This window comes from Platichthys flesus, chromosome 7 (assembly GCF_949316205.1).
Source record: "Platichthys flesus chromosome 7, fPlaFle2.1, whole genome shotgun sequence".
NCBI lineage: Eukaryota > Metazoa > Chordata > Actinopteri > Pleuronectiformes > Pleuronectidae > Platichthys > Platichthys flesus.
Window position 1 is genome coordinate 2,308,050 of NC_084951.1, and position 144,179 is coordinate 2,452,228.

The following is a 144,179-nucleotide window of genomic DNA, read 5'->3' on the forward strand; positions in this document are numbered from 1 at the left end:
AGAGAAATAAAATGATTGATGTCGTCGTGGCTGAGAAGTTGGAATAAGATGTTGGAATAAGCGCGAGCTGGAGGTGAATTGGAAACTTATTGTTGTTTTTAGTTGCAGCTTTATAATTATACCAAATCTGGTTGCTGAGGCTTCCCGTTTATTTTGTACACCCATCACACTTCAGGATTATTCGGGCAGACAATCAGTCCTGACTGGCCTCAGAACGCCCCCTTGATTGTCAGATAAACTTAAACCACACAATGGTCAGTTTGGGAGGCACTCCTGTGAATCTTCTTGTGACAGTAATTTGTAACAGTTTGTGAAGGAGCTGTCAAAGCAGAAAAATGCTTTTGTATGTTGAAATGTATTCATAAATCATGATAATACATTTTTTTCTTTGAGATGTGGGCACATCTAACTTATGCACGCATTAGCACTTGCTCCACATAACTCAGCCACAAAAAACATCACCAGTCAAGACAAGCAACATCAAGTGCTTCTGGTAACACAAATCAACGCACAATCCTGCAGTTATTTCAAATGAAACATTCCAACTTCACAGTCTTCCATCACTTCTACTTAACCCTGTAGCTTTGCTCGACTGTACAGTTGCTCCGCTGCAGGAGGCCATTCAGTCCCCCAGCAGGCACGCAAAAGAATGATTAGAGAGTTCAATCTGAAAAGGCAGCGTATGGTAAATGTTTTGTATTTATATAGCACTTTTCTAGTCTTGATGACCACTCTAAGCGCTTTACATTCACCCATACATTCATACAGTGCATCTATTCGCAGCAATATGTTATTCTATGGGGGGCCATTCAGGGTTCAGCATCTTGCCCAAGGACCCTTCGGCATGCAGATGGGTCAGACTGGGGATTGAACCGCCAACCTTCAGGTTGGGGGACAACCATTCTAACCCTCAGCCACAGCCGCCCATATGGATAATGTATTCTGGAATGAAGCCTTTCTCGAGGCTGTGCACCCTTCAGCTTGGCACATTACCACAATATTTTTCCTTGTGTTTAATTGTTATGTGCTGCAGCTTACATCTGCAAACAGCTACAAAATAATTTCCCACTCATAGAGAAAACAGGTTTTGCGGTGTCGAAGCCGTGATGAACTGCTGCCTAACAGCTTGGACCATGTGATCAGGCTCTGCCATTGCTATTTTTTGGGGAGTTATAACCGCTGGCTGTTGGTTGTTATGCTAATAGATTTAATGAGCGTTGCACTGATGATATGGGGAATTCTGGAGAGCACCTTATCTAGCTGATAAGGAGGCTTGGTGCTGCCCACACTCTTTTTATCTGGAGCACCACTTAAACACAAGGGGAATGAGGGCTTGTTCATGGTCGATAGCGTTGTGGGGGGGAAATGCAGTCGTTAGAGTGTGTCTGAAATTATTTGAAATAGGTGCTTGTACAAGAAGAGAGAGAGCATTAGAGCGTGTACACACACACATACACACACACACACACAAACACAAGCACACACACACACACACACACACATACTGTGTAGAGTGTGTGAGTGTGTATTAGTGGCTGAGAAAATCAGTGGGCTTCAGCAGGATTTAATCACTGCTCGAAGTGCTCTTCAACCATCTCATGGATTTTCTCCGCTCAGCTCAGGAGTAAATACATGTACATACAGTTGTGCACTAGTGGTAGATCCTAACAACAACCATGATACAGGAAGCCACATCGCTTTATGGCATCCTGCAGGACATCCCATTGTACAGAGACAGCTGTCAACTAGCAGGTTGTTTTTTCTTGAGAGATAAAAGTTACTTCCAGCCTCCACCTTCAAGTATCATGAGGTCCCTCGTGGAAGCCAATGTCAAAACATTTTCCCTATTTTGCAAATAGGGAAACTGCCTCCAGTGCCATAAGACAGCATAAAGTGATGCTTACTGGTGCGGAACTGCAAGTTGATTCATGGAATGGTAAATTGAAACAGCCAAGACACGTCATTAGCCCTGTGAGTGCATGGAAACTATCAGACCACAGGGACACTTCTCACAGATGAGCGTCTGTTCCCAGCTTCTGAAACATCACTGTGTCCTGCCAGACGACACCGCTCTGCAGCTTCCGTCTCTTCAATAGGCTCTTCTTCACTTTCAGTACAGCTCTTTTATTGGAGTAAAACTAGTTGAACAGAATGGCATTACTAGTTGAACAGAATGCCAAATACAGTCCGGTACCCAGGGGGCAACTGTGGCTCAGGAGGGAGAGCAAGGTCATTTACTAATTGCAAGGTTGGTGGATGAATCTCTGGCCCCTTAAGGACAGATTTCACCATTTCCTTGTGCAAGATACTGAACACCAATTTGTCCGTGATGGCTGAACTATCGGTGTATGTATAAGAAAGTGTGTGTAGGTTGGTCAATCATATCTAGTTTAAATTGCATTGAGTGGTCGATTACACCTAAAAGTGTTAGTGTTAGATTTTTATGTTTGGTTGTCTTTCTATCCAAAACTGCTTAACTGACTCAAAGCAAACTCTGGACTTGTGTACCTTACATATTGTTTGGGTGCAATATATATAATATAATATAATATAATATAAAATAATATAATTGAATGGAATTCCATTCCATTCAATTGAACTGAACTGAACTGAACTGAACTGAACTGAACTGAACTAAATTAAATTAAATTAAATTAAATTAAATTAAATTAAATTAAATTAAACTGAATTGAATTGAATTGAATTGAATTGAATTGAATTGAATTGAATTAAATTAAATTAAATTAAATTAAATTAAATTAAATTAAATTAAATTAAATTAAATTAAATTAAATTGAATTGAATTGAATTGAATTGAATTGAATTGAATAACCAGTTTTAAGCTGCCATTTCAGTGATGGTGAGGTTATGGCAACAGGATTTATTGTCCCACGAGGTCAGTGATCTGAACTTAAGTGATGAGAAAGCTGACAGTGATTTTCAGGATGTGTCAGAGTATGTTAGTATTCAAAATGTTGATTTAATAGCTTATGGTTTTAATTAGATAGTACTAGTAAGGTGCCCATTCTCGGTCCTTAGACTCAAGGCACACTGCCCAGCCCCCACTTCAATATTTATATATATTGAATTCTCTGCGTGTCTTAATCACACCAAACCTATGTAGCCAACCAGTGAGACAATTTACCAAAGACATGACGAATGTCTAGCTGATTAGACAACATGCAATATGCATTTCAAAGACAGATAGACAGATGGTTGTATGGATATGAGATATTTTTAGCATTGAGGCAAGTTTTTGATAATAGTAATGGTCTTAATCGTAAGGCTAAATATTAAACCCTGCAGTTTCAAAAATCGACTTCATATTTTTGTTTATAATAATAACAATCATTATGGGTTTTATGTTTTTCATTTCTGAGATTCAATAAGTAGAACGTGATATTTTGTGATGGTAGATGTATCTTCTCAAAAAACAAGTGATATAAATCCTAAAAAACACAATCTCTTTGCTCTCTGAAACACCAATTAATAATTACTCACCCATTTGATAATGTTGGGTTGCCTGCTTGGATGAATATGTACTAAGGAGATGTGTGGTTCAAAAGAGGTGAGGTGAGGGGTATTTAGCTGCAGCATTCACCTTGACCACTAGTTGTCATTAAATTCTACACACTGACCTTTAATCTTTGCTTGAAGTAAACAGGACGACACCCTCATGGAGCTGTTATTCATGTTGTTTGAAAACAACACAGACCCCCCACCACTAGTTTCTGCTGTGACCTGCTTGGAGACATCAGGGGTCTGGTCAGCTGTTGAGCATGTTTTGTCTTTCTGTTACTCTCTGACAGAACAACTACTCCTCACTGCTTGGATGGGTTTTATTGTGTGACAGTGATAAATGTTGCTCCAGTTGACAACATAAGCCAATATGCCTCTGAAGATTGATTTACTCTCTTTGCAGAACATTAAGACAATAGTTTGTTGTGTGATTGCTCTTCGGCCAAAGTGTATTTGGTCTGGATGAGCTGCATCTCAGTTAAAAATGACATTTTCCAAACTCTGCCGTCCATTTGGCCTCATCTCTGGCCCTGATTGTGTGTCACAAGTTCCCAGCTCATTGTGAGTCAGGTGCTAATGGAGCCAGTTATACCAGCTCATCTCTCAGCACTGCGCTGCACCACGGCTGCTGTTTGTGTGTGGGTTGCAGTATGAAGCCAAAAATATTATTTTTGCCTTAAAATGTTAAATATACTTGTCCTCTGACCTATCAGTATTCAATAGATACATTTTATTTTATGGCTGCAACCGGATTTAGTTAGTCACAAGTTTGAAAGTAGTTGCAATGAATTTAGGATTGACACAAATATAAAGCTGGGTTTAGTAACAGAAGGTATCTAAGATGATTGCCTCGGCTCTCTAGACATCTGTAGATCGAATTATTCATACATTACTTTGGATCTCAAAAAATTCGTAAGAAAAGGATAGATTATAGATTACTATGTTGCTGCTTCTTTTATTTTTGCAGAACATGTTTGAGCACCATTAGGTGTCCATTCACCTCATCTTGTCTACTCAGATCCTATTGTTGCACAATGTGATTGTGCATTCATCGCAGAAATATGGAAAAATCTAAAATTTACAGATTCAGGCCCTAGACATTCAGTCATTTATAAAGGAATTTGGACCTGATGATGTGTTGGATCTTAGGTTACATCTTTATTGACATTTGTGCACATTAAGATTATGATATCAGGGGAGTGATAACTAATATTTTCAACAGATCTCCAAAATGAAAATCCTGGTATCATAATTTAGAATAATACAAGACAAATAAATTAACATAATTTTTTGTCCAAAAGTGACAAACAATTTTGACAGAATAGAAAACATTCTCAGTACATAATTTAAAACAAGGCTAAAAAATACACACATAACAAATCCAAGCCAATCTAAACACAAAACTTCAGCTATGTGGTGTCCATGTGTTTCTATATTTCCTTCACCCCCTTTATATTATTGATGGTTAGTTACATACACACCTCTTTGTATAATGATATAAAGCTCAACAGCAGCACAGACCTCATCCACCAACATGATCCAACAGTTTATTATCATAAAGATTTAACACTTCAAATACAATAACTGAGATTACAATAAAACATCATAACCTTCATGAAGGAGGACTTACTGCAGGGCTGTTACAATACACTGGTTTAGTTTTGCAGATTGGGAGAGTAGCCTCAGAATTGAGTACCCTGGTGTATAAAATGTAAATATTGAGTCATATAAGTCTGCTGGCTTTCATGGACACAGACAGCTAAAGCCTAAATAGCTCAGCGTCTCCTGTAGGTTCATGGCATTGCACAATAATGCCAACTCCATGACTTCAATATGTAGTCACGACGGGTGTCAGGCAGGAAGGGAGGTTCTAAAAATAAAAATCAGTAACAGACAAACTTCAAAGGAGAATCTGTGGGACTGATTTGTGCCGCTGTCTCTTCCCTCTCGCTCCTCCTGTCTCCTCCTTCCTCAGCTCTGTCCGCAGTCCTCCCCTGAGAAAGTGATCTGTGGCTCTACACAATCCCTTCCCAGAGGAATCTCTGATAAATCTTTTAAATCCTCACCTCTTTGATAACCCTGCTGCTCTTAGGTTCACCACCTGCTGGATGCTGCTCTCTCTGCTTGTACTCCCTGTATAAATATCAGAAAGCAGGATTATCCAATTGTCCAACAAATAATCTGCACTCGAGCTATTAATTATAATATAATATAATACAAATAAAAAAATAGGTACATTTGAGCAGCTGGAAGCAGTCAGGATTAGTTCGGCACTGCATCTATCTGCTAGTTGTCATATAGACTACTAAAGTGACACGTTAAAAAATATCCGTTCACAAGAGGTCTAAACTAGTCCAGTATTTCGGACCAAATCCAAATCTACGAAAGCAAATTGTAAGTAAAATGTTAAAATAACGCAGGTTTTTATCAAGTGGCAGTTGGTTCATGGTAATAAAGGAGCTAATTGAACAATTGTGAAGGGACAGGATAAGATGTCAAAGCACTATTCAACCAAGTACGTCCTTCACCAGTCATTGAGGTCCCTTTGCCATTTTAATAGAGAAATGTGTTCATCAGGTCCCACCCTCTCAGCATTGTTTTGTATTAGCTTAAAGTGTGTGTGAATGTTGTGTTCACATATACACCAAGCGTTCTATCTCAAGCTCTGCCAGAAGGTTTGTGAGCTCAGATCACAATTTTTTTTTGTCACATCGCCAAAACACAAAAATGTTTGAATATATGTTCCAAACCTAGGCATAAGCTTCCAGGATAAACTGATATTCGTTTAAAAATAATACCAATCATTGATATTACTTATATGTGTAATTATTATTAATAAATACATATTATTAAATTTAGCTCACGTTTAATTATTTCCCAATCTGATCCATGAGTAAGAAATAATTAAGTATATTACGGGTATTGTGGTAATGAGGTTCATAGCTGCCTGTGTGTGTATGTGTGTGTATATCTGTGTGTGTGTGTGTGTGTGTGTGTTTGTGTGTGTGTGTGTGTGTGTGTGTGTGTGTGTGTGTATGTGTGTGTGCGTGCGTGTGTGGGTGTGTGTGTGTGTGCATTTTCCAGACTTACGCAGGATTTCAAAGCAAAGTCTGTGCATATGTGAGCGTGTGCAGGTTGTGTGTTTGCATGCACATAAGAAGTTATCAAGGGGATTTTGCTGCAGTTAATCCTGTGTATTGACTCCTTAGTAACACACACACTAACACACCATCACACACATGCTGCGATGGTTGTTGTGCCCCTGCAGAGTTTAGCAGCAGGCGTCGGCTTCCCCTGTGCCACTGTGCCATCTGGCAGCCTCAGATGGTTTGGTAGCTCCGCACCAGAGTCCTGCACTTTCATCCAACAGAACCATGTCAAGTCAACCAACAGAAACAAATGGCTCCTCTCTGTCCAGACAAACACATGGAGTCATTTTGCGTGTTTTTAATGATCGTACATCCAAAATTTTCTTGTTGATGATTCTCAGGTTTTTCAAAGAAAAGATTTAGGAATATACACCTTAGATAACTACAGCTATAGAGACCCATATACACGAGATATTTGAATATAGAGATATAATATGATATATTAAATATTGGTATTATACAGTATAGTATACAAATCTTGGATATGGCATACAAAATGAAGTAGTACATACAGTATTTTACACAGAGTAAGTAATATTTAGATTAATTTTCTTTTGTTTATATAAAGGATGAAATATTTTTAAATGCTGTTATATGTGTGAAATAAATGCATTTATATAGAGATAGGAAGATACTATTTTTTAAACCAGCTTATTGTTGGAGCTATTTTAATCTTGCAAGTGATGAAAGAAACATGCTTCAGTGTTTTGTGGTGTTTGCGTGGCTGTGCAGTTTCCCACTCCTTCTATAAGTAGATGGTTAATACGTTCTTTCTTTGGAATTTGGCAGAGAGGACAAGAAATAAAAGAAGAGGCAGGACTGAGATTCTGTCTCTTTTCTTGATCAAGTGTGGGCAACAGCCCAAGTGTCCCCTCTGCTTTGCGTATATTACATGTTGGCTCGCGTAACACTTCCTAATCCACACTTAGGGAATGTGGGTGGAGACACACTCACAAACACACACACAGACACACTCTCTCACAGACACACAAGAGAGTGAGACATTCTGGAGTGTGTATATTTTTAATTAACATTTCATATGTCACTCAGTTGTGTGTGTACGAAATTATGCACGTAAAAATTGCTCTTTATAATGGAATGATCCATAAACCCGTTGCCTGGGGTTTGAAGGTCTCACAAAAAAATGAAAATAAGACGCAGCTTTGCATTGTGTCAATAAGTTCTGCTCAGAAGTCCTAGAAGTTAGAGAGAGGGTTGTGTAGAATTCTGATGAAGGGATGAATCACCTTCTTCCAAAATCCTATTTCCTCATTGGATAATAGTGGTTTCCTTCTGCCTAAACCATTCAGAATGGATGATTACAGCTTCACCTTCTCACTTTTAACTTTTATTAGCCCAATCAGTCCTAACATTACACTCAGCCCTTGCCATTTTACTCTTGAGCCGTTTTCAGACATGAGACTACGATTTCTGTAGAATTGAGTCAGGACTTCCAGCTGAGTTTACCTTTCAGGCATTCTGCAGAATGGTTTCTAGGGGACTGGCTTGAGAAGGTCTGCAGAAACTCTAGAGGCTCTCACTCGGATATTTGCATTCACTCATACAGCTCCTCCGGAGAAGCTCTGTTGGTCTTGGAGCTCAGTGCATTCCTATAAAAAATTAAACGCTTCAGTTTGTGAATTTGCATCCACTCATTCTTTCACCTTTTAAAATAGATTTCAGTATTCGGAAACCTGTAATATGTATTTAGTACTGTGCGGACTTCAGTCAGATAATTAATTTGAACATTGTAGCAGTATCGATAATACATTATGAGGATTCATCAAGAGTTTGTAAGGAAAATGTGGATATTTGGGTTCAGTTGGCTGTCCAACATCTTCCTTGTAAATGTTTAAGTGACTGGCCAACTTCGTATGAAATTAATGAGTTTGATCTTTCTCTCAACCGTTTCCTTTCTCACTGCCTTATGCTGTCATCGCTTTCATATTTAGGGGTATAATAAGTGCTGTAGCCTCTTGGGGCTGCTGGCAGGGAGGACAGTGCACATTTATTTTGAAAGGGACCAATTTAAAACACTTTTACAACATCAAGGAGTACATGACAAAATGTAAGCCACAATGTTGTGTTGAATATGAGTGTCATCCCGTTATAAAATCGAAATATCAAAGGGTGAATGGTGCACATGCAGGAGGCATGCACTTTGAACCAGATCCACATTGTGCCTGCTGAACCCTTTCATGCAATGATCGTCATAATGCTAAGTGCAAAAGAGCATTATAAACATTATAGACAGAGCTGCTCTGGCCCTAATATGTCCTGTGCCCATGTAGAGGTTCATGTAATATGCTGTTCCTGTTATTTTTAGCCACCGAGAGGGGAGTTGATTCTTCATCCCTCACTCTCACACACACATACACACACACACGCACGCACGCACGCACGCACGCACGCACACACACACACAAAGCTTCTCTTTCCATCTTTCTCGCTTTTTAAGGCTAAATTTCATCAGACTATTGGTGCTTAGGTCTCTGGGCAGGCTTTCACCTTGGATTGGAATCCCAGTTTGGAGTGAAGCTCTTGCCGGGTTCTACCCTCATTATTATTTTTATTATATTCCAGGACAGTGCTTTCTGGAGTAATCCCTCACAGCAACTGTCAAAAAGAAATGGATTTCTTTCTGTGCTGTATCACTTTGGAATCAAAAACAGGGTTTTATGCCCCCTGCAAATGGTCCCCCATTATGTAATTCCATTATTTCTTCTACCATGTGGGAGAAGTTGTGTAGCTGGCAGGATCCCAAAATCAGACCAAATGACAGAACAAATCAGTTGAGTGCAGAAATACACAGTGAGGCATCATTAAGTGGATATACCTGTATCTTCTTGTCCCAGAAGTGAGTCCATGAATGCAGCAGGTCTGTCCTTTGCAGGAGACAAAAAAACATCTGCTCTCATCATTATGTACTTTATCCTATTGTTGCCCATTAGTCTGCCTAGTTTGAAGCCATGCTTGCTTATTTCAGTTAAATGCACTTTTTTAGTTACAAAAAGTTACAATCTTCACTTGCTGTTCTTTTTTTCTTCTTTTGGTTTATTTTAGAAAGTAACAGACAAACACATTCAGCAAGTGACCCCACTATATAAAAAATATCAGAAAGCACACTTTTTTCAACAAGATATCATACAACATTTTAACACAAAATCACGACTGGATTATTTCTGTGTTTATGTGCAGGAGGGGGTCAGTTTAATGCCTTGATCACTTGAGTTATAGACTTTTAGACGATTTAAGCAACTTTTTTCACAAACATACATAGTGCATTCAAGCTTTCACTTTGCAGGCACACCTCCACCTGAGTGTCATTTGACTGACTGCATGGCAGCTGACATAGACACCAATGAGCTCCCAACTTCCTCGTATTGGATAATTTCACACGTAAGTAATCAAAATTACTGCAGACCTCTTAACTTTACTAAAGCTCGCTGTTAACAGAAATGTTTTACCACAACCGCGAAATTCATGTCTGCTACGATCAGATTGTTCAGTATACTTCATTAGGCTTAAATCTATATACATACATAAGTACAACACATTGCAATACTATATTGTCAACTAGGTAAAATTCAAGAAGAAGCATACTGGTATTCATTGAAAAGGGATCATTTTCAGTGGTTTATGGGATACTTAGTTCCTTCACTCTTAAAATAATAACATACACAGTCTTGTTCCTTTGCCTTTTTCCATTTTACAATATTTATTTAGGTCTGAATCAAGTGTTTTATGGTCTTTATCACAACTTTGTTAGCAAGAGTCAGGCCCTTTCTGACACCCAGTGCAACTTGCCTGTCAACAGACAGATCAGGGATTGCGCTATGTCATGCTAGTAGTAGCTAATGTAGTCTAGAGAATGTAATCTGCAGCAGGTATTAGGAGTGGGAGATACAACAATGGTAAGATTGCACTTAAAGGAATGCATTAGATTTCCAAAAGCTACTTCTGGAAACTGTTTTCCCCACATAAGCTGTAGTACTAACAAACTAAATTAAGTCATCCAAACTAAATTTCTTAGTTTGACAACAGAAATACAATGGACACTATGATTTACCTCAGCCAGCATCAGTGGCTGACCTCAATAATGTCCATGTGGCTTACAATGATTTCAAGGTCTGAGAACATCTTTAAGACAGATTCTTGCATAAACAACAGTCTGGTGTGGCTGGAGCATTTCAGCACCATGGACAGTGCACATCTGTAGCAGAGGCTCACACATATATGATGACTTTCTTTCTGGAATGGAGTAGTAAGTAAATGACTTTGTGCTCCCACAATCCCCCAGGGAGCGTTGTCACTGCCTGTCGGCAATAATCAGTTCTGAAGGTCACCAGTTTGACCAATTTAAGTGCTTGTGACCTCTCAGAGCTTTCCTGACTCTTGAGGCATGTATTACTGTTTCAAACAGACAACACAATGTAAGGCCAAGCTTCTCCCAGCAAAACAAGCAACCTGACCTTTGGCCTACTTTCTTCTAGCAGACTTACCTAATTGGCATAGGTTCCACTCTGTTCTGCAACTTATTAATTGATTTATTTTAATTGAGAGCAAACAGCATCTTTAAAAGTGTTACTATATTATAAACACTTATCTTATACAGTTTCAAGCAGGGTTGTGTGTAAAACAAACAAACTAAAAACGTAACCACATTAAGCAAACAATAGGCTACAGTATTTGTGTGCATTTCCAAGTTGTTCCTGTTAATTGTTGTTGATAGAGTGCACACAATTGTTTCACAAGTTGGGCCACCTGCACCCAAAATCATGTTGATACACATAGTTCACAAAAATGTGTATTCAAATGTGAGGAAATAGCCACAATAAAATATTTCAATAATGTATATGTTCATCAACTAGGTTTCTGGAAGTGGGATGATTAGGTCCTCATAAAGTCAGATCAATAAAACCTTGACACTGACCCTGGGACATCTGCTTTATGACAACATATATCATTAGTCTTTGCCTTAATAGCGCTGCTAAGGTCGTCTCTCCGGGTGGCTGTAGTTCAAGTCTACAAAATAATTGGTCTATTATCTTTGTTAAAATGAGAAGTATCAAACTATTTACTTGTCAGTTTTGCCCAACCCTAAGGGCCGATCCCCACATTTCCCATTTTCCAACATGCGCCCGAAGGCGCCTCAGCTGTTTGCAGGTGCGGGAGCTACTTGAGTAATGAGCCGTAATGTCCTCCCGTGATGTGCATGTTTCCCGACGTGCGGGTGTTAGTGAAGGAACCCGCGGCTCTGTTTCCATGAGTCTGCTCGTGTGTGAGTTGTTATGCCACAGACCGCGAGATTCCTGGACACCGCTCACCTCTGGTATCTCAATGACAAGCCGTCCACAGCTTATATTTACGCCACCTGGTCCAAGGTGCGCAAGCGACACAGCAAAGCGAGTTTACAGTCAGTCAACGGCTTCTGGAAATGTTTGGCCGGCAGCAGTGTGGAGAAGGGCCGGCCCCGCGGCCACGGTGAGTCTCATCCCACTGCCTTTACTCCAGGGTTCACACATCAGCTCACTCCACACACGTTCTGTCCTCTGCTGCTTATAAACCTCTTTAACATTTAGACCAGTCGTTTTACATTTAAATGTTTTTATTGAGAGACATTCAAAGATATCTTGATTGTTTTTATTGTGTTGTACAGATACATATGATCAAATCAGCCCTAAAACAACACAATACCTGAATATAAGGACAAAGCAGTAAAATCAAATAGAGAAAAAAAAACAATAATATATAGGTTAAAGTGCCTCTGTATCTTCCCAGGACATTTGACAACCTGTTTAGTTCAAAAGCATTTAATTCACGTATTCCCTCACCTGACAATGGTAAACTATTTTTAACTTAATTCATTAAGTTCAATACCCAGGTTCGATGTCACTAATAGCCACTTGTCTCAATATGACTGAAATCCATTTTATTGCAGCTTTATTGAAAAGCTCAGTTTCATTAATTTCCTTTCTATAGATGTCCTGGAAGAGTGATTCTGGCCGTAACCATTTTCTTGATCCAGTTATACAGTAAAAATCCTTTAAAATATATACTTGTTACTTGTTTGTGTCATATTTGCGGGTGACTGGGCAAGTTAAGTTTTATCGAACCTGAATGGGATCTTAATATCTAAGACACTTTTAATGATGTGATTATTATGCCAAAAAGGATGAATGTCATTACCCTCCCAAAAAATACGACGCTTGGCAATAACAGAACCGAATTGTCTCCAATAGGCTTCCTGCTTAATATCACATGAATCAAACAATATATGGTAATGCTCTGGGTATTATGGGTCCTCTGACTAATTTTCCAAAAAGATTATCCATGAAAATTAAATGATTTTCAGTTGGCCCGACTTCCTCACCTAATTCTCTGCTTTTTGTAGAAGATGGTCTGTGCAGTTTCTGGTGCGTACAGGGGGAGAGTTCCCTAGGGAAGACAGGGGTGATGTGTTCATTGGAGCAGTTGTGGGTGAGCAGACGAGCAGCAGAGTTCTGGATGGACTGAAGTTTATGGAGGAGTTTGGAAGATATAACATAGAGGATGCTATTGCAATAGTAGATTTTGGATGTTATGCAGGCGTGGATCAGTGTTTCAGCGGCAGAGAAAGTGAGTGATTGAGCGAGAAAAGCTGGGGTTTTTTTTTTAGGGGAAAAATAGCAGTTGTGGTATCTGATTGACAAAGTGATTGAAGTTGAGGTGGTTGTCAAAGAAGACTCCAAATATGTGCATGGTGGATTTAGGACCAATGATGATAACGTCTCATATTTCACAGTTGAGTTTGAGCGAATTTTTGTGTATGGAGGATTTGATTTCGGTTAGGCAGTTGGGGGTCATGCTCTCTATTTAATTATAGATAACAGTGGAAGTAGAAATGCTTTTGGCCTCAGCAGTGGCCTGAGCACAGTTCTGCTTGTGATGATCTGAGAAGTTGGAGTTAAAAGATTGTTCATGTGGCGGAGTCAAGCATGAATGTTGTCCTGTTTCTGGATCTGCTTGATCATCATAATTTGCAACCTGTGGTCAATGGAGGCCAGATGCTGTCAACATTTACCAAAAATGTTTTATGATCTTTGGCAATGGAATTACTGGTATTTCAGTGAAAATTCACTGACTATTTGACTTTGGGATAATGAAATTGAATGTGAATACATTTTTCATTCATTCATTAATTTGTATTTTCAAACTGGCAGGAGATGTGTAATGTTAAACTATGGACTCAAAAAGAAGACATGTATTTACTTGTTTATCTTTCCTGGCTTGAATTTAAAAAAAAATGTAATGGCCTGACAAATAATTTTGTGATAGTGTTTCAGATGAAAATGAGTTTTGCCAGATTATCAATGAGAGACAGGTTGGTTCTGTTTTTAAAGGTTTCAGCTTTGGTTTCACAAACATAACATCCTAACACTAAAGGATTCCAGTATTATCTCTGATAATCAGATTACTTTTGATCATGACATGAGGAATTAGCTGGTGACATACTTGGGCTAAAGGCCGGCGCATGCTTCTGCAACTGTGTCTGTGGCTTTTCACGCAGCTGTGTCGAAGGACTGTTTATTTACATTGCCACTGCGGCTCCTCATAGCCTTTTTCTGGCGGACAAATCCGCCAGTCAGTGACGGGTTATGCAAGTGGACATACTTTTGCAGAGGCATGCGGCGGCCTTAAGAACTCTAAGTGGTCTTGTTTTGAAAATATAACGTCACACTTCAAGAATAAAGAAAGTGTCTAACATTTCCGTGACTTGCTCGCTAACCTTTGGCTATCTTCTCTGCTTCAGTGGTGCATGTCTCTCCGGCTGAAGACTCCGGTCAGGCAGATTTGGTTGGTGACAGACAGTCACACCAACCCTTCATTTTAGTCGGTCCAAATGAAATGACACAGACAGTTTTTCATAAACAACGTATTAAACTAACTAAGATAAAATATTCCACTTACACTATTTTAACAGTCAGAATTAGACGAATGGCTTAAAAACCAATGAAGTGCTCCCTTCCAAAACATCTCAAGGGCACAACAGCTTGTCCATCTCTTCGCAGTGTTGTCAGACACTTCCATATTCATTACCCGGCAACTGTTTGTCAAGAAGTGTGGTTGGATAGAGATCTGAGACACCATTGGACAGCACTCGGTGTACTTGCACTGCTGCATCCCACTGTCAGAAGTTAGTCTGACGCATGACCTAGTTCAGTCAACGGTTTCACATTGTGTTGAAGGTAGTGTTAATATGGAGTCTCAGCAGCAAGAGCAAATGGGCTGAACCTTTTGAGTGGTTGGGAAAACTGGCCTCGTAATAATTCAAGCGCATGGTAAATTAATAAGAACACTTGAAATTGCTCAGTTTTGCATGATTAAATGATTAACATGAAATGTGAAAGAATGACATGTAGTTTTCAGTGTGATCTGTTGCAGAGCCTCAGTCAGGCAGCGTGAGAGTAGGGAAATTTTTTGAAGGCTTGTTTCAGGTAAAGCGTGGCTGGGTTTGTGTGATGTCTGCAGACAGGTGTGGGAAATATCAGTCTATACAGGAAACACCTTCTGACATTAAACTGACACTTTAATTGGTTGAGGAGCATAAAGGAAGCTCACTCTTTACTAGAGGTCTGTGATGTCCTATCCTCCTCCCTCTCTGGCTTTTCCTGCGGGTCACTGTATTTCACTCCACACATTTAGCAAATCTCCTAGACCAGGATTACTGCTTCCTAGGGATTTAGGATTGCTCCCCGCCCAACACATGGTAATGTTTGTGTCTCTTGCTTGCATGTCTTTGGTGCTTTCTATCAATGCAGCCGCAATCTCTCTTTCATAAGGAAACAGTCATTTTCAGCACTACTGATAGATGCTTGCTGAGGGAAGAAATGAAAAAATGATGGCGCAGCATGAAGACAAATTGTAGCTTTGGAGACATACTGCTGGGACCTTTTGACCTTTGAGATTGAAGAATATTGAAAAGACGGCATTGCAATAAGCAGGATTGCTCGGGCAATAACATCACAAGATTATTGACCAACTGTTGATCCCTTTCAGAAACGGAAGGAGTTTTCTTCTCTCGTCTTTTCTCTTCGGATTCTGCTTTGACTCACGGAAGGAAATTACCAAAAAGTCATACTGTGAGTTTTTAAACTGGTGGAGTAGTAAATGATACAGAGCCTCATCTCAACAGAGTTTCTTTTATTAAAGCACTGGAGCTAATCAATCAACACCAACATTTGATTTCTAATAAAATATCTCTCGGGACATCCCCTCAACTTTTAAGCAGCAACTTATTATCACGTTATTCCAAATGAGCACATCCAAGAAGAACAGCCTTTTCTCCATTGGCCCTGTGTCGTCAGCCCTGATGTGTTCCACTGGCACAGCAGCCACAGGAGACAAACCAGGACCTCGGGCTAAAGGGGCTTTCTGCTCAGAGGAGGACCAGGACAAGCTGAAGAGCCTGCAGCAGGCCTCTCTGTCCAATGTGGTGGAGGAGTTCTTCTGGATAGGAACCAGCATTGTGGCATTCTCTAAGTGGAGGCTTGGCTACATGGGTAAGCTAAGACAGATACACAGAGTGAGCCTGGTTGGATCTATAACCAAAAAACCTTTCATTAAAACTACGCTACATGAACAGGATTTAGTTTTGCTCTATTGTGTGGTCTGGATTTGACTAACTGGTCATGTGATGAGTTTGGCTCTTAAGAAAGGTTTCATCAAAGTTTGGGGTAAAGTTCAAAATGCTGGGAGGACAGAGGGTTCACCTGGATTTGGGGTGAGATCATAACGTTTTAATTAGTTCCACAGGAACATTTTGAGTGAATGGGGAATTTTTGTTCCTGTTATAAGAAAGCTCTGCAAATAGATGCACTGTATGAATGGGAGTGAATCGGTGAATGTAAAACTGTATTGTAGCTTTGAGGGGTCATCAAGACTAGAAAAGTGCTATATAAATACATAAACCATTTACAATTTATTCATCAGGTCAATTATAAAGGCAGCATTGACTTAATATGGCAAACCAACTCTTCTTCCTTGATGTTTTGATTCGGTCAATTATACATTTCTGCAAAACTCAGATGTGAGTAACTGATTTTATATACCTGTATGTTAGTACACTTATATGTATCAGTTACATATAAGTATACTAAGTATTATTTTATATTAGTATACTTGTATGTAACAGATACATATGATTACATTGAATAGAATCTTGGTATTTTGATGTTATCTGTTCATGTGATGGCAGATTTACCAAACATACAAGTGTATGGCTTTAGCTTGACAGTAATGTGGGCATTTTGGACTAGTGTTTGTGTGTGTAACATTAGTCTGATTGATCGCCGCTCCTTTTTATTTATCAAAACATTCTAATATTAGCCTTGTTTGCTCTGAAAACATCTTTACTATTGCCTAAACCATATAGAATATATGGTGGAATTTCTTTATAAATAGTAGACATGAACTTGATGAGTTATCAGTGAACAGGTGGATGTGTGAGTGTGTGTCTATTTGATATTTTAAACACTAGATTATTGTGTGGTGGTCGAGGTTCATGTTGTGGCAGGCCGATACAAAAAATCAATATCTGGGAAACTTTGAGAAGTGCAAAGACATTTTCATGACAATGTTAAACTGTGATGGTTAAACTCAGGTAATTAATGGGAAACACAGTTCATTGTTTGTCTTACTAGCATCTCAGAGTGTTATTATTTTGTCATCCTTCAGTCAAAGAGGCTGTCTGTGTTTAACCTCCTGTCAGTTCTCATCAGGGTTGCCTCTTCACTGTCACGCACACACTCATGCACAACATATGGCCACCAGACAATCCCTAAGGGCTTAACCTGGTGCCCTGACAGATGACAGTAACTAACTCCACTTGCCCCATATTGAAACATTGGCAGCAGCCACTCTGCCATGTCGATGAGGTGACACCCACTCCTCTAACCTGGTCTCATCCGCCTTGTTGTGGTGGAGAACCGCTAACTCGTCTGTCACCTGTTGTCTGCTTCCTGCTTTAACCAGCCTGAGCAGCACTTGGCCACCAGCAGGAATGCTTATCTCTGTAAAATACACGTGTTGATGTAGGTCGTCCCATTACACAGCAGCCATGTTCTTCAGTATTATTTTAGTTAGAAACTCATCATAACCTGAAAGAGACAAAATGCGAACTGAGCTGTTTATAGTTATCGTGACCTTTTCGTATTCAGCAGTGTTCGAAGACATTTTTCTGGAGAAGATTATAAAATACTTGTATCCGTACATTTAAAGTGTTTTCAATTTCATAACCATAGTTTATTTGTTATTTTAATTCTCCTCCCTTAAAATGTACTGTTGTGTTGTTGCCATGAGCAGATTTTGGAGAAAGTCACAATTTCAAGATTGTGATGAAATGTTGACAGGGGTTTAATCAGCATTGTTATCTGATGATATTGTTGCCTTTTTATTAGCCATCTCTAAAGGAAAGTGTTGACACAATATTGTATATGAACCATCTAATTCAATAGTTTCTAGCATTTACATTTTCATGTATTAAGTCCTAATTAAAAACTTTCCAACTGTGCAGTGGATTTATTTCCCCTGAGGAGTTATTTGTGGACTGTAACATGTTCAGGTGGAGAAAACAGGACTTAGATTAGCTTAGTTGTTGTCTCCCTGATAAAGGCAGTTGTGTGCTCCCATTAATTAAGCGTACGGATAGCATCCCAGCTTGTTTTCAGCCATTTGAACACCCAGTGTTCCTAAAATATACAATGTCTCCACAACATCTGTCTTTCGAGCTGATGTTGTAACCATGGCAACAGGTCCAGGCCCCGACTAGTATAGTGTTCATTTTTTTGGTGTGTCTAGTGTTCCACTTTTTTCTCTCTCTCCATATCTCTACAAGATGTTTATGCTGCTCTATTTTTGTTCTCTCAAACACAGTCTGTAAGGTTCCTGTCAAACTCTACAACAGTCCCCCTGTATTTGTCCCGGTCTACTGTGTCTCTACAGCATTTTCTGTTTTCTTCTATTTCTCTTTCCTTCCTACACTATTGGTTTCCACTATGTTGTTGTTTAGAATGTGGACACTAGCCAGTGTGTTGTTATAAAAGTGCAGCTTCCTGACAGTTGGTTGGATCAAGGAAGGCACAAGTGAACCCCATACATGGACTAATTTCACCACACAGTGTGTGCGAGCGCACATATCTGTCACTCTTCACACATGAACTGATAATTACATATATAAGGTTATGAATCGATGATGTCGGATCTTGACTCCGGATTGTTCCAGTCACTTTAACCCTGATGTCCTGTCCAAGCGCATCACTTGATGTCTCATCTTGGGTATAGAGGTGGTGACATTTTTCGATTCTTAGATGCATCGCGATATTGACATGTACGACTCTGCTTCGATTCAGAACATAATCGATCAGGTTTTCCACCAAGTTCATTGTTTTAGCTTTGTCCCACTGCTGAATCTGTTTCCTCCTCACTCCCCCATCTGACCTGCACTCACTTTACACTTTAACAATTAAAAGCCAACACTGATCACAAGTTATAAGAACATGTACAGGACTGACGTTTACTCTGTTTGTTTGATTCGCTCCAGACTTTATAAGACAAATGTTTAAACCTGCTACACAACCCGAGACGTGACTCGCACAGTCAGGACATCAGTGTTAAAGAGACTGGAACGATACACTGCTCAGGGGGGCCAGGTGGGGCCACCTACAGTGAAGGCTATAATCAGTTTGTCCTTTTAACGGTCCAGTGTGTAAGATTTAGGTAAAAGGGATCTCTTCGCAAAAATGTTATATAACAAAATCCTAGGGTTGTTCTCACTAGTGTTTCATCTAAATTCGAATTGTTGTTTACCACAGAATGTGCCCTTTATATTTTAATACTTTATATTAACATCGAAAGCGGGTCCTCTCTAGAAGGCTGCCATGTTTTTTTTTTTTTTTTACAATAGCCGAAACTAGGCAAACAAAACACCTTTTAAGTTTTTACGACAACTGAAGGCTTCCACAGGTACTCTTTCATGTATGGAAGGGGAGGGTGAGGTGAGGGGTATTCAGCTGCAACATGCAACTTCACCACAAGACGTCACTAAATTCTACACGCTGCAGTGCTATTCTCAGTATAATTGGTGGTTCGTGCTTTCTTACAAAACATAAATGGAATGAGTTCTATCGGCGTATTGACTGTCTTATATTTCTATTGAGGAGGGGTTAATTTGCGATAATTATCTTTACCCTTGTATTACCCAGCCCTTGTTGTTTCTGCAGTCCTCCTGACTTTGATTGCATATAACTGGAACACACACTGTCCCGGTTATTGGACATGTGGGACACAACTCAGAACAAACTGCGGGCATAGCTAGCTGTTATTTCAGGTTCTGGGAAACTTCATATTGTTTCCACCTCCTGGAGCTGTTGGTTTCCAAAGTTTTGAGACCTACAGCATCCCCAGACGTTTACTCACCCTGGGGCAAGGCCCATAAAACATGCTACTTTTACTTCAGTAAAGTACAGTAGGAAGATATTTCAAAGATTTACTTGACTTCCCAACGGGTTTCCCACGCACAGCCAGCTACATCACATGGGGAAAACACATTCTCTTCTTAGCAGACTGCCAGGGGAGTGTGAGCAAAGCGTGGCCTCCTTCTGTGCCTTTTCATCCGTGAGTTCATTGTGTTCGAGGCAACTATAAGAGTGTGTTCCATGTTGAAACCATTCACTTTGGATTCAATTTAATGAGATTTAACCACTGCTTCACCACTGATATCAAATTTGCTCATGCAATGTGACAACACTGCTCACTCCACTTAGTTTAGACAATCGGATAATCCATCACTCTCCTTTAGTGATATTAAAAGGAAACACGTGGTGGGTTGACAGTGGGGCTGAGGTTTGTAGGCAGCGATAGTAGCAGATGGAAATATTGGCCAGAAGACTGTGATGGCTGTTTGTGTGTGCAGCGCATCTTTGACAGGAGGAGGAGGATGAGCCACTTAGATCACTGACATGAGATGGTTTTCAGCCGGGTGCCATCCTGACCTGAGAGGCCTACAGAGCCTGCATGCTCTCATTCCAGCCAAACTTTGACAGCAGCTCATTTCATGGATTACTGCCCCCTCTCTGACTGAAGGAGTGCAAGCTCTATAACAGCCAGTGGCATCAGGCGCTGCAATCAGCCAGCAGCGATAGAAATAACCTCTCACTTGAAATCAATACATAGCTGCTTTGCAGCCCATGTTGCATTTATGGCCCAGAGTCCAAGCTTTAAAATCATTAAGGATCAATTGAATAAATTGACCGTTACGTTTCTTTATTCTCCTCATATCTTGTGGGTTTCTTTATTGAGCCAGTTTTGTCAGCTGTGAGTGAAGAACACAAAATCGATGAGTATAAAGTCACTTCATATAATAGGTCTTGAAATAATGATATTATACAATCTTTTTTAGATCCCTGTAATGACTCTGGAAATCTAGTTAACATTGGTGACATTTTCCAGGGGCTAAGGAGTCGCCATATTTAAAACTTTTAATGATAAGATATGCCCTGCATCATCTGTATCATAAAAATGTCATATTGCCTGCTCATATTAATGATACTCTACATTACTAGCAGTTAGTGAAAGTTTAATATGCAGTGATACGTCCTCCAGGTGAGGCAATTGGTGGTAAAGATTAAGGTTCCGCAAATCTCATACAGCAGCTTCTTGTACTATTCGATCTTTATTGAATTGCAAGGAATTTCAAGGCCCACAGACAGAAACAGGATCGTGCAACTTACCTTTGCATCTATAACTCGTCTAGAATTAATTACTTAGTAGTTATAATAGTTATATTACTGTATGTCTTCTTTCTAGGATGGGGTATTGTTTTTTGTTATTCAGATACAAGTGGTAAATTGTTACTTTTAAATAGTACCTGTGCCTTGATGATATTTTTTTCTTAAAAAGCAAAAAATTAAAGCAAATTGGATGTTAAAATTATGTTAAGTACATTTATTAATTATACTGTTAAATACTCAACAGTTAAAGGTTTAATATTAAGTCATTAGGGATAATACAGCTAAAATACTCCAGCTCCACACTCATCATCAATTCTGGATACTAAACCCGAAAGGTCAGCCCGGGTTTAAATCCAATTTTGAAATGACATTTTTTGGGTCAGTCACATTTGGCTGGGCTGATAATTTAGTTTTTTATATACTACACATGTCTGTAATTTGGGAAAACAAGCAATAACCATCTCAGCCAGGGGCAGGGCACCAAAAATTCAATACAGCTTTCATTAACTGCATCGGGATCAGGTCGGGTTTAGACACAAAAAACGATTGTCAGGTTCTAGTTGGGGTCAGTTTATATTTTCATGGACTGTTCAGACAGAAATAAACCTAGGAGCTTTGAGTGAAATATAGCCACACCTCCAACCGTTTAGCTTTAGATATTTTGTTGTTATGTTGGCTTGAGTTTGAAGCAGAAACAAGCTAACTAGGCTAATCTTATATGCCGCCAGATCCATGTAGAGAGGGTGTTGCCTCTCTTGTGTAATGTGAACTAGGCACCTGTTGAGATGTTTGTTTCCTGTAAGAAGGGCAACTACTGCAGTACAGAGCTCAGGCACCGGTATCTGCTTGATTCAGTCCAGTATGTACTGGAATACTAACCTTACTTGTGTGTAATGCATAATGTAAAGCATCTTAAATTTTAATGATATCCTCTGGAAACAAAATTATTGTGCCTTTAACGCTTTACAGAAGTGCATGTTGCATTCAGGTCAAAATGTGGTCCAAGTTAAAAGTGTTGATTTCTTGTTCCAAATCTTAGGTTATTATAATTGTAATAACATTTTGTATCATATTGGTGCAAAAATTACTTAGAGTTCCCTACACCCCCCCCCCCCCGAACAGTCAGTGGCTCAGCAATTTTTTTAAACATATTTGGCTTCCATCCTCTTGACCTCGTAAGAGACTTGTCTTTGAATCTTTTCAAAATACTTAGGCGCAGCATTACCCTACCATCAGGCATGGTGAATGTCAATGTGTGTTAGTGATGTGCTAACCTTGTTAAGAAATGTGTGTGTGTGTTGAGGTCCTAATTTCCTGCATGTTGTGGGTGTTTGATAGGAATTGAAAATTGATAGAATGACCACATGGGGTGTGACTGTATCCTAGGGGCATGTGGCTGTCTAAACCAGCCAGACCAGGCCGGATTACCACACCATTAGCTTCCTTCCTGTGGAACTACTCTTGTCAAGTTTGTTGATGGGGAAATTGCTTCTCGTTGCCGTCTCTCTTTGTTGAAGCAACGCGAAGCCCTGTCCGTAGTGACAAGCATATCCAATGTGTTTGTCTGTTGTGTGTGTCTGTGTAGTTGAACTGATATATTTGTAAGTACCATTTTAAGCATAGACCTTATTAAGTGAGAACATTTTGGCCAGTCATAGTTTTTCAAAGGCTGGTATGAGTATTAAGACTTGGTTTGGTCTTGAGGTAAGCGTCAGAATTAGGTTTTGGTTATGCAAAGGGTTTGGCATTTAGTTGTGATGGTAAGGGGCTGGCAAATCCAGTATGCCAATGTGTGTCCTCACTGAGATGGAAGTACAAAAATGTACGTGTGTGTAAATGCATGCACACACAAACAATCTCTGGAAAGAAAAGATGGATATAATGTAGTGATTAGTGACTACAGATTTCTGCCTGTCAGTCATTCACTTTCTTTCAGTTGCAGTGCACAATTTCAGCATCCTTTTGCCAACTTTCCATTCTTATTTTCTGTCTGCCTTGTCTTCTTGCCTCCAGTGGAGAAATGTATGAGCTCCATGCAGATGGGAACCCAGATGGTGAAGCTCCGTGGTGGCTCCAAGGGACTGGTGCGGTTCTTCTATCTGGACGAACACAAGTCCTGCATCCGCTGGAGACCGTCGCGCAAGAATGAAAAGGCCAAGAGTGAGTGTCCTCTTCTCTCCGTCTATAGGGAACAGCATTTCATATCTGTCTGGCTCCTGAGGTCCAATGTGCTCAAAATTCCAACTCATGGAAAGCACCGATGCCACATTTTATTTGACAGACGAGGGCTGATTGAATGTTACCAGGCGTCCCACCAGCATATTTCACTCTGAGTCTCCATATGTCATCCTTCCGAGGGGCTCCTTGTCTCAGTTAATAATACAGAAAAACAACAGCCACATCTGTTTTTGTAAACAGATACAGAATTAAGTGCATTTCATTTTTAGACCAACTAGACTAGTAATATTAGCTACTTGTTCTTATTTTCAAATATCATAACTAGAGCTGTGAACAATAACGCGTTAACGTGTTATGAATACATTGTAGGATTAATTCGTTATTTATTTTTAACGCATTTAACGCATGCGCAGAAGGACCTTCCAATATACCCACAATTCCGCCCACTCTGCACTAGTCGCCTCTCTAATAAAGTCAGACGGCAGTTGCCATTCAAAAACACAAACAACATGGATAATTTGGAGTTTGTAGCTTCACAGGATCTTGAGACATTAGATTTAAGCGGCTGTTTTCCTGTAATAATTACCAATGGCCAAAGTGGAAGCGATACAGCAGTAAATGCACATCCAACCATTACAGTGCAAATAAATGGAGACAAATAACCATCCATGCCCCCATTCATAACTACGGGTTATTCAGAGTAACCAGTAAACTTAAGGCGCATGTCTTTGAACTGTGGGAGGAAGCCAGAGAAGCATCACACAGGAAAATATGCATAGCCTGGATTTAAAGTTAAGATCATCAGGATTATCCCACATTGTTAATAACTTTATTCAGGGCATGCATTCATCACTATTATTCACCAGTACCTACTTCCACATTTTATGTTATTTAGAATTGGATATTTATTTTCATTGCACAGTATCTGCGCAAACAAAACTGTTACCTGCAGTGTTTTAGAATAAAATAAGTCTAATGGACTCATAAGCAGCAGCTCTCAGGATGGTTGGTTCTCTCATGGGGGCTTAGGGGCTCAGTTTCCTGTTCCTTTCCCTCCTCTGTAGCCCTGGATTTAATAAGCTCCTTAAGTCGTCTTAATTATTCATCAGATTAATCTGCCCAAACAGTGTCTTCTGCACACATGCCATTAAATAAACAATGATATACATACTTCACTGGCAGATCAGAACTTCGGTCCATTGACCCGTACATCTTCTGCTACTTATTCTTCTTTAAACTGTGGTGCAGCAGGCTAAACAAGGTAGTCCAGATGCAACTCCCCCAGCGACATTTTCCAGCTCCTCCCAGATAAGATATTTAGTTTCGCCAGCAAGTTCTGGTATTCCCTGGGGTCTCTTGCCAGTAGGACATGCTCAGATATCCCCCAATTGAAGGTGCAGATGAATAATACTGATCACATTGACTGGCTTCTTTTGACTCGAAGGGGCGGTGACTCAGAGCTCCCTCCAAATGCCTAGGCTCTTTAGCCTATTCTACCCCATCTCTTTTATAAGCTCATATTCCTGATCACATTTTTTGGACACTATACTATACTTTGAGCATAGACTGAAATAAATTGGTTTCCTCTACCTTTGCTGCCACACAGCATGAATAACACCGGCTTCAGTACAGATAAGGCTTTATTATCAAGACATTGAAAACTAAATCATGGCATTTATCCTTTCTGCTAAATCAAATCTTTCACAGTTGAATGAGTAAAACTGGGACAAAAATGATAGATGAAGAAATCCTGATTCTAATTACTTTTGAGAAATACCATCACATTAATGTGAAGACAGTACACAGTAAACTGCTTTCAAACCTCACAACCGAAACCATCTTTTCTCTTAATCCTCCAACATCAAATATACCGAATATGCCATATTTGAATACACTGCCTTCTCCTAGCTCTTCAAGCCATAACTTCCTTTCTTAGGGCAAATGTATGGTCCCAGATATTGGTCACACCCCACCTGTGTGTGTCCCTCCATTTTTCACGAGAAACTTTGACAGGTCATAGTCACTGGATCAGGATACAACAGATTGGCCACTGTAGCCTTCACTGGGAGGATAGTCCTTTGCATTCTAGTATTCTATGCTACCAGCGTCAAGGGGCTTATCAGAGTGCAGCCACCAAGACAGACTGACAGACAGAAATACAACAGGCCTTGTTTTCCAGGAACCACATTGAGCCTTCTTGACCAAAAACTAAGCAACAACTGCACAATGACGATATGACTAAGTAAAAGAACAGTCCATGGCTATGGACAGGTGCACACCGGTCACAGCACCACGTACATCTATATATGGAAGATTCAAAGAGTATGTTCAAATCTTGTGATTTTCCATCACAAAGTCTGATTTGTGATTAATGTTTTATCAGTTTTCCTTTACTGTCTTATCTGAACTTATGTTACTTCCTCATGTTACCCTAACGTCCCTACATCACTGACAAGAAAATCAACCAAAAACTAACATTTACAAATGTAAATCATTTATTGATTTTTAAGCATTCAGACAAAATCATAGGAAACAAGGAAAAAGTTCCTGAATAAATCGTTGTACTATCTGAGTAGTTTTAAACAGTAAGAGTTAGTGAATACCTTATGGGCTCAGGTCCCTAGTTCCCTCCTCAAGTAGATGCTTAGCCTTTTTTGTTTTTTATTACAAATGAATGTGTGACATTAGTCACATACTAAGCACAGTCACTTGTGCTTCTTATATATATTTCGTAAAACATGTCAGACATACTATTAAAAAAGATTTCAAACAGCATCTTCAACTAGAGACAATGTTACCGATCCTACATCATGACTTACATGGGTCAAATATTACTAAATTATTACATGATTACTCTGTAATTACCAGTATTCGTTACAAATTAAGTCTTGGTACTGGCTTACACGCCTATAAAGCTGACTGCATCTTACATGGTTGTGCCTGCATAACTATGATGAAATCTGTCCACAGACAGACATACATGTTAATACAAAATGTCAATGGGTTTATGGACAGCCATGTCTCTCATGGCTACTGGCCGTCAATCGTGAATGAGCATGGGATCATGAATGAACACAAAATGTCAAAAAGTCAGCAAAAGTCCCAACAGCATCATTCTCTGAGGAAATACAAACTGACCACATCTGCCTCGGGCTCTACCGCCAGCAGTTTATCAAATATTCCAGACAGTAGTAGTAGTGGATTGTATATTGTAGCAGATACCTGGTGTATACTCTTGCATGATTTATAGAAGTGCTGCAATCCGGGAAAGCACATGTACCCATGTAGCATCTCCAGCTGCAGGGATGTGGAGATCACTGGCAACCACATGGGAACACACACAACACAGCACCAGCACATCCACTGTCATGTTAAACCCATCCTTGACCTCCAATAGTTTATATGCAGTACATTTAACAATACCACAGGCTTTACACCTGTCTGTCTGTCTGTCTATCTGCCTGTGTCTCTCTCTGTCTGTCTGTCTCTCTGTCTGTCTGTCTCTGTCTCTGTCTCTCTCTCTGTCTGTCTGTCTGTCTGTCTGTCTGTCTGTCTGTCTGTGTCTCTCTCTCTCTCTCTCTCTCTCTCTCTCTCTCTCTCTCTCTCTCTCTCTCTCTCTCTCTCTCAGTCTATCTCTTTCTCTCTGAAACCTCCGGGCCAGACTCCGACTCGAGTTCAGTTTTTACACAATGGTATCTGATCTCGAGTCTTTTAAAAGAATTTGGTGTTTTAATGACATACTCTGCACCGTCACCATCAATGAGCTGTCCTTTCCACACTTTTTAACAGACTGAGTTTTTTTAACAGCAGCATTTTTGTTTATTTATTTGAATAATGTTGCAAGCAAGTGTTTTGTAAATAAAGTGCTTGTGAAAAAATCTAAACAAAATCTGTCTCTCTCTGTCTCTCTCTTTGTCTCTCTCTGTGTGTGTGTGTTGTAAATAATGTTTCATCCATGTAGTATTGCATGACTTAAGCACAGAGGGAGACAGAGCAGATCATGTGTAATGGACATCTTTTGTGGATATTGATAGTGACAAAAATGTCCAACTAGCAAGAACTACTCTCGATGGCGTTGATGTCAGTGGGGAAATTTAATGAATGACTCAAGGCAGTTTCTTCCAGTAAAATGTGATTAACATCTCATAAATGCTTTATCTTGATAAACAGAGTTCTCTTGGCGCTACTCATTGAATTGAGGACATTTTATCCTCGGTAACAAGAAGCCGGAAATCAGACACAAGTATTTCCTCATGAAACTCTCCACATCAATTGATTCACTAACGCATAACAAATGTTCATAACCAGGGGAATACCAAAACAGGCTGAAGGATTCCGTTGGATTTAATAAACTTAGTTTTGCTGTATTGTTCTTTCACACTCGACAAGAAGGTTTATTCAGGTAAAAGTATCACAATTTAAAGATATTGCTAAAATTCCTGAAATTATATTTTGATTGCAGAGTAAGCAACAGAATGTTTTTAAGACCTTGTACAGACCTGGTAGATCTGTTCTCAGATATATGATCGCAATCGCCAAACTGTTTGACCTGCTACAGTGTAAACACGTTTTTACACTTTCCAGTGTCCAACCACTTGTTTGTTTTCAACCACAATGACGTACATGATTGTTAGCATATAGAGCAGGGAAGTGAGAACTGATCAGTGGTCACAGGAGACATATTTTCAGGCCAGGTGTGAACAGACAAGCCTAGTACTGACCGTTAGTGATCAGATTTCTCGAGATGTTAATACCAGGTCTAAGCAGGGCCATTTAAAGCTGTTCAGGGACACATGTAGTCACTTTTTTAAGCTCTGTAAAAGTAATGCTTTGGTCATGAAGTGCAGAGAGGTGAGATCCGATCATAGCAGTCTCAGGAGACACCAGATTTGAGCATGACCTTAAGTATTTTACTTGTTAGCTTATTTTTAGTTGCCTTATTCTAATGAGTTATGAAATCTTGTAAAAACATTTTTAGATAGATTAAATTAAATCAAATATAACTTGAGTGAAAAGTAACTAGTGACTGCAACTGTCAGGTAAATGTAGTGCTTTAAATAGTACAATATTTCCTCTGAAATAGAGTGAAGTAAAAATTAGTCTACCATTCAAATACTCAACGTATATATACATCCAAATTAGGATAGGGTGAATTGATGAAAATATCATCTATCAGCAATTGGCTGAGTCCACCTTCTTCACCTGTTGTCTTTTAGGGGGGAGGGGCAACATTTCGATTTTATTTGCAAATACAATGGTCGGCATCAGAATTCCTTCAACTGTATAATTGAACCTCAGATTGGCACTCGTCATATATTATATTATAAGATATTGAATATTTCATACTCTTTCTGGACCCGCCACTCATTAGCTGTTGATTTGTTTGTAGACCACATAATTCACACTGATCCCCACTTAATGATCGATGCATTTCTTAAATGAGTAAAATGTTTCTTCAAAGCTGCATCCATTCAATCTTGTATTCATCCCCTCCTGACTTTTACATTAGTGCCCAACCTTAACCGTAATTGTACTTAAGCAAATGTATTATTTCCTCACTGACTTGTTGTTTTTCTATCTGCTCCAATAGTCTCCATCGACTCCATTCGTGAGGTTTGTGAGGGTAAACAGTCTGAAATCTTCCAGCGCTACGCAGAGGGCACCTTCGACCCCAACTGCTGCTTCAGTCTGTACTACGGAGAACATGTGGAATCTCTGGACCTGGTGTCTGGGACTGGAGAGGAGGCGAGAACCTGGATCACAGGCCTGAAATATCTGATGGCAGGCATCAGTGATGAGGACAGCCTGGCCAAAAGACAGCGCACTCGTGACCAATATCCTTCATTTTTTTAACTTACTCAGGGAGCAGGTTGCCTAATTAATGGCCTGGTGATTATAGAGTCCAACTTTATCCATTGAATAATAAGGAAAACTGTTATTACCATTGGAGCGTTTGGCAAATTGAGATAAAGTCCAATGCATGATGTGTAGAATAGTAATATTATTCTTTACATTGACACTCATGTGCTTTGAGGGAAAAATCAAAGAGCAAATGTCCTGAATCTTTTTGTCAACTCTCCTTAACCCACCATGGCATCACATGGCTGAAGCAGACCTTCACTGAGGCTGATAAGAATGGCGACGGCAGCTTAAGCATCAGCGAGGTCCTGCAACTCCTGCACAAACTCAACGTCAACCTCCCTCGACAGAAGGTCAAACAGATGTTTAAGGTACAGAAACAACAAGGCCAGAAGCACATCAAGCACAAACCCAATATCAATCAGGTAGGGCTGCAACAATTCTTTAACCGAAATGGCTATCAAACCGTCTGCAGTTTCGATTAATGATACACTAAGAGTGTGACACGTCTCCCTGCCCAATCCCACAAGCTGACACAGCAGCAGGTGCATTCTGTTGCATGTGTGCATATGTGTCCAATCACACTCCAATCCAATCACAGCCCAGCGTAATCAGAAGTGACGACGAGCTTCAGAGCAATGAGTTTGAAGGTCAAAGAGGATCGTCTGTTTTACCTTTCAAAAAAATAAAAATTGTGTTTATAAAGTCTGCGTGTTGTCGTCGCTCGGGAGCATACGCCTCATCTCTGAAGTCGGAGTCAGGAGGAAATCAACAGGTGGATTTTTATTATCTGTGGAGTTTCCCTGGAGATCCGTGTTTCTTTTGGGGCTTGAACTGAACTACAGTGCCTTGCATAAGTATTCACCCCCTTTGGACTTTTCTACATTTTGTCATGGTATAACCACAGATTAAAATTTATTTCATCATGAGTTTATGTAATGGACCAACACAAAATAGTGCATCATTTGGAAGTGGGGGGAAATATTACATGGATTTCACAATTATTTACAAATAAAAATCTGAAAAGTGTTGAGTGCATATGTATTCACCCCCTTTACTGTGAAACCCCTAACAAAGATCTGGTGCAACCAATTGCATTCACAAGTCACATAATTAGTAAATAGGGTCATCCTGTCTGCAATTTAATCTCAGTATAAATACACCTGTTCTTTGACGGACTCAGAGTTTGTTGGAGATCATTACTGAACAAACAGCATCATGAAGATCAAGGAGCTCACCAAACAGGTCAGGGATAAAGTTGTGGAGAAATATGAAGCAGGGTTAGGTTATAAAAAAATATCCAGAGCTTTGAACATCTCTCTGAGCACCATAAAATCCATCATAAGAAAATGGAAAGAATATGGCACAACCGCAAACCTACCAAGAGGAGGCCGTCCACCCAAACTGAAGAGTCGGACAAGGAGAACATTAATCAGAGAAGCAACCAGGAGGCCCATGGTTACTCTGGAGGAGTTGCAGAGATCCACAGCTGAGGTGGGAGAATCTGTCCACAGGACAACTATTAGTCGTCTACTCCACAAATCTGGCCTTTATGGAAGAGTGGCAAGAAGAAAGCCATTGTTGAAAGGGATCCATAAAAAATCCAGTTTGGAGTTTGCCAGAAGCCATGTGGGAGACACAGCAAACATGTGGAAGAAGGTGCTCTGGTCAGATGAGACCAAATTTAACTTTTTGGTCTCAATGCAAAACGCTATGTGTGGCGAAAACCCAACACTGCCCATCACCCTGAGCACACCATCCCAACAGTGAAACATGGTGGTGGTAGCATCATGCTGTGTGGATGCTTCTCTTCAGCAGGTACAGGGAAACTGGTCAGAATAGAGGGAAAGATGGATGGAGCCAAATACAGGGAAATCCTTGAAGAAAATCTGATGCAGTCTGCAAAAGACTTGAGACTGGGGCGGAGGTTCATCTTCCAGCAGGACAATGACCCTAAACATACAGCCAGAGCTACAAAGGAATGGTTTGGATTAAAGAATGTTAATGTCTTAAAATGGCCCAGTCAAAGCCCAGACCTCAATCCAATAGAGAATATATGGCAAGACTTGAAGATTGTGGTTCACAGACGGTCTCCATCCAATCTGACTGAGCTTCATCTTTTTTGCCAAGAAGAATGGACAAACCTTTCCATCTCTAGATGTGCAAAGCTGGTAGAGACATACCCCAAAAGACTTGCAGTTGTAATTGCAGCGAAAGGGGGTTCTACCAAGTATTGACACAGGGGGATGAATACTTATGCACCCAACAGATGTCAACTTTTTTGTTCTCATTATTGTTTGTGTCGCAATAAAATTTATTTTGCACCTCCTATGTACTATGCATGTTTTGTTGAACAAACGGGAAAAAGTTTATTTAAGTCTATTTGAATTCCAGTTAGTAACAGTACATAATGGGAAAAAGTCCAAGGGGGGTGAATACTTATGCAAGGCACTGTATGTTGGGCTTGAACTCTCAACATTGAGACGGTGGGAGACTCATGCACACACACACACACACACACACACACATCCTCATCGCTTTCATATTCTTTGGTTATTTTTTGCTAATGTAGTTAAATGTGAAGTCAAGTCCAACATGTTCTTTAGTGTTCTTCTCTTTACACTTCAAATGGTGGACGTGTATTTGTTTCTTAGCTTTGGATTTGGATGTTATTTTCTGCAAGAGAAAAAAGCTTTGCTTCTTACATCTTATGCTTTCTGGAAAAATTTTCACTTGTTCCGGTTCACACTCTGTAGTAAAGGACATTTTGTAAAAGTACTGTTTTTGGGGAGGAAACGATGCATGAGCGATCTGTGGGAAAGTTGAACTTCCTTTAGGCTCTTGTTTAGAACATGTAGATCATACATTTTTAATGACCATGATTTGTTATTCAGATTTTGGGAGAAACTCGACATATACAGCTTAAGTCACCTCACTACTCACTATGGCCGAAGGCTGCCTTAAACCTTCATTGCTTATTCATGATCAAAGAAAAAATAAAACTTAAGGCGCTATTTGCCCGAGTACAGTGTTGTCCAGCTAAGGTCTAAATTGGCTTATCAGACTTATCAGTTGAGACTGCAGTAGGTCCTGTGAATTAACAGTCAAGACACTGACTAATTGTGATTGCTACAGGTGTTAGCTAACACACAGCACAGCCACTAACTGCTACACACCACAGGGATTATCACTCTGCCAACTTGACTGTGTTGTTCTAGTCCTCCATCCATAAAGTAGATAGCCTGTTTGTCAAAACTAAGTCCAGTGGCCTGTTGACGGTCACCCATATGGTGCTGCTGGGTCACAGATGGCCTCTGGTATAATGCAGGATAAATACACAAGGGACTGATCGTGTGTGTGTGTGGGGGGGGGGGGGGGGGAACAATCTCTCTGCTAGTTTCTTGGCTTAACCTACTTAGTGAAGAGGAAAAACCTGTGGACCTGACCTCTTTCCCTGTCTGAAGAAGTTAACTGATGAGTCTTTACTGGTGTTAATGGTGTTAATAATTGAATCGCAGTGCTGTCAATGCATGTGTCTGCATTTTAATGATGAATTACTACTCAATATTAATCGTGAATTTCAAAAATGTTGTCAAATGCAAATAATAGTAACAATTTTCTGTATGAAAAAACACAATAGTAATCTATTAATCACACCACAACAGTCAACAAAATTCAGCATTTATTGCATTGTTGCTGTAATAGAATGTAAACTGGTTACTGTTTTTTGTAAGGATACAGTAAGTATATGAAGATTATGTACAATTACTGTGAAATAAGTACAAAAAATGTGTTCTTTCAACAGAATAAGTCTGTTCAATGCTGCTGTTTTTTAACTACTCTGTAGATTTTATTTTTATGACACCCTCCATAGTTCAAGATTAATCAAATCAGTGATAATTACAGATCTGTAGCTATACCTGGCTAGTTAAAAATGTTTTCATAACTTGTAACACTCAATGCAATGCAGCTAGAAGATTGAAATCATTTGCTGACGTGAGAAAAAAAATGAGAAAAACCTATAAATGAGCAAAACACAAATGATGGTATCATCTTAGTAAAACATAGGGAGAAAGATGGATTAGTTTAATCCCAAAGGGAAATTACAGTTTCACAGCAATCAAGTGACATAAATCATGAACAGATGAGATAGGAAGAAAGGTAATTGACTGACAAAAAGACAAATAATAGAAAACAAACAAACAGAAACTGGAAACTGGAAAGATAATAACCCTTATAAGATTTATTGAATTCTTTTCATGCCCTAATGTCCCTGTAAATTAATAATGCAATTCAAGTACTGCAGGTATTGCTGTATGTTGTACAGTAAATTGGCAGCTTTTCTTTGCATATTAAATAGAATAAACTACCTGAAAGGCAGCAGAGATGGATGGCTCAATGGAAGTTTAGTGTTTATCAGATCAGTTCAGTGAAAAACTAAATAAAAGCGTCAGACATTGATACTCAACAACCCATAACAAAGCACACATTTATTATCATTTTGAATAACGAGACAATTTGAAGTAAGTGCATGTCATTGAAGATGTGGTGTGGTTTAAGTCCTGACTGTAAAACATCCAATCAATTGTTTAGGGACAGGAAGCAGCACTTGCACTGTAGAATTTTGTAAATAGTACATTATTCACAAGTCTAAAAAGTATTCCTGTTGAAAACCATCTCCGAAGGATGTGCCTAGGCCTATCTCCAGTTCACCACAAAAATACTGGGGTGACTGCTTGTGGGGGAGACTGAAACTGAATTTATAAATATACTGGTTGAGCTCTGGACATTGAGACACACACACACATCCTCATCGCTTTCCTATTCTTTGGTTATTTTTTGCTAGTGTAGTTTAATGTGAAGTCAAGTCCAACATGTTCTTTAGTGAATTCTTGTCTTTACACTTCAAATGGTGGACGTCTATTTGTTTATTTGCATTTGCTCTGGATGTAATTTCTCGAGAAAAAAAAGCTTTGCATCTTACATCTTTTGCTTTCTGGTCAAATTTTCAGTTGTTCCGGTTCACACTCTGTAGTAAAGGACATTTTGTAAAGGAAAGGAATGTTAGAAAAATACTAACATTCTCTAACCTGGACTAAGCATCACAGGATTTTGAGGTTTGTGATTTACCTATAACCCTTTGGCATTTTTAACACTGAGAGACTGATGGGTTGAGTAAACCTGAAAATACTTGGCTTTTCTATCTACATAAAACCCATGTCTACATTTTCGACATTTAAACAAGCTCCTTAAGAGCTTATTTTCCTCTGCTATTCACTGAATGTCTAGGCAGTCAGAGAGCAACTTCTCCAGGCATTTACTTTTGATGGGAAGCCAAGTGGACACAATACAGCCTCGGTGCTCTGGGGTTAGCTAGAATGAAAGACTAAGTTATAGTTGTTTCAGAACTGTTCAACGATTAAGCAAAGTGGAGTTCAGCCAAATAGTGAAGTAACAAACAACAGAGTTATTCAGTAGCTAATGCAAATCAGGTTTGGTTTTATTTGATTTGTCCTTGATTTCTTCCTCTACCCAAATATAAGGCACAATTACATAGCTTGTGATCATCGCCATTGAAGATCATTAGCAATCTCAAAGTTGGCAAGTAGACCTAAGTTAGCATGTTGTCTCACACATTTATCCCAAGGTGAATACAAAATTGTATGCACATCTAAACCGGTCTGAGTCTACAGCCATCATAACTAAAGCCAAACTTACAGAGTACACTCAGAATGCTGACGTACTTTTAATGGTGTAAAATCCTTACGACAAATTTTATGATATAATAAAGATTTCCCACAACTTTACCAACATCAGTGGTAGCTAACATCAATATTTAAATCGGTGTTGAAGCCTGTTACTAATCTGAGCATGTGTCTTATTCATGAGCAACTTCTGTTGAGGATTTGCTGGTCTAGTGTCTTTCTTGTCTTTATTTCCCATTAATGGATTTTGGCTGTGCAGGAATACAGCTAATAGACACTGAAGAGATACCAAACAAATATGACAATGTTATTCAATAAGAATGGCTGACCAAAAGTTTGTGTTATTGTCTCAAGTGGACTGGTAACTTAAATGAAGACCTAAGATTTAATATTTTCTTACCGATTAAAGCCAAGCTTGTTTTGCCACTATATAATCCCTCGTTGCAGAGGAAGCCTGTATCAAACTATCATAAAAAAATCAAAAATTCATGAAGACTATATGGTGAATGGTTTATTTTATGATGACCAGGCTGCAGAATATCTAACTGACACACAATGAATTTGGTGCGTAGACAGTAGGGCTGCTCGATTAATCGAAATTTAATCGTGATTACGATTATGGGGTAAAACCATCTCCAAACTATTATAATCGAGTTGAAACGGTTATTTGGCATTTTTTTCGAAAGAGACACGCATTCGCAATTCAGTCCTTCCCCAAAAGCATTCAGCGGCCCAGCTGACTGGCTCTCACTCTCAAGCAGCAGTAAAGTGAACGAGGCGAGTTGTGTGTGTGGCGATCGAGGGTGAAAAAAACAGCGCGAGTGGAAAAGCAGGGAGGGCAGCAGCAGACCATGTAGTGCCGCGCACCACTTTTCTCAAGCGCGCTCCCGCCTGGCTGTTCAGACCGGACCCGCATTTCTCCGTGTCGGTCAGAGAGTGTTTGGGTTGCCATCATTAAGGGTTTGAATAAACGGGCACTGATATCCTGGTTTCACGGAGGAATAAGACCCAACCGTCATCAGTGTTTACCGGAACCGGAAGTGATTAAAAAATAAAACAGACTTCAGAGTAAGGGCACATTAATATCGTTTAAATAATCCGGATTTTGAAATTGTCCAAAATAATCGTGATTATGATTTTTTCCATAATCGAACAGCCCCAGTAGACAGGATCATTTATGTTTTGCCATCATTAAGTTTGAGAAGATTTGAGAAGTCCAATCAATCAATCAAATTTTATTTGTATAGCTCATATTCACAATTCATTATTCGTCTTGTAGGACTTTTACATTGGTGTGACATCCTCTGTCCTTAACCCTCAGCAATAGTAAGGAAAAACTGCTAAAAACCTTTTTAACAGGGTAAAAATACCTAGTAACCTCAGAGAGATCCACATGTGAGGGATCCCTCTCCCACGATGGACAGAAGTGCAATAGATGTCAGTTGTAGGAAAACATCATTAAGATTAAAGTTTTTAGCACCACTGATGAGGGTAAACATTTTGAAGGATAACTTAAATGCTAAATGTCAAGCAGTCCTGCTACAATCATAGTCTATGGTCAGCAGCCAGCGAGATCATGATCCGCCATCCAGATCGGATGCCACTATAGTCCACAGTCATTGTCCACTGCCGCTTATTAGGATCCATCATCAGCCGCCGCCTCGGTCTTGGTCCACCACCATTAGATTATCCCAACCCGACACAGGGTCCGCCATTACCACTACGATCAGCCCGCATGATATAGAATCCGCCATACTGGATCCACCATTGCGACCTCTGATGCGCGATCCACAAATCATAATCCATGGTCCGGCCACAGCGGGCCCGGATCTGCGGGCGATAAAGCAAAGGGACTCGGGGAAGGGGTCAAGTCAGTAACATGTACTGATAAGATATGACTTACTTCGATGTGATAGGGGTGGAGAAGAGGAAGGAGAAGCTGGAAAGAGAAGCTCAGTGTGTCATGTGTCATACTTTTTCCTTGTGTCTTAGCGTCATCAGGGTTTTTTGCCTTGCCAGGCCGAAATTGGGGGAACACTGAGGCTCAAGATAAATCTGACTGGCTACTGGTTTGTATGGTAGTACGATGAAAACCATGTGGCCCACTCAGTAGATCAGCCATCAATACCACTATGCCTTTTTAAACTAAACGCTTCCTATTTTAGAACATAGGACAAGTAACGTTCTGCCGCGGTAATTAGTTCTAGCTATAAGCTTTATCAAAAAGGAAGGTTTTAAGCCGACTCTTAAACGAACATATGGTGTCCGCCTCCCGAACAGAAAGTGGTAGATTACTCCACAGGAGAGGGGCTTGACGGCTATAAGCTCTGGCTCCTACTATAACCTCTGGTAAAATGGCACCATATTATTCAGGGCATTGAAGGTGAGGTGGAGCATTTTAAATTATTTTCTAGATTTAACCGGAACCACAGTGAGCAATGCTAATACTGGAGAAATGTGCTCTCTTTTCTTTGTTCTCGTCAGGACACGTGCTGCATTTTGGACAAGGTGTAGAGTCTTTAACGACTTACTGCTGGAGCCTGATAATAATGAATTACAATAGTCCAGTCTTGATGTAATAAAGGCTCGGACTAGTTTTTCTGCGTCTTTTTGTGACATGTCAAATTTTTTAAATATTACGCAAGTGGAAAAAGGCTGTCCTAGAAATTTGGTTTAGGTGTGAATTAAAGGACAAATCAGGATCGAAGATCAATCCCAAGTTCCTGACTGTTTCATTGGAAGCAAGGGCAATGTTGTCTAGCGCAGCTATATCATGAGATAATGCATCTCTAAGGTGTTTAGGGCCAAGTATTATAACCTCTGTTTTATCTGAGTTTGATGAGAGAAAATTGCGGGTCATCCAGGTTTTTATATCCTTGAGTCATGCTCGAAGTTTAGTTAATTGATTACTTTGTTCAGGTTTTAATGACAAGTATAACTGGATATCATACGCATAGCAGTGGATATTTACCGAGTGTGTCCTGATAATGTTTCCTAGTGGGAGCATATATAATGAGAATAAAATTGGGCCGAGCACAGAGCTCTGTGGAACACCATGGTTAACTTTGGTGCGCGCAGATGACTCATCATTAATTTGCACGAATTGGGAGCGATCTGAAAAATATGATTTAAACCAGTTAAGTTCCATTAATGTTAATTAACTGTTTAAGTCTTTGTAATAAAATTTGATGGTCAATTGTGTCGAATGCTGCACTGAGATCTAACAGAACGAGGACAGACACAAGTCCCTGATCTGAAGCTATTAGAAGGTCATTAGTCACTTTTGCTAAGGCTGTCTCTGTGCTGTGATTGGCTCTGAACCCAGACTGAAAGTCTTCATATATATTATTTTCCTGGAGAAACTCACACAGCTGATTGGCTACAACTTTTTCTAAGATTGTAGACATGAAGGGGAGATTAGATATTGGCTAAAATAGTCTAGGGTGGGTTTTTTGAGAAGTGCTTTGATTACAGCTATTTAAAAAGACTGTGGTACATAACCTGATGATAATGTCAGATTGATTGTGTTACGAAACAAACTTTCAATTAGGGGCAGAATATCTTTAAGTAATTTTGTCGGAATCGGATCTATGATACAGGTTGTTGGTTTAGAACCTGAGATTATTTTGGTAAACTAATCAAGGGTGATCAGAGAGAAACTGTCTCAATAATTGGTAGGATTCAGCCGTTTCTGAGATTTCTGTTGTGGTATTAGTGCCAATTGAGGGCAGGAGATGGTTGATTTTATTTCTAATAGTTAGAATTTTATCATTAAAAAAGGTCATAAAGACATTGCTATTTAGGGATCGAGGAATACTAGGTTGGGTGGAGGTGTAACTCTCTGTCAGCCTGGCTACAGTGCTGAAGAGAAACCTGGGGTTGTTTCTATTCTATTCTATTACTTTTGAATAGTAGGCATCTCTTGCTTTGTGGAGAGCCTTTTAATATTCTTTAACACTATTCTTCCAGTCTGAGATTTTCAAAATTGTTGCTTGAGGGCCACTACCTTTCTAGTTTTCGTGATAATCGTTTTAACTCATTTGTGTGGGAATTATACCACGGAGCTAATAACTATGTTTAACATTTTTCTTTTTTAGAGGCGCTATTGAATCTAATGTTAATTGTAAAGAGTCTGCAGAGCTATCGACGAGATAATCGATCTCAATGGAGCTCAGGTTTTTAAAGAATTTTGTTTATATCGACGGATAATATGGGTTTAAATGTAATTGCAATTATTTCCTTAAATTTAGCTACAGAACTATCAGGTAGACATCTAGAAAATTAGTTTTTATTAGTGGCATATATTTAGTTTATTGAAAAATCAAAGGTTATTAAATTATGGTCTGATAGAACTGGATTGCACGGAAGTACTGTTAAATGTTCAATTCCGACACCGTACGATAATACAAGGTCAAGTCTACATTGAGTAGGCCGGTGTACACGCTGACTGAAACCAATTTTATCTGAAGATTAACCTTGACAAAACTGAACTTCTCTTCCTTCCAGGGAAAGACTCTCCCATCCACGACCTGACTATTAACTTTGACAACTCTGTGTTAACCCCCACTCAGACGGCTAGGAACCTGGGCGTAACACTCGACAGCCAACTCTCCCTTACTGCCAACATTTCTGCAACAACACGGTCCTGTAGATTCATGCTGTACAACATCAGGAGAATACGCCCCCTTCTCACTCAGAAGGCGGTGCAGGTTCTGGTCCAGGCTTTGGTCATCTCACGTCTAGATTACTGTAACTCGCTCCTGGCAGGTCTACCTGCTACTGCCAAACGACCTTTGCAGCTCATCCAGAATGGAGCAGCTCGACTGGTTTTTAACCAACCTAAATTCACTCACACTACTCCTCTCCTCCGCTCCCTTCACTGGTTACCAGTGGCTGCTCGCATCCGGTTCAAAACACTAGTACTTGCGTACCATGCTGTGAACGGATCCGGTCCAGTCTACATCCAGGATATGGTCAAACGTTACACCCCACCCCGTTCACTCCGCTCTGCTTCAGCCAATCAGCTCGTTGCTCCCTCACTGCGAGCTAAACACTCTTCAAAAACACGACTGTTTTCTGTCCTGGCTCCTAAATGGTGGAATGAGCTCCCCATCGACATCCGGACATCAGAAAGTCTACACATCTTCCGCCGAAAACTAAAAACATACCTCTTCCGACTTTACCTTGAATAAAAATAAAAAAAAATAAAATAAAAAAAAACTAACAACTTTTTGAAACTAACACTTTAGTAGCACTTAAATGGCACTTACTTATAGCACTTTGTAGTTTTGCTTTATTTGAAGAAATTGTATTTTCTTGATTCTTGTCGTCCTTGGTATGTACCCTCGGGTTTGAATGCACTTATTGTAAGTCGCTTTGGATAAAAGCGTCAGCTAAATGAAATGTAATGTAATGTAACACTTAATTTGTCAGAGAACTCAGAGATGCATCTCCTCCCAAAAGCATGGTGAAACAAAATTAAACTGCAGTCAAGACATTTTCATTTGACTATCTTTATTAAAGTAAAACCATGCTCAAATTATCTGTACAGAAATCCACATTCAAAGAATAAATTCCATTTAGAATCCTATTTACCTGCTGTTAAAAACAAAACTCATTTTAGATCTACAATAGTTTTTATAAAGGCCGGTGTGAACTGAGCTGCTCAAAGGGCCAAGATCTGACTAGCGCAGACGTCATCGCTCTGCAGTGAGTGGCTGCCTCCGGTGCTGCTTGGCATATGGAGCCGCTCACAGACGGCCTCATTCAATTGAGGCAAGGATTACACGGGTCGCGGCGTGACATACTGCAGTGTTCCAGTACACAACCAGAGTGTAGCAATCTGTGTGTGTTTTAAGCTCATTACTTGTCTAAAACAACACCAATGTAAAGATCATGTTAAAAATCTAATCTCAAAACTAGTGTTTTCAATGACAATGTTGTAAAAATATCTTAATTTGTGATTGAAGGAATTTGTAAGATGTTAATAAGAAATAAGCCTTGTCTAAAATAATTGACATATAATTAAATAACATTTCAGTGACATTAAGAAAACATAACTACAGAATTTTTTTTAAAGTAGACATTGAACATCACAGAGTTCATATTATTAATTTCTAATAAAGTACTGTTTCCCACAGAATCAATTGAATCTATGTTGTTCACACTGGTGCATGTGGAAAAAGTTCACTCTCACGTGCAATAGATTCCGAGTGACAGGTACAAAGACTAAAGAGTGAAAGTTCTCAAGTGAAAGATGGAACTGCATTGTTGCCACAACCTGCAGCTGAAGCTGTGAGGTCTAATCCCCATGCCAGACTGGCTGTGGAACGCCTTCCTCTTCATTTCCGCGCCTATGTTAACAGATTGGCTCTGTCACTCTTCTAGAGATTCTAGGTCGTGCAAATTTTTTTCTGGGCTCCGCTCGCAGTTCACATGAGAGTAGACACAGCAAATTATCTATCAACACAAAACAATCTGTCCAATAAATGTTTGTACACTTCCTGAAGCGTACCCACTTCAAAATAAAAGCTGATCGATACTTTTATTAATGAGTTAAATCTTTCTTCAGAGCAGCGCGCATTCATCAGCCGATTGCTAGCTCTTTTCTCTTGCGCTCTCTCTCACACACACACACACACACCGTGTGATCGGGTACAGCCTGGTAAACTTAGTATATGCATGGAGCTGGAGGAGATGGTGGTGAGCTCGGTTTGGTTTGACACTGTTTGTGCAGCGCGAATGATAAGAGTCTCAAGAGAGGATGTAAATTACTGACAGAGCTGCTAAATATTGTAAAAAAACACTTTTCATGGTCTACACATGGATGAAAAAACCCCACATTAACAGTATAAGTGGACTTAGTGGAGCTGTGCATGGCTCCCTGGTGTCTGTCCCGGCCTTGGTGGGGCTGTAGCCGGGCTGTGTGCCATCTCCCGGCTGTGGAGCTGCCCGTGGTGTCTGCGTCCGTAGCCAGTGACGTTATCGCATGTTAATTTTTACATATAATTTTTAAATTGATACAGTATAACAATGTATCTCCTCATAAAACAGTCCACCCTGAATCAACTGCAATTCATGTTTTAGTTTGTGTTTTTGTTGAATGTCTTGAATTTTAAATTATAGCTGTGCTCATAAGATGAACCAAACTAAATCTGTCTCTTCTACCTGGTCTCTAGGAGGCTGACACAGATGACAACCAGGGGACACTTGGCTTTGAGGAGTTCTGCTCCTTCTACAAGATGATGTCAACCCGCAGGGACCTGTACCTCCTCCTGCTCACCTACAGCAATCACAAAGACCACCTCAACACCGATGACCTGGCCCGCTACCTGGAGACTGAGCAAAAGGTACACAGTGTATGTGTATTTTTCTTATTCAGTGTCTTGTCAGACCGCTAGAAGTGACTCCACTGATTTAACATTGTGCTCCTTCAACACTGAATCAAAATCAATGCACCACCGTTATCTTTGTTTGTATTCGTTGTCAAAACCTTTAACCCACGATGCAACTTGACAACTGGCTGTTTAGTTTGAGAGGTAGGTAGGTGTGTTGTTTCAGCCTTGAAGCGATGTAGCCTAGGCGGGGATCACTCATCACTGGAAGCAGTATCCACTGGTACACAGAATGAGGTAGTGTGATGGGACATGATGGGAAATGTATTGTTGTTAATGTAGATTTCTACTGCATTATTTTTACAACCTATACCTGATTTGGATCAGCGGCCGAGTGGGCCTCTAAAATCTGTAGTTGAATGTCTGCTGAATTCTGACCTTGTATGTAGAGACAATGGTGATGTAGAGTGCCATCAGTCTGATGTTAATCTGTAGGGGTCCTTAAAATGAGAACAATGTCAGCATACACTATACCCCACATGGAAGGAATAGGTTTTTATCAAGTGTGTTTAATCCATATACAAACAGGATGTCAAAGCAGTTTCTGGTTTCACCTCCCAAAGACCAGATAACTAATAGACCGTATCTGGCAATATGCTACAACCAAAGGCACTGGGTTGATTGAGGCACTATTATTGGTGAAGAAATTGCTTCAAAAAATATTTGGTTTATGACAAAGTCATTTAAAAACTAATGACATAAGCATCACCCTCAGCTGTACATTAGGCAAATGAGCAAATGTTAGCCTGCCATCATGCAAAACCAAAGTTGCTTTCAGACTGTAATGAACTCTGCAGAACCCCCTGTAACTGAGAGACTGAATGTGAGAACGCCAATGTCGATGATGTTTCTACCAAGCGACAGAAAAAAAACTTGAATACCTATTGCGCACAATTCGTGTGTGTGTGTTTGTGTGACACAGCAACAATGATTATGGACTTACCACTGCTGAGTATTTGCTCTCCACAGCATTCTCAAGTGTACCCAATTTAACACAGTGCTGGGCACTCACTCTGCTCAGAGCTACAGAAGTGGGGAGGAGAAACCCTTTCTCTATTATGGAAATAACCCTGAGGGAATGATGTCCCACCATTTCACCGAGCTAAAGCCTTGTTCTCAGACTTTAAAGTGTCACACATACACAGTGCAAAGGACTCCCTGCTGTGGTATATCACACCCAATTTCAATGATTTACATTAATGGGATTGTGATTGACCAATCAGATGGCTTACAAGAGCAGCCACCAGACACACAACTGGATTCTGCTGTCAGGATGGGGAAAGAAATGTCATGTATGGAGTTCAATCATCATAAATCCCTCCTGATGATGGCTATTCTTCTGTTGTTAGCACATGCTAAATATTGTAGCTTGATCCACATTTCCGTACTTTGTAGATGATCAAGGCGACCAAGGACCACTGTCTGGAAATCGTCAATAAATTTGAACCCTGTTCTGAAAACCAGAGAGAAGGAGTTTTGGGAATTGATGGTAAGTCCACTTTGATTTCAAATCGTCATCCAGTTCTCTTGTGTTTGCATCTATTTGAACATTGTTACATTTTCTGGAGAAGTTTTTAATTTATTCTCTCTACATATTAAATGCTGTTATACGTTGTGCCACAAAGAGTTTCTCATTAGAACAGAATTACAGTGTTTGTGTGTGTGTTTGTGTTGAAAGTGTAGCCGGTCCAATAGGTTGTTGCCAGCTGTCAGTCGGCAATAACTGGACTCATCAATTCTGCTTCAAAAAATCTGAATATTTCTCCTGACAATTTAATTACAATTCATTTATATGGGCAGATGCTTTTGTTGAGAGGCACTCACAATAATAGCATGATCACTGGCACAGTGCAGTGTGCCAGTGATCATGCTAGGGTTAGGGTTAGTGTTATTGTGAGTGCCTGTGGTAAAGAGCTGTCTGTATGATCTTTCTTTCAGGTTTTACAAATTACACGCGCAGCCCAGCAGGGGACATCTTCAACCCAGAACACTACAATCTGAACCAGGACATGAACCAGCCATTGTGCAACTACTTCATCGCCTCCTCACACAACACATATCTGATGGGTGACCAGCTGATGTCACAGTCTCGGGTGGACATGTACGCCTGGGTGCTGCAGGCGGGCTGTCGCTGTGTAGAAGGTCAGCTTAGACATGAGAAACATATACACACAAGGTGCATACAATCCAGTGTATAGGCTCAGTTTAACAATGGCATAAAGGTAATAACCAGTGCTGATATATGAACATATGTGTGTAGCTCACTAGTTCGGGTGACATGCAGTATTCTGCTTATCTTTTTAAATTCTGTTTTGAATGATGGCCCGAATGTTCTCGGACTTCATGTCACAGAATCTGGGGGGGTCACAGAACACTGTGGAACAACACACACACACACACACACACACACACACACACACACACACACACACACACACACACACACACACACAGGTGTAGCCCATGACATGACACCACCAGGGGTTGAATGATCCCAGGCTCTATGTTCCTACAGTATTCATTAACGTGTTAGTGTGTATTGCAAATTCTTCGTCCATCAGGAGGAAATAGCCACACTCTTTTGCTTTTGTATCTATCTTCATTGTATTGCATTTATGTTTAAAATGTGAAAATAGCTTTGAAATAAAAACATAAAATCATTTAAATAAATGTTTAGAAATGTCTCTACGAGCCCAACAATTTAATATAATAAATGCTGGGGTGAGTTAAGAATAGAGGAAAACATGTTGGGGGATGTCTGGCATTATCTTCTGTAAAAAGGTCACCGCCCACTCCACTGCTGTCTCTGCCCAAGGACTGAGGCCAGCAGAAATCTATGTGCAATGAGCTCAACGCAACAAGTATTGCATGTAGGCTTGAATGAAGGTCAGCTGCTGAGAGATTTGTTAAAGCTGCATGTTTAGTTCTAATTGTGCACAAAGCACAAACTACACAGCCAAAGTGGACATACTTCGTCTGGTAATTAGTGCAAATATCAAAAGCTGTTTTTATGGAAAAGCAGATCTGATGAAGTCAGATACCTGTTATAAGTCAACTATAGTGTTTTGCCATTGTGTAGCAGAATGTAGTTTTACGACAAAGAGGAAAATGATCTTTGGATACAACACACACAGCACCTGCTATGATGCTTCCTGGTTTGGATCTACACGTGAGATTTGGCTTTGACAATATCAATATTTTTAAGTTTAGACAGCATTCTGATCATGTTTTCTTTTCTCTTGTGTCTTCAGTGGACTGTTGGGATGGTCAAGATGGTGAGCCCATCGTCCATCACGGCTACACCCTCACTTCCAAGATTCTCTTCAAAGATGTCATTGAGACCATCAACAAGTACGCCTTCGTCAAGAATGAGTATGTTTACTCACACACACAGTTTCCTTTTTAATATGTTCTAAGTTTTCCTTTCATATGTTTAATTCTATGAATCACATGCTTCCATGGATTACTCCTATGTTTCATTGTCATACTATAATGGTAGCTGTCAAACCATAAAGCATGTGTATGTGTGCAAATGGCTCCAGCAGCATATGGACATGTATACTGTAGTACATGTGGCACTATTGCATTATCCGGGCTGTTGGATTGTACAACATGTATACACTTAGAGAAAGAGAGATTAATACATTTCCAGATGGGATGGATTTTATATCTTTTGTTTGAGTAAAATCTTGATGTGATTTCTATCATTTAAGCATAGGCTAGAATGTAGAATATGTGCACAAGGAGAAAAAACACAGGGTTGATATAGCTGCAACAAGATCTTTTGATTTATGTGTCCTTTTATATTTATATTCTCAAGTTGTTTGTAGTACAATAGTACTGAAGAGGTCCCTCCTCTTGTAAAATGTGGAAGAAAACCACATTGTGCCTGTCTTCCACGATTCTCTAACAAAATACAGCAAATGAGCACAAGTGCTCTCTCTTGGTTGGGGCTAACATTGCATAATAGGACATTTAAGCTTACCTTAACTCTCCACTGTTATTCAGCTGAGCTCCTTTATAAATCTCTGTGGCTCAGGGGCATTGCAGGGCCACAGATCCAAGTCCCATTCAAAAAGAATAGCTGCCTAAGGCTGTTCCAACTTCCTCTGTATGTGCAAACAATCCGTAACAAGTCAGCCAACACTTTCTCATTGATGATATATTGAGTTGAGATCTGGTGACTGTGAAGGCAACAGCATGTGATTCACGTCGCCATTCAGTGAGTCCTTGTCCTGCATAGAACCTTGAATTTCCTTTAATTTGTGTCTACAGACAATACACAGGTATATAAAGCAACCTGTGCAGCACATAAAGAAAAGAGAGCTTACACAAAGACACCTTCCTCCTCACAGCATGAAAGGGTGACAACCCCATCGACACATCACATTAGAGGATGCAGAGAAAATCTCTATTTTTAGATCCCATCTCTTCAAGTAAAATGAAGGAGAAACACTTGCTTTGTGTGCATGTTCACCTTCAGTGTGTGATTGAGAAAACACAATCATTGCCACCATATTCCAGAGATAATCGACTGGGAAGTAGCAGGGTGAAAGGCTGCGCTCAACATGAAAGAGTTATCAGATTTTCCAGGACGCTGAATAAAATCAGGCTCTGCAGACGGCGGACGGGGACAAAAATGGGATGAAAGGCTTCAATGGGAATCAACACAGTCAATATGTTGGGATGAAGAGTCTGCTTCTGAATGTAGCTGAATTTTAAGACTTGTTCTACACCACAGATGCTGTAGAGTATTTATTTTTATCCGCAGATGGAACAACATTCATGTTCATGAGTGTTTTTATAAGTGATGATAAAAATCATAAAAACAGTTGGCTCTGAGGAGTTCTCTTTTAGAACAGCAGACATTTGCAGACACTTAAATTTGTATGTTTTTTATTTTATTAAGTGGAGCTGAACCACGGGAAAAACTTTTAGAAAAGGTTTATTGAAATCCCACTGACATACATGTGACCTGTTAGGATATAAGTGTGCCTTAAATACACCTGTGAAAGTTGTTGTGTTCATGCTGAACATGTCCTTAAACATGTTGCAAATTATTTCTAAGCAATGAAAATAAAGGAGGTAAGTATCTGTATGCATGTAAATGTTGAAAGACCCTTCTCTGCCCCCTGTGTCTTTAAGTTTCTTGGGTTACTAGTTAATGTCACATTTCTCAACACCAAATGGCAAATGTAATGAAACCTCCTAAGAGTCGAAGTAGATCCTAACAGAATTTCGGAGTGCTGGCAGAATGTTAAGTACAATTTTTATACCCTACCCATGAACTCAATGTATCATGGGTACATCACGAAAAGTAGTGTACAAACAATGGTCATTAACTCAGCAATATCTACCATCATGCTTTGCGCTTGTGGCATTGACAGGAAGAAAAATGGCAGATAGATGAGAAAGAGAGGGCAGTATGTCTCAGCCTCCCCTCTCTGGCAATTCTACTCCTTATTACTCCTGTCAGTAATATCTAAAGTATTGTGAGGATAAAGTCAGACAGGTTTAAATTTGCAGGCATTTTTTTCAGAGGCGATTTTAAAGATGCCCGTTTTAGCCTACGTCCCTAATATATCAGATGGTGATGGAAATTCATCTTGAGATTTAAAATAATGAAATTCTCAGACTGGATTTGCCATTGAGTCTTCATAATAGTAAGCTCTGCAGAGTAACGCAACAAGCACAGGTGATCAGGATGGAACAACTGGCTGCAAGTTCAACAAAAGCCAGGACTTATACAAAGAGGCGTTTCACAAGACATTATGAAAAAAAGAAGACATGCCAGAACTATTACAGAGCTGTTTCATATGAAAAAGATATGAAATCCTCCTCTGTGTCTATCTGCTGTGTCCGTCCGCTGTAGCAAACTCCCTGTTTGCCAAGGCCACAGTAGCGAGACACCTGGACAATTGAATTTTCCCTTACATGGTGTAGTTTTCTTTGTAATGGCCGGCATGAGATAAATGTGAGCACATCACAACTCAAACTGCCAATAATCGTGTTTTTCAATTTAAACATGGTCAGTATGTGTAAAATAAACATTTCAAAAATATCATTGGATTTTCCACAAGTCACTGCTGTTGTATGCCATATTCTCTGTGAGACTGTATCTTTGCTAACTGCTTACATATGAAAAGCTTACACTAATAAGCATTGCTGGCATGATAACATTTTTATTCTTAGCAGATAAAATGATAACTAATTAGCACTCGACTTGGCAAAGTCCAGCTGAGAAGCATTGGAATGAGATCCTCTGGGGGAATGGATGATTCTACCAAACGCAATTCATCCTGTAGGAAACATAAATGTCTGCACATAAAATGTTATGGCAATTCATCAGATAGGTGTTGGGATATTTCTTCTCCACATTGGTGGATGTCTGAGCAACAGACCAATATTTCCATCCCTCTGAGTCCTGTTTTAGTTAGCGTTCATTTAGTTTTTATTCAGTTTCTAAATATATGCTTGTATTGGTGTACAAATCCATCAGGAGACGAGCACCTTCACACTTGTCAGACATGATTTTTATGTCACCTCCCTGTGGATCCCCCAGCTCCTCCTAGGGTGAGGACAATGAAATACACATTTAGTGCAACAGGCTCATCCATTATTTGAAACCTTTTGTAGTACATTTAAGAATAGGCTCTACCTTAACATATTTAGCTTATTTATTGTTTCATTTAATTAAAACTATTTTTAGAAAACTTTTTCCTCATTTATCTTCTTAATATTTTGTTTATTTACATTATAATAATAATTGTATTGCAATTTTGAATTAAAGGTCCAGCCAAAATATTGATTTGATTTAGAGCCGCTGCATAAACATAGTCAATATTAAGAGGAGTCAGGGACCTGAAATAATTCACACATTTTTTCCTTTAAAGTATCTGCTCGTGTTGAGATGAGTCTCCGACACCTACTCAGTCAGCTGCTAAGTTATTAGATAAAATATAAGCTACTGGTTAATAAAGATCCAATCAGCTCACCCGCCTCTTAAGAGGTTAAAAAAACAAACAATTCCGTCAAACCAGAACTGAAATGAATTCAGACACGACATAGTTTTAAATGTAAAAATGCAAAGTTAATAGCAAAAATAAATACTGCCAAATTATAGCGTTTAAGACGAGACATTTTTATTTGTGGCCATCTTGAAAAATGTGTCACCTTGATTTTAGTTGTTATCCGGTGTTGGTGCTTGAGGTGTGATGTAATGCCATTAGTGGACTGAACCATGTATGCTGTCCTAGTGAAGAAAAGAGCTGACACTGAATCTTAAGTCATGACTTCATAAACTTTCACCTCTGCTGTGAGAAGCGCCTGAAGATATTCATAGAGAAAAAAAACTGTGTGTCCTCCTCGACCTTTCATCCCTGTAACTCCAATCTGTTTTGCGTGATTATCCCTCAGCTACCCAGTCATCCTGTCCATTGAGAACCACTGCAGTGTCCCTCAGCAAAAGAAGATGGCCCAGTACCTTGTTGAGATCCTGGGGGACAAACTGGACGTGGCCCACATCAAAGCAGATGAGTCTGGACAACTGCCATCACCAGAAACGCTCAAGGGCAAGATCCTCGTTAAGGTATCGTCAAAGTGTGGGTGCAGCGTTAAGTGTTCAGGAGAACAGACTGAGAGAGGTCTGTCCTCAGGCGATTATCTCAAGTCACAGTTTCATTACCTGGAGTTTGAGGCTCAAAGAAATGACATCAAAGGCAGGAGCTATTCGGCAGATTGAAGATATGTGATTAGAGTGTTTGAATATGACTTGTGCAGGAGAAGAGCAGGAAAACAATGTTGATTGAAAGATTGAATAAATAGCATGACATATTTATGGACTATTTGTGTGTAGTAAGAGGTGACTGCAGGCCCATTATCTGGATACACTGGTCTGATGTTATAAAAAACACTGACCAGAGTTAAATGTGGTTATGGCTGTAGGTAAGGAAAAGTTCTTGGTCTTCTTTTCCCAGCTGGGGAAGCTCCAAATTCGGAAAAGGATGACATATTTCTATATGCTAGATGATTTGTTGGATCTGGCATTCACTCAGGTCTCTCTTGGTTTTACAACAGGAAATCAACATCTCATTACCGTTGATGCTTTTCTGCGACCGTCTTACTTCCTGGCAGTCGTGGGACTGACCAGGGTTAAAATAAAAAGTCTTTAAGTTTTGGATTGAAACATCCTCTTTCAGACACTGTCTCACATGACATATATACATAGGGTCCTGGGATGAATCCAGCACCAGAAAATTGGGTCACATCTGGCAACAAAGATTGTTCATTTCAATGGAAAACAGAGGACAATAGCACTTAGTTTGAGGTGCACCATTAAAAGAAGTGAATTTTAGCAACATCTTTTTTAGTGCCATTGTTACTCATTATCTAACTCGTGCCCAACCTTTGATTTACTGGTGGTTGTTTATGTCAGTTTAGTCTAAATTAGTCGTTCTTGTTGAATGTTTAAAATTAAAAAATTTTGACAAGAAAAAGGAAATTTTAAAACACACTGACCACCCAAGCTCAATATCTTTACTGTCACACCAATCATACCAGTACAACTGTGTGAAAAACGTTTTCTGGGAATCATCATTCACTAAAGGGTAGTTAAGTTATAAAGATTGAACAAATAATGAGAAAAAAACTGAGTACACAATAATTAACACATTTTGTATGGCTTAGTCGCTGTAACGCAGTCGATCTTCAACTGCAGTAACCGAAGGATGCGCCCCCCCAAATTGCAACATGGCTAATATGTACCATCATTTAAAGTAATGCAAATACTGCTCAGATACTACAGGTGAGAATATGTGAAAGCTTAAGCAGGACATGGCTCGAAAGTTGAACTATACATAAACACCCCTAGCCTCACTGTGATCACTGCTAAAACCTAAACTTCCTTTGGTCTCAGTGCTGTTATAGTTGTGATAAAGAGCACGGCATAATGTGGTAACTGCAATGTGTATAAAGTGTTGCAGCACAGTTGGCTTCACACCTGGCTTTAACCAACAGAGGCAGGGGAGCATGTTGAGGAGCTGCAGCAGCCCTCTGTTAGCAGGGTAGGGAACAGTATTCAGGTTAATGAGGCAGTATTGACACCAGATGCTTTCACTAAAGATGAGGCACTTAGCCAATACCTGGCTGACTAAGTGCTGCTCTGCCAGCTGTTACAGCAGCATTACTATCTGGGTGCACTCTGCAGATTGTTAGTGATGGCAACAGTGTACGAGCACTGAGAGAACCACTGATATGTAGCACTTTGGCTTTCCCAGCTTGCAGCTCCGCAGCACTCACTGTGGGTCAGACTCCTATCACCCACTGCTGCTGCAGGCCTCAGCATCCATGACACTGGGATGGAGAATGATTGCCAAACCACCGGACAAAGACCTCACTCGTTCTCTTCTGCAAATCTCCCCCTTGAGGCCTGTCAATGACAATAATAGAAAGTCCAAATATACTCTGAATGGACGTTGTTGACCCACAGCTTTATCAGACACTAAATCCTCTGAGACTTTGCGAAACTGATGTTCAGGACAATTGACCAAGTAAAGAGGGCTAGGCAGATAAAACACGAACACTGACAATGTTAGAAACAATTCCCTGATAAATAAAGGAGATCATTTGATAAAGAATGCTCTACAATATACCAACAACAAATTGCATGTCATCCAGAGTAATAACATAGCTCACTAATCAAAAACAATTTATCAACTTTATTGGTAATTTGTAGTATTTTATACATTAGACACATTTATTTGCGCTGGCTAATTAATAGCACAACATATATACTGACAACAAAAGATACACAGATTCATTTTTCAGTTTCAGGCACTTAATAACATTTGCTCCATTGTGGGCAAAGTTCAAATCCCAGCTCATGTTTTTGGAGCACACTTAGCCTTGATTACACAGTGCCTAGGAGGGCGGCCTGGGAGGAGGGTCCCCCTGCTGGATACAGTGATTAAATAATGGTGCTGTTGTAATTATAGTGTGAAGCTCTGACTTGTTCTTTGCTCCTCCAGGGGAAGAAACTGCCTCCCAACATTGATGAGAACGCAGAGGAAGGAGACGTGTCAGACGAGGACAGTGCTGATGAGATGGAGGATGACTGCAAGCTGATGAACGGAGATGTATGTTCCCTCTTTGTTTTCCTCCATGCTCCACATTTAATTCTTCTTTCTAACAGTAACTTGGGGGCTTGTTTACTTGTTTCCAGCAGATGAAATGTTATATGTGCGTCTATTTTGTTTGTACCTGATGGTTCACGTTAAAACTTTAAGCAGTGGTAATGGAGTGCTCTCCTCTCCTACATGGTCCTTGTTCCTTTTGTTGATCTCCTGTATCTGTGCTGTTTGCTCCTGTCCTTCTCTCTGTGTGGCTATTTTTCTCATTTCCTGCTCTTCTCTTTCCCTGTTTGTCTCTTCTTCTTTTTCTTCTCTTCAACTGTTGCTTGCTTCTTTCAAAGTGGAAGGTACTGTATAAAAGCTCATTCTCAACCACCTCAGAAATCCAAGTCATGTGCCATATTTTCTTATTCATCCTTTCTGTGAAGGTTTACATAGGTATATCCACATGTGTTGTGGAAGGAGTCTTTATCTGAAGCAATGCTTGGACATTTTTTTAAGAATTGCAATAGTCTCAGAATTGTGAGAGCAGAGATAGTTCTGAAAATAATCGTGGATATTCTGATATAAAGCTAGTGAGGACTACTAGGACTTGGTTATTTCAAAACACAATACTATTTGTTTGTTTCAAATGTTGGCATCCTGGGTTAATATTCTACTAATTTTAATCAACAAATGCGATGGAAAATAATATCTAAGTTCAAACTTTAATAAAACCATGAAAAAATTGGCTGTGATAACAGTACTGCGCAATATATATCCCCTTCTCACAAAGAAAGCGGAAAAGCAAATGCTGGATGCACTTCCTTATCTACGTCTGCACCAAATTATAATTGGATTGTTTAAAACTAATGCGGTCAAAAATATAACCTCCTTGGCAGAGATATATAATCTGGCCCATAATAGAGTGAATACCTCTGCCCAAGCCTAAAAGTAACCTTCAATTGAAATCAAGTTGCCCAAATTGTACACACTCATATAGGTGTCCCCTAAATATGGCAGATTTTTTCAGTAAGAAATATTATTCTTTGGATAATTTAACAAATTGTCAATTGATGTTAAAGAAAGTGAAAATAACTGCATCTGTCCATTTGTCCAGATAGACACCAACATTCACTACTGTCATGGCATATACCACACCCTTCAACCAATTTTCAACAAATCCTTTTATTTGCATAATTGTTAAGTTAAATAACAATTATATAAACTATAATATATAACAAAAAAATTCTGCAAAGTTTGAAAAAGGTTTATGTAAAAGATACAGAATATACCCCCAACTACATTCATCATATATGGACAGCACTGATTGGATAACCCTCAAAACAATAATCCCTCTGTGGAGCAAGAAATGCTGCCTGTGGTCTGATGCAAGATCAGGAAGGTTTTTGGATTCACTCTGCCACCATGTGGCTGAACTGAGCATGTGCATAAAGGATAACATAGAGCCTCGGTTCCCAAACTGGGGTACATGTACCCCCAGGGGTACGCGAAGTGGTTCAGGGGGTACATGGGGAGAACATTTTATTTGCGTTTTCAAAGTGAAAAAGCCCATTTATTTTCAAACTGAGTTATAAATAATCATGCAATATTAAATAGTCTAAATAACCAAGTCGCATTGCCAAAAAATACTCATGTATACCCATATTCAGCAAAATAATTACACTGCCAATAAAAGTTACAGGTATGTTAGTGACTGTTAGTAAAAACGAGGGATGGGCATAATTAATCAACAATCGATTAATTGATCCTTAAGAATTTCCTAGATGACATTTTGTCATAGACTTAATTCTGTTGCGTTCACTGCCAACACTGCGAAGCTATACGTCTCCATGAGCGCCTGAGGAGTCCACTGCTCTCTTCAAGTAGGAGGTCTAGCTCCAAAGCTAGTCCCTTCGGACCAGCTCTGTCAACCCCAGACAGAGCTGGCTCTGTCTGGGGTTGACCTAGACTCTGTCTGGCTAGTTGACCTAGATTATATAAAACCTATGACATAGTTTTTCTTCTTCTATCTCTAGTGGTCTGCACCATGGTTATCATTTGTGTTTTGGTCTTCTTCCACCTCAGACAGAGCTGGCTCTGTCTGGGTCGTTAATTCTCCCAGCAATCGATTAGGAACTGACAATCATGGTTAACAACTGATTGATAACTGACAATTGATAGATAAACTCTGTTTGATCTAAACTTCCATCCGAGTCCTGAAATCCCTGACAATTTCAAAGTTTCAAGTGTTATCTGCTGTATACCTGCGTCAGGGGGGGGGTACGTAGCTGGAGATTGAATGTCTGAAGGGGTACGAGACTGTAAAAAGTTTGGGAACCACTGACATAGAGGATGTCATGCTGTAACATCTGGAAATGCTTATATTTCTGTTTCCATTGATCAACCCCTCTGGGGTTGTATTACTTCATCTTTGCTTGCTCCCTATGAAATGTACATTCTTTTTGAATTCTGCATGATAAAAAAGAACATAACTTTACAGTTAGAGCTCTGGTGAAGCCAGTGGACTCTGGCTAGTTGACCTAGATTATATAAAACCTATGACATAGTTTTTCTTCTTCTATCTCTAGTGGTCTGCACCATGGTTATCATTTGTGTTTTGGGCTTCTTCCACCTCGGGATGAGTATATACTCTGAATAGTCCGCAGAACACACTGCGAATAGTTTTCAATTTAAGGATTTTTTAATAACAGGTGATGTGGGTCAACTGCCTTATTAATTCAAAAATATATATATTGTTAGGATACCGTATTTATACATCATACACTGTCATACTCTCACATGTGGGATGAGTTACAGGACTGAAGCAGACATTCCTTGAATGGTGTGGGATGTTTATTCAATATAATGTACTGTATCAGGTTTCAACCTCAGTGAGCTTGACTACAGGATCTTGCTCAATGTGTTCTCTCCCTTTGGCTCGTGGGACCAGACACTTTTTAAAAAATCCTCTAGAGTGGGAAAACAATTGTAAACAATCGCAAATGGCATGAGGTTCTTTATTGTGTCTACCAAGGTGGACTAGCTGAGGTTCTAAAGCTGCTCTGCTAGTAATTCTGCCTAATTTCCAGTGTGAGGGTTTTGCACATTTATCTTTCCATTCCTTACTTGGAATACTTTTTGAACATTATCACACTGACATATCCACTGTCATTATTCAAAGTTAAAATGTCATGGATCAAGCATTCATCAGTTCATCAGTCTTTTGGTCATTTTGATCTTACAAAACATCAGGAAATGGGATGGAAAAGGACCATTGCAATCTCATGTGCCATCTTAGAAAAACAATCTTGTTCTCAGGAAACTAATAATTTTGGGCATATTGGCTTAATAATGACATCAATGATTATTAGATGATCTACTTTTTGTCAAACATTGTAGTAGGCCTCCATCCTGCCTCGCCTCAGCTAATGTCATGATGTCATGTTAATATGTCCGGTTTTACAAACTAATAACTTTTCATCAACATTGTATGCTTATTAAATATATATATACATACACTGGTCAAAAAAATGAAGGGAACACTAAATCTTCGCAGTATAACACCCAGTCAGTTAAACAGGAAGAAGGTTTGCTGTGTCTCCCTGCACAGTCCCAAGGATAGGAATACAGGGGACAGGAGGAGCACTGCCAGAGCCCTACAGAATGACCTCCAGCAGACTACTGGTGTGCATGTGCCTGACCAAACTGTCAGGAACAGACTCCATGAGAGTGGTATGAGGGCCCGACGTTGTTTGGTGGGACCTCAGTAAAGAAATTCAACTCGATTATTTGTTCACCAAAATCTGATTTGTGTTTTAAGTTTTCCCTTTTTTTGGAGCAGTTTGTGTATATAGGAGCTGTTGAAGGTTACCCTCCCCATATCATTTGTGTAACTGTCTCTGTGTAACTGTTCATCCTCCAGACATCTACCAACAGAAAGCAGGTGGAGACCATGGCCAAGAAAAAGCTTGACAACCTGATGAAGGAGTCAAAGATTCGAGACAGAGAAGACCCAGACAGCTTCACCATCGCAGCCCTCCCTCCAGCCGGGAAGCCCTCGGAGAAGACTGGCTCCAAGGTAAACAAAAGATCAAGTCCAAAGCACACAGCATGGAGACGGAAAGGAGGAATAACAGAATTTGATAGAAATGTAGCTGGAGGAAAAACACCATGCTTTAATTCAAAGGTACCGTAAACACTCAACAACAACTTTATATTTTTAAATACAATTACGGTTTGGACTGCTGCAGGGGGTAAAAGTGAGCACGGCACTCAAATGTCTCTTCCTCATTAAAACAGACTTTCTCCTGAAATCAACGTTTGACAGAAACAGGGTCTGCACCAGACAGATGCCAGTTCAAATCCCTGAGCGAGCTGTTACAGTGACTGACGGATTAGTAACACTCTCTCTCTCGGTACCATAAAAAGTAAAAAACTCCAGTAGTCATCACTTGACAGCTCTGCTCATCTCTTCACCCAAGTGTCCAAGGCATTGGGCTGCAGATCCCATGATCCGATTACAGAGCAGTTATCCATCTCAGGCCCTGGTTTGTTTTGGTACCAACCACACCACGCTCAAATTGGCTTCTCATCATCTAGAAGTGTTCTTTGGATAGACACTGATTACCGAACTGCTGACTGTGTGTGAATGGTGGTTATATAAATGCATTTCAGTTCCTCCCAGTCTCCCCTCCAGGGTTCTCCATTGCTGCCTGGGAGGCATTAGAGTGAACCAGGAGAACTCAGATGATCTGATTGAGACTTAAGCCTCAGCCATTCAGTGTCACAAATGGTTACAGTGAAAAGTGAAGCTGCTCATATCTAATGCAGACTTTCATGGTGCAGTTTCACTGAAATGTATACTGAAATGTATATGATAAGCTTAAAAAGTTAAATATTCATACATTCAGGGTGGGTTATCCTCTGTGAAAGCATATTACAGCCACACCAGAAAAACTTGAGTTTTCTAAAAAGGAAAATTGAGTCCAAGTCTTGTTCCTAATAACAATATAAGGAACGAGACTTGTATATATGGTATCCGCTGTAAAGTCTCTGAGCGCAAACTGCACCTCTGTCTGAGCAAACCGATGCTTGCGATATCCAAAACTCCGGAAGCTTAAGCGAGACTGCGTTCATCAGAGAACTTCCGGATGTCTCAGAGACATCCGCTTTTAACCCCTCCCGGTGCCCTCCTACCCTGGTAACCCCACAGCTCCTTACAGGGTGTGTAAGTGTGCAAACCACATCAATCAATTAGTGTAAACCAATGTAACAGTCTTTGGTGGATTCTGTCTTATCGCATGTCCACTACAATATATTATTTTAACCAGCCTGTATTAGGATTGAGCGATATGACATAAAATCAGTATATCACTATTTCAAACTTTTACCTTGAGTTCAATTAATGAACAATTATGTAATAGAAATAAAATATAATTATCTGTAAGAGTGAACCTTCTGTACTTCCAAGTACGGACTGTAAAAATCTGAATAATCCAAAGAACACAAACATTTGAATGATTTTTTTTTTAAGTAGAGGTGAAATGGTTAAACTACCTCATTAATTGTCTATATATACTGTATACATATATATCAAATAATGAGGCAGTTTGTTTCAATGAGGAAGAGGCACTTCAGTGCCTGGCATGTAACATATACATGGTGGAAGGGGCTACAGGACTGAAGCAGCCATTCCTTGATTGCAGTGGGAGTTTTTTTTCAACATAATGTACTGTATCCTGTTTGAACCTCAGTAAACTTGAGTTCAGGATCTTGCTCAATGTTTTTATCTCTTAACCTTGTGAGACCTGAGACTTTTCCCAAAAAAACTCTACAGTAGGAACAGATAAAAGAAATGTAAGCAATAGCAAATACCATGAAGTTCTTTATTGTGGTTTGAGGACTTTACTGTAACTGATGCTGTGAATGGCTGAGATTATACATCTGCTCTGCTCTAAAAAAGCATGAGATGGTGCCAAAAAATATAGAAGTATATAGCATGTATAGTATGCATTTATCTATTGTACACGGCGGACTGGAGAATACATTCAGCCATGGATCTGTAGGTATAGGGGGGACATAATGTGATACGTTTTCATGTTGTAATAACATGAAAACATTGAGGAAAATAAGTTTGCAGTAGTTTGACTCGTCCGCTCACTTTACTTTTCACTCATGACAGATATTTAAGCTCAGCACACTGAGTGGTATCTCAAATGCGCACACGAATTGACAAAGAGAGCTTTTATAGAATTGTATTATTATCACATACACTTGAAACCAACTCTTCTCCAGTATTCAGTGAAGCTTGACGAAGTCAATATATTATGTTTTGTGAGCAGCTGAAAAATAAGTACAGCAGTCAGTGCACGGTCCAGTGCCACATTCTACTGTTATTCTACATGTGAGCAGGGGCACCAAAAGACTGACAGTTGAATTTTTCCTAATATAACACCTAGTTATATTTCTAATCATTTTAAGTCCTCAACCTTTTAGAAAAAACGCTCATGCTCAAATAGAATCGTTGACATGCAAGTAGATTCATTTCTGCTGTTGCTTCAGTGTTTGTTGAAATTCTTGTTGCTGTCATGTTTGTGATGACTATTGCCTTGTTTTCACATTAAGTGGGGAGTCAAAGACAAGAGTTCCAGAGCACTTGGACTGGTTTCTTTCTCAGAGCAACCAGTTTGAATTCAGTAGACTTTATCATCCCAAACAAGTCTTAGTTTAGCAGAATACGTGCAATAAATGTGACATAATCTTAAAGATAAACAAATACCTTTTTCCCATTTTCAGTTACTATTTAAAAAAATGTTTCCTTACACATCATGCTAAGGTTATCCTCTGCTGTCAGGGTAAAAGTGAGGATGGGACGGACACAGCAGACGAGGCTTATCCCAGCAGCAACAAGCATTCAAGCCGTTCCTTCATCGGGAGCTTTTCAAAACGCAAGGTGACTATATGAAACTGTATATACTAAAAAAATGAATCAAAGGCTTTAACTTGACTTAAATTTTGTCTGTGTTCTAATTGCTTTTCTCAGATCTGGGTCTCCAATTTTCAAAGATATACACCGAACCCAAACCCTATTATTTTCCCTTTTGAATCCTTCCAGAAGGGATACATTGACTTTTTTTTTTAAATATGTTTGGCCTTTGCTGTATATTTGATAGAGTCAGTGAAAAGAGAGGAAAACAGAGAAAGAGAGCATTGAAATGACATTTAGTGAATGGTCCAGCCAGCAGGTAGCCAAACTAGGAATCTTTTGCTTAAGGCATATGCTCCCACATGGGATACGCCCCTATACGTTGACAGCTTGAAAATTTAACCTTCGCATGTAATCACAGCCTGATACAGATGAAAATGGGACCTAACAATTTTCTTTGGTCCCTCATTTTAGCACTTTTTGTCTCTGCAGAAAAAAACGACCAAGCTGAAGAAGACATCGAGCTTTGAAGACACAGATACCGATCAAGAGAGCACAAGTAGTGCTTCCCGTGTCCCCCTGCACCACAGCAAGTACGCCATACACACACACACACGCACACACACACACAAAAACCTTTTACAGTGCAGTGCAGATCAACCGTTAACCCATAAAGACCAAGGGCATGGAATAAAAACACACTCAGGACCATTTGGAAACAACCACCTGACTCTTGATGGTTTTCTGAAGAATTGACAGAATTGCCAACATTCACCAAAAAACTATTTGTGAAACATTTGCTTTCATTCCAAATTAACTTTTTCCCTAAGTTGTGTGAAATATATAAAAAAAAATTATAAAGCAAGCAAACTTGAAGAGATTCCCTCTTCTTTCCCATCCTCCCTAAACATATCTCTGAACAAGTGAGCCTTGGTCAGCAGGAACATAGTCTCAGTCATTGTGATTTTAATTGATGTTTTATTCAATGTATAGCTGCTTCAATATCATTGCTGTCTGAAAATGTCTGAAACGTTACATAAAAACGTTTTTTTGCAGTGAGCTCCGCCTTTACCGCAAGTATTTCAGCAAATCATATTGTAATTTTTCCTGAAAACGATAACATTGTGAATGAGACGCATTTGTAGGGATGCCCTAAAGGGAGAAGAACCCAGTCTTATACACACATATGTTACATCCGGTCTAAATGGCTCAAACAACATAAGTGAGCTGTCATCAGCTTTAATATAAATATTTCTACTCATCCTTTTAGGTCTGGGCTTCTTTTGGTGGTCAGGATGTGGCCTTTAGGCAAGGCCCTTAATGATACAAGCCCACTTGCTGTGTGTGTGTGCACTTTTGTAATCTGTTGTAATTTCTATGTTTCCCTCACAGAAAGAAGAAAACCATGAAGTTATCTAGAGCTCTGTCTGATCTGGTTAAATACACAAGGTCGGTTGGTCTCTATGACATTGAAGCAGAAGGTGAGCAGCTCTCTGAACAGTTGTTCGCTTACTTACTCAAATAAATGAGCTGATGATATTCACACATTCAGCGGTTTCTAACTTCATTTGAAATGCCTGTTTATTGAATCCTACGTTTGAACTGAATGGAAATGTATGAGCTAAATGCAGAAACCAAAGATGTCTTTGTGTTCCTGACAGCCAACTGCACCTGGCAGGTGTCGTCGCTCAGTGAGACCAAAGCCCATCAGGTCATGCAGCAGAAAGCTACGTCCTTCATCCACTTCAACCAGCGGCAGCTCTCCCGCATCTACCCCTCCTCTTATCGTGTGGACTCCTCCAACTTCAACCCTCAGCCTTTCTGGAACGCAGGCTGCCAGCTCGGTATGAGCTTAACCCGACTCCCCATGCGCACCGTGTTTTCAAGATTCAAACGCTGCTGCCACTGTCATTATATATTCAGGCGGTTTGTCAAGTCTTTGGTGAATAGTCGTTTTCTGTTGAGCATCTGCTGTGGTAAGAGCAAAAGGGTCACCAACACCGCAGCTGCTCAACAGAAAATGACTGTTAGCCTGCAAATGGAAGTAAAATACCCAACAATAAATACAAGAACTACTTTGATTTCAGTTGCACTCAACTACCAGTCAGAGGGCCGGGTTCTGCAGCTCAACAGAGCCAAGTTCTATAGCAACGGCAACTGTGGCTACATCCTAAAGCCTCTCTGCATGTGTGAAGGTCAGTACATAATACCTCATTGGTTTCTTCCTTCAGTAATTTCATTTTTGCACTGTCACTGCTCATTGTGGTTATATGTGAGCATTAGAAGACATGTGCATTGGTAATTTTGAGAATACAGCAGTCAGAGTTGTCCTAATGAATCATAAGAAGAGTAATTCTGAATACATACACCATGCTGTGGGCCTTGTGTAATTTGCAGCACATATAATCTGTAGTTTATATTAAGAATTGGTTTTTAATGTTTTAAATGCTTAAAGTTTGTTTCAAAGACCATTCTTTAATCCCAAATTTTACATTTACAGTGAATCTTGTTTCTTGATCGATACGATTTTTCAATTCAAAATGTTTAAAATAAAATATAACATTTTTTAATGACCTGATAAATTGAGTTGGCGAATCTTTACAAATAACCTGTGTTCTTCCTTCTACGCTCTGCAGGTGCCTTTAACCCCAACCTGGAGGACCCGCTGCCAGGTCAGATGAAGAAACAGCTGGTGTTGAAGATCATCAGCGGACAACAGCTGCCAAAACCCAAAGACTCTATGTTAGGGGACAGGGGAGAGGTAACACTTGTACACATCTAGTCTCCTTTGTTCTAAGTTAATACACATTCACTAAAATATGTAAATGCCCCAAAAAATATTTGTTTGTTAAAACAATTCATTCACAGTATATCCCTGTAAAATGTTTAAATAATCTCAAATCAATAGGATTGATATTTTTGTTGTTAAATAATTTATTTAGTTTTATCCATACGGTTAAAAAAGTAGCACCACCAATGTACCATACAGCTTTGTGCACCACCGCTGAGTTTTAATCTCAGTTGTGAGCTAGACAGTGTTAGAAGAGTGTGGTGATAACTCAGGAGAGTACTCTCTCTAGGGAAAGCTTAATTGACAAGCCAGATGGGTTGTTAAGCGGAACCATCTGTGAACTTTTCTTTAGAAACTGAGGCAAAGGATACTTTCAAAAACGTCTGGTAGGCGATAGGATGAGCTTTCTGTTTATCACTATGTATCACGGCTGGCAAAGTCAGTCAGGAGAAAAAATGTCAGTGTTGTTCTTTAATCTTCTTTCAATGGAGCCATAATCTCCAATTCTGATATAATGATGCTACAGCAGCATCGACACTAACTTCCTCGAAAATGTTGTTTATAAAACCATTGCTTCTTGCTGACATCACACAATGCCTGTCTCTGCCTTAAGTTCCTGCCTCATAGGATGATAACTAGTCCAAACAGCTGTGAGACTGGAAAGATGGATTCTTGCCTGTGATAAATATGGTTAGGTATTAATTGGATTTGTCCTGTTCCCTAATAAATCAATACCTTTCAATGAAGGTCCGAGGCCTAATTAGTGCCAGAACCCCCAAAAAGTCATTACAACTCAAAACATTATGGTTACCCGTTTAAAGTATACCTAAAGGGATAGTTCACTCAGAAATTAAGGGAGCATTCAGGGAGCGTCAGAAATGCTAACGTCCGCTAGCTTAGCCACTTCTGGTGTACTTTCAGGCTTAAAACATGGTGGAATTTACCTTGACTTTGAACGTTCTTGGAATTCTGCAACCCTAATACTGGGAAGCGTATTTCTGTCAGATCATTGATCCCTTCGTGGAGGTGGAGATCATTGGCCTTCCAGTGGACTGCTGCAAGGAGCAGACCAGAGTGGTGGATGATAATGGTGAGTAGATGAACAGTTTAATTTTTCTGGTTCATCCATCTTTCCAAACTATTTGATATTATATACCTTCTTTAAACTTTCGATGTTCCTATATGATTTTATATTTAAGTTTACAATAATCTAAAGCTAAACCTAATGTGCTCAGAAACAGCTTTGACCACACCACCCCTTCTCTGCATGTTACAGTACAAACTCGAAAGCAGCAGAGTAATAAGTCAGAATAAATTAATTATTCGATGAGGTTGGATCATGTCTCCGGATCGTTCCTCTCACTTTAACCCTGATGTCCTGACTTTACGTGACACGTTTGTTGTGTAGCAGGTTTAAACCTGTCTCGTAAACTCTAGAGAATCAAACTTACACAAAGTAAACATTGGTCCTGTACGTGTCCTAATAACTTGTGATCAATGTTGGTGTTTGTTGTTAAAGTGTAAAGTGAGTGCTGGCAAAGGGGAACTGAGGAGGAAACAGACACCGGCCGAGCCTCTCACAAAGAACGGCCGGTCCTTTAAAGAGCGTCTGTCCTGAAGCAGCGGTGGTGTAATTATTCAGTGGTGGAAACCCGCTAAAACTATGTGGTGGATCATGTTTATATTCATTCTCTGCAGTCGTCAAATTTCTGCAGGAGCCTAAACATTAACACTTGCTGTGTGCGTCAACCTAACCAGATATGGCTGTAACTCTATTCCAGCCACATGATTGGTTCAGCCCAGAGCTATTCTTATTGTCTTGGTTGTTTGCGTTGTCTGTCAAAACATTGAAGGAATAAGTTGTATCCTCCCCCTGATATAGTATAAGATAATTCATTAACTACTGTCCAGTTTCCTGTGGATGCTCGGTATTCCAACTGCTGTGTGCTTCTCACTGCTGGGATTTGTGAACTGAGCCACACATGATGTCCTGGGGCCGGTATTTCAAAACTTGTAATCCCGATCAGAATGATCTGGATAACCAAATCCCCCTGTCCTCAGCCACGGATCAACCTGATCTATCCCGGTATTTCAAAACTTTGCTGGATTGGATCAGAGTGATCCTGATACCGGCAGATTGGGATGTCCAAATCCGTCCCGCCCCCTGGATCACAGAGAGGAAAAAGGAAATGGAGCCAACATTTTACAGAAAAAGGAGAAGCTAGCTCAACTATTGTCTCTGAATTAAAGTATAATCTTAGCCAGTGTTGATGCGTCCTCAGACTAGATGAAAGGCAATCATTATATTGAGTTAACCAATTATGTAAATCAGCACAAAGTTGAAAGAAGAGCTTGGCGATCTCTAATTAAGCAGAGTTCGCGCTAATGCGAGCTAACGCTGCTCCATTGATTCCTGTGTTAAGGAGCTAACAAGCTAGTAAATAGGCTAGCGTCTGTATGCCGCGGCCCACAGTCCATTTGAATGCATTCACTCGAAAGGCATTGTGTGTAGATTTTAAAATGTGTTGTACATATCTTTTTAGGAAACAGTTGTTAACAAAGGGGACAGCCCTAAAACCTTAATATTAGATTTTCTTTACAGATGTCTGTGGGAAGAGACTTGCACAGACTTGCTCCAAATGGCATTACTTGTTGAGCTTTGGCTATGAAAATTAAGTGTGTGTGCTGAATGCATGTGAATAAAAACATTTGACAGAGTTTCAGTGGAGGCCTTTATCAGTGGGTAACTTAACAAAAAAACTGTTACTTAAATAAGGCATTCATATTCAAACTTAAACATACAAATCAAAGTTTTGTTAAACAAAAGCACCAGTTTAATAAATCACATTGTTTTTCCTTCATAATTCCTTGTTAATTGGAGTTTGTAATGTCACTTACACGCAGTAGTGTAATGTTTAGTCTGTGTTGCACTTCTGACGGCGATTTGTTAAAGCATTGCAGTGAACAGCGTGCATGTTACAGCAGTGAAGCTTAGTTGTATTAAACAAAGAACTTTGGGAGCAGTTACACTTCAACTGTTCAAATCTTAACATGTAATCTCCCTCAAATCCACCTCTGAGGTGGGATCAGGGTGATCCTGATTTTTAGGATCAAACTGATCCAGATTTCCCACTTAAGTTTTGAAATACTCAACAGCAGCTTTTAATCCGGATCAAAGGCAGGATTGGATTGCCAAATCTGAATCTGAATCTTCAGGATCAGATTTGCTTTGAAATACCCGTTTTTAGGATCTGATCAGGATTTAATCCAATCCAGGTGGATTAATCCTGTCGGATCATTTTGAAATACCGGCCCCTGGTGTTTGTTTGAGGGGATCTGTGGTTGGTTGTAGTATACCTTTGTCATACGATTAGGATGAGTGTATGTGCGGTTTGAGCAGTCTGAATGCGTTCTGATCTATAATTGATTAGCTCAGCAAGAGTGGAGACATGCACAGCCAGCACCTCTCTGTCAGTGCACACACACACACAATTACGCACTGAATAATTCATGAGTGCTGAGCTCGCTCTCTAACTTTGTCCTGAACCATCCATTCTCTCTGTTCTCCATCTCTACTACTTTCCCTCTTTCTTTTTTATTTGCTCACACTCTTTCTTTGTCCTGTCTCCTTTTTATCTTCTATCTTTTCCATTCCCTTCTGCCCCTCCATCGTTCTCCTGCACCCTTGCTTCCTCGGGGCGGTCTCATGTAGGGTTCAACCCGATGTGGGAGGAGACTCTGGTATTTACGATCAACATGCCAGAGCTGGCCCTGGTGCGTTTCCTTGTGTGGGATCATGACCCCATTGGCCAGGACTTCATCGGCCAGCGTACCATAGCCTTCAACAGCATGATGCCAGGTAAGACATGGTGCTGCACCTCATTTAAGATGGAACTGCTTATGCAGATCATGTATTTATGCTGACCTCTAAAAGCTGTGAGGTAAAGATGTGAAAATTAGGCATGAGCGTGGCTGCTCTCTCATATCATGACATTTTGAAGTTATATATTTATTTAAAATGATCAGTGTTACTTCGTCTTTTTTACTGATTCTGACAATTGCAGTCTAATATACTATGTTGTGAAGAATCACTTAAGCAGAGTTTATTAACAGAATAGATTCTGGTTCTTTGTGAGATTGAGATGGGGAAGAGGGATATTGGGTACATTGCTGGAGAACTAATGTGGCTAGGCTAGCTTAGCATAAATATTAGAGGCTATCTGGCTACGTCAAAGGTTAGAAAATACACCTGACAAAACCACTGAAAAGAATCTGTCTCTTTTTCAATTACGTAACCCATACAAGAGATGTTGCATGCCGCCTCAACTGATAATCATTGCACATATTACATTAAGTTAAATGCACCATAGGCAGCTGTTTCATATGGACTAATACGTGTATTTGATCGAACACATTTTTGCAAATAGTCAATATTAAGGAATGGAAACTGGCCAAAAAACCTACGACGTCCCTAATTCATAAATAGAAAGATTAAAGTAAAGGTAAAACATTTTATAAATCTGCCCGGCATTTTTTTGTAGCATCTCCAACTATAGTAGAGTGTCCAACTACGACTTGGTGACAGGAGCAGCCAAAAACTAGGATCACTGTCAAGAACTGGCTCACTGATGAAATGCCACAAAATCCTTAACTGATCAAATACATTAAATATTTTTTCTTATAAAAGGTTTTTACAACTAGAGGACAAGACTAAACAGCAGTCGTAGTTGGATACCTTATTAGCAGGATTGGAAACAATCAGCTCAGTGTCCTCTACGTAGAGGTGGAACGAGGTCTGGGCCATATGGGAAAACATGTTATAACAATTATTTTTTTCATATTAGATGATATCGATATATATATATATATCACGATATTATTAAAAAACTTGTCCTCATAACTTGTGATCAGTGATGGTGTATATTGTTAAAGTGTGAAATGAGTGCAGGTCAGAGAGGGAGTGATAAGGAAACAGACTCGGACAGAGACTCAGACACAGGACGACCAGACCTTTAATCTGTCCTGAAGCAGCGGTGTTACACTTATTCAGCAATAATTATCTCAATCGCCGCAAATTTGACCGTCCAGCAGAAGAATATAAACAGAATGGTAGTGGGCCAAGTATAGGTTCTAGAGGGACACCATACCATAAAGCATAGAGGGTATCTGTTATTAATTTTGTTAGATAAGATCTGTACCTCAATATACTATGTTATGGCTTCTCAGAATCCAGTAAATGTATCTGATTAATGATGCTAGTGAGGAGTTTGATTCAAATCATTGGCTAGAAGAAGAACATAAACATCAGAAAAAAAGTATCATGTGGATTGGCCTTTATGTCACATAAATATGTGATTGATATAACACACATTCATCTAAAGCCATGTGTTTTACTGACTGATAATGTGCCTGTTTCTCCGATGTGTCTGTATGAAGGTTATCGCCACGTGTACTTGGAAGGTATGGAGGAGGCGTCAATCTTTGTTCATGTAGCTTTGAATGACATCACTGGTAAGGTAGGTACTTCAATGAAAACCAGCCAAAAACAATAACATCTGTTACATTGACTCATCTCAAATTTGTGAGACTCCCTGTGTAAGAGTGTAATGCAGAAAATCAATCACAATCGATATATGTATATCGATGTATATTTTATCAATATTGTATGTGTGAGATTTATAATATTTCGGCCAATGACATTTAAACTTAACAACAAAACCTTTTTGAAAGGGGATCCTCAATCAAAGGCAAACTTATATGATGATGATATTAATAATAATTCAGAATTGTTCAAGAATGATCAGCAGACCAGTTGCATGGTGTGTGTGGGACTTGTTCACTGGTTGCTGCAGGGCTATTTTTTTTATCTTCAGAACGATGTTGGTCATATTTTAAGTTTGTTTTTTACATTGTTGCTATATGTTTAAACAGATTTGTATTTTCATAATATTAAGAGATTTTGTATTATTATATTATATTTTATTTATTAAGATTAACAATATCATTAAAGTCACTTCTTATTGCTGGCTGAAAATAGATTAACATTATATAGAAAAAAGTTATAGTCAATCTTCGCACATTGTAAACAACCATTAACACTGATGCCACCAACTATGAGACCTTACTGCCTCACATTACATGATATTTTTCAGCCTGCAGTCTTCTGCAGTCATTATATTCATGCAGATAGAATACCTGGAGGCCCAAAGCTTTATTGTAAAATATTCGTTATTTCAGCTGAACCATTTACTTTCACTACATTGAAAGTGGGGCTGTGGCAGTTTCTGGTTAAATGATTAATACCCTATATTTCTTTTTCAAAGTTTTATTCTCAGGATTAAAATAATGTTGGGGTCACTATCTCCTGTTAATACTCTAGTTTCACTTCACTCAGCCGTGTCTCCAGACAAATGTAAATGACATCTCTGTTGTTCATTGTCCTTGCTTTGAACTTCCTCTTTCTCAGCTGTTGCCATGTGCCTGCTGTTGTGATTTCTCTTACCCCCCCCCACCCATTATTTTCTTTCTTTCATCTTCCCCGTCTCTGATTTTCGCTCTCTTCCTGTGTCTGTTTGTGATTCCAGTGGACCACTCTTTTTCCAAATGCACCATTTAGAGGCAAGACATTTTTAGGAGCCCTGAAGCTCCCGCTCAGAACTCAGGTGTAGTGAGACCCAGTCAGCATCTTGCATGAGCCGCACTCCACCCAATAGCCACCTTAATTACCCCCCCCCCCCCCATTCACACCCCCTTTTATCAGCCAATTTTAAGCATTGAAAATATGAGGCCAACTCATGTCTCACATGAGTTATGATGGCTTGACCTGCCTGCATCTTCATTGACCCTCAAGTAGATCCATTGTCATCGAGCTGCCCAGTTAAAAGGCTGGATAGAGAGGCCAAACATTTAAGTCAGGGTATCTGCCAGGCTGCAGTGACTTCTCTGTGCTGTGTTTTGCAGAGAGCATTTTTTCCTCTTAACTCAGGAGTTTTTCAGTTTGGTGCACTGCAGGGATATACAGTTCCACTGCATTTGAGGGCACTTCTCTTTTTCTCTTTTTTATAGAGTTTGGTACCTGTCTGAAAGCAACTTTAGAGAATGCCTGGCAACAAATACAGTAGAAGGAAATGTAATTGGTTGACGATAGATATTAGCTTGGAAATGGCTCTGAAACCCCAAGATGACTGTGATTTCATGTTTGGCAAGATATGTTGTCCTTGAGTCTCTTGGGCCAACAAGTAATGAAATAAAAATCCAATCAAATATTTTCACAAAGTTTGGAGCAATTGCTCTAAAATCTGGTACAAAGTATTCACTGGAGCTGTTGACACCCTGCCTCCAGCTTTTAACATTTTGATTGAGTATGAGTATGTCTGGACTTATCTCAGCACTAGATGAGCATTGGTATAATAACAATAACCACATAATCATGTTGGAGTACTGTATAATATGTATACTATATATAATTATTTGCAGAAATTAAGGTCAAATACTCCTCTGGCATGATTTTCTCTCCTGGTAGCTACATTTCTTATCTTTCACTCAGCCAAAAGCTCTTTTCTATATTGTCTTGTCTTTTTTGCGGCCTTCCTGTTGTCATATGTTCAGTAATTCTTTCACCTGGGATCAGACTACTTGGATCTACTTCTTTCACGTTGTCCAAACTTTCTTTACAAAACAAATGGTAACAACTGTAGGTTACACAACATATTAACTGTGTCTTGTTCCTATACTGTTCCATTTGGTTTGGCATTTCTGTCAGTGATTTTAACACTCATCTGTTTCATTGTCTAAATGTTTTCATGTTTGTAGGATTTGACTCCCCGACATTGTGACTGCTGACCAGTGTCCAGCAGAATTATAATTTATATTATGTGTAATTTCAAGTAAAGAAAACAGAAAAATAGCTTGAGGGCAGGCTTTGCTTCTGATCATTTTGACTTCCCTCTTTTGATTAATTATACAAAATATAATGATCTTACGAATCAGAATTTTCTATATAGAGCTACAATTAGTTTAATCTGTTATCATGGGAATGTTTCATGAGGTCTTTAAATTAGTTCAGTTTATTAGAATAGTTTAATTTCTATATAGAAAAATAGGGCGATTTATGTACCCACTGCTAACACATGACTGCAGTATTGTATTTTTCAGATGTATCCACAGAGTCTTTGTGGTCCCACTACTGAATCCCTGCACAAAGTAGTTTCACATCACCCTATTTAGTTGCATAGGTAAACACGGCTTGAGGTGCACTGTGTGTCTGACTGGTAGTTTCAATTAAGTGTTTGTCTACTAATATTTAGTCATTATATTTATACAGATGTGTGGGGCTCAAAATGTATTACAGCCTAACACTTTGAATCTAAGTGGAATTCAAAGCAAGGTCAGCATGGATTGCATCTGAATGATTATATTAAAAACTACTAGTGATCATTCAAATTGTATTACAGAGTATATTGATTTCCTTTTTACGCATGCTCACTGTACAACTATCCATGTGCTTTTGAAATAATGCAGCGTGGACTAGTCCCACCTGCATTAAAACAAATGTTTTCCTGCACGACCTCTCTGTGATTTACTTTAAGCTTTCTTGTTTGTTTGACAATAATATTTCATTGTGTTTTTTTCAGGCCAGAGCAGCCAGCGGCATAAAAGGGCTATTTCACAGAAACCCAAAGCAAGCTTCGCTGGACAGCCATGCTGTTGCACAGCACAGCCGTAAGCACCCGTTTGGTGCCCACCTCCTGCGCCGCACTGCCAGTGCACCAACCAAAGGCCAGCCCAAAATCAAGAAGGGCTACCCAGAGATCACCATCGACACCAAAGACTTCAGCTCAGAGGGCGCTAGTGAGGATCGAGAGTCTGAGGACCGGGACAAAGCCTCGGCTGCCGCCTCTCAACAGCCCACGCCACCACATCACCTGACTGGGGAATCACTGGCATCTCACCAAGCCACCAAGGTGCCCAGGGACCATCCTGACACCAATGGGGCTTTTCACCCTGAGGAGGGTAAAGGTAAGAGTCCACTTTTTGCTAAGCGACGACCCATGAGTGAGCCTCCGAAACGAGCCAGTCGGCTCCACTTTCACGACTCACCGGACATGAAACCAGGGGTTTTTGCGCGTGTTGCACTTAACAGCTCAGGCCGAGTGGGGGTGTCATCCAACTGCATCTCATGTGTGATCGGCTCAAAGGAGAGTCCAGAGGTTGAAAGAAGGGATCAGGTTGAGGAAAGGCCGAGATGCAAATCCAAAATGGCTGCAGGGGAGAGACAGGACGGAAGTAATTGCTCCTCGTCAATCAAGAGACAGGTTAAGCCAGAGCCTGTAGCCAAGCCCCAGCCTCCAGCTGCCCAGCCAGAGTTACAGCAGTCTTCCCCCGAACTCAAGTCCTGCATGGATCCCCAGTTTCAATCCTTACCCAAGGCTCTCCTCGAACCTGTCCCCTTTCCCATGTCCAAAGCCAGGCAGACTCTAGGTACCCAGCACATCCATCCTCAGCCTCACTCATCACAGAGGAACACCCGGTCCTGCAGTGTTCCCCGTAGACACCCTGCCAACACTGTTACACCCAAGCAAAGCCTCACACCAGACTGCAGGACCAATCGCTGTTGGCAGCAGGCAACACCCCCCAGCTATGGTGCGGTTTGTCGCTCAATGCTCATCCCATTTCCTGCAAATGAAGCTCTCTTGCTCAGTGACAGTAGCAGCTGTGACAGCTTGCACAGTGTGAGCAGCTTTGAGTCTCTTCCGATGCTTCCTCCATGTTCGGTCCTCGACAGCCGCAAGAGAGCTGTAGGCACCCTGCAGCGTGAGATGAACGCACTTTTTGCTCTGAAAATGGAAGAATTGCGCAATAAGTCCCCCATGTTCTTTGCTGGTAAGATGTCTCTGAGACACTCTTGGTAATAACCCAGTAGCTTCAGTGTAGTGGTTGTAGTGTACCTCTTACATAATGTAACTCTAAAGTGTAATGTAGACTTTTGGTTAGCCTCCATATGTACCAATAGCATAAATGTGGTATATTGTGGTGCTAGAAACCTGTTAGAAACCCCTGCTGTTTACCTGTAGGTAAGACTCACATTGGTATCCCATGTTTTCCTGATAGTTTGAAGAAATATTTTCCAATTTAGAGTTGATTTTGGGGTTATTTTCACTGAATTACATTTCGACTGATTAAATCCCATTTGTTTTGCCTTTCTTTGCCTTAAAATACTTTCCCTGATACCACCCACCTTTTTGGCAGATGAGAAAAGTGGTAAGTTACAACCTAAAATGAATGGAGGTAGCTATGTTCAATCTAGTGACTTTGATGCATGTACTCTAAAGTAGCATGAATACAGAAAGCTCCCAGCACATCGTCTCCCCCTTTTAGTCCCATTCACCAGGCTGCAGTTGGGTGCCCCGCCTAATGGTGCAACACTGTTCAAGACATTTTCGTACAAACTGTTTTGATTTACAATAACACATTTATTCAGGCTAGTCCTATGCATGTGTTTGTTTATTTAAAAAGTGTGAGGTCCACATGGAGCGTCGACAGTTTTCTGTTAAGATTTGCAAGTCCTGCTAGTCCATGGTTCTCTGTAAACAATGCAGTGATTGCATAGGAGAAAAATATATTTTTATCCATTCAATATATGTACCACTTATAGGCCGGTCACAGCCTGGACAGGTCGCTAGTCTAATATTGCCATTGCTCAAAATTGAAGGCAAAATGTCCTTGATACAAGTTCTGTCATCTTGATACGAGAACGTTATTTGGAGCCAGAGTCTACACAGTAGTGATTTTGAATGGAGCCCCAGTATCAAGCTCCTGCTGATACGTGCAAGTCAGTCTCAACTGTCTATCATGACGTCCTAGTCGTTTTTTATAGCATTGAATTACTAACCAAGTAGTACAGGGTGACAAATTAATTGAATGTGTTTTTCTATAATTATTTAAAATGAGGAGAAAAGCAAAATGATTTTATTTGAATAGGAAAAATTCAGTATTTATTGCTGAATCAAACTGTATTTATCACTGATGACCATATCATCTTTTTACTGTAACAGAGGTTTTTAATAATACGTCCTACTAAAATTGAATTTAAACATTTACTCTATCCTATGCAGTCTAATCCACCATTACAAATCAGTTATATCAATAAGTACTTTACCAACAGCTGGACATTGTTTGTCCTACTAAAACTGCTTTAGCACTGGAAGTCTGGAATGCGTCCAGCTGAAAACTCCTTATCCTCCGTCACATGATATATTTCAGGGGAGTTCAGTTCCTGCTCAACACCAGCTGTTCTATACACGGCACGCCTATTCCTGTTTAGGGAGTCAGATTTATGGCCCTCTGTACCCAGAAATGTGTGCTTACAATGTTAGTCCTACATCACTGGCTGATGCTGTACTTTTTATCAAATCATGTGATGGGTTTCTCTCCACAGCTTTACCTCTTCTTTGTTCCTCTCCATTGTAAAACAAAAGCTTTTTGTTTATTTAGTGATTGATCTGCATTAACATATCTTGTTAAGATGCTTTCTCTGTCCTTATGAGCTGATTCCTTTCCTCCATTCCCCCCTCTCTTCTTTCCACTTTTGCTAAACTCCTTTTTCCCCTCTGTCCCTTTTGCACGCTCTCTATGTTCCTAGTGCAGAATTGAGGGGATGACCAGAGCCAGGTAAACTGCTGAATGCATGCAGCCTTAAAATACATCACTCTTTCTTATCCTACCAGCCTGCTTCGTCACACCTCTGGGGGTTGGTTGGGTTTCGTAATAAATGTTTTGCTTTATTTTTACATATTTTTGCAATGCACAAACTGATAATGATATCAATCGGTAGTAATGGTAGCACAATGCTAACAGGGCTCCAGAATGCGAACCTTTTAGACTCAACATTTTAATAGGTTGCACCACTTCGCCTGGAATTTATCTCAGCCCCAAATAGTTGTTAATAAAAAACAACTGGGTATATGGACTTTTGCCTTTGACGCACATTAAAGTGATTGATTAATATTGATTATTTTGTCAGCGTATAAAGGGGATTGTATGTACACACTCACGGACAGCCATTGAACGCTTAATGTGAGCAAATGCGCAATGTGCGTAACTAAAGGGCACATTCCTTGTCGGCAAACAGAACACACAAAACAAACACAAAAAAATATGGGATATATTCACAATCAAGATAAACAATTGATTATGTTTTTGTCAACGGATATCATTCCAGTTGTTACACCTGCCTCCGCTCCTAATCATGATTTACTATCTTCTGTGGAGATGGCTTCATCCGATTCAGAGCCAGATCAAGATTCGGAGCCTACTAAAAAAAGGAACATTTAAAACTATGCCTTTTAGAAAGGAATGGCTTGAGCAGTCCTCATGAAAAAGACCGGGTTAAATGTCAACCTAACCTACGCCAATGACAGAGCGTATGTGGTGGTGCAACTTAATGATAAAGTTAGCGCACCAGTTCAACCAAGGAAAAAGTTAGTCCGGATCCCTGTGCTAGTTTTTTTTCCTTTTGACATCAGTGAAAATAGCTGCATGTCCAGAAATAGACCCTCACTGGAAAATGCCAGTCATTAAACTGAAGTTTGCACAGAATCACTTTTCAGTGTTCAATGTATTCGGTTTTAAAGTTTATTGGATTGGTTACAACATATGCCTTACAATCCAGTCAATAAGTATTTCGACAATTTCACTTTTTTTTTATCAGGATCAAAACATTTGTTTAGAATTTGAATAATGGACCCTATTTTAAAAGTATCAGCTTTAATTTGAGTAGTTGTAGATCTAGAAAGGACTGTTATTATAATACACCAAATATAAGAGTGTGATACCTTAACCTATTCTTTTCAGAAATTCACAATAATAAAGACCTTACAACAAATTAAGATCATAACTAGCCATGAGATGCAGGTAAAAGCCTCGGTAAACGAAAACAATTGGACCTTGTCTCAGGTTTACTTTATCAGGTTTGGGAATTAGAAGTATCTCCATCAGAATAACTCAAAAATGTAATCCTCCAAGGTTCCCTCTATAGAACTGATTTCCCATTCGCACCACACGGATGTTTAATGGCTGAATAAAAGAATGACGTATATTTATTTACTTTTTTGCAGCAGATCTGTCTAAGTCTAAAATGTCCTGTAACACCTTTTACCAATTATGCAAATTAATCAGATACCTTAAAATATGCAGTGATATACCGTATATGACCAAGTATATATGTGTTCCCATTATGAACATTTTGTCCACAGTTTGTCTTTTTTTTGGGGGGGGGAGTGATTATCCTGTCATTGAATTATTTTCTCCTGCTTTTTGTGTAACAAAGTGAATGTTTATTCTTTAATTATATACCAGCATGTAAAATGTTATTAACCCCTAAAAGTTAGGTATTTGTTGACTGTGCCAGGGGGCACAGTCAACAAAAGCATTTAATTTTGCTTACCACAAAATAGTGAATTTGTCACATTTTGCAGATATTAGTTTAATAAGGTCAGTATTAGGGCTGATACCAAACCATCAAATTAGTTAATTCCTAAATCCAGGCACATGATGTTTCACTTTATAGACCAAAGGCCACATTGATGGAGGGTAATGATTTTATTTTGGTTTTTCTCTCCACAGTCTGTTCTACAGTGCAGAGACCAGCTCCCCCGCTTCCATTTCCTGTGCTGAGCTCTGAAAACCCCAGGAACCCACATTCCATCCATTCTCCAAAAGAGAGGCTTGCATCACATTGTGCTTCATCTAGACTACTGCACTCAGCATCCACAGCAATAAATGCAGACTCCCCATTGGCTGTTGCTTCAAATGGGCTAATGGACAGCCCCATCAAGATAAGAGATAAGATGTTTCCTACCCTTTCCAGAACCCTGTCACCCATGACAAAGCCTGCTGAGAATACTGTCCTGTCCCAGTGCAGTCAAGACACCCAGACCAACAGAAGTACTTATACATTCAACCAAGAAACTCTGACAGAGAAGACAGAGGATATGGCAGAATTCAAGTCTGACCACAGAGCGAAGGCTCCTTCTGCATCAGTGTTCACTGAAACCCCTGCAGTTCCAGCACCTCAGAATGCCCAGGCCAGGAGAGCCGTTTTTAATAGTCTGCCATCACACCCACCAGTAAGAAGAACAAAAAGCGAGGGTCATGTTCGGGTGGATGTCGCTGCAGCTGGACAGGCCCAGTCAGCCATACCAGAGGTCTGCACTGATGCAACCATGAACGACCGCCTTTGGAGAAAGCTGGAACCAAACAGCCACCGAGACAGCATGTCCTCCTCCTCTAGCATTTCTTCCAGCGACACAGTCATTGACCTGTCCCTGCCTAACCTGGCCAGGAAAAGCCTCACCAGCCTGCCCACAGCCGGCAGCACCTGCATCCCTCCCTGGGTCAACTGTCGTCACTCAGCATTACTCTCCTATGAAACCTTGCCAGTCAGCAAGAGCAAGTCAATCCCAAATCTTCAGCAAAGTCACGGCTCCATAGATGAGCTTAATCCCCGACCCCTGCAGCCCCCACAGAAAGCTTGTATGGACTCACCAAGCAGACTGACTCAAAGGAGGCACACCTGGAGTCGGCTCTACATGGAAGGGCTCAAGCAGTCATCAGCCAACAGGTCTTCCACTGCAACCACAACCCCAACAGATACAACTTCCATTTCCAAAAGCCTTGGGGATCTGACCTCTGATGACATTTCCTGTAACTTTGACAGCAAGTACCGCAGCATCAGCCGCAGCTTTATTGTTAGGCCAACTAGGGAACAGCTGCGCAAGGGCAGCCCACAGAAGTCTTGTCCATCCAACAACCTGACAGAGCAACTACGGAAATTGACTGATGTGGAGCCACTGACTGCAAGTGACTTTGCCTCAGAAAACAAGCCTAGAGAGTCATACGAGGAGACTGTGGATGAGACCTTGGTGCGAAGGACCTCCTCGAGGAGCCAAAGCAGAGTTCGGTACATTGCAAACAGGGCCAAGAAGGCCATGGAAAGGCAGAGGCTCCAGGGCCTGGTCCAGGGCAGAAGTGCAAGTTTTAGCCTTGCTGGTAGCATTGGCAGTGGAAGTAGTGCTAGCCCCATTGAGGAGCGGGGAAACCCCGAAGGGGCTTGTTGCCCGGCCCGCAGTCCCTGCACCAGCCTGGACCTGCTGAGTCAACTTACCCCCCTAGGATTGCCAAGACAGCCCGAGTCCTCCCCAAACCCTGAAAACAGTGAAGTAATTTTTATGCTCAAACTCTAAGAACTGGCTGACTTGGAACTTAGTGTGACACAGAGTTCGAAACTTTTTGGAATACAGTCCAGTTTTTCTCATTTTAATATCTTTTTTTAAAGAAAGTTGCGGCATGTCTTGCAGAAAGCTGGTAATGCAGATCATTTCAGCATTTCACAGAAAAACGGAATCTCCTATATTAGTGACCCATCAATCTCTCGCCTTGACTTTGTGCGTTTTTTTTTTGTGCAGTGAAGAATCACTGTCTTGAAGATAGTGGGGAGGTTCATTCACAAACAACTACTGCAGCTCTCATCTGTCTGCACCAAATGTTAGATACTTGTCAGAATGTTTTTTGTGAAAAACTACCAGAAGTTTTGTCTGTTTATGTTGACTGTGATCTACTCTCATGTTTGAGATTTTTTTATTAACATTACATACATCCAGCACCAACAGATCATAATCAGAGGAGACCATTTTAAATACTTTTTTTATTTACTCGAATGGTATGATATACTTCAAGCTGAAGATTAGTAGTTGATATCAAACAGTTTATCAGCCCATGCATCCACTTGCAATATTTTTAAAATAATGGCATGGCATCATATTTAAGAGATAATGTACAGTTCGATGCTAAAAGCTGAGGCTTGTCTCATGTCTTTGAAAAAATGGTAAGGAATCATCCCTACAATGCAGGACGAAAGTCTTTTACTATCTTTGTGTAGTAGTTACATTGTAATTTGACTCTACTGCCAATATTTTGCAAACTTTTCTGATCTGTGGCATGTCACAGCACTGAGCTCCTGTACTTTAACGAAGTGGTAGACACAGAGTTTAGCCCTTTTTTTATTTGACTGCATGTCTTATATGCACCGTAATGTTTAACCTAAGGCTGTGCTTTATTTTACAATTTTTTTTAGAGATTTGGTAATTTTCCAACTCATTCATTTTGGATGGTGGTCACAAGAGCATCATGTCCAAAACCCTGTGTTCTCATGGGTCTGTAGCACTAAAACAAGATGGAAATGATCTGTATTAAAGCATGTTTATTTTTCGACCTGCTGTATTGTTTGCACTGCCATGACAGTTATTTGTGCAAAATCTTAGGGATAATATTTAATTCAATCAATTGTGTAATTAAGACCCAAATAAATCTCAAATGAATATTATTGAAAGTTTCACAGCTCATTTATTTTATTTACACTTTATCCATCAACAGCCTTCTCTGTTCAGAGACAAAGACAAGTCTTTAACAAAGCATTGGAAACTGAGCCTTATACAAGCTGACATGTAAAAGCCTTTGGCTTTAATTGGTTTTGGCAGGGTCCGCTTGCTGCTTTAATTATGGACTCTGCTTGGTTCTGTGTTTACCAGACCTCACCTTTCTCAACCTCTCTGGCGGAGACCCCAGACCCCCTGTAGGAAGGGAGAATGTTCCAGAACAAAGACTTGAGGCTGCACAAGAGTCTACAAGCCCAACCAGTCATTAAAGGAGAGAAAAACATCTTTTCAGTATCGCTTGCCAAACAAGTTCTGATTTTTTTTTAACGCTACAAAACTATTTCCCAGACTTTTTTTCAGCCACAAATGTGACGCTGTTCATGGAATGAAATTGATTTAGACCCTGATAGTATTCAGGAAATGTATTTATTCTCTACCTTTGCTGGCGCAAAAGAAAATGGGTTATAATCCGTTTACTTTGTCAACCTCTTGGATACTGGTCAATATGGAAATAAGCAATCTAATGTGGACAACTTTGACCGGCTGAAATCAACCTAAACTTAAAAGTGCTTTAAGCTTGAAAGCCAAACCCGAAGTCATATCTGGGAATCCATGAAGCCCCTCGATGAACACAGTTTTTCACTCAGAGGTTTGTCCACTTTCAATTCTGTTTTCCAAAGCTGACGGCCACCTCTGGCGAGCTGTCCGACTCTGCCAGGCCTCTTCCTCAGCTCTGTCAGACTTTGTGAAGCGCGACATGCTCATTTTAGCGCCACAGTCTCAGCTTCAGCCAGCACATAAACACAAAAGACGGCTTCATTAGGATTCCAAGAAAACCGCAGAGTTACTTTTAAAGCTGTATTTATCTACACAATTTGGCACAGCCTGGCCTCTCAAATGAAACCTCTGAGCTCTGTCTAGCACTTCAGACTTGGAGAGAAAGTTTTTGTCAGAGTGATTCAGTTCCTCCTTTCAAGATATAATCACTGTGTTTTTGAAAAATGTTTGTGCATATAAATCTTGTTTGTGTTGTTTTATAGGCTATGATACGGGATGGGGTTTTGTGGAAACTAAAATATGAATATTGATGGAATCAATGTTATTTTTAAATGTGGGGGGTTTAATTCATGCGCCTTTAGCTCTAAATGTGTGAAGGATACTTCACATGATCGTGTGTTGTCAGCACTGTAGTAAAGCAGACATTGTCCTCACGTTGAAGAGTCCCTCAAGGTTTGGCAGGAGTTAAACTCCTTCCTCTGACTCTCTGGGACCTCAATCCATCTGTAAGGTTGTTACACAACCACCATCCCCCCACCCCCACAGCGAACCACCACCCCACAATCCACCTCCCTTTTTCAGTTTTCATTCTGCCAAAGCCTCATCCAGCAGTCACAGGTCTATTCCCCCTCTGAGCACATATCTCCTCCCTCCCTCCCTGTGCTCCCCCATATAAACCCCCACTACATTCTGGAGAACACAACCCTGCCAACACTAATCCTCCCTTGCGTTGAAGTCGAGGTTTTCTTCCACATTGCAGATAACGGGGTAAGGAGTTTTTGACCAATTGTGTACACACATGTCTACAGTGTTTTTCTATTATCCGATTGGTATTTCTAGGTAGAACGTATTTGATATCAAGCGTTTCTCATTATTAATGTTATGGTCTGGGTAAATTATGTTTTGAAGAAATGTACAAATTTGTGTGATTTTCAGGTTGTGGCAAAATGAAAGGCTGCACTGTTTTGCTCCTCTGTGTGGCAGCATTCAGTACTTTGACAGATACTGCAGGTGAGACAAACACACAACCTTGCACTGCAAAACATGTTTGAATGTTCAATCAATAAATTGTCTTTGTATTGGCCATATTCACAAATTAGAATTTGTCTCGAATGGCTTAACTAAGTGTGTCATCCTCTGTCCTTAACTCTCAACAAGAGTAAGGAAAACCTACCAAAAAGCCAACAGGGAGAAAGAACGTAGAAACTCAGAGAGAGCCACATGTGAGGGATCCCTCTCCCAGGACGGACAGAAGTGCAATAGAAGAGACACATCAACAAAATAGAAGAGTATTTATAAATTGATTAGAATAAACTGTTTTTAACATATGAAAAGGTGTGTCAAAGTATTTGTACATAAGAAAATGTCTGATAAAGGTTTAGAGTTATTGCTAGTAATGGTAGAATATGTGAGTGGGCGTAGTGTTGGTTAGTTTAGAGTAGGGTCAAAGGACATAAATGTTTTGAGGCAGAGCACAGTTCTCATTCAGTAGTCATTGCCCGACTTTATGGGCGGGATGAAAATCCAAAGAAGGGCCCATGATGCTCTTGATGATGACCTTTTCTTCCTCATCTCTCCTCTGTCATGGAAAATGACTCATTGTTCACTGCATTCCTCAATGTGAAAAAGAAGACCTATTTGAAGTGGCTGCCTTGGAGTGGTCTAAAAGGAATATGAAGGAAACCTACCCTTGCTTTGTGTAGCCCTCCAGGCAACGTGGACCTTTTTTATGGAGAGAAACTAGATCCGAAATAATAAAAAATATTAGAATTATGATTATGATCACAATTGATAAGTGTGTGTATCGCCTGTCCCTTATCTGAGAACAACCAGTTTCCATTGTTTCTTCCATCCAAAGTCGTTCAACAACCTCAGTCGCCAGTGCATGATTTTTACCACAGACAAACGACATCTATGCTTAGGAAAGAATTGTATTTTACCTAGTTATTTTCCTAAACCAACCAAACCTGTGACTACCACAACTGTAACCACAGGTCTGTCATTGTAAGTATGACATTGACGGCCGGGCACACCTACACCTCTGTGGGTTGCATTTAAAATCAGGTGGTTTCAGTCACAACTCTTTATCCATGTAATTCCATTTCTATGCAAAAAAAAAACTAAACTGCAACAGCAAAGAAACATACTGTGGCTGAATATTGCTTATCAACTCTATGAAGGGCAGCTGTGGACAATGCAAGGGTACAAGGCACATTACTTTTATATTAGAGTTGAAATCCAGAGTCACGATGGAGAGGTGGATGGATCTTTGAATAGATGTAAAAGAAGTTTTCAAATTTAAACAGTTTGTGTCTTATTCCCTCTGAACTTCCTTTGCTCTATCAAAACCAAACACGGCCTTTCCCCAACCTAATTAATGATGTTCTCTTTCAACATTTTAGTGATACATGCATTATGAAAATATTAGCAAAATACTTGACAAGTGTTTGAATAAGCAGCATATACCCTCAGCACATTCGAATTCAAAAATCAAATGTCGTTGCGTTCCTTATGTATGTTCCGTCAGAGCATTTCAGGGAGATAGGGTCGACAGAAGTTGCCAATTATTCTTCACATTTTCAATGTGTTGACTCATTGACTGAATTATGTTTCTGTCATTTTTTACATTACATTCTGTAAAGCTTGGTGCTTTGTGGCTCCTTCCACTAAGGTTTCACTAAGCCAATGAGATCATCTCCTCCTCCAGAGCCAGCCTCAGTCCGCAAAAATGATGCTACGCTCTTTGAGCTCTGGCCAACCGAGACGGGGGTCACGCTCCCAAATCATCCCTCACACTTGACACTTTCCCCCGCTTGCCCCTCTACACTGCTGGAGTCCTATCAAACCATAGAGGGGGCATCATCCACTGTGGCAGCTGCACCATTTCTCACCAGTGTAGGGGCCACTGACTTGCTGTGGTCCAGAAAGCACTGTGATAAATCAATTAATTGTATGGGGGGGGGGGGGGGCTCTGCAGGCAAGTGATGAAGTGACAGGCATCTCCGCTGATCGTAGGTCCTGCCATTGTCTCTGGGGGAGACTGACAGGGTGTCATTGGCTTTATGTGAACAAAACGGACCCTGTTTGTGTTATCATATGCAATAATTGAAAACGAGCACCCCTGGCACCTCCGCTCGAACCCCCCTTCTCTGATGGACCCTGGCAGGGCATGTTAGGAACGCTGCAAATGCCATTGGTCACGGTTACAGCACAAGGAACACAACTCCGAGTGTCATGGGCAGAGTCGGAGACTCTGGTGGGGGGGCGGTTGATGGTAAAAAAACAACAGCAAAGAAAAACATCCTTGATCCCCCTCACAGGGGCCCAGATACTCCCCGGGTGTGACTTGCAACCGTCCACTCAGTGTGGAGGCCTTTTCTCAGATCTCCTGAAAAACAGCCGACTACAAGCCTGCCATTGTCCTCCAGTAGCTGTCTGGCTTATTCACTGCCGCGGCAGAGAGAAAAACACGTGAAGGGGACTCAAAGCAACAATATGCCTCATTAAGAATCAGGAGCTGCTCTGCCTACAAAGCCTGTGTGCAAGGAACCAAACCACTAATCAGCCAAACAAGTGGCTCAGACTAAATCCTCTCATCTCTGTGCTGATGCTTGATTACGTTGACTTGCTTCATTACAATCCAGAATTTATTGTGCTGCTTGTTTGTTTGTTTTTTCCATTTAGATGCCAAAGAGTTATCCATCACCACTATAAAGGTACTGTTTCTTTCTTGTACTCTCTGGGTGAGAATAGCCAAACTGGGGCCATGCAGATGTAAATTGAATCATTCTTCTCTACTACCCAGAATTTCTTACTTTTGTAGTTTTAACATTTTTTTTATCAGTAATAGAAATTTTACAACTTTTATCCAAATTTTCCGAGAATAGTCCTCAGAGTTTAAGACTCATATGTACTGAGTCTTGGTTGGTTTGATGTAGATAACAGTAAATGGGAGTCATGGCTCTGCATGACTTGTTCTACAGATAGCGCCATACTGCTCGAAAATATGTCCATATGTGTTTATAGTATTGTAATAAAACCGTTTTCTCCTCATTGTGAAATATGAGGCTCTACTGCCAGTTGACTTCTCCGTGTCTGTGATTGGTTATATGTAATAAAACAAGCCTATTTTATGTGCATGAGCTCAGATCTTGATGAGGAAAACCTGGATTGGCTTACAGAGTTGATAACCAGCTTACTGTGACCGCTTAACCTGATTTGAGATTGTTAGGTAAAGTTGAGCTGAATCTCAGAAAGATATCCTGGGTATGTTGAACTCACTTTGTTGTACAGGTCTCCCCATGATCACATTGCGCCCTGATCTGCCCCCTAGTGGATGTCTTTTGAATCCCCATCAGCTAAAATTGAACAGTCTGATTTCAACCCCTACTTTAATCCTATACTGTAACATCATCATCAATACATTAGGTGGGCCCACATTCAGTTGAATAACTTAATAAAGTGATTCAGATCATGTGAATAAACACTTGGTTTGATTATAAGTGGTTGTCTACCTCCCTGTGTTGCAGAATTTCATTTCTCACCTCTTATCACCTCACATGAGTTGCACCAGTCATTCTCTGAAGACTGCAGAGTAATCCTCAAATAATCACATCCTGAGATTTTGTTATTTTAATCAAAGCTTTGCGATGCCATTGTATCACCAGTTCTCCCTCATTGATCCATCACACCCAGTAAAATGAGGCTGTTTGCGTTGTTTGTCCAGGAGGAGCCGTACACCATGAGCAGAGGCTCTGAGCTGGAGGGCTTCTGCATGGACCTGCTCGCAGAACTGTCGAAGATACTGGGCCTCAAGTACAATGTGCACCTGGTGAAGGATAACCGCTACGGAGTCATGGATGCCAGCGGCAACTGGAACGGCATGATCGGTGAGATCGTCAGAGGGGTAAGTCAGAGGCCATGCAACTGTCATATCATGGTTTTTATTTATGTAGTGCTTTTCTAGTCTTGATGACCACTCAAAGTTCTTTACAGTACAGTTTGACATTCACCTATTCACACACACATTCATACAGTGCATCTATGATCAGCACTTTGTTGTTCTATGAGGGGCAATGTACGGGGTTCAGCATCTTGCCCAGGGACACTTCAGCATGCAGATGGGGAAGACTGGGGACCGAACTGCCGACCTTCAGGTTGGAGGACGACCGCTCTGCCCCTCAGCCAAAGCCACCCCATCACAGTTCATGTACAGCATGTTAGGGATAAAATTGTGTGATATACTAATAGGTAACAATATGTACAGTTTGAGCCTTTTGTACACAATTTTAAGCCGCTTTATATTAACAAAGCTGACATCAGTAAAATGAAGATCTGCTCCGACCCAAAGTGTTTGAAATTCAATAACACATTTATTAGTAAATAACTATATTTACATATATGTAAATACATGTTAATTTATGGAGTGAAATTTATCAATGAACCAATATTTTAGTATACTTTAATAAATTATTAAATCTTTGGTCACTATTGCCATGTCTCACATATTTTGTATAAAGATAATAAATAATTATCTTCGGTTTAACAATCAAATATTTCCATGCTTTGTGGGTTAGTTTTAATCATATGAAAAATAATGATTACAAATTATATCAAAAGAACAGAGAAATGGATCTGCTGCTTAACACTACAGTACTGTGTAATCATGCTACGTACACTGTTGTACATGTGAATATGTGTGTGTGCCTCCATGGACCATCAGGAGGCTGACCTGGCTGTGGCCCCGCTGACCCTCACTGCTGTCAGAGAGCAACATGTGGAAATGACCACCCCCTTCATGCAGACAGGAATCGGCTTCATCCTGCATAAGGACGTGGCCTCTGAGGAGAGCACCCTCAGCCTGCTGGCGCCCTTTTCCACCAACATGTGGATTGGAATCCTTGTTGCCTTCCTGCTAACAGGTCTCTGCATATTCCTGGTGGGCAGGTACGTTTCAGAGGGTCAACACAGAAACCGTTGACAGAAATAATGTCTGCAAATGCTGTAGAAACCAGGACACACAGTTCATGTTCAACGCACATTTTACACTGGGACAATAAAGTTTGTCATCTTGTCTCCTGTCTTCTCATGTTGTGTCATGCGTTGTCGTGTTCACATTATTATCTAATTTCGCGTTTTGTGGTATCTTGTCGTGTCCTCATGTCTTATCATCACATGTAGCATGTTGTCGTGTCTTGACGTGTCCTCATGTCTTGTCTTCTCATTTCAAGTCTCGTCGTGTCCTCATGTCTTGTCTTTTCATGTCGGGTGTGGTCTTGTTTTGACGTGTCCTCATGTCTTGTCTGCTCGTGTCATGTGTTGTCTTGTCCTCATTTCTTATCTCCTCATGTCGCGTGTTGTCAAATCTTGACTTATTCTCATGTCTTGTCTTCTCGTGCCATGTGTTGCCGTGTCTTGATGTGTCCTTTCTTGTCGAGTCATGTGTTGTCCACTTGTGTCTAGTCTTCTCGTGTCTTGTCTATTATCATGACTAGATAACAACAACTGATATGATTTCTTGGCTTTGGTAAAAGCTCCTTAATTGCCACCCTCTTCGCACATAAAGTTATATTTCAGTCAACAGAATCCTGCTGCTTTAACGGTGCTGGTTATGATGTCTTCTGTCATTGTGCAGGATCAGTCCCAGTGAATGGTCCGAGCCAGACACAGAACAGCAAGACTTCACTTTGCTGCACAGCTTCTGGTACATCACAGGAGCGCTCACCTTACAAGGTAACCCAGCAGTCAGCTCAACACATCCACAGCCTCAGAAACCCACTGCTGTGGGCTGCATCAGTCTGACCTGTCAGAATGCACACACTGCTCTGCTAACATATTGTTGGATAGAGTGATGAGATGGTTAAAAACGAATTATTTGTGTGAGGTGCAGAACAGAAAGTGTAATTTCGTCTTAAAGTATATACTTTATATATATATATATATATTAATAAAACTGCATACATTTTGGTATCAGAGCTGCAATCTAAAAGAAAATACCTTCTTGACAACATTATTAAAGAAGATGCAACAATAATTGGAATCCAGTGCTGAACATATACAGTGTTGTGTTGCTTTGATAAAGATGAAGCATAATGTCTAGCTGCCTTTGATCCAGTTGTCTTTTTTTTGTATTCTGTATGAGCTGAGCTGAGTACTATATCATGAACTGAGTCAGAGCCATCTTAAAATAATACAATACTGTATCCTGTTGACATTATAAATCACTCAGGAAGGTGTTATCATGACATAACTATGTCTGTCTGGATTGTTTAGAACAGAGCATGGATATTATATTTTGGCTTTAAAGGGATAGTTCAAACTAACCCTTTAACATAGTGGGCTCTTCTCACCGACCGCTGCCTGTGTCCTTTCAGGTGCCGGTCCTCACCCTAAAGGCCTCTCTGGACGTTTTGTCAGCGCCATCTGGTGGCTATTTGCTCTAGTGCTGCTGGCCTGCTATTTTGGCAACTTCAACTCCCAGTTGCACTCCAACAGCAAACACGTCTCCATCAGCAGCTTTGAAGACCTTGCCAACCAGGATGTGATCGAGTATGGCACAGTTGAATCTGGATCCACCATGTTTTTCTTTAAGGTTAATTCAGTTACTCTTAACTCTCCAAATGATCAGTCATTCCAGCTGCCCTTAGATAGTTTGATAAATGGTCCACATCTAAACCTAGTATTTGGATGGACTGTGTCTGGTCAATGTGCAAAATAGTTTAAAACTGCTGTGAAAATCATAGCCTGGATGGCAGACGAATTTAGCCCCGCCCACAACATTTGAGGTCGGGAAGTTCGGTCTGGAGTCGCTGCGTTGGGGACAAATTATGCCAGAGGGGGACATTTAATAATGTCATTGGTCAAATTAAAACTCCAGGACAACAGAAGGGGACTTCAAAGTATGGGATGCATATTTGATCATTTATATCATATAAAATATGTCATCAATATAGTTTAAGATCGTTATCTTTAGTGTGTTTCCTGGTGCGATACACTCGCGTCAAGCGCAAAAAATAGACTCGACGCGAGTTTTAACATGGGAGTGGATGGGAGCCAGCTGTTATTCATGGCTTGGCACTGCGCTGAAGCGTCGCTACGGCATCGCTTCAGCGTCCGGTGAGAACCCGGCGTTAGTAAATAACTCACAATGTGTTGCTTAACATACGTCACATACTACGTTGCTCTGGTTGGTTGTAGGTCTATCCAATTGAGCGAAGAGGAATTTTATTTCCTGGTCAGTTGAAACACGCCCCATAATCACAGCCAAATGGAACGGTCTCAGATTCACATTCTGACTAGAATTGTGAGTCTGACAACGTCAGGCTAGTGGAACCACCTTACCTTAATTAGTATATTCATATTGTCAAAATCCATAGCACACAACCTATTTTTGGGTAGATGCAGAGGTAGGTGGGACTTTTTCAGTGCTGGAACTATCTTACATAAAATAGTCCAGGTTTTAGAAATCTAAGGGGATGATTGATTTTTCTCCAGGTGCTTTTAAATTTGTTTTATTCAATTCAATACAATTTGTACAGTGCTAAATCATAACATAGATTATCTCAAGGCACTGTACATATAAAGGTCGAGACCTTAAGAATAAAAGAGAACCCAAACAGTTCCCACAATAAACAAACACTGACAACCGTGGAGAGAAAAAAGGAGAAACCAGGCTCGATATGGGCAACTGGTTGGGGTGAGCAATGAAAAAATGGGGGAGAGAGGAGGTGTGTTAAAAAGAGGGGAGAAAAGAGAGAGAGACCAGGAACCATTGTAACCATCATATTCTAGCTCTCTCCGACTGGTTGTCTAATAATAAATGAAATGATCAAAGTGATATTTATAGATGTAATTATGGTACTAACAGTAAGTTACAAGACATTGATTATTATTGATTTTTCAATATGGGCTATACAAAATAAATTTGATTGATTGACAAAAATTATTTTGAGAGCCAATGACATCTTCAACACTCAACAGACTAATGGTGCACCTGCATCAGGAACATTCCAGGACGTCATGCTGCACCATTGTCAGTCCAGCCAATAACGTGTGCTGCTGAAATCTTGTGCACTCAGAATATTTGTAGAGCACAACAGGATTATTATGCTTCATTCTTTTCTTTCCCAGAGTTCCAAGAATCCTCTGCTTGAGCGTATCTACCATAACATGGAGCGTAAGAAGAGCTTCGTGTCCAGCATGGAGGAAGGTCTCCGCCGTGCCCAGGAGGGAAACTTTGCTTTCATTGGTGAAGCAGTGTCCTTGGATTTGGCAGTGGCTCGTTACTGTAAACTGGTCCGATCACAGGAGGTCATCGGTATGAGAGGCTACGCCATCGCAGCACCACTGGGTGAGACCTTTGGCCATATAAGGATGTTTTCTTTTATTTGGGAAGATGTGGGTCACCTCACTGAAAGTGCTTTGGGTTACATTTCCATCTATGATTCTATGGATAAGGGTGAGGTGAATTGAATTGATTCACCTCATGTGTTGCTTCCAGCCTTTTTCTCCATGGTCAAATAGATCAGTTGTTTCTTTATTCTTCAAATTAAGCACTCGTCATAATCCGAATTGCCTCTGCACCACCTCCATCAAAACTCTTTACCTGAGCCAGGGGGTATGGCTGCTTCAGGCAGTTTCTATGGATTGTTAAAAACTGCTTTGAACTTCTTTCTCAAGCTCTTTTTTTTTTATTATTCTTAACCACCACCAGCGCTTCCAGGAGAGTAACAGTTTCCCCCTTTGGAACCTTCATCTCATGTTATTTGTTTCTTTAAAAACATAAAAAAGATAATTTACCTTACAGTCCAGAGTTGGGATCTTTTAAGGTTTTCCTCACAGACTGTATTCAGGTCGAAGGACCAGGAACAGGAGAACCTCGTAAACTGCCTGAGAGAGAAAAGTCAGTGCAAAAAAGCCTGAAAATTACTGGCTGTTTTAATAGTGTTAAATACCCTCTCCAATGAAAATCAAGTTTTGTTACCTAGTTAAAGTAACAAAACTAACAAAAATCCAGACTGTGAGCCCTACCTTATCCGCCAGCATCTGTGTTGGACAGCACTAATGCTTTTTTAGCTGCATGCAAATCCATGCAGCTGGTTTAGCATTGAATGAAAAACCAAAAGAGTGGAGGCTGTTGGAGCAGCAGGTTAATGGTTCTGGAGGAAGCTTGTTCAACTGCTTACATTACCACATCATCTCTCTTTACTCCCCCAGGTTCCTCGCTTGCCAAAAACCTAACTGTGGCTATCCTCAGCCTCAGCGAGTCTGGCACATTAATGTTCCTTCAGCAAAAGTGGTGGGCCAGCAGCTGCTTGGGGGCCGACAGGGCCCACGCCTCAGAGGCCCTGCAGCCCCATGATTTGAGAGGGGTCTTCATCCTCCTGGGCCTAGGACTGGTTGCGGGGCTATTGCTGGCCCTGCTGGAACTCTTGTCGAGGGCCCGCAACCAAGCTAAGGATGGCAAGGTAGGGAAGGGTATCCCACAGCGTGATCACACCATGGACTAATTTTATTGCTTACTTTTTTCACCTTTTCTTTCACAGAAATCATGCTGCTCAGAGCTGACAGCAGAGCTGAACCGGAGGTTTGGCAGCCGAGAAGCAAGCACAGAGGAAGACATCCCTGACAAAAGCAAAGCTTAAAGGAAAAGTGTACAAGTTAGCTTCTGATAAGGTAGCGGCAGAATTCGTGTAGTGATAGCTTCATGTCGTGCTGCCATTCAGTTTGTTTTGTACTTTTTCGGAAAGGCTCTGTAGAAATAATTCCAACGTGGTCACTAACAATACTACATATAAGTCAACAGATTTCTTGTTAGATGTAGACTTCTCACTGACTAATAAACATACATCTCTTCTTGAGATTGAGTCTTTTACTGTTTGTATTTGCTTCTTTGTTACAAATAAATTCCTAAAATTCTTTGGTTTACATTTCTTTTTAGTTAAACTTTAGAGACAACAATATGAAAGACAACAAGACAGCATCATTACTGATATGCAAGCTATGAGGTATATTTCCCACAAAAGTTAAACAAAACCTCAGATTTCATGAAAGGTGAAAGGTTGCTCATTGAACCCACACAGTATTAACAGCAACTGTTACTGTTGGACGGCTTTTGCTGAGGGGTAGAGTGGTCATCCTCCAACCTGAAGGTCGGCAGTTCGATCCCAAGTCTTCCCCATCTGCATGCCGATGTGTATTTGGGCAAGATGCTGAACCCTGAATTGCCCCTCATAGAACAACAAAGTGCTACTAATAGATGCACTGTATGAATGTGTGTGTGAAAGGGGAAATATAAGACCTTCTATGACAACTGAAGGCTGTGAGGGTGAGTTGAGGCATATTCAGCTGCAACATGAAACTTCACCACTATATGTCACTAAATTCTACACACAACCTTTAACCAATGACCACACTATGACGAAAAACGTGACCGTTTTACCATTTATTTTATGTTGTGATTATTGTATTAAGTAGAAATTAAGAATGCATTTCTTGAATCCACTGGCCCTTTACTCACAGTTGTTTTGAAGACTCTGTAGAATGATTTCATTCTAACTTCCTTATTTACCTGATTAGAGCCTGTGATCCTCGAAATCTTTTTTGTTCACAGATACTCCTTATACCCCTCCCCAGTTTGTGTGTGAACCACGGACTGAATATAATGATGGATGACATGACAGATCCCCAAAAGTGAAGCCAAAGTATCTCCATCAGCCCCTCTGTGGCTGGCTGCAGTATAGGTTATAAACCATGCCTGCTCCATGTTAGTGGATTGATTTTTCTCAACGATGGTTTCTACCATTTTAGGTAATTCTATAACACTGTGTTTCGGTTAAAGCTATTTGGCTCTGTAAAATTAGGTAAAACATAATCATTGACAGCAGAGTTTTGTTTCCATCTGAGATATATTGGCTTCATTAGCTAGTGGTAGGGAGTGTTATATCTTCATTTACAGTCTAGGGCATGGACCTACATGTAACAGTGGTATCACCCCTGACATGATTCTTGTCATATGTGGATGTTTTCTTTTGTTACAAATGTCAGATTGGATTCTTGAGATCATAGCAGCCTGTGCCTGGAACGTATTTACCTGGTCTATCAACTTTAAAAGTCGCATTTTCAAAACCAAGAATCTTGCTGTTATGTTTGTGGTCCCAGTCTGTCCTTCAGATAAGGACCCAATTCACACCTTTGTGTCCTCTAGCCTGGTTTTTGTAACCTTTTGTTTCTAGGCTTCCTGGTGCTAATGGTAAAAGTCCTTAAAAACATCTGTATTGCAGCTGAAATTTAAAAAAACAAACAAAATATTACCATTTATATCTTCATTTGTTTTTCAGGGGGTCCTATCAGTCTGATTTGAAGTGGAGAGGGTAATGCTGCTGTACAGGTTGTTAAACCCCTTGTGGTTTTGATATTGGGCTTTGTTAAAAAAAAAGAAGAGATCTAACAAATCTGCACACTGTGCTTAAATTATTTTCATATATAAATGTTATCGCTCCTGTATGAATACACACTCAATATACATCTGTTGCATGTTCCACTATGTATGTGTCACATTCCATTGCACAGCTTGCAATACACCCTTGTGGCCACTTGGAGGGGCTGTTGGATTTATTTTGGCCTGAAGATCGTGTCTCCCATGGCCACTTTATTGATAACATATAATGAGTGAAAACCTTCCCTCTCCACATGCATCAAGTGGACTAACAGAGGCTGCACCACCTCCATTATTAGATTCGGTCAATTATTTACATACACTAGAGTTAAAGGCTGCCGTATAGAAGTTGCTGTGCTGATATAATTTGTTGACACAAGCGATGGTGCAGTAAATAAGAGTACAAGGCTGACTTGACATCCAGAGAGAGCAGGAGGATGCCAGGGTCTCACCCTCAGGGCCCCTGAAGCCTAAGACTCATTTGAGAGTTAGTTTGAAGTAAGTTGATTTAATAAAATCAGTTTGGAAAATGCATGAAAGCTCAATGTTATATAAACTGCTGAGGGTGCTTAGGCAGATACCGTCTTATAGCTCCTGTCTTGTCTACTAATGTAGAATCCTGTTTTATTTGATGTAACATATTAAATATTCAACAGAAAATTACCTATTTTCTTTCCCCCTTCAAACCTGGTAATTTAACAGGGACTGATGCTGCACACTGAGTCACATAATTCTATTTCGTCAAATGTGATTGTCTAACTGACCAGTGGCTAGTGTGGAGATTCAGCATCAGAGGTGTGTATGGAGACATGTCTCAATCCACATACAGTAGCTGGGAAACATAACAAAATTGTCATCTTTCGACCAGATTTGCTATTTTGAACAAGCAGTATGTGTTTTATATTTTATCGCTCCATAGAAGTTTCTAAACCCTGACCTCGGTTAAATTTTTTCACATGAAAATGCAACATGCAACTGAAAATCAGAAGATTTAAAAATGTATCTTATGTTTCTCTGTGACTTTAAGGTCCCCCCCATCAGTATGAGGAAGATTACACTGGATTGTTGGGTTGAGGAAAGTTTTCAGGCAACACTCTCAAAACCAATAATAATAATAACTTATTAAAAAATATAACCATAAAAGTGATAGATTTAAAATTAAAAAACACCTTCCAAAGTTGTGGCGCTCGGATACTAAAGGACCGGTCCCCTTTAGTACCCAGTCCAAATATTGGGTAGGTCCGTGTTGGAGGATCTGAGAAACTGTTCAGACGGTTGGGGGTTAGCAAGTCACGTATATAGACTGGAGCATCAAGGATTGGTGTAATGTGGTCGCTTCTCTTTGCAATAAAAAGCATTTTTTTTTTAATGTTATCAATCAATCAATCAATATATACATTTCATTTGTATAGCCCATATTCACAAAGATGTGAACAGTAGAAAACAAGAAGTTCTAAATTGTAAAGGTGAGTAAAGTGTTTAAATGAGCAAATAGCCACCACATTTTGTAACCTACATGGTAACAGCAACATAACAGTTACTAACTGTATGTTCATTGGTAAAAATCCGTGTGAAACGACCTGTACTTGAACCTGCTAATCAGCTTCAGGAGTCATTGATTTCCGCCCTGGCAGGAGAAGCTGACGGCTGAGGCTGGGACTGAGGCGGCAGGGGGTTGAGAGAGACGCAGGAAGGTGGAGGAGAAAAAGACCGGTATTGATTTGGTGGCAGGCAGCTCCTGACAGCTGCACTAAGCCAGCACATACTCCTCTCAGCCACAGTCTGCAGCTCGGCCGACAGGGAAGTGCCTAAACAGATTAGGCTTTATATCCCACAGATTTCCTGCTCACCCCCCCGCCTCTGTATCCCCACCAACCCATCCACACACCAGCAGACACACCGTCTCTTCTCCACAATTAAAAGCTTATTATGTATTTGAACGGTGACATGAGGGTGTGGATATGACATTTATTAATTCAGTCTTGAAGTCTGAAACCTGATATTAAGACACAAAAAAGTTTTGTTTTGTTGGTGTTTTGGGGTTTCATTTCTGATATAAGAGGCCTGACGGAGCACATTCAATTCATTCAATTCTTTTCCTGCTCTGACAAGTCAAAATGTCTGCTGGGAAAAAGATTTGTTGATTCCAAATGCACATCTGTTCCCACCGTTCTTCAACATAAAGACCTGCACTTTCCTCTCACTCGCCTATTTTCAGCCTGGTCAGCTATTGCACAGGGAGCAGGTCCTAAAACCTGGAAAATAGTTCAAATTGTTACTCTTCTTTTTATGTTTTAAGACAGTTGCTAACAAGTTGGTGGAGAATCCACAAAGTCGCCTTTACAGTCTGTTGTGTTGTTTACAAACGTTATTACAAACTTTATACATTAATGAGAGGTGATGCTTCTGTAGAATAGGTCAGCACAAAGCAACAAATTCCATCATTGACTGGAAACTTGGTGATGGAGATGCTGAAGTTGTCTGTTGTTTGTAGATGATCTAAGCTTTTTATGTCAGATGATTATATTTAGGGCTCAGTGATTGAGTGTTGGTCACAGAAAAGCCAAAAGAAAATCCCATTTGTTTTAAGCTCAGGGAACCAGGGTGACGCTAACTTCAAGGCTGGCAAGCTAATATCTGCAACAAGCTAATATTGGTTGATATCAGCCTTGCTCCACTGTTTGCTTAGCCTGTTCTAAGTCTGCGTTCATCAATGAATATGTCATCCGTGCCAGGGGATCATTTGTGTTTATTGGTGTTACTAGCGCATTATTTGTTAGTACTCGCCTGTTCTCCTCAAGAAAAGAGGATGATGACAGGCTGAAGTGACTAGCTGCTGGATTATACATCTTGTGGAAACCATGGGGGAAGCCAGTGGAAGAGAGGAAAAGTACAGCCTGAATTTACTACAACTGCTGTTGCGTACTAGTTAGTGGGTCCACAAGTGTGTGGGTCCACAAGCCCATTCAGAGGAGCACACAGCTCATCGACTTTAACCGGCTCTTCCAGGAGCTGTGTCTAGATAAATGTCATACCTGAGGCTGAGCAGTGACTGGTTTGATCCTCCTCTAGCGCAGGTCAGTGACAGGACTGAGTCCAGTAAGCTTTGCTCTCAGCGCTGATTGGGTTTCGCAAAGCAAATTTTATAAATTCTAAAGTTTTAATTTAAAGTTTTTGATAGATGCAGAGAATCCCCTCCAACAAGCCATACCAAACATATCCTTCAGGTTTACCAAGGAGAAGACACAAAATTCCTGTCTGATCGGGTCTTTGCATTGATTTTGTATGTAATCTGGAGGCGTGACAAATTGGCATCGTGTTTAGAGAGACACACCATTACTTATACCTTGTTCCCAATCAATGCCTTGAATTATTTACACAGTAAATCTTTCTTTTACATGGCTCGACTGTTTTTATCTGTGATATACAACTGAATTCCTCATTTGCCACATTGAGATGCAAGTTTAACCATCTACTGTAAAGCTGAGATAACTTGATTCATGAATATCCTACTGTTCGTTATTATTAGTAGTAGAGCAAAGTTTCCACCAGACGAAAAACTCAGTTCATGTTTTGTTTTAACATGCTTTGAAATTAAAACAGTGGAATATAATGGCAACAAATCTAAATATAACTCTAAAGCAAGAAAGCCTTGATTTGGTCCTAGACCGGCTTATGCTGTTTCGGAAAAGATTTGCATGAATTAATAATTGATGAACCGTTAAGGAATAATAAAATAATATTTCCAGGGTATGCTTGAACTTTTAAGGATTCACTGATAAAGCGTGTAGACTTTTAAATAATAAAGGAATAAAGAAGGAACAGTATACAGTAATCTTTCTCCTTCCCTCTCTCTCTGAGCACTGGCCTAGATTCCTTTCAGCGCGTCCTCTGCCTGCACTGTAGCCGTAGGCCTGTCGATGCGATCAGAATTATAAATTCTAATGGACGTGTCACCACTTTGAACTGCAGGCTTGAAGAGCTTTCAGTCTGGCGCTCCCTTGGATATGCCAGGCGAAGTCTGCACATTGATCCCTCTGAATTTGTTTGACTTTGACAGTCTCTTTCTTTCTAACCCCCCCATTAATTTTCCTGCATGCCGTCTCATTCTCTTTCTTCTCGTCTTTCCGCAACACCCATTTTTTGCTCTCTGCTTCACACGGGAGCGGAAGAAGGCGTGAACACACACTCATGGTTCACTTACAGTACACATGATGTGCAGACTACAGCAGTTTAACTGAAGTACAGCTCTCACTTAGTTATTCAGGGGAAGTTGCTTCCTGCTTTTCAATGGACTCCCTTTGACTCCAAAATTCTTAATGGACATGCAGTTGATATTTTGCTTCTTAATAACCACTGAATATTATTTGTATATGAAAATGAATAATATGATCTGAGTGAGAGTTTCAGCATGTATGTGCATATATAATGATGATGGGGTTTGATTCCTCTACAGGGAGGTTAGAGGTCAGCAGCTCTGAAGCTGGAAAGGGATTCAGGGATTTGCTCAAGGACATTTCATTGGAGTGCAAACTTTTTTAACACAAGGGGCGAGAACCAAAGACAGAACATGGAGGAGCTGCTTGAAACAAACTAGTTTGATGTTTGTCCCCAAACACATCTGAAGGCACACGTGTTTATAGCTGGTCCAAACTGCCACACTCAAAGAATGGGAAGAAAAGCCTCCTCTTATAAAGGGGGAGAGGACGTGATGAATTGTACAAATGGGAGTAATGGCTCACACTTCAGCACAATATTCCCTCAAATGGTTTGAGAGATTTGCTCTTGTTTCTGTGTGCACATGCGCAAAAAGTGACAAAAGAAGTTAGGGAGCAGCTTGATTCTCTCCCGATAAAAGGCAGCAGTGAATGTCATTTACCCATAATTCACCACTTCACAATCAATACTCACATCATAAATGGTCCAATTGAGGCCTATTCAAAGAATGGACCTGTGGAAACTTAACTAAGCCTGAAAACAGAATCAGTGGGTGACTACTATTGTGGCCTTCTTATTGATAATATCACCTTTGGCTACTATGTTGACTTTTGGAGCCATTGTGTCCAATAAAAACCTCAAATTCTTGCAGAAAATATTATAAAAGGCAAAATTGTGAAATTCACATGAATAAAAAATGTTTTATTAAAAATATCTAAAACAATCTGCAAATATGGGCCTGTTGAAATCAGAGTTGTAGATGTTCAATCCCACCATTGTCAGCACATCATTTATTCCAGGCCAATGCTGGTTTAAAAGGCAAGCTTTAACATTATGGACTGCTGATAGTTGCATCGTGTTTTACGATTTAGGACCAAGTTATACTTTTCTCAATTGAAGATCCATGAAACGTGGCTTTCAGCTTTTCTCTAAAGTGAGGTTTGTGGTCATATGGAAGGAAACAGATTGGTCCTCACTGTGTTCTTGGACTTAACTCCTGTGCATATGTCTCGCTGCTCTTTGGCCTCGCTCCTGTTAATACACATGTCCTACATATAGTCCCCTTGCTCTTTTCCACTACTGCCAACAATGTGACTGACAGGCGCAGTGGATCAACAAGAAGGAGGCGCTGTTTGTTGTTGAAGCCCCTCGTGAAAGGCTGTGACAGTCTAAAGGGGATCCTGCTGACACTAGGGGCATCCTACAGGGTTGACCCTTGGAACCCCTCGGCCCCCTGCCTTACTTATTGATGTCTGCAGATGTGCCTGCCTGCATGATAATAGCCTCCAGTGGAGGGGAGCCCCTTATAGTGCCCTTCTATGAATCACACAAGGAACACCAAGCGAACAGAACCTTCTATATGTGTGCATGTATTTTCAAGACTGTGTATTTGGGCCTTGTTTATGCGTTTTCTTGCTTTGGCTGTGTGCATATGCTGCTCAAGGATCTCCACATTGCATTATTGATGGCTCCCTGGGAGGGATGAAAGTGTGAAGAATTGCAGCGAGGGGTAGGAGGACGGGAAGGAGGAGTTGGGAGTGGCTGGAGACAGATATCACAGTGCCTGAATGCATTGGGTAGAACCACTATGCATTGACATCCACATCTAGGGAAATCTATAGGTTTGGATAGAATCTAATGCTGATAGGTGAGGTCCCTGAAGGACACTGGGGCAGGCGGGTAAATGGAAGGAGGAGGGAGGAGGGCTCTGGGATGTCAATTGATGTGACATTTTCTTGGCAGGTTGTGGATGAACTGATGGTGAAAGAATAGGGTTAGACTGAGGGACACAATGCTATACTTTCCTCTATCTATAACATCACAGAGGAAATAAAAAATTTAAGTAAACCCTGGATGAGAAAGAAACATGAATTTGGATTCTTCCACATGTGCATAATTTATTTGATGGAGATGAAAAACAATGTAGATCATGTTGCATTCACAGATATCGGATCTCAAGCCAGGTGATGCTAGTGGTGGGGAGCCTTTTCCCTATCAAGGTCTAATTACAGTTTTATAACATTAAGGAGCCATACCAAGTTATTTAATAGGCAAACCACAATAATGTCTTTGATACGATGAGTGGAACTTCTTTTATATGGTGATGTCATATAGTTGTGATGATGACGATGAAGTCAAAACAACCTCCTCCAACAAATCCTCACCTTAAGTCATTTTTTTTTTAAACCAACTCAATTAATAAGAGAAGATACAGACCAGCACCATGCGCTTCCGATAAAGTGATTAACTCTGTGCTGTGTGACTCGATTTAAGAAAAGTTTCCTGTTGCAAACTGAATGACACATCCTAACAAAATAGATTTTCAGTTTATATATAAGGAAAATTTAACCATCATTCACTGACAATAAGTAGCAGCTATATAGATTTGATAAAAAATAAAAAATACGGAAAAATAAACAGGATTGAAATTATTTAATGTGCATTCCACAATCAGGGGATTGAAATCTATATTTGTATTTACTTCTGAATTTTTTTTTTCTTTATATTTCGTTCTGATGACGATATTCATATGTTTTATTTACTTCTGATATTTGTATTTTGTTCTGATGGTGATATTGTGACTGGACAAATGTGACAGAGAAGAAATCAGAAGCTCAGACGATCATCTGAGGATCTACAGTGCTGTGAAAAAGTGCTGTTAAGCTGAATTCAATTTCACTAGCCACACCCAGGCCTGGTTACTGCCAGACCTGTTGAATAAAGAAATCACTTAAATATAACCTGTCTGACAAAGTGAAGTAGGCTAAAAGATCTCAAAAAGCAACACATCATGCCTCGATCTAAAGAAATTCACAACAGATGAGACACAAAGTAATTGACATGTATCAGTCTGGAAAGGGTTACGAAGCCATTTCTAAGGCTTTGGGACTTCAGTGAACCACGCTGAGAGCCATTGTCCACATATGGAGAAGACTTGGAACAGTGGTGAACCTTCTCAGGAGTGGCCGGCTTTCCAAAATAACTCGAAGAGCACATCGACGACTCATCCAGGAGGTCATAAAAGACAAGAGAACAACATCTAAGGAACTCCAGGCCTAACTTGCCTCAGTTACGGTCAGTACTCGTTATTCAACAATAAGAAAGACACTGGGCAAAAACGGCATCCATGGGAGAGTTCCAAGGCGAAAGCATTTCATAAAAACATCATACCAACAGTCAAACATGGTGGTGGTAGTGTGATGGTCTGGGGCTGCTTTGAAGCTTCAGGACCTGGACGTAATAATTCATAATTGATGGAACTATGAAATCTGCTCTCTACCAGAAAACCCTGAAAGAGAATGTCTGGCCACCAGTTTGAGACCTCAAGCTCAAGCACACTTGGGTTAAGCAGCAGGACAATGATCCGAAACACACCAGCATGTTCACCTCTGAATGGCTAATAAAATCCAAAATTAAGGTTTTGGAGTGGCCTAGTCAAAGTCCGGACTTAAATCCGATTGAGATGCTGTGGCATGACCTTAAACAAGCCGTTTATACTTGAAAACCCAATAATGTGGCTGAATTAAAACTATTCTGCAAAGAAGAATGGGCCAAAACTCCTCCACAGCAATGTGAAAGACTCATTGCCATTTATCGCAGTGGCCCCTAGTTAGGCCTATACAGTACAAAATATCAGGTATGTTTGCTGTAGATTAACCAACCCGTTCATCTGTCCTCTGCTTAATACATGCTGCGACAGCCTCAGCAATGGATTGTGAACCCTTTATAAAAAGGAGTTGGGCTCATTCCCCGCTGAGGATATGTGCTATCAGGGGAATGGATACTGTTTGCATTGTGGGTACATGCATGTGCTGAATGCCCATAGGGGTAATACAGTATTGTAGAGAGTTTGAATGACTGAGTGTTTGCCTGCCAACAGTATGTTAATATAGAGCATATATTTCTCTGTGTGGATATGTATGTGCTACACTGTGCAGTTAGGGGTACATGTGCACATGGAAGTTGTCTGGTGGGTAGTTCTGCACCGCCTCATTCGTTGGAATCTGCACAGACCTGACAAGGGTGTAAATTGCCTAAATAAGCTTCTGGCAGCCGTTGACACCTCATTCTGTTGGCGCTTCATGGTAATGACTGCTGTCAGCAAGGACACAACCCGGCCATCCCAGGCCCTCCCATGCCTTGGTTATCGATCTTCCCTCTCGTTTCTTCTGCCCCTATTGTTTTACAGTCTCCTCCTCGGATCATCATTGCTTATCATGAGTGCTAATGTCTGCAGCACCTGTGCTCATCTGCTCACTGCAGAGAAATTGCAGCTTCATCAACTCTGGACTTTTAATGCTGCTAATTGTACTTCAACAACAGTATAACATGAGTATGCCCATAGGACATGACTCTATGAGATACTTTCACTGTAGCTGCCGACATCTCATGATGTAGCATGGGAAATATCATTGTTTTCATATAACTTTAAGTTAAACATAAAAAAAGGTTAACCTACTGGTCAACAAACATCAGCAGATACAGTAAATTCCCTTGTGATGCTCTCCCAGTCTTCTTCAGCCCTTGTTGTCGTGGACTCTCTGCTTTGAGTCTGGACTTCACCTGGTGGAACGCTGCTCAAATCAGACTTAGATCAGGTGACTGACTCAGCCAATCATGGATATCCCTCTCTGTCACCATGACATGATCCTTGGTTGCTTTGGTTGTATGATGAGGACCATTGTCCTGCTGACTGATGTGATGCATTTGACTGAACATGAGCAAAGAATGCTCCTGAAGCCATCTGCATTCATCTTGTTATTTCTGTTAACACCATGTTTGACAGATGTGGTGGTGACAAAATATGACCTATACAACAGAGCTCAGTCTATAAAGACTGTACACAACAGTATAGACATTATACCCTGTTCAAGCAGAACCAGCAATGCTTTGGTTATACAGTTGTGTGTCTCCTGAACAGTACAAGACCCTCTAGATTTACCACTTGTACCGTGAACACCGAAATAGCCAGGACACTAAAAACCTTACAGATGTTTTAATGAGGCACTATCGGGTCGGGCATCCTGCTGGTGGTATCGATGGTCAGTGCGACTGTCACAGAGGCCTTAATGTGTTTGTGTGAGAGGAAGAGAGGGAGAGAGGGAGGATGCTTTTCAAATTGTGAAGTGGCAAAGTGGAGATTAAACATAAAACCTAGCAGCAGAGAAGTTTTTTTCTGTGAACTGCAGCCTGGCCTTGCTTTGCAGTCCCGAAAAGATTTTCTTCACAGTGCAAATAGTTTTTCTGCTGATCTACAAGACTTGTGCTTCTCAATTTTGTCATCCACATAGGCTGTACACGAACACATTAAATGCGCTGATAATGTGCTCTGAACAGATGACATTTTTTTTTGCCATAGCAGATATTCACCCAGAGCCCCACCATTATTACCCAGCCACGATCCCCTAACCTTTTTCCCAGTTGATACATTTTACTGCAAATATTCCTTCCTCCAAAACTGACAATCAGCTGAGTTCTTTCTTATAGTGGAATTAGGACCTGACACTGCAGGTGACTTCATTACTGAATAACGTTTTATGGCAATTTAATTCATGGTGATGCCAACAGACCATCTAACACCACACGTCACAACAAATCCCTGGAAGAAACATGTGAGTCACCCAAAAACCCCCAAAACATTAAGTCGGTGATTTGACTGTGTGGTAGAAATCCAAAATTTAAAAGCACTTTTTAAGAGCACTCAAGGTCACCTTACACGGCTTGTTGGGTTTCCTCTCAGCTTCATCATGATGTGTAACAATGCTATGAATAAAGTCTATATATGTTGTTCCTTCCTGACACAGAGTGACTGTGATTCTCACTGGCAGCTACAGAGTGTATCATGATGTGATGACTTTGTACCGCAGCATGACAACATGACATAACCCATTTTGTCAGGTGGATAACTGCCTTGCATGCTAATAGCACCTGTATAGTGAATGCACGAGATGGGCCCCGAGCAGTCTCCTGGACGCCTCTGAATACCCACATCTGATGTTGTATGCTAATCTGCTAACCTTGAGGGCACCCTCACTGAAAGCCAAGGAGAGAGAGAGAGCAAGAGCAGGCTGTCTTCTCTCATCCACATGTTTTGACTCAATCTGCTGAGTTTCCAGCTTGTACTCGAGGGCTGTTAATGAGGAGTTTTATGAAATTCCCAGTCAGTGTAGAAAAGGGGAATTTAAATGGTTTTTTTTTCAGTGTGAGGCACGGGGGAGACAGTGAATGGTCTTGATTAGACATTGAATTCTGTTTGTCTGTGACAGGTGGTGCATCTATAATGGTGGAGGGAGGTGACATCTTGGAGGTCATTCAGGACTCTGTATTTGGAGCTGAAGCACGACTGCAGTGAGAGGAAGAGAGGAAGACAACAGGTGACAGACAAAAGAGAAGCCCGTCTGCAGGGTGATGATTGGAAATGACAACAAAAGAAGAAGCACACAACAACCATGGGTCTGTACTACGAAACAAGTTCCACTTACCATGGACATCTTTCCGTTATCCTGCTTGACATAACCATACTCTTGCAATCAGGCTAAGCAGCCACAAAATGTGGGTTATCAACTCGATAAGTCAACCGAATGGGTGGTGTTTACTTCATTTGACCAATCATCGACATGTGAACGGACAGCAGAGCAGCATATTTTACGATGATCACATTATAATATTACAAAATTACGAGGAGAAAAAATACATTATCCTGGCCAAAATTAATACAATTTACAGCTGCTAAATTGTGTGAATGTGTCAATGTATTTATAGTAAAACTGTTCTCTCATGTTTCCATTATATTAATGTGTAATTTATATGTATTCCCATTGTAAGTATGACAGTTTTACTCATTCAGGTGCAAACCTAAAGGATACCTATAGGAGTAAATAAAAAGTAAACATAAAAATATACTCTTAAGAAGTAACTAGGCTGATTTTCTAACTTTAGAATACAACTGGTTCAACACTTTTGTTCAATTTTTCTCCATAAGATATCTGTATACAGATGCAGAATGAGGTTTGTTATCAAGTCAGATACCAAATGAGAACAAGTAAAATAACTTGAAAAAAAATGTATGAAAAGATATTGCTGTTAACGTGTATAAGGGGGAAAAATTCAACTTGTACAGTGTTTTTGTTGAGTTTCTCTACATCACACACAGTAAATAGTTAATTTAGTCTGTGGTACTATGAGTGCATTGATCCTATGTGTTGGTCATGGTCAGCTCCAGCAGCTGACAAAGGTAGACAATTCCCTTTCATTTACATACTAATCGGGTGTCTGAAAACCCTTGCCCTCCTCAGCGACCCTTTAATTATCCACACTGAGCTAAAGGTCTAAATGGGACCAGCTAACCTGCCCCAGAGCAACTTAAGCTAACCTGCCCCAGAGCAGGTTCCCTCATTAGTCTCCCCTCTATATCTGCATGCCTGTTCCTCTTGTCCTCTGCCAGATCATTTAGTGTGTTCGTGCCTAATCTTTCCAGCGTTACTTACCTGATACCTTTACTGCCTGATCTCCCTCCTGACCTGCCTGCCTTTGCCTTGGACTCCTCTTCTGCCTGCCCCTTGTCGGGTTTTGCTTGCTTCGGACTGACTACCTGGCTCCTGACCCCTGCTCTGTCTACCCTGGATTATCTCTGGCCTGCTCCCTCTTGGATTTGTTTATCATCGGACTGACTGCCTGGTATCTGACCCCTGCTTCGTTAAATAAACCAAGAACTTTGCCATATCCAAAGCCTGCTTCTGTGTCGTGCATTTGGGTCCACGCCTGCCACTTCTGCCAGCCCCCCTGACAGTTTCTGTCGAAATTCGGATACAGTCTTTACCTCTCGGTCCTCTTACTTTACCTCTAACTCTTAACGCCATGTCATGGTCTTTATAAGCAGTTGGAATTTGTTCAGTTGTCAGGGCAATGAGAATAAAAACTTTGGCCACATGACAGGTGGGCATTCATGGGCAAAATATTAGCCCCTGTCTTTGAACAAGATCATGATCAAATGTGAATCTCCCTTGATATCTCTGGCTAGATGACATTTGACCAAATTAAAGTCAGCACTGTGAGAGGTTTTTGTTCTGCTCTTCACAGACAGCTGATATTGTCTGACATCCTTTGTTCAGTCTTTTATACAGGATCCAAGTACTTACACTAATGAGGCATTGACTCTTTTGACACAGCACTGATAGTATGTCCCCTGCGCTGAATCTCATCTTTCAAATTTGTTTCCAAGAGTGGCACATGGAAAGGAAATTGGTGCCAAATTATGTGAGTGAAAAGACAAGCTAAAACTAAGTTACCCAAACTCTTGCTGTAAACAATTGCAGTTGCTTATAATGATCACAGATATAGTGATCAACAGTTAATATAGAAAGTGATAATTTTTGCCTTGGACAAATATTATCACCATGAATGGTTTCCCCTGTATCAACTATTCCTGTTTCAACTTGTGTACATACTGCAGTTTTGGACACAAATATTACCTCTGAAATTATAGATTATCAAAAGATCTGAGATAATTAGGTTGGCTATGTGTTTTTGATCATTTTGCTGTTGGCTAGTGTTTTGTTTATAACTTGTCTGATGATCAGACAGATGTTATACCTGCTAAAAATGTTAAATCAATTGATTGAAATTGTAACCAAAATAATCCAATTATCAGTACTTCTGTGTACACTATGTAGAATTGGGCTTGGATGTTTTGGGGTGAAAGAAGAACGGTCCTGCAGATATGACTTGGCTTCCAAATGCTTGATGTCTCTCAAACATTGACACAGTGCGCCAGCCTGCTGAAGAAAAGCAAGGACATCAAAGAATTTGATATCCAGACACCCTCCTAGACGATGCCAGCTTTGGATTTGCCAGCTAAAATGACACAACCATCTGAATTGGGTACCTAACACATTCCTTCAGTCCATTCATTATGGATAATAAAAAAACGGTAGATTGGTGCATTGTTCCGAGCCCATACTCAAACTGATCCAGTGCTTCTAAATCCATGAGAGGTGTAGACCAAATGTATAAATCAGGAGAGAAAGGACCTTGGTTTGATTGTCTGCCAACCTGTTTGCTCCTACGCTCTAGTCATGTTTGCTGATGACTAAAAAGCAGCGACAACATCCCTTTAGGAAATAACAACTCATGCCAGTAGTCTGTAATGCCATCTTCTTTTAGCTGTTCAGACATGGCGGCTTTAGAACTGCTTGACCTTAATCCTGTTTTTGGCCCCATTCTGTTCTGAACACTTCTCACAGAGCAGGATGTACTCGGGCTCAATGACATTTTCTGTGTCTCTCATGTCAAGTTTGCAGGAGAGATTTCAACAGAACCTAGACAGAAATGTCGGCTGTAAATTTCTATGTGATTTAGTGCAGGTTGGACTTAAATATTACTTTCCCACACAAATCAACACTTTAGTAATCTTAAGCACGTATGAGTATATGCAAATAAGGGAAGTGTTATAGTTGCTTTAACCTCTCATCTCATTTTCGTCCGCTTATCCGGGGTCGGGTCGCGGGGGGAGCAGCTCAAGCAGGGGGCCCCAGACTTCCCTTTCCCGGGCCACATTGACCAACTCTGACGGGGGGATCCCGAGGCGTTCCCAGGCCAGTGTTGAGATATAATCTCTCCACCTAGTCCTGGGTCTTCCCCAAGGTCTCCTCCCCACTGGACGTGCCTGAAACACCTCCCAGGGAAAGAGCCCAGTGGGCATCCTTACCAGATGCCCGAACCACCTCAGCTGACTCCTTTCTAAGTAAAGGAGCAGCGGCTCTAATCCGAGTTCCTCATGGATGGCTGAGCTTTCACCCTATCCCTAAGGGAGACGCCAGCCACCCTTCTGAGAAAACTCATCTCGGCCGCTTGTACCCGCGATCTCGTCCTTTCGGTCATCACCCAGCCCTCATGACCATAGGTGAGGATAGGAACGAAGATCGACCGGTAGATCGAGAGCTTTGCCTTGCGGCTCAGCTCTCTTTTCGTTACAACGGTGTGGTAAAGCGAACGCAATACCGCCCCCGCTGCTCCGATTCTCCAGCCAATCTCACGCTCCATAGTACCCTCACTCGCGAACAAGACCCCAAGGTACTTGAACTCCTTCACTTGGGCTAAGGACTCATTTCCTACCCGGAGTAAGCAATCCATCGGTTTCCTGCTAAGACTCATGGCCTCACAAACAACAGTCAGAGTTTTCCCCCCTACAACCCTTAGGCGCAGGGAGGCGACCCTCTCGTCTACCGGGGTAAACTCCAACACCGCGGCGCTCAGCCGGGGATTTATGAGTATCCCCACACCCGCCCGGCGCCTCACGCCCTTGGCAACTCCGGAGAAGAATAGAGTCCAACCCTTATCCAGGAGTACGGTACCAGAGCTGAGACTGTGCGTGGAGGTAAGCCCCACCAGATCTAACTGATAGCGCTCCACCTCCCTCACAAGCTCCGGTTCCTTTCCCCACAGCGAGGTGACGTTCCACGTCCCCAGAGCCAGCTTCTGCCGCCCGGCTCTGGTCCGTCGAGACCCCTGACCTTCGCTGCCACCCATGTGGCTGCGCACCCGACCCCAACGGGTCTTCCCACAGGTGGTGGGCCCATGAGATAAAGAGAGGGGGGGTGCCACGTAGTTTGTTCGGGCTATGCCCGACCGGGCTCCGTGGCAAACCCGGCCACCAGGCGCTCGCCATCGAGCCCTCCGTCTGGGCCTAGCTCCAGACGGGGGCCCCGGGCTTCCTCCGGGCCGGATCCCATCTCCTCTTTTTCCGATATTCATTGAGGCTTTTTGAACCATTCTTAGTCTGGCCCCTCACCTGAGACCACTCTGCCATGAGAGACCCTACCAGGAGCACAGACTCCAGACAACACAGCCCTCAGGTTCACAGGGACACGCAAACCTCTCCACCACGATAAGGTGATGGTTCCAGGAGAGGATATTCTTGTCTATTCACAGGGCACTTACCGATAATACTAGAACAGTTTTTATGCTTTCATTCGTGTCTTCCCTTTCAAAAAATGTTCTCAAAAAGTAACTAAACCCAGGAATATTTGAAATGCCTCACATCCTGTGCAACAACAGGTAACTGCTTTTCTTTTATTCTGAGTTTTTGTATTTTAGTTACCAGTTTTCATATGTCTGAGTTGCCCTTTTTCATAATATGAATTGCCTCTTTGGCCAGATCAAACTGCATCTTTACTATAAGATCTAATCAAGATTCATTTTAGTTTTTCTGCTGCACTAACAACTGAAATTGATGAGTTTGTCAATAATAATCAAATTGCAAGTTCAATTATGGTTTTGCACCAAAGTGAAAATTATTGTCATTGAGAGTTAAAAAACCTCAAAGAGAAAACCTTAAAGAATATGTTAAAGTGGCAGGAGAATGGTTTCTCACAAATCTAAACTATGTTTAATAAGTACAAAATACATGTCTCACAAAATGCATCATCACATCTGAAGGCTATCAACCTAAAAGGAATCTTGTTTGACTTACAATCAAGAGTTTAAGTATCCAAATGTCAGCTCCCTGCATTGACAGTGACACATCTCTGGTAAAAGCAGTCACTTTCAGAGACTGGGGGAAAATTCCAGCTTGTTCTGTCTACCTTTAAAAACTGCATTAGTCACATTTCCTCTTGTAATGGCAGACACAAATCTCTCTCACCCACTTTCCTCCCTTGTCCTCCGCATTTCCATTTCCTTCTCTCTCACCAATACATACAGTGGTCCTCTCCCACAATTTATGCACGCACACCCACACACACACACACTCTTCTGTGGCTTTCAGGTTGTCATCCAGCCTTTGATGGCGAAAGCCTGTAAAAGCTCCAGAGGACCGGCTGCTCTCCCCCACTACACCAGCGTTAGCTGTGGCTAAATCAGGCATGGTGGCGGAGGCTGACTCGTCGCTCCTGGGGGGGGAGTGGGCGTCTGGAAGCTGATCAGACAGGCCCCGTCGCGCGGGGGCGGAGGAGCTGCCACCTCCAGCTACCTGGACGCTGAGAGGAGATAGTGGTGCATATGGCAGCAAGCCATTAGTCACACTCACACTGACTTATAGGGATCAATCACCTCCGTTCTCGCATTAATAGAGCTCATTCTGGATTTGACTTACATCATCCTATTTATCATTCTTCTTTTAATTTTCTATTTTTATACTTTGTTTTGTAGCAAATTCAGTCAATATTAATTCAGATTTTCCTCTTTTTGAATGAGTATCAATACCTCAAAATCCCCTTGTCCCCTCTTTCCATTGTTAAAATGTTTTAAGGATTCATCCTGCATTTAAGGAATATACATTTAGTCAATCAAGTGTTATTGACAAACTCCTTTGATACATGATATAGAATAAGCCCATTTGCGCCTACTTCATGTTAATGTGTAACACTCTGTCTTTGTCGATTACAACTCGATAGACAATAAGACTCCAGAGCTTTTTGTTGATGAGGGCCTACGCCTGCATGCTGTACCAAGCCTCCACCTCTTATCTGAACTCTGAGATTTTGGGGTTGTTGTGAATCCATCTGACCGGAGACTCTCCTGCTGCGTTCTTCATATGTGAAAGGCAAAGACACGGACCCCATGTACACCCAAAATATATATTCAGAGATGGCCCAGTTCTACCTGTATGCAGCGTAAAGTGAAATGATGGAGGTTCTGACGTTACAGTGTTGCAAATGTCCAGACCGATTATTAGAGAGAGGTATTTGTGTATATTTGGTATAGTTCATCTCAATACTTTGTTATATACCCTTTGTTGGCAATGAGAGAGGTCAAACGTTTTCTGTAAGTCTTCACAAGCTTTTCACACACTGTTGCTGGTATCTTGGCCCATTCCTCCATGCAGGTCTCCTCTAGAGCAGTGATGTTTTGGGGCTGTCGCTGGGGAACACGGACTATCAACTCCCTCCACAGATTTTCTATGGGGTTGAGAGCTGGAAACTGGCTAGGCCACTCCAGGATCTTGAAATGCTTCTTTTACGAAGCCACTACTTCATTGCCCGGGCAATGTGTTTGGGATCATTGTCATGCTGAAAGACCCAGCCATGTTTCATCTTCAATGCCCTTGCTGATGGATGGAGGTTTTCACTCAAAATCTCACGATACATGGCCCCATTCATTCTTTCCTTTACTCGGATCAGTCGTCCTGGTCCCCTTGCAGAAAAACAGCCCCCAAAGCATGATGTTTCCACCCCCATGCTTCACAGTAAGTATGGGGTTCTTTGGATGCAACTCTGCATTCTTTCTCCTCCAAACACGACGAGTTGAGTTTTTACCAAAAAGTTATATTTTGGTTTCATATGACCATATGACATTCTCCCAATCATCTTCTGGATCATCCAAATTCTCTCTAGCTAACTTCAGATAGGCCTGGACATGTACTGGCTTAAGCAGGGGGACATGTCTGGCACTGCAGGATTGAGTCCCTGGCGGCGGCGTGGGTTACTGATGGTAGCCTTTGTTACTTTGGTCCCAGCTCTCTGCAGGTCATTCACTAGGTCCCCCTGTGTGGTTCTGGGATTTTTGTTCACCCTTCTTGTGATCATGTTGACCCCACGGGGTGAGATCTTGCGTGGAGCCCCAGATCAAGGGAGATTATCAGTGGCCTTGTATGTCTTCCATTTTCTAATAATTGCTCCCACAGTTGATTTATTCACACCAAGCTGCTTACCTATTGCAGATTAAGTCTTCCCAGCCTGGGGCAGGTCTACAATTTTGTTTCTGATGTCCTTTGACAGCTCTTTGGTCTTGGCCATAGTAGAGTTTGGAGCGTGACTGTTTGAGGTTGTGGACGTGTCTTTTATACGAATTCAAACAGGTGCCATTAATACAGGTAACGAGTGGAGGACAGAGGAGTTTGTTTGAAGGTGACCAAATACTTATTTTACAGAGGAATTTACCAATTAATTCATTAAAAATCCTGGATTCTTTCCCCCCATTCTGTCTCTCATAGTTGAAGTGTACCTATGATGACAAATACAGCGGAGTGACCCGGCTCGGCGGGGGGCCCTCCGGTACCGGAGCCCGCTGCCCGGCGGGCCCGCATTGAGCAGGATAGTGGGGACAGTGGAAGGAGAGGAGGAGAAGCAGCTGAGGGCAGGATGATGTGGAGTGAACAGGTAGAGGAGGAGGAGATGGAGGAAGAGTGTGTCTGACAGCAGCGACTTTCGCCTTTTAACAGTTGTCAAAAAAAGAAAACCCTTACAGTAGATAAATTTAAATCGCTTTACATCAAACAAAGGATCAGCAGCTCAAACTTGAAGAGCACTTCCCAGATCTTGTTCTTTTTATGTCCTCGGCCAGACTCCACGTCAGCCAGAGGAAGGAGTCTGGCTAAAAAAGTTTAAGGCTAAAAAAACTGGTGCTCAGAGCAAAGAGACAACTGAGCAGTGATGGACAGTAATGTGTGAATTAATTAATTTATTGTTTTCTGTTTTTGTTTCTAACATTTTAAACAACATGGATGTTTTTAAAGTTGGGGTTTTAAATGTGAACGGTGCAAGAGATCAGAAGAAAATAACTTCTATTCATGAAACTATGAAAATGAAAAAAATTGATGTCATGTTTTTACAAGAAACGCATAGTGATTTTAATAATTAGTCTGACTGGAGGAGGGAGTGGGGAGGGGAGGCCATTTTAAGTCACAACACTTCTGAGCGCAGGAGTGGGCTTCCTCTTCTCCACAGCTTTTAAACCGAACTCGCTGGAGGTCAAACATGTGATCCAGGGGAGACTTCTTTTAGCCAAAGCTCGGTTCGACAATTTTACTGCTGTTTTTATTAACGTTTATGCTCCAGCAACCGGTGCAGAGAGGAAGCCGTTTTTACTGAAAATAAGTGAGATTCTTAATGATTGTGCCGTGGAGGATTTTTTATTCATGGTTGGGGATTTTAACTGAAGATGCGATTTTAGACCACAACCACACAGAGCCTCATCTAGCCTCTCAGCACGCCTAAAAGCAGCTGGTCCGCTCTCACGGCATGGTGGACGTGTGGAGGAGGATGCCCCCAGACTGCAGACAGTACACCTGGTCCCACATCAGAGAGAGTAGGATCTCCTCAGCAAGGTTAGACAGGATTTATTCTTTTAAACATCACTTTAACATTTTTAAAAGCTGCGCTATCATGCCGGCTGGTTTTAGTGATCATTCCCTGCTTTTATGTCATGTTTTGTAGATGAGCGCTTTAATTCTGTTTTACCATTCGATAAGAATTTTAAAGATGTTTTTATGTATTTCTGGGGGGTTTTTAGACAGAGGAAGGGCGAGTTTAGTAATCTCACGCCCGGTTCACACCGGACGCGGAAGCGACACCGAAGCACCGCTGTTATAAGCCTGCAGTAAAAACGGCATTTAATAATTTTTTTCAAGCATATTCTTACTTGTTGCTCCAAATTTAACTGCAACAGCGTCCCAACATGTGTCCTTTTTAGTGTTGTCTATATACAACATGTTCCGAGGATCATACAACTCACTGTACTTCTCCGATTCAATTATTAATTTAATGTCATCCATGTTGACAAACTTCTCAGCTGTTGGCTCTGTTAAATGTCGGGTGTTGAGGGTAAATTACGTATTCTCCACTCAAACCTATGTGGAGAATACGTAGCCCCCCCCCTCTCTCTTTTTATCTTTATGACTGCTTGTGTGGCTGTAGTGGATGGGCAGAGGGGGACATTTAATAATGTGGTCAGTAAAAGTGGTAAAATTAAAACTCCTGGACAACAGTAGGTGAATACAAAGTATGGGATGCATATTTGATCTTTTATATCATATAAAATATGTCGTCAATATCGTTTAAAATCATTTTTCAGTGTGTTTCCTGTCGCGATACGCTCGCGTCAAGCAGAAAAAAAAAGACTCGACGCCGAAACAATCGCTGCACGGCGCTAGGCAGCCGCGGCGCAAAGCTACGCTTCAGCGTCCGGTGTGTTCAGCACAACGATTGAATATGGAAGTGGATGGGAGCCAGAGGCTTGGCGCTGAGCTTACGCCTCGCTTCGGCGTCGCTTACGTGTCCGGTGTGAACCCGGCGTAAGCCTGAACTCTTGCTACTCCTAAAACTGCTCAAGTGTCGTGCTTTTGGGTTCTCGCTTTTCATTTTGCGCATCCGGATACAGATAAAACAAGAGAGCCTCTCTTTGGACATGCATTTTTTTTTCTCACTGTATCAGCTGTCACATGTTGATCTATGACATTGTGATCCTGATCTTAACAATAATCAAAATATATAGCTTCATGCTATAAATGGAAGGCTACTTATCCATTGTCAAAAACTCACTACATGCATGAATACAAACAAGAAAACACCTAATAGATTTAATTGAGCATGAAAAGAATGAACATAAATGACGTTCAAGTCATTTTATGGTGATCATGAAACCCATGATTAGCCTGCACGCCACTGGTAGCCTCAAAAACAAATTAAATTGTCTGCTAGGACAAATTTATTTCCATCATTTTTACTACAGAAGTCTGGTGCCACTGGCTCAGATAGAGCAACTATTTTTTAATTAAAAGGATCAAAAAGTGTTATCGAAATTCATGACCGGAATTGTTGTTATTGTGCCTATTTTCTGTACACAGATGCCAATGTGCCAGAAGAGGGGGATGAGGATGAGGTTGATGAACCTCGTCTATGGCTGCCCCATACAGGAGGACGTCAGCAGACTAAAGTGAGTTTAGCAGTGTAACACAGATAGGTCTGTTTACCAAGGGGCATTCTTAATGAGCTGACTTAAAGGGTGTAGAATAGACGCCAGTGAGCAGTGATTGGGGTAGCCTGAGAGAAAAAGATCAGCATCAGGGAATTATTTCTGTAAAATCACAGTTACGTGATAAATTGTATCTGTTGCAGTTTGAGAGATTAACCAGGTAGTACAGAAACCATATCCACAAAGTTTTTGAGATATCCCTACTACAGAGTGTAGAAAAAACATTACCTTTCTTTTCATTACTGACATGTCCCCTTCATGAAATCATGATCTTTTTATCTATTGGTTTCTATTACAACATATTAAATCTGATGGTCTAATTTGAATTAGGCATTAAATAGCTTTTAAATAAGGCCTTTTTGGCAGAAATAAAAAGGTATTTTTTCTAAGAAATATTCACTTCTAATCCTAATATAATACTGTAATTAATACCTAACAATGCTAATAATTATTTTCAGGTTGTCACTGACATTGTCCTATCAGGAACATAAGATGTAAATACTGAGAACTATTATTGGGACTATGCAGTGAAATTTTGAGTGCCAGCACAGGAATAATAGTTTTGATAATGAACAATAAGTAAACTTTATTTGGGACTGATGAACTATGTGATCAATCAATGTTTTTCTGTTCCTAAGATTTTAAGTTCTTAAACCTTTAATGTTTTGTTTTTACGCTTACTTAGGTAAACAGACGGCCAAAAGAGGCTGAACAGCAGATGAGTGTGCTGCTGTTCAAAAGCATTTGAGGAAGCATATTGTCCTCAACCAGGTTCCTGGGAAGAGTGACTGACAGCGCTGCATTTACGCATAACCTATTTTGCTTTTGAATCGGAGGTGTCAGGTATTCCATAAAATCACTGCAACAAAAAGGAGAAATGAATGAAATTCCAGGTTGTTTGAGGCAATTTGCACTAACCTCGCTCTCAGGTTTCTACACACAGGTTATTTATTGTTGTTGAGGGTGTATTTAATACTTTTGTGTTTGTTATGTTCATTTACTTGCCATAATTGGTTGGGCTGGGTCTATAACCTAAGTTAAAAAGAAATTGCTGTTGCTGAGAGCAGTTTTTTTTTTCTTCACAAAACGTTGTTTTGTACAATGTTCCTTAAATAAAAATCTGTTAAGATATGTTGAGCAGGAGTTCATTATTTGAATACCACGTCACTGAGCTAACCAGGGAGTGTCAGGCCGGTACTAGAATGAGGACTCAGATGCAGAGGATTCACGTGCCAGCACACTTTATTGAAATCAGTTCCTCAATGCAGAGTGACAAAAGATCGGGCTATGAAAAAAAACAAAACTCACTTCATCTATTCTAAACACTCACTACAAAAAGGAGGTTTTAAAACAAATCGCTCCTGAAGGAGGTCAGAACAAAAGGCTAGAGCAAGAAATCAAAAGCGCTCCCGAAGGAGGTAAACCAAACTATGAAAAGGGGACAAAAGAAAAGGCTCACCTCAAAAGGATGCTCAATAAACTAACTAACTCTCTCTAAACATAAATCACTCCAAAAGGGAGGAAGAAAAACAGATTACCAAAACAACACAAAACAAAGCTAAACTCGAAAACTTTAACAAACCAAAAATCACCCTCAAGGAGGAAACAGAAAACAACATACGCGGCGTAGCAAAGATCAAGGGAAACACGACTATGGCTGTGGACAAGGGCTTAGGTGCACGAACAAGAACTAAACACTTCGGCACAAGACAAAGGGGAGACGCAGACTATAAGCACATGAGGGTGAAGGGCACAGGTGGAAACAATCCTGAATCAGTGACACATGAGGAAGTGCAAGTGACCTGAAACTAGAGGGGAGTTAGGATTTCAAAATAAAACAGGAAGTTACGAGACAAAAACCCAAGACAAGACAGACCTCACCACGTTGTGACAGGGAGGTGAATTGATTAGTGTAGAGGGAAATGAGACAATATGCAGAATGTATAGATTGTACACAGGAAACTAAATAACTGAAGCAGTTGATTGTTTGCATCAGTCAATACACAAGAATTTGTATTAGTATTAGTGTACCTAAACAGATTTTATCCTCCACTAACTCTGTGATCCCTGCTAAGATATACAAACTAGAGATATATAGGTGTGTGAAATTGGAAAGGGTGGACCCAACAATGGGACAAAAACAGGATAGTCCTCCAGAAGTAGCAACAACAAGTGTGTATGTGCATGCGTATGTGTGATTGGTATGGCAGGTGTATTGGCGTGGTTTCTCTCAGCTGGTCCCTGGAACACCTGCAGCTTATGTCCACTAAGCACCTACTGAAGTTTAAGGACCCTTGGCTGAGTACAGAATCACTACAGAGTCCATTATATATTAAGTTTGCATTTTGTAATAATGTCTGAATCGTAAGTGAAACTTTTTATACCCTAATATACTTAATACTTTATTATGGGATTTTAGACCAGTTTGTCGTTTTTATTTAACCAAAAATGCACCAAGTACGGGCTGAAAGCTTTTTTTCTTGGTGGTAGTATCATCTGTGGTTGTTGCCTGAGTCGTGTGTTTGGGTCCAGTTTCTACTCTGATTACAACAGTGTAAAAGAACAGCAGTGGATTCAGAGGAATACAAAAGTAGTTCAGAAATAAAATCCCACTTTGAGCCCATGTTAGCTAACCTGTCAGAAGATGTCCAAAGATGGACAACTTTGCCTCTGTCTATACTGGGAAGAATAAATATAATTAAAATGAATATATTGCCTAAGTTCTTATACATTTTTCAATCAAAACCATTAGCTCCTCCACATTCTTTTTTCTCTAAAGTAAGAAAGCTGCTTTCAGACTTTATTTGGAACAACAGGGAGCCAAGACTCAGACTCTCGCTTCTATACATGCCCTATGATAGGGAAGGGTTACAACTACCAAATTTGCTGTGGTACTACTGGTCTGCACAATTGAGGGCCGCCATGTTTTGGTTTTTTGAAGAGAATGCTCAGCCCTGGTTACAAATTGAAATGTTGTCCTCAAAGGGTTTGAGGCTGGATCGTTTTTTATACTCTGCTCCCCTTAAGAAAGTAAGAAAAAACACATAACCCCTTTGTGAAAAACACCAATGCTGTCTGGCATGAAGTGCATATCTTGAAGATCTCCCAGTGTTGTCCTGTTTCTCACCTATCTTGGGCAATGAACACTTTAGCCCGGCTAAGAATGACATGGGGTTTAAAGCATGGTTAAGTAAGGGCATAATTAAATTACCTGATCTCTATAAGGACAACACTCTAATGTCGTTTGACGAGCTGAAAGCAAAATACAATGTACCACAGAAACACTTCTTTAAGTATCTTCAACTTAGAAGTTTTATTCTAACATGTTTAAAGAATTCAGTGCAACAACCCCCAATGTCCACGCTTGAGATATTTTCTACAAAGACTTGTTCCAGCAAAGGGCTGGGTACTCAATTATATAACATAATGGTGGAAAACCATAAAGACAACTCTGAAAGTAAGAGACAGCAGTGGATAGGGGACTTACAAGAGGACATTTCAGGGGAGGATTGGGGTATAATATGTTCAAAGGTACATACTCAAACCATTAATACAACATAATTGGATAATGAGAACGTACATCACCCCTGTGAAGTTAAACAAGTTTGATCCTAATATGCCTGATCGCTGCTATAAATGCAATATTCATCAAGGTACTTTATACCACTGTTTGTGGGATGTGAGGAGATTAAAAAATGTTGGAGTTCGGTGATACAATATATTTCTCAAATTACCTCTTCTCCAGTACCTCTAAATCCTAAACTGTATATTTTGATTTTATCTTATTTGGACATGGACATAACAATGTCATTGGACGAACCAGATGCATTGTTTACAGTGTATTAGCATAAATAATAGTTTACAACACCTGTCCACAGGAGGCTGTTATATATTAACCATCTATCCAGACAATTGTTTTCTGTTTAATAGAGAAAGAAAAATGGTTGACCTGTGTCTTCTACAGGCCAGGCGCTCAATCGCTCTGTCGTGGAAGAATGTTCATTGCCCCTCTCTAGGCCACTGGTTAAAAAACTTAACGTATATAATTAGGAAGAAAGCTTCTCACAGTATCTGGGAGATGTTTTTGGACTTTATTAAGAATGGTGACATTGAAGCGGCATTGGAAATGTGAAGTGACTAATCTGTTGTGAGGAATGTGTGCTGAACTTTGTTCGATGTTTGTGATTGTATTTTATTTTACTTATGTATATATATTATTACATTTTTTAGTTTTAATTTAGTTTAAACTAAATCAGTATTTTCATTGTAAGTTTTTGTCCTTCTTGAATTTATGTTTTAATCATAACTTAGCAATTTTTGTGATACTTGTATGATTTACTGTCATTTTATACTGCCATATGTTCAGGTTGGGGAAGGGTCTTGTATGTATGTAAATTGATGTAAACGTATAAAACCAATAAATATGTTTAAAAAAAAATCCCACTTTTACACGAAAAGTAACTAGAGACTCCTGGACTGGAAATGTCTCTCTGGAAATTCAATAAATGCCTTTCGATCAAAACTGAATTGCTAACAAAGTATTTCAAAATTGTTTCCAAATCCATTTTGAAAAAAAAAATCTATTTACATTAGTGTTGTGTCGGTCGTGAACAATTCGTTCGTTTTGAACGAATCCTTACAAGGACTCGGGAGTAACGAATCCTCTCAGAGAGAGATTCGTTCAGACAGTTTGTATGGTTTTAAATTGTCATTTATTGTCACACTGGCATTTAATTATCATGGGAAATAATTACACTGCACTAAACTGTAAGTGTAAATGTAAAGTGAAAATAACAAAACCAGTCATTATGACTTTTGAATAGGGCTGAACGATTTGGGGAAATAATCTAATTGCGATTTTTTCCCCCCAAATATTGCGATTAAGATTTAATATGCGATTCTTTTATTTTATCCTCTCTTTCCCCCCCAAAAAAACGTAATGAATGATTTAAATATGACCAACACAATATTAGTGTACAATATTCTTTCCCACATTTGTATTTAACTGCTCATTACAGAAACAAGAATAACAAATCGGTGTGCAATTAAGTAATTTAATAAAAGTCATTGTAAGTATAAACACAAGGCATGCACTTTTTAAAAAATGTGTGCAAATTTACCATCTAAGTCAGTAACAGTTCCAGTGTTGGGAAGGATACTTTCAAAACGTATTCTGTTACAGAATGCAGAATACATGCCCAAAAATGTAATCTGTAACGTATTCCGTTACATTAACTAATTTGAGTAACGTATTCTGAATACTTGGATTATTCCACATTGAATTTCATTTTATAAGTGTAGGAATGCGGCGTTGTTATAGTCAGTGGATCAGCAGCAGTTTAAGCTCTGTGTCCGCGGATGCGGCGGGCCAACTGGATGCGCTGGCAGCGTGCGGATCAGCAGCTCTGTAAATTCCCTTTCATGTCCGGGTGGTCGTGCAGCTGCATGGAGGCGCCGGGCCTCAGCAGGATCACCCCCATGCTGAACACCTCCGTCTCGCAGATGTGCATGTAGGTGACCGGGGGGCTTTAGAGCCCCACCGTCCCAGAGCTCGGCTTGCTTTTCCGAGGAGCGTTTTTGCCGTCCGCCGCCTGCACCGCGGTCAACGGCGAGATGAGCTCGCTCTTAGTGGCCGACACGTCGGCCGAAGACTCTGTGGGCAGATGAACGATTCGTTGGATCGTTTGCAAACCCCCCCCCCCGCTGAAACAAGATTCAAAGAACCGACATGGTAAAAAGATCCGAACTTCCCATCACTAATTTACATATAGGTTGGATAAACATAAGCGAGACCAGTGGCAGAGCTACTGAAGCATTGGTTAGCAGCATGGTGAGGGCTAAGAGTGTTTGATCCATGTTATTAATGTCTTGTAAATGCTACAGTAAATTCCTGCTGGCAGGTTAAGGATATTTTAACCTCAACACTCTAGGCCCTCCTCCTCAGTCTCCACCTCCTCCAACTGCTCCTCCTGGCCGACAGCACGTCTCAGACAATTACTGAGCTCAGGACTGCAGCCTGTTTAATATTTCATTGAGCTCCATTAAAGACACGAGAGGTTCACGAGAACTTGACTGCCTACTGTTGAGAATGCTAAGGATTATATGCAGTATGAACAAATTATATATATATATATATATATATATATATAAATATAAACACTCCTGATCAAAATCTTAAGACCAGTTAAAAAATTGCATGAATTTGCATTTTGCACTGTTGAATCTTAGGAAGGTTCTAAGTAGAGTTTCAAAATGCAAAAAGGAGAAATGGGAACAAGAGCCCACAAGTTGTGAGCAGGCAATTTATTGAAAACAACAATTTAACTGAAGAAGGCTGTTCATCAGCTGATCAAAAGTTTAAGACCACAGCTCAAAAAAAAAAAAAAAACCCTCCTAAAACAGAAATTAAAGTGTCAAAAACTGACTCAGTAATGAGTAGCTCCACCATTATTGTTGATTACTTCAAAAATTCGTTTTGGCATGCTTGATGCAAGTGTTTCCAAAAGGCTAGTGCAAATGTGGCGCCAAGTGGTGAAGATTGCTTCACGAAGGGCATCCACTGTCTGGAACTGAAGTCCATTTTTGTAAACTTCCCTAGCCATCCATCCCCAAATGTTCTCAATTGGATTAAGATCAGGGGAACACGCAGGATGGTCCAAAAGAGTGATGTTATTCTCCTGGAAAAAAGTCTTGGTCAGACGGGCATTGTGAATTGGAGCGTTGTCCTGCTGAAAAACCACAGACGAGGGCCCTCAGTCATGAGGTATGCCCGCTGCAACATCTCCACATAGCCAGCTGCTGTTTGACGCCCCTGCACAACCTGGAGCTCCATTGTTCCATTGAAGGAAAAAGCACCCCAGATCATGATGGCGCCCCCTCCACTGTGCCGCATAGAAAACATCTCAGGTGGCATCTCCTTGTCATGCCAGTAACGTTGGAAGCCATCAGGACCAACAAGGTTAAATTTTTTCTCGTCAGAGAATAAAACTTTTCCACCTTTGAATGTCCCATGTTTGTGGCATTGAAGGAGACGTGGCCTTTGAAGACGTTTCTTGTTTTTGAAGCCCTTCCTTCGCAGATGCCGTCTGATGGTTATTGGGCTGCAGTCAGCACCAGTAATGGCCTTGATTTGGGACGAGGATCGTCCCGTGTCTTGACGGACAGCCATTTGGATCCTCCGGCTCAGCGCCGGTGAGATTTTTTTGGGTCTACCACTTGATTTTTTTGTTCCATAACCCTGAGGATCATTTAAGAAATGCAAAATGACTGTCTTACTGCGTCCAACCTCAGCAGCAATGGCACGTTGTGAGAGGCCTTGTGTATGCAGTTCAACAATCCTACCACGTTCAAAGACTGTGAGCTTTTTTGCCTTTGCCATCAAGAGATCTTCACAGTGTGATTACTTGACAGGAAATTACATGGAATCCAAATTTTTGCACAGATTTTTCACAACTTTTGGTCTCTTGTTCCCATTTGTTCTTTTTGCATTTTGAAGCTCTACTTAGAACCTTCCTAAGATCCAACAGCGCAAAATGCAAATTCATGCAATTATTTAACTGGTCTTAAGATTTTGATCAGGAGTGTACATTCTATATTGGCTGGAAATGCTGAGGATCCTCTCTCCTCGTTAGTGCTTCATGCACCCACTCAAGCAATGCTTACAATGGCTAAGTGGCTCTCTCTATCTTTCATACACAAAAAGTCTGTATAAGAACAAAACATCAAATCTACACAAGCTGGTCACTGTTTTTAAGGTTATTTGCCCCATTGGTATTAATTCATGTATAGTCTGGGATGATCTGGATTTTACTCACTGAAAACTGGGTCTGCTATTCAGCTATGTATCACTAAGCTGTGTCGCTGTGGACTGAATACTTTGAGACAACTGTGGGTTTGGTCAAAATGAACAGACCTACATTGAACTTAAAGTTCCTCGTCTGAAAAGGAATACCAGGAGCAATAGTGGAAGCTCACAGGCGGAGAAAGGGACAGCGAAGAAAAGAGGGAGACGAGCATCAGAGTCTGAGTCCAGCATGGAGACCAACACTTCTGAAAAAATAAATTTTCTCCAGAAAACTAAAAACATGAATGGTGTCTGTTTTAGACATGGTTTTAAGTGAAGTTAAGATTGATTGGGTTAGGGTTAGATTGAAGATGTTTTATTTTTCAATTGTCTATGTAAAGAGTAAGTCTTTATATTGTATCTATTTGGTATTATGAAATCCATGTTTTTGTTCTGTTATATTTTTATAAATAAAGGTTTTTAGGCTCTCTCTCTCTCTTTGTCCCATTCTCTATGTCATATTTGTCTCGCTATCTGTCCTTTTCTTTGCCCTCTCACTCTAAATTGTATTATTTTCACCCAGTTTATTGGTTAAATGTTCACAGTGGTTTGTAGCTTGGTGTTTGTGTGTTTTTCTTTCATCTTTTCCTAGCCGTTGTCTTGCAAGCGGGAATTTTAAAAACTTAACCCTCAAACATGGTGCCACCTTCCCCTGCAGCATGGAGGACATCGGCAGCGTTTTATTGACCTATTCAGAAATATGGAGGAGAGAAGAATCAAATAAATAAAAGGGATGCACATAGTAAATAAATGATTTCACTCTTATTTTGACAGGCCATATGTGAACCTCATGAAGATTATAGTTCGGAAACTGCTGATAAAGATGCAGGGACTTTTCAGTTGTTCTGATAGACAGCGACCCCAGACTGTCAGAAACACTAACCTGAATTCAAAATTGCCTTTGGTGTTTTCAGAGACACTATATGTGAGGTTGATCGACAATGCAGAGAGGAACGTGACACTTATTTAGCCAATATTTCAGACCTCACACTCTCATACGGTGGATCACTCTTCTACGAACACTATAAATCTTTCTGCGCATAAGCCGCCATGTACATCCAGAAATGTATTCAGATGTAAAAATGTGTCTGTAGTCGACCTGGCCCTAATCAGCCATAATTGTTATGTCCAGAAAGCCCTAGCCTTGTGATGTTCTGTCATTTAGTTTGCGGATTTCTCTGCGTTTTCTGTTTCCTGTTTTATTTTGTAGTTTCGCCTTCCTTGTGTGTTGTCTCCAGCTTCTCGGGTGTGTCACTTCCTGTCTTGGTGATTGCCTTTCCCAGTCCTCATGTGTCGAACCTGTTGCTAGTTACCCCAGCCTTCCCTGTGTCTCTATTTAAGCCTCTGTGTTTCCTTTTGCCCTTTGTCGGTTCGTTACTTGTTTCTACACGTTGTCGTATATGGTTTGTCTTGTCCTGCTGTCTCGTCCAGCTTCCCCTGCTTATCTTTCCTTGTTCTCTGTGCGCCTTGTCGCCGGTGGTTATTTGTTAGTGTTCGTGTTTTGTTTTTTGTCTTGTTTAAAGACTCCTTTTATATTAAATACCTTTTTGTTTATAACCTCTGTATCCTGGGCTCCAAAAGGGTTCTGCTGTGGGTGGCAGACGTTGGAGAGGGGGTGTCCACAGCGGGAGCCTCTCTCTTCTACAGCGGGCTCACAGGCACAAGGCCAACAGCCCCAAGAGCACATGAGCTAGTTTAGCCGAAATCACTTAAAGCATATAAATCAGCTTGGTTTTTCTACTCATCCTACTGGGCCAGACTCCTCATCAGTCCTCTACCACATCAAGCAGTCACTATGTAGCATATTCTCCTGCTGGGACCCATGGTGGACAGAGTCCAGGACCTGGGCTCTCTGCTGGGGCTGCATATTACCTGGGCCAAAGCTGGTTTAAAAAAAACTGCTGACTGTGCTGTTAGAAATATATAAATACAAGTAAATAACTAAAATTGTAGCAGCAATTTATACTTTACTACTACTGGTGGCTGAGCTCGGTTTTGATTGATGCGTGTATAAACGATGAGGAGTAGAGTTGAGTCCAGTTGGTCCCTTTGACCATTTATTGTAAAAAGGTGAATAACAAATTGCTCGAAACAGACTAAAAGACATTACATCTACATCACTGTATGTGTCATCCACTCTGTAAAACAGGCTCGGATCTGGTTGGAACGAATCAAAAGGGTTGTGGAGTTGTAACTTCTCATCTCGGGGGTCTCTTCCTTATTGGGGGCCTCCTCCTTTGCCTCTGACCTTTGGGGACCTCCTCCATTGCCTCTTCCTTTTTAGGGGCCTCCTCCTTTTTAGGGGCTTCCTCCTGGCTCCACGTCAGGGAATCAAACCCCGGTCTTCCACGTGACAGGCGGAGATACTGTCCACTATACTACTGAGGAATTTGGATTTTTCTCTCTGTCAGTTCCTCTCTCAATCTGAAGAGCAGGAAATAATATATAACCAATACATCCCATCACGTTGGCCCTCTTATCAAAGCTAGGATTTAATTCCCATCAAAACTCATAGAATGGAGTGGACGAGCTGCCTCCAAGGAAGAGACCCTTGTCCTCCACATCTTTTTCTTCCGTCCCTGACATCACTCTGTTTGCAGCTCAGCCAGTTATGTGCCACTCATGCCTCATGAACAGCTTGATAGTGAGAAGAGACTTCGGTCAGGGAAAGTTCAAAAACAGACCACTCTCTGTCAAGTGGAAACCCACTGGCGGGATAATCCTTGCCTTCTTCATGATAGAGGCAGAGGGAAGAGGAGTTTTTTATTTTGATGTGTTACAAGTATTGGACTGATGAACCCAAATGTGAGACATGGACAGAGGGAAAGGTTTTAAGGTGATTATAAAACTACACATGAAGGGCGGGCTGGAGATCAGGGGAAGCAACGAAGGCTGGAGATCAACAAAAAGCAGCGAAGAGAAGGTAGTGGAGGCAGAGAGCAGGCTGGCTAGTAGAATCCCAGGGACGGCACAAGTGTTGAGCACATGGAAGAAAAACTCTGCACTGTAGACACAATATAGGCAAACAGAATTACTGAGTAAACTGAGAACAAACACTGGTGAGCTTCTTCAAAAAACTTCTAACAAAGACACAGAGCAACTACTGAACGAGACAGAATGATCTGGCAGAGCAATGGAGTGAAGACCAGGCTTTATGGAATGTTTGATGGGCTGAGTGGAAGCAGGTGTGCCTTGTTTGCTGCAGGAGAAGCCAGAGAGAGAAACAACGAGGTGAAGCATTATCAGCTTCTGGCCTGATGACGATCTCATAACGCCAATTAGCCGCTGAGATCTTTTCCAGCAACACCTAAATCTGGTGTTTCTGCTTGGTCAGCTGTATAAAACCAGTTTTGCTTTAAGGTAACACCCATGTTATCTGGTGAGAGTCCGAACAAAGAATAAAATCTGCATACTTAATAACAGGCTTTACGAACTAATGCTCCTCTTCGTAGGTGACACAGGGAGTTATGAAGAATACACATGCATGGCCCGCTCCACTCACAGTGCTTTCGTTTGACGCTGTTGATCATTACAACGCGCACACACAAAACAAGTGTCATATGAAAACATCACTCACATCAACAAGGTGGAAGTTCAAGCTGTGTTTTTGTGAGTAAATTTTGTGAACATGCTGTTATTGGACATGTAAAGCTTCATGTGTCCTCCTGTCGCTGCAGGTTAAAGTCAGCAAACGTGATTTTAAAAGATGTACTCAATGTTCTAGATGATTGGGTTCAGTCATCGGAGAATGAAAACAACCCAAACACTCATCAGAAAACAGGCGTTTTTGTTTATCGTAGTTTCTGCAATGCAAGGTTTGTTTATCTTTGTGCAATCAACAGATGATATGTCTGAAGTGTGTTGAGTGTGTAGTCAACATGACACGTGTGACGAGGCAAATCTGGAAAACTAACTTAAAGGGGACATATTATGCCCATTTCACCACAGTTGATATGGTTCCTTGGGGTCTTAATGAAATGTCTGTAACATTTTTTGGTAAAAATACCACAAGGATAATTTAAAACAGCCCTCCTCAGATTGACCTGTTTTGAGGGCCCCGCCCCCCTCTCAACCCGCCCACATTTTACCACACCCCCTTTTCACCCCTCCCCCTTCTCACCCCTCCCCCCTCTCATGGAGGTGTAGGACATAACGTTTTTACCTCCATTAATTAGCCTGTGTGTTTGAATGTGTTCCCACTACAGAATGCATTCAACATCTATAAGGCAGATTATGGGCCTTGATGTCTAAGAGGAATAGAGCATTAAGTTTTTTTTTTATGCATGACATATCAGTCATTTCTGCAATACAAATATGACTGAGGAATAAAATACATAAATTCTCTTCCCTCTATATTACTTTGCTTACAGCTCATCTTACACGTGTCAATTGTTGACATGTTGCATATCAACACTAAAAGCACACAACTGTTTCTATAAATTTTTATTGTCAGAAAGATTGCTAGAAAGAATGCCACAGAGCTTTTTAAACAGTTATTAAATGCTGGGACAGAGGTAATAAATAGAGATGAGCCGGATACCGGATAAAGCACTTTTGCCGAGCACGAGTATTATACGAGTAATACGAGTCAATATCTGTGCTCGGACTGAATGAAAATCCTCACACAGCGTCACAGCGCTCCTCCCCTTCACACACCGCTCTGCTCACTCACTCACAGAACAGCTCTCTGTCTCTCAGTCACTCAGGTTCGCAGGTCTTTAAGTTTGTTTTTATTTCAGTTTGTACTTACTTATTAACCAGTAGAGGTCCGTTAAACGTGGGTTCGTTCAGACGTGGTGCTGGTAGAAAGCGACTCGCGTTGCGTCTCTGCCTGTCGGAGATTTTTTTTTTTTTACTTCACGCATTGAGTGTCTGACTACTCTCTAGCGTCTGGCTACTCTCTCTCTCTCTCTCTCTCTCTCTCTCTCCCTCTCTCTGCCGGTCGTTGGAGTTTTTTTTGTTTTTTTTAAACCGTCAGTTGGCTCTAACCAGTTTTATTTTACTTCACGCACGAGTGTCTGACACATTCTAGGTAGTAGTGGTATAAAAAATATTACAAATTAAGCTACACACACACACACACACACATTCCCCCTCTCTCTCTCTGTCTCTCTCTTACTCACTCATACACACACTCACACACACACACCGGGTTAAATCACACCCACTTCCGGGTTAGGCCCCGCCCTCTCCGAGTACGGATACGGATACAGATAATTCATATGGTTAACAGATACAGATACAGATACAGATAATGCTGTACTCGCTCATCCCTAGTAGCTACCTGAGGTACCGGAGCGCTAACAGAGCGCTTTCGAAGCCAACAGAGCGCTGCCGGAGCTACCGGAGCGCTACCGAAGCTAACAGAGCGCTAGCAAAGCTAACGGGGTGCAACCGAAGATAACGGAGCGCTACCGAAGCTAACGGAGCGCTACCGAAGCTAACGGAGCTAACGGAGCGCTAACGGAGCGCTACCTGCCCTAACCAAGCGCTAACGGAGCACTACCGGCCCTAACCGAGCGCTAACGGAGCAGTACCGGATCTAAAGGAGTGCTACCGGAGCTACCGGAGCGCTAACGAAGCGCTACGGGAGCTAACGGAGCGCTACCGGAGCTGCTTTAGCTACCGGAGCAACCGGAACTGTACCCATCCCCTCAGACACACGCCACAACATGCTAACGTCACTAGCGTCCACACAAAATGTCTAAAAGAAGCAAATACCAGAATTATAAAAAAAAATACTTACATTTCCCTCGTCTTCAGTATTGCGACGGAAAGATGGCACCGACCCCTCTTTCAATAACTACCTTTTCAAGAATCCGGCGTTATATTGGCCCAGGTTGATAAAACAGTGCGATTCAAAGTGGTGGCAGGAACGTTGCCATCATATATGAACTCAATCCATCTCAATCTTGTGTCCTCTGAAGCTGGAGTCACATGAAGACATTTGTGCTGATTTGTGCAGCTGACCGCTGAACTCGGTTGTCGAATTCGATTCATGCTGCTAGTTAGCTTAACCAAGTGTTCCCAAGGCTTGCAAGAATGAAATGGCGGCCGGACACTGATAGACTTTCTAAAAAGTGGGTGGGTCCATCTATGGGTGGGTCGAGTGGTAGTGGGGGAGTGCATAGAGCTATGGGGGCATGGGCATGTTGCGACTATGACGTCTGTTTCGGTCGTAATCCCATTGGAGGCACTCTAGCATATAGTTTCTGAAATAGAGGAACCACAACAAATCGCAGGATTTTTTTTTTTCCTCGAGTTTTTGGGACGGTAGACATGCCAGACACCCAATGAATGTGTAGAAGCACTACAATAGTGGAATTTTCATAATATGTTCTGTTTAACATCTTCATTGTCGAACAACGTGTTGTGTATTTCTTCTCGGCTGTGAATGAGGGGTAGAGTGGTCATCCTCCAACCTGATGGTCGGCAGTTCGATCCCCAGTCTGACCCATCTGCATGCCGAAGTTTCCTTGGGCAAGATGCTGAACCCCGAAATGGCCCCCCAGAGAATAACAAAGTGCTGCGAATAGATGCACTGTATGAATGTGGGTGAATGTTGAACTGTACTGTAAAGCTCTTTGAGTGGTCATCAAGACTGGAAAAACGCTATATAAATACAAAACCATTTACCATTTACGTGCTTTGTTGGAGTGTTGTGTCAGTCCAAGGAGTAAATAAAGTTCCCTGTGTAACAATATCAACTCTGGTAAATTATAATAGTGATAAATATTAACAAAACTATTAATATCTTGTTGTGCGGTGATACAGGCAATTGTGGACGCTGCAGGGAACATTTTCATTACCAATAAAGTGCCTTCTTGTGTCAGTATTATCTTCAGACATAACCATTTTGTTATGGGGCTAAATATAAATGTGAAAGAAATCCCACCACGGGAATCGATGCGCTGTGGTCCAGATAACAACTAACGTAGCGACTGGCACTGCCCACAACGCCACTGATCAGGGTGATTTACAGCGTCACCTCTTTGTTATTGCTTCAGTTAATGCACACAGGTTAACTTGTCACAGTCACAATTAACCGTAAACTCTGAATTATCATTCATACTACACATTTTTGGACCACGCTGCGCCTATGTGCTTACCACACGTACGTCATCATAAAAAACGGCTATATCCTGTGCACATATAAAGCAGAAGCCACAAATTGTTTGCATGCTTACTATTAGTGCGCATTTTGTTTGCTTGTTGATATCATGGCTGGTATGAAGCAAGTATACAAACTCGAGACAGGCTTGTGAGAGGTTTTGGTCCTAAAAATACTAGTGACATGGTTAGTTGGTTTGGTGTAAGGCCTTTTATTTAGTGTAGACAAAACACAAATGCACATCTGCACACTCATCTTCACTTTTATTATTTTGGAATTTATATCAATCAATCAAGCAACCTTAATTAGCCGGTTAAAAAAATGTTTTTACACTACACATGTTTAAATGCACAACGGGTGCTATGGCCCTTATCTGTGTTTCTGTATTCATTGAAGTCCCCAGAGGCTTCTCCTTCTTCCTGGCCTGCAGTGGAGATAAAGACAGAGATTCTGATTGGAGCGGCATCCTCCCTAAGCATCCAATCAGCATGAAGCACTTTGGGCTTACTATAAATAATGCCAAGCTGTGTTAGTCAGGGCAGCTGTATGTCCTGTGTGAACAGGACATACAGCTGCCCATTCCTGTTGTCTGAGAGTCAGACTAGCTATATTTTCATTATTAGATAACATTCCTGTTGAATTGTTTAGAGAATTTGTCTTTTGTTTGAACTTTTGTCCTGTTGTTTAATTAGTTTTGAGTTTAGATCTGCCTTACCCATTGCACATCTGTGTCATACACACCTGGGCTAATTGTTATTTGAAATATTCTTTCATAGTTGGTGGGGCCAGATGACAAGGTTATCGATCCTATTAAGTATAACTTGTTTATTGTAAGAGGGTCAATGGGCGGCACCTGTACAGAGCGTGACAGATCCACCCGTTAACCCAGTGGTTCTCAAAGTGGGGGGCGCGGACGCTTTCCAGGGGGGGGCGCGATGTCAGAGATAAAAAAATAAAAAATATATTTATTTTTTTTAAACGACCTGTCACTGGTTAGTGAAAGCTCCTTCAGTGGCGAAATGCAAGGGGCTGGACTGACACAAACAAATCAAATACTGTTTTGTTCCTGATCCACCAATCAAAAGAGGAGTGTTATCAATTGAACGCGAGTTGCACGTATGCTTCCGAGTATAAAAGTAACAGCCTTATTCATGTGCAAGTCGCTCACAGACACACATACAAACACACTCACAAGACCACAACGTTGCAATTACAACTTTATTAACATCACATACACTGTATCAGCAAACAAACACAACCATTGACAAGTTTCTGATTCGTAAAAGTCAGGCAACCGATGCGCCAGTTGCGAAGAAGCCAAAGCTTCCTAAATATGACGAGAGTTATTTGCAGTTTGGTTTCACCGTCACTGGGACGACTGAGCAACGTCCTCAGTGTGTTTTGTGTGCCAAGGTGCTGGCAAATGACAGCATGAAGCCATGCAAATTAAAAAGGCACCTTGACACCAAACATCCGGAATTGAATGAGAAGCCTGTGGACTTCTTTAAATGTAAACGTGATGGCCTCCAGCAACAACAAACCACCATCTCCAAGCATAGCACTGTCTCCAAGCAGTGTCTGGAGGCATCGTATGTAGTTGTTCATAGAATTGCTAAGCTTGGCAAACCCCATACAATTGCTGAAACACTGATTTTGCCGGACATGTGTAGAATAATGATAGGAGAGAGTGCAGCTGCTAAACTCAGCACAATACCTAAGTCAAATGACACTGTGTCACGCCAAATATCAGAAATGTCTAATGATATCAAAGAGCAGCTACTAAACTACATTCAAATCAGTCCTTACTATGCACTGCAGCTGGACGAATCCATAGACATCGCTGGACAGTCCCAGCTTCTCACTTACGTTAGGTACACTCCTGATCAAAATCTTAAGACCAGTTAAAAAATTGGATGAATTTGCATTTTGCACTGTTGGATCTTAGGAAGGTTCTAAGTAGAGCTTCAAAATGCAAAAAGAAGAAATGGGAACAAGAGACCAAAAGTTGTGAGCAGGCAATTTATTGAAAACAACAATTTAACTCATATAGGCTGTTCATCAGCTGATCAAAAGTTTAAGACCACAGCCTTTAAAAGCCAAATCTGTGCAAAAATTTGGATTCCATGTCATTTCCTGTCAAGTAATCACACTGTGAAGATCTCTTGATGGCAAAGGCAAAAAAGCTCACCGTCTTTGAACGTGGTAGGATTGTTGAACTGCATACACAAGGCCTCCCACAACGTGCCATCGCTGCTGAGGTTGGACGCAGTAAGACATTTTGCATTTCTTAAAAGATCCTCAGGGTTATGGAACAAAAAAATCAAGTGGTAGACCCAAACAAATCTTACCGGCGCTGAGCCGGAGGATCCGAATGGCTGTCCGTCAAGACACGGGACGATCCTCGTCCCAAATTAAGGCCATTACTGGTGCTGACTGCAGCCCAGTAACCATCAGACGGCATCTGCGAAGGAAGGGCTTCAAAAACAAGAAACGTCTTCAAAGGCCACGTCTCCTACAACGCCACAAAATTGCCCGTTTAGACTTTGCAAGGGAGCACCAAACATGGGACATTCAAAGGTGGAAGAAAGTTTTATTCTCTGACGAGAAAAAAATTGATGGTCCTGATGGCTTCCAACGTTACTGGCATGACAAGGAGATGCCACCTGAGATGTTTTCTACGCGGCACAGTGGAGGGGGCGCCATCATGATCTGGGGTGCTTTTTCCTTCAATGGAACAATGGAGCTCCAGGTTGTGCAGGGGCGTCAAACAGCAGCTGGCTATGTGGAGATGTTGCAGCGGGCATCCCTTATGACTGAGGGCCCTAGTCTGTGTGGTAACGACTGGGTTTTTCAGCAGGACAACGCTCCAATTCACAATGCCCGTCTGACCAAGACTTTTTTCCAGGAGAATAACATCACTCTTTTGGACCATCCTGCGTGTTCCCCTGATCTTAATCCAATTGAGAACATTTGGGGATGGATGGCAAGGGAAGTTTACAAAAATGGACTTCAGTTCCAGACAGTGGATGCCCTTCGTGAAGCCATCTTCACCACTTGGTGCAACATTCGCACTAGCCTTTTGGAAACACTTGCATCAAGCATGCCAAAACAAATTTTTGAAGTGATCAACAATAATGGTGGAGCTACTCATTACTGAGTCAGTTTTTGACACTTTAATTTCTGTTTTCTGAGTTTTTTTTTTTTTTTTGAGCTGTGGTTTTAAACTTTTGATCAGCTGATGAACAGCCTACTTAAGTTAAATTGTTGTTTTCAATAAATTGCCTGCTCACAACTTTTGGGCTCTTGTTCCCATTTCTTCTTTTTGCATTTTGAAACTCTACTAGGAACCTTCCTAAGATTCAACAATGCAAAATGCAAATTCATGCAATTTTTTAACTGGTCTTAAGATTTTGATCAGGAGTGTATGTGCGGGAAAAGGAATTTGAGGAGGACATCCTGTTTTGCCGGCCTCTTCAGACCTGTACAACAGGAGAGGCAATCTTAGTCCTTGACTCATTCATCCAAGACAGTGGTTTGGGCTGGGGACAGTGTATTGGTGTCTGCACAGATGGAGCGTGGCCTTGTAGCACGCCTCCAGCAAGGTGCTTCACTTGTGCAATGGACACACTGCATGGTCCATCGCGAGGCACTTGCTCGGGATCCATTTCTCTGCTCAGCAGACGAGCGTTCAATAGACACGCAAGAGCAGCTTATTGAGCTGAAGAGTGAGAGTAGACTGAAGCATCTGTTTAACACCTCCCCTCTTTCTTCATTCTGGGTAGCATTGATGCTGGTATACCCTCAGCTTTGCGAGATAGCCTTAAAAATTATCCTCCTTTTCGCGTCGACTTATTTGTGCGAGGCAGGCTTTTCTAAACTGACTGCGCTCAAAACTAAATATCGCAACCGCGCACAGATCGAGGATGACCTGAGGATATGTTTGTCAAACATTGCCCCAAGATTTGAGGACCTTTGCAAGGCAAAGCAGGCTCATGTCTCACATTGACAGACCTGCAAGATTTTTTTTAAAGATCACAAAAGGCCCATAATAATAACAGTATCCTAATGATAGCAATAATAACACTTATTATTATTATGATTATAATAATAATGTAATGATGGTGATAATAATGATTATCATAATAAGAAAGCATGCAGGCTCACATAGCTGATAATATTAATAGCCTATTAACAGGCCTACTACTACTGATCATAATCATAATAATAATAACAATAATAATAATAATAAATATTTTAAAAAGTAAAAATAATTGTCTGTATGGGCCTAAGAATAGCCTAACCTTGACATGTCAGGCCTATCAATAACAATATGCTATCTATCTATGGAGGTGTAGTTGAGGGCAGCGGGCGGCGGGTGGGGGGGCCCAGCTTGCAAAAGTTTGAGAACCCCTGCGTTAACCTTTTAGAATAGCGTATGTATTTTTTCCCATACATTCTAATCAAGGTGAATTGTTACAATAGTGCATGTGAAAGTAAAGAAAAAGTATAAGTACACAACTGTACTCCAACATGCATAAAAACTCTGAACGTAGTTTGAACTGAAACAGCCAGGGCTAGAACTCAAAAGAAAAAGGTTGGGTTCAACACTGTCCAGATGTGGTGAAAGTGGTTTTGGTAAAAAACCTGAAAAGCTGGTGAGACTTTCATCTCTAGAGATACTGCCATGGAGGGGATTTTAGAGAGTAAATATGTCTTGCTTGTGGCATATCTGTCAAATATGCTAAATTATAAACACAGACTTTGACATACAACTTTTAAAGTTATTACTTAAAGTTGTACATGTAACGGATGGTGATTTGGAACACGGACGAATGTCTCAGGGCTTGGTTTCCAGCTCATTATTTACTGTAGAAAACACATTGTTTTGCTGTGATTTTTTATTTATTTTTTTATTTAACTTCAAAGGGCTGCTGAAATCCCTGCGACGCTACTAAACAAAATGGTGCCACCATCGTGTAAAATGTATCGCTGTGAAAGTTAAATAACATTTTCAAAACATTAACACTGAAAACCGCAGCGCAGTTGTCGTCGCCAGGCACTAAACTTGACCTCGCCTCCGGCGATTGGACAAGCGTGTTTGTTGATCCAGGATTTGAGAAGGAATAATTAGACACTTATACATGAAGTTCTGGAAATTGAACATTTATTGTATTCAATGAAATACTTACGGAGAGTCTCTGGGGTTCTGCCGGACACATCACCAGGTTCACTGGATCATGTCGAGAAGAAGCTCACCCACATCCTAAGTCCACAGTATATATAATCAGACACAGGGTGCAGCACAGAGGTGGGTCTTTTTCTTTGAGGGAATTCAGTTATTGGCCAGATGTATACTGTTTCCTCAAAGTGCAGTTTTTTGCAAGCACATCACTTTCAACTGACCAGGTGTCCCACTACTGTGGCCTTGGCCAACAGGGAGCCTGCTACATCGGAGAGACACAGATTAGACACCGAGGAGGATTTCATATCTTTTTCTCATCACGTTTCATGAAACACCTCTTTGTATGAATTCTGGCATGACCTCTCTCTTTTCTGAGAACCTGTGCTTGTTGTGCAAGCCCTGCGTCTGAGTCAAAAAGATAGACATCATCCCAAGAAAAGAAACAGTTTTAGCATAAGCATTATTGATTATCTAGATTATACAGTTAATATTTATTCACAGGATATAGGTAAAATATAGTCACAAGATACAGAGAAACATAGATATCTCAACACAGTGTACTAGTATTTACAACATGTAATATAAACCATTATTTTTTCAAATAAAATGAAAAAAATTGCGCAGGTGACTTACCCTCAGCTATGTAAAACAACACGGAGGGGGGAGAGGTCGACAGGAAGTATGCACTTTCGGAGGAACACAAAAGGTGATGCACAGCAAGGTCATTTCCGTAGGTAGCGTTAACAAAGTAAAATAACTAATTAAATTCACAAATACTTATTATAAATAAAAACAAATAAAGTACATTACCAGCTCTGTTACATATAGTTACACTATAATACTAGGGACACCACTGGTTAATGAAACAGCTATAAGACATTTTAACATGCAAAGAATAAATTGAACGGTAAAACGGCAAAACAAAATGTATTTACTCATATTTTCCAATGTCTAGGGTCCCATACTTGAAGAAGAATACAATGGAGACTCTCTGTATTTTTCTGGCAAAGGAAAACAATAGTTTAAAAAAATATTCTTATAATGTGTAAACTTTATTATTGCAAAAATTTAAATAGCTGACATTGCAAAACATAGATCAATAGATTAGATTAGATTCAACTTTATTGTCATTGCACAGTACAAGTACTTATACAACGAAATGCAGTTTAGCGTCTAACCAGAAGTGCAAAAAAAAGGAGTTAAAGTGCAGAGTATTGTGCGTATATGAAATGTAAATAAATAAGATATGTACAGTAGCAAATATGTCATGTCATCATCGTCATCCGCTTATCTGGGGTCGGGTCGCGGGGGGAGCAGCTCAAGCAGGGGGTCCCAGACTTCCCTTTCCCGGGCCACATTGACCAGCTCTGACGGGGGGATCCCGAGGCGTTCCCAGGCCAGTGTTGTGATATAATCTCTCCACCTAGTCCTGGGTCTTCCCCGAGGTCTCCTCCCCACTGGACGTGCCTGAAAAACCTCCCAAGGGAGACGCCCAGTGGACATCCTTACCAGATGCCCGAACCACCTCAGCTGACTCCTTTCTAAGTAAAGGAGCAGCGGCTCTAATCCGAGTTCCTCACGGATGACTGAGCTTCTCACCCTATCTCTAAGGGAGACGCCAGCCACCCTTCTGAGAAAACTCATCTTGGCCGCTTGTACCCGCGATCTCGTCCTTTCGGTCATCACCCAGCCCTCATGACCATAGGTGAGGATAGGAACGAAGATCGACCGGTAGATCGAGAGCTTTGCCTTGCGGCTCAGCTCTCTTTTCGTTACAACGGTGCGGTAAAGCGAACGCAATACCGCCCCCGCTGCTCCGATTCTCCGGCCAATCTCACGCTCCATAGTACCCTCACTTGCGAACAAAACCCCGAGGTACTTGAGCTCCTTCACTTGGGCTAAGGACTCATTTCCTACCCGGAGTAAGCAATCCATCGGTTTCCTGCTAAGAGTCATGGCCTCAGATTTAGCGGTGCTGATCCTCATCCCAGCCGCTTCACACTCGGCCGCCAGCCGATCCAGTGAGTGCTGAAGGTCACAAGCCGATGATCCAATGAGGACCACATCATCCGCAAAAAGCAGTGACGAGATCCTCAGACCACCGAACTGCAACCCCTCCCCACCACGACTACACCTCGATATCCTGTCCATGTATATCACAAACAGGATTGGTGACAAGGCGCAGCCCTGGCGGAGACCAGCACCCACTGAGAACGAAACTGACTGGCTGCCGAGGACCCGAACACAGCTCTCGCTTTGGGAGTACAGAGATTGGATGGCCCTGAGGAGAGACCCCCTTACCCCATACTCCCGCAGCACCTCCCACAGTTTCTCCCGGGGGACCCGGTCATACGCCTTCTCCAGATCCACAAAACACAAGTGGACCGGATGGGCATACTCCCAGGCCCCCTCCAGGATCCTTGCGAGAGTGAAGAGCTGGTCCGTAGTTCCACATCCGGGGCGAAAACAGTATTGTTCCTCTTCAATCTGAGTAGCAAATATATATGGAAAAATACAGTATTGACAGATATTGTATGATATAAGAACTATGAGCAGTAATAAAGGAAATAGTACAGTATTAACAGCTTTTGTATGATATAAGAACTATGAGCAGTAAGTAATATCTGAAGTAGTACAGTATTAACAGGTATTGTATGATATAAGTTTAAGCAAGATAAATATATGAAAATATATAAAAAATATATAGATATGAATATACTATAGGCAGGATAATACAGTAGGAAAAAAAGTGACAGTGTAGAGCAAATGTTAGTAAATGTTCAGTGGTTGGAGGAGGGTGTGGGGCCGGGGGGGCTGCTGCTATCACTGCGGTGCAGAGTTCAGCAGGGTGACAGCTGCAGGGATGAAGCTGTTCCTGAACCTGCTAGTCCGGGAACAGAGGACCCTGTAGCGCCTCCAAGACGGGAGGAGGCTAAACAGTCTGTGGCTGGGGTGAGAGCTGTCCTTGACAATGCTGCGCGCTCTCCGCAGAGATCTCTTGCCCTGGACAGCTGCAATGGTTGGGAGTGAGGAGCTGGTGATGCGTTGGGCAGTTTTAACCACCCTCTGCAGTGACTTCCGGTCCGCAACAGAGCAGCTGCCATACCACACTGAGATGCAGTTGGTGAGGATGCTCTCGATGGTGCAGCGGTAGAAATTCACCAGAATCTGAGGAGACAGATGAGCCGTCCTCAGTCTCAGGAAGAAGAGACGCTGGTGAGCTTTCTTGACCAGGGTTGAGGTGTTGAGAGTCCAAGAGAGGTCCTAAGAGATGTGGAAACCCAGGAACTTGAAGCTGGTGACACGCTCGACCTCCGTCCCGTTGATATGGATGGGGGGGGGGTGCTGCCTTTCTTCCTGAAGTCCACGATAAGCTCTTTGGTCTTCTTGGTGTTGAGAGCCAGGTTGTTGTCGGTGCACCACGCCGCCAGGTGCTGGACCTCTTTTCTGTAGGCCGACTCATCGTTGTTGCTGATGAGGCCAATCACGTAGTATCGTCTGCAAACTTGACAAAAGTATTAGTTACATGTACAGGAATGCAGTCATACGTGAGTAGAGGAGAGGACTTAGCACACAGCCTTGAGGCACGCCGGTGTTCAGGATGAGGAGGTGTGGTTCTCTAACCTAACAGATTGGGGTCTGTTGGATAGGAAGTCTAGTATCCTGTTGCAGAGGGAAGGGTTGATGCCTAAATCGCCGAGTTTCGTGATCAGTTTGGAGGGGATGATGGTGTTGAAAGCTGAACTGAAGTCTATGAACAGCATTCTTACATAGGAGTTGTTATTGTCCAGGTGAGAAAGTGTGAAGTGCAGTGGAGATGGCATCCTCCGTGCTCCTGTTCTGGCGGTAGGCGAATTGGAAGGGGTCAAGTGTGGGTGGTAAACAGGTTTTGAGGTGAGCCAGGACCAACCTCTCGAAGCACTTCATAATGGAGGGGGTGAGTGCAACAGGGCGGAAGTCGTTGAGGCTCGCTGCAGTCGAGTCTTTGGGCACCGGCACGATGGAGGTGGTTTTAAAGCACGTGGGGACAGCTGCTTGGGCCAGTGACAGATTGAATATGTCAGTCAAGACCTCAGGTAGCTGCCCAGCACAGGCCCTGAGCACGCGTCCGGGGATGCCATCAGTGCCAGCAGCCTTACGTGGATTTATCCTGCCCAGTGCAGCACACAGGTTGATGGAGGAGAGTGTGAGGGGCTGGTGGTCTGAAGTGAGCACAGCCTTGATAGCCGCCTCCTGATTTTCCCTGTCAAAGCGAGCATAAAAGCTGTTGAGCTCGTCAGGGAAGGAGGCATCACTGTTTTGGGGAGTGGTGTTGGTGGGTTTATAGTTGAAGTGCTCCTCAATCCTTATCTTGTGGCAGTGCTGGGCCTTCTTGATGCCCCTCTTCAGGTCAGCCCTGGATGAACTGTAGGCCTGAGCATCACCTGATCTGAAAGCGATGTCTTGTCCCTTCAGCAGTATACGGACCTCTTTGTTCATCCATGGCTTCTGGTTAGGGAATGTGGTGATACGTTTGAGGGTGGTGACACTGTTGATGTTGGTGTTGATGAAGTCAAGAACGGAAGAGGCATAAGAGTTGATGTCAGTGTGGAAGTCCAGTGTGGCCTGAACGGCAAACGCCCTCCAGTCTGTGTGTTCGAACCTGAGCTGGAGTTCAGTGTCTGCTCCCTCTGGCCACACTTTAACTGTCCTCACTGTGGGTTTCACAGGTTTGATGAGTGGTGTGTATTTGGGGAGTGGAAACAAGGAGAGGTGGTCAGACTGTCCTAGATGGGGGAGGGGGACGGCTTTGTAAGCACCAGCCATGCTGGTGTAAACATGGTCCAAAGTCTTGACTCCTCTCGTTGCACAGGAGACATGTTGGTGGAATTTGGGGAGTACAGTCTTAAGGCTGGAGTGGTTGAAGTCACCCGCAACAATTCCCAGACAAATGAGTTAAAACAATTATCAAGAAAACTAGAAAGGAAGTGGCGCTCCAGCAACAATGTTGAAAACCTCATAGACTGGAAGAATAGTGTTAAAGAATATAAAAAGGCTCTCCACAAAGTAAGAGCCGCCTACTATTCAAAACTAATAGAAGAGAATAAAAATAACCCCAGGTTTCTCTTCTGCACTGTAGCCAGGCTGACAGAGAGTCACACCTCCACCGAACCCAGTATTCCTCCATCCCTAAATAGCAATATCTTTATGACCTTTTTTAATGATAAAATTCAAACTATTAGAAATAAAATCAACCATCTCCTGCCCTCAATTGGCACTAATACCCTCCCAACAACAGAGATCTCAGAAACGGCTGAGAATCCTACCCATTACTTAGACAGCTTCTCTCTGATCACCCGTGATCAGTTTACCAAATTAATCTCAGGTTCTAAACCAACAACCTGTATCTTAGATCCCATTCCTACCAACTTACTTAAAGACATTCTGCCCCTAATTGATAGTTTGTTACTTAACATTATCAATCTGTCATTATCATCAGGTTATGTACCACAGTCTTTTAAAATAGCTGTCATCAAACCCCTACTCAAAAAACCCACCCTAGACCCAGAGGTTTTAGCCAATTACAGACCAATATCTAACCTCTCCTTCATTTCTAAAATCTTAGAAAAAGTGGTAGCCAATCAGCTGTGTGAGTTTCTCCAGGAAAATAATATATATGAAGACTTTCAATCGGGGTTTAGAGCCAATCACAGTACAGAGACAGCCTTGGCAAAAGTCACTAATGACCTTTTAATAGCCTCAGATCAGGGACTTGTGTCTGTCCTCGTTCTGATAGATCTCAGTGCAGCATTCGACACAATTGACCATCAAATTTTATTACAAAGACTAAAACAGTTAATTAACATTAATGGAACCGCCCTTAACTGGTTTAAATCGTATTTTTCTGATCGCTCCCAATTTGTGCAAATTAATGATGAGTCATCTGTGCGCACCAAAGTTAATCATGGTGTTCCACAGGGCTCTGTGCTCGGCCCAATTTTATTCTCATTATATATGCTTCCACTAGGAAACATTATCAGGACACACTCGGTAAATTTCCACTGCTATGCGGATGACACCCAGTTATATTTGTCAATAAAACCTGAACAAAGTAATCAATTAACTAAACTTCGAACATGTCTCAAGGACATAAAAACCTGGATGACCCGCAATTTTCTCTTATTAAACTCAGACAAAACAGAGGTTATAATACTTGGCCCCAAACACCTTAGAGATGCATTATCTAATGATATAGCTGCGCTAGACGACATTGCCCTTGCTTCCAATGAAACAGTCAGGAACTTGGGAGTGATCTTCGATCCTGATTTATCCTTTAATAGTCACTTAAAACAAATTTCTAGGACCGCTTTTTTCCACTTGCGTAATATTTCAAAAATTAGACATGTCCTTTCACAAAAAGATGCAGAAAAACTAGTCCACGCCTTTGTTACATCGAGACTGGGCTATTGTAATTCATTATTATCAGGCTCCAGCAGGAAGTCGTTAAAGACTCTACAGCTTGTCCAAAATGCTGCAGCACGTGTCCTGACGAGAACAAAGAGAAGAGAGCACATTTCTCCAATATTAGCATCGCTACACTGGCTTCCAGTTAAATCTAGAATAGAATTTAAAATTCTCCTCCTCACCTTCAAGGCCCTTAATAATATAGCGCCTTTATACCTTAAAGAGCTGTTAATACCTTATAAACCCACTAGAGCACTCCGCTCCCAGAATTCAAGCCTACTTGTCGTCCCTAAATTCTCTAAAAGTAGAGTAGGAGCCAGAGCTTTTAGCCATCAAGCCCCTCGGCTGTGGAATAATCTACCACTTTCAGTTCGGGAGGCAGTCACCATCTGTTCGTTTAAAAGTAGGCTCAAAACCTTCCTTTTTGATAAAGCTTATAGTTAGAGCTAATTAGTGCGCCAGAACGTTACTTGTTCTATTTTATGACACATGACACACGGAGCTTCTCTTTCCAGCTTCTCCTTCCTCTTCTCCATCCCTATCCCCCTTCCCCGGAATCCCTTTGCTTTATCACCCGCAGATCCAGGGCCTCTGTGGCCGCACCATGGATTACGGTTTGTGGATCGCGCACCGGGGGTCGCGGTGTTGAATCCAGTGTGGCGGATTCTGAGTCATGTGGGCTGATCGTGGTGCTGGTGGCGGACCCTGTGTCGCGTTGGCATTGGGCGCGGGCGGTGGACCAGGACCGCAGTGGTGGCTTGTGATGGGTCCTCCTGGTGGGCGGCGGTGGACGGTGACTGAGGACTGAAGTGGCGTCTGGTCTGGATGGTGGATCGTGGTCTAGATGGTTGCTGAGCATGGACTGTGCTTCATCAATGCTGCTAGAGACTTTGATTATTGATGATGTTCTCCTGCACGTGGCATCTATTGCACTTCTGTCCGTCCTGGGAGAGGGATCCCTCACATGTGGCTCTCTCTGAGGTTTCTACATATTTTTACCCTGTTAAAAGGGTTTTTTGTAGTTTTTCCTTACTCTTGCTGAGGGTTAAGGACAGAGGATGTCACACCCTGTTAAAGCCCTATGAGATGAATTGTAATTTGTGAATATGGGCTATACAAATAAAATTTGATTGATTGATTGAACAATAAAGGCTGCCTCCGGGTGTGAAGTCTGTTGTTTTCTAATGGCAGCATGCAATTCTTTCATTGCCAGCTTAGCATTAGCATCTGGGGGGATATAGGCTGCAGTCACAACAGTAGATGTAAACTCTCTGGGCCGATAGAACAGCCTGCACTTAACCATGAAATATTCCAGGTTAGGAGAGCAGTGACTCTCAATGATGACAGTGTCCATGCACCAAGCTTTGTTCACATAGATGCACAGTCCCCCACCTCTGGAGGAGGTAGCGCCCCGTTAGCTCGACGGCGCTATCGGGAACGCTGCTGTTGAGCCATGTATATGGCCTGAATATGAGAACAGTCTCACTCCTATGTACAATTTGTTATTTTAATGTCTGTTTTCAATGTGAAAATGCACTACCCAGGTCTCTTCCACAGCTTAAATTTCTATATAATTAATAATTACTGTAGCCTTTTCAGTATCCAATAAGCAATGCCCCACTGTGAAGACACGCATTACCCAGTGCCCATCAACAATACTCTGCTAGTTTCTAATCACTCACACATTGTGCTGATCTTAAGGAAAACTTAATACATATGTATGTGTTTTTAACTAAATGTGATGTCTCTTCTTCTGAAACAATGATCACTGTGTTGCGTCTTAATCTGCAAGAATAACTTCTCTCCTGTCAGCAGGTGTGTGTGCTCTTCTCTGTCACTCTTAACGCAAACTGTAGATCACATGTATTTAGTTATAAATCTATGATGTCGGCCCAAGAATCCCAAATCACTCTGATGTCCTGGTTCTGCTTGTAATGTCTCGAGTTCAATGTGGAATATAAACTGTGTGTGCGCAAACAGTTTATTACTCATTTTAAATATTTGTCTCAGAAACCCTGCATTTATCTCCTCCTGGCATTACCTGGTTATCAAGGTTGTCAAGGTGGGCCTTGAGGTCCTTCGCTAGTGCCCCACTACGTGATATGTACAGCTTTATCAGCTGTGAGGTGTGTACATCCAAAGATGAGAAGAATGACTTCTTGAGATCCACTTGAGTGATGCGATAAACTCTGCATATATCTAAGAGAGGAGACAGTACGGTATTACACAGTGGTCATGAAGACACCATCTACAGAAGTTGCCCACAGTCTACAGTTAGAAACTAAAAGTTTTTGCTCCATTCAGCAGCTGAGCAGAATGACTGGAGTAATATTTAAGACATCACACATCATTTAAAAAAATCATACCGGTTCTTACAAAAACAATGCTGGCGACTTCTCCAAGACATCAGCAATAGTTGGTACTTCTTCCACAATTCCCTTCTTGCATAGAACAAAAGAAGCTTCCACTTTGGTGTCAATCAGGGTCCTGTTTTGAAGTATTTTTACAGTTTCTTCCTGTAATGTTTTCCGATCCCTTTCTTGAGATTCAACAATTTGCCATTGCCAATGGATTGTCTGGTTGAAAGTTCACCTCACATCTTCTTGCTTTCTTTATATGCCTGGTCACCTCTGCTTACCTTTTTTGGTTTATGCTGACATCACTACTACCGTCAAACTTTGTAGTTTGACGGTAGATGACCAGCTTATATTTGATGCTCATGGCCCAGCTGTGAAAGCCAGTTCCAACTCCTGGGACACCAAGACATGGGTGCTACTCAATCAGTGCAGCAGCCACTGATTAAATTACCTGATTCTTTGGGTAGGCCTTGTAGGAAAAAACAGCCTGAGCTATGTTGTCTAAGATGTCCATTTTCATCTCCCTCGGTACAGTGAGAAGTGCTCTATTTACTTGAAAAACGCATCCCCTTTTGAAAACCTCAGCTCAACATCGTATGAAAACACTGGAATATGGACTGGAGCACGACTGCTCTGCACTGTCATGATGTTAAGCTGTACGGAAGAGCCCTGGGTTGTACTAGTGATGGATGGAGATGACATGCTAGCAAAGCGGTTTCCAAACTTTTGAGGCCATGCTCCCCCTTCTAGATCCCGACCGGTTTCACACACCATAAAAAAACAATAGAGCCTATTTATAGCCGCATTAAATGCATCATCTTTATACATGAACACATGATCAGAAAACACGTAACAAAATATTCAAGAGATTGCAACAATGCGCTCACATTCGGATGAAACTGCAACACTGCAACAAAGTTTCAACAAAGTTACACAAGCCATCACTTTTAAAGAGCAAAGAGGATGGCCTAGACACACGCACAGGCTCAGAGGCAGATATGCCCATCATGAGAGAAAATGGGGGGAAATGCTGTCATATTTTCAGCCCCTTTAAAGAAAAATTTCATAAAATGTATTTTACATTAACCATACATAACAGCAGTTACGGAAATAGAACACCATTAATCTGAATCAAATTACAATAAAGTTACACACTATACACCACGTAAAGAGTGGGAAATGCAAAGGCTCAGAAACAGATATGGATACAAAAAAAGTGATCCATTTGAGGATTTTCAAGTGTAGCGCAGGTGGCTCTGCCTTGGTCCAAAAATCCAGTCATAAATTCAGTTAATTCCGAATAGATAAGATGTCGGCCAGATAGGCGAGCTTCTGCAGAAAGTCCTTGTCATGCAGATTGGAGGCCAAATGTCAAAAAACTGCTGAAGTTCGTGTCGCAGTTCAATAACACCTTGCCGAAGGACAACCAACGCACTTGCACAGTGTGCAACAGCAATGCTTTGTGATTGCATAACAGTGTGAACAGTCTTGGATTAAGCGGGTGCGCTTTAATGAAGTTCACCAGTTTCACAGCCTCATTGAGCACTGAAAGTAGATCAGCTGGCATGTTTTTGGCTGCGAGGGCCTCCCTGTGAACGCTACAATGTCACCAGAGAATGGATGGACAGACTTTCCTGATGTGAGCTATAGGCCCTTTGTGCTTCCCCCGTCATTGATTTTGCTCCGTCAGTGCAGATTCCAACGCAGCTTGTGTGATTGATTTCATTAGTAAGCTGATCAATAACAAAGTCCTATGAAAAAAGTTAAAGTTTTAAACAAAAGGGTTAACAGGGTTAAAAACCTTTTGTTAAAGGAACAAGGATATCTGCCAGCTGAGCCAATCCGTGATCTACTGGTATAGCCTGTTTGAGAGGTGACATTGGTGATTGATTAGTCATACCTATAAACAACTCTGATTATTGGCGACTCTGTTCTGAGACACGTCAGGTTAGCGACACCAGCGACCATAGTTAATTGTATCCCAGGGGCCAGAGCCGGCGACATCGCATCTAAACTAAAGCTGCTGGCTAAAACTAAACGTAGATACAATACAATCGTAATTCACGTTGGCAG

At 41.0% G+C, this 144,179-nt stretch overlaps 2 protein-coding genes across 2 annotated transcripts; both read left to right on the forward strand.

Moving 5' to 3' along the window:
- Positions 1–11,916: 11,916 nt before the first annotated feature.
- plch2a (phospholipase C, eta 2a) lies at positions 11,917–78,778 on the forward strand. Its single transcript, XM_062391759.1, has 23 exons — positions 11,917–12,156; positions 15,987–16,210; positions 23,450–23,596; positions 29,205–29,448; positions 29,715–29,844; positions 42,357–42,527; positions 43,968–44,061; positions 44,511–44,714; positions 45,824–45,944; positions 49,989–50,160; positions 52,598–52,705; positions 56,604–56,759; positions 59,535–59,633; positions 60,099–60,199; positions 60,999–61,087; positions 61,268–61,450; positions 61,694–61,801; positions 62,243–62,367; positions 63,403–63,487; positions 66,110–66,256; positions 67,834–67,913; positions 71,031–71,415; positions 76,021–78,778. Exons 1-23 carry the CDS (start codon positions 11,960–11,962, stop codon positions 77,637–77,639), a joined length of 4,989 nt encoding a protein of 1,662 aa, XP_062247743.1. The 5' UTR covers positions 11,917–11,959; the 3' UTR covers positions 77,640–78,778.
- A 1,444-nt stretch (positions 78,779–80,222) lies between these two features.
- On the forward strand, positions 80,223–90,524 carry LOC133956590 (probable glutamate receptor). Its single transcript, XM_062391758.1, has 10 exons — positions 80,223–80,375; positions 80,544–80,618; positions 83,292–83,323; positions 84,334–84,513; positions 85,330–85,553; positions 86,242–86,339; positions 86,981–87,198; positions 88,737–88,956; positions 89,823–90,073; positions 90,152–90,524. Exons 2-10 carry the CDS (start codon positions 80,555–80,557, stop codon positions 90,248–90,250), a joined length of 1,386 nt encoding a protein of 461 aa, XP_062247742.1. The 5' UTR covers positions 80,223–80,375; positions 80,544–80,554; the 3' UTR covers positions 90,251–90,524.
- Positions 90,525–144,179: the final 53,655 nt, after the last annotated feature.

Bases quoted from the DNA above. Each gene is read 5' to 3' on its own strand.
- LOC133956590 (XM_062391758.1), top strand. From the start codon at position 80,555: ATGAAAGGCTGCACTGTTTTGCTCCTCTGTGTGGCAGCATTCAGTACT. The intron at 87,199-88,736 runs GTTAATTCAGTT...TTTCTTTCCCAG, and splicing joins CCACCATGTTTTTCTTTAAG to AGTTCCAAGAATCCTCTGCT. The intron at 88,957-89,822 runs GTGAGACCTTTG...TTACTCCCCCAG, and splicing joins CGCCATCGCAGCACCACTGG to GTTCCTCGCTTGCCAAAAAC.
- plch2a (XM_062391759.1), top strand. From the start codon at position 11,960: ATGCCACAGACCGCGAGATTCCTGGACACCGCTCACCTCTGGTATCTC. The intron at 42,528-43,967 runs GTACACAGTGTA...CGTACTTTGTAG, and splicing joins ACCTGGAGACTGAGCAAAAG to ATGATCAAGGCGACCAAGGA. The intron at 60,200-60,998 runs GTACGCCATACA...TTTCCCTCACAG, and splicing joins GTCCCCCTGCACCACAGCAA to AAAGAAGAAAACCATGAAGT.